The 121,896-nt window shown below is 42.5% G+C and overlaps 4 protein-coding genes across 6 annotated transcripts; 2 read left to right on the forward strand and 2 right to left on the reverse strand.

The window, feature by feature from the left end:
• Nucleotides 1-25,329: 25,329 nt before the first annotated feature.
• fzd9b (frizzled class receptor 9b) lies at nucleotides 25,330-27,087 on the forward strand (the record flags this gene model as incomplete). The annotated part of the gene is made up of 1 exon (XM_080460408.1): nucleotides 25,330-27,087. One exon carries the CDS (start codon nucleotides 25,330-25,332, stop codon nucleotides 27,085-27,087), a length of 1,758 nt encoding a protein of 585 aa, XP_080316534.1.
• A 27,239-nt stretch (nucleotides 27,088-54,326) lies between these two features.
• baz1b (bromodomain adjacent to zinc finger domain, 1B) lies at nucleotides 54,327-68,155 on the reverse strand. 2 transcript variants are annotated; one of them, XM_080459260.1, is made up of 21 exons: nucleotides 67,343-68,155; nucleotides 65,396-65,512; nucleotides 64,440-64,584; nucleotides 63,803-63,995; nucleotides 63,511-63,632; nucleotides 63,219-63,416; nucleotides 62,945-63,133; nucleotides 61,535-62,819; nucleotides 61,241-61,405; nucleotides 60,982-61,120; nucleotides 60,406-60,572; nucleotides 60,156-60,270; nucleotides 59,973-60,071; nucleotides 58,826-59,003; nucleotides 58,547-58,732; nucleotides 58,281-58,428; nucleotides 57,512-57,659; nucleotides 57,047-57,162; nucleotides 56,257-56,384; nucleotides 56,041-56,147; nucleotides 54,327-55,109 (listed from the first exon to the last, which is right to left on the reverse strand). In XM_080459260.1, exons 1-21 carry the CDS (start codon nucleotides 67,459-67,461, stop codon nucleotides 54,404-54,406), a joined length of 4,770 nt encoding a protein of 1,589 aa, XP_080315386.1. In that variant the 5' UTR covers nucleotides 67,462-68,155; the 3' UTR covers nucleotides 54,327-54,403. The 2 variants fall into 2 exon arrangements, with proteins under 2 accessions (XP_080315386.1, XP_080315385.1); XM_080459259.1 differs by having other exon boundaries at nucleotides 61,535-62,849.
• A 449-nt stretch (nucleotides 68,156-68,604) lies between these two features.
• Nucleotides 68,605-71,622, reverse strand: bcl7bb (BAF chromatin remodeling complex subunit BCL7B b). 2 transcript variants are annotated; one of them, XM_080459191.1, is made up of 6 exons: nucleotides 71,456-71,622; nucleotides 70,873-70,948; nucleotides 70,700-70,787; nucleotides 70,412-70,570; nucleotides 69,367-69,470; nucleotides 68,605-69,228 (listed from the first exon to the last, which is right to left on the reverse strand). In XM_080459191.1, the coding sequence occupies exons 1-6, from the start codon at nucleotides 71,566-71,568 to the stop codon at nucleotides 69,157-69,159; spliced, it is 612 nt and encodes a 203-aa protein (XP_080315317.1). In that variant the 5' UTR covers nucleotides 71,569-71,622; the 3' UTR covers nucleotides 68,605-69,156. The 2 variants fall into 2 exon arrangements, with proteins under 2 accessions (XP_080315317.1, XP_080315316.1); XM_080459190.1 differs by having other exon boundaries at nucleotides 68,621-69,228; nucleotides 69,361-69,470; nucleotides 71,456-71,612.
• Nucleotides 71,623-76,185: 4,563 nt separating this feature from the next.
• On the forward strand, nucleotides 76,186-121,117 carry hip1 (huntingtin interacting protein 1). The gene is made up of 31 exons (XM_080459231.1): nucleotides 76,186-76,527; nucleotides 96,477-96,540; nucleotides 97,377-97,519; nucleotides 97,725-97,781; nucleotides 101,045-101,125; nucleotides 102,338-102,414; nucleotides 103,897-103,958; nucleotides 105,085-105,225; nucleotides 106,115-106,172; nucleotides 106,440-106,515; nucleotides 107,303-107,446; nucleotides 108,136-108,233; nucleotides 108,540-108,612; nucleotides 108,697-108,880; nucleotides 109,334-109,422; nucleotides 109,629-109,745; nucleotides 110,644-110,745; nucleotides 113,248-113,442; nucleotides 114,355-114,502; nucleotides 114,598-114,684; nucleotides 115,611-115,718; nucleotides 116,558-116,694; nucleotides 117,606-117,716; nucleotides 117,859-117,917; nucleotides 118,810-118,903; nucleotides 119,136-119,236; nucleotides 119,513-119,618; nucleotides 119,692-119,815; nucleotides 120,150-120,211; nucleotides 120,817-120,934; nucleotides 121,027-121,117. Exons 1-31 carry the CDS (start codon nucleotides 76,411-76,413, stop codon nucleotides 121,035-121,037), a joined length of 3,144 nt encoding a protein of 1,047 aa, XP_080315357.1. The 5' UTR covers nucleotides 76,186-76,410; the 3' UTR covers nucleotides 121,038-121,117.
• The last annotated feature ends 779 nt before the right edge of the window (nucleotides 121,118-121,896 follow it).

Genomic DNA, 121,896 nt, shown 5'->3' on the forward strand with positions numbered 1-121,896 from the left:
GGTTCTACTCTATATGTCCCCCTCTGTTGTCATCCAGTGTCTGCCAGTCACATGCAGTCCGGTCTCACTGACCCTCATCAAACAGCCATAATACTGCATCTCCAGATCTACTGATAGTGAGACCAGCGACAGGATGAAGAGGCAGTAGCAGCTAAACCTGCCCAGTAACAATCTCTGCTTCAGTGAGCTGTAAAAAAATACAGCCATCGCTGTGCTTTAAGGCTTCACTGATGGGCCATGACAGATTGAGCCCACCCTATGGACCAGGGCCTCTTTGCTCCCAGACACACTGGAGCTTTATTAGACCTCAGTATGCTTCCCCGTGGACCCACATTGCCCTGCATGACCTGGGCTGCCTCCAGTCACTGATTGGCCAGCGGCTCCCCAGGCCGTGGGCCAGGACTCTCTCAGGTCAGGGGAAACAGTCGAGACGTGTGCTGTAAATCAACAGGCCAGAACAATGACACCCGAGGAAGCTACAACTCTCCGGTTGGTGAACATGCACCATAACTCACATGTGGTTAACCTAGACAGAAACTCGGCTTGATGTGAAAGGGAGTGAATGCATATGTCTTGGTTAAAAATCATGTAGATCAAAAAACAATTACTTTATCTTAAATGCATTAACTTGTGTGCTTATGGCCTCAGTCTCTTCTAAACTCTATGAAAAATGTTGAATTCAGAATACATCTGTAAATCTAAAATACACACACAATATTATAGAATACTAATGCTTTTCTCCACACTTACATTGTGTTATTTTATTCGACGAGCAGCGTTAGGATATATGTGTCAAAGTGAGTGCAATCAATATTTCAGCTCATCTTCCATCCATTCTGTTTGTCTGACTGAGACAGTTTGCTATGCTAGTCGGAGCTTTATGGGATCAAGAACACAGATAAGCACATTATTGAATGTTGACAAGTTGAGCTCTGGTTGAATAACACTCAACACGGCCGGGGGAAGCTTTCCCAGGGTCATATCGCAACACTCGCAAGCTCAACAATACAATAAGATTAAAACAATATACTGTACTTACTTCAACATATACTTGTAGATGATCTGATTGAGACTTTATGTACTGCAGTTTGCAGAGACAAGCTTCATTAAATAATTTTACCGAAGTTAACCAGTATCTGGTAGCTGCAGCGTTCATACAGGACGGTCCACTGTGTAAAGTTTTACCAAGTTGTACTGTGGTCTCATTAAAAAAAAAAAAAAACTGGACTTGGACATGTCCAAAAGTCCCAGGGCCCAAGACATGAGACCGGGCACTTAAGACCCAGGCCTTATGTAATTCAGTTCCACTGAAGAGTCAAAAGGAATAATTCAGTTTTCAGTAAATAGTGTGCAGCCACAAACTTGGTTGTTTTAAATAAAAGAATGATTGTTTTCTCAATCTAACCGAGCAGTTTTAATGTCTAAGCCTAAGCTGTTGCGGGGTGTTCCCAGTCCGCAGTGGCCAGCATCTATCAAAACTGGTCCAAGGAAGAAAATATGGTGAACTGGCGACAGGGTCACGGGCGGCCATGGCTCATTGATGCACATGTTGAGCAAAGGCGGCCGCATGTGGACTGTGTTTTTATATCAACTGCTTGTGTTGTTTTAACTGCGTTTTTTATGGTGTAACTTTCTCCGAAATTTCGTCAGAGATGATTTTCCACTGCTCCTGTAATGGACAATAAAGTTTTTTTTTTAATCTAGATTTTGAATCAACATATGTTAGGGCTTTGGTTCTTGGACCAGTCCGTTAGGGTAGCATCAGAACTGGACCAAGAACTTGGTCTGCTTTGAAGAATCCGGTTTTTCTGGACATCAGGTGGATGGCCGGGTGTGTGTGGGCTTACCTGGGGAAGATGCAGTGTAATGCTGGAAAAGGTTTGATCCTGCCATCTAGACGAATATTATTTTACATACCATCTACCTAAGCACTGTTGAAGTCCTTGTACAACCTTTTATAGAAATGATATTCCCTGATGGCAGTGGTCATAACGGTGCGGCTAATCTGTGCATGACCATAAATGGAAATGGAACTTTTCAGTTGTTTAAGCTTCTGTTAATGTTGGATTATTATTCTTAAACTCTCTGCACAGAATGATAAAAATCTAATGACTTGACAGTAATGAGCTGAACAAACCTCTCGGAGTGTGTTGTGCATGCACCTTGTTTCCTCACCCACCCAACAGACAGCATAAATATGCCGACGGGTCTCAATAGAAAAAGAAATAGCCTTGTGTTTCTTCTCCCTCTGTTCTTTTTTTTTTTTTTTTTCCAACCATATCTCTCACTCCTCCACATGTCAAATTCAGTCAAGGTTTTTCTTTCATGCCCTCTGCACAGAGGAGGTTGTTATGAGTCAGAGTCACTGGCTTGAAACCTGAACATCGCTGTTTTAGATCTTTATTATCTCTGCGATCGGTTTTCTTGGCATACAGTTTAGCATAGGGGCACTTTATCTCACGACGTCCTCCCCACAATGAGCCTGCTAATCTCCCCCGTGCCGCCGTGTTGGATGAGGGTGTAGGGTGACCTGGGTAAAAAGGTATCGACCTCACTTCTCTACATACTGATATAATTTCCAGCAGGTTTTAAATGAGCTGGATATGTTACTGCTCCGATAAAGACCTCAGTGAGCTTTCTGACACTTGGTACATGCTTACAGTTGAAGCTGTCAGAGTCGTTCAATGTAGTTAATTTGTCAGTTGCTCTCTTTGGACGAGGCACGGGGAACGATGTGGGCTTTCACAAAAATACAAACACTCCCTGGAATGAGGTGAAATGGAAAGGTTTTGGCCAAATGCAAACTTAAGGAGTAGTTTTTCCAGATTATATGAAGTTTTTATGTTTGAGAAGGTGAGACAGGATTAAAACACCCAAAGGGCTTCTGGTAAGAATACAAATGAAACAGGGTTTTATTTTTTTTAATATGTCCTCTTCCGCTAACCAGGGTAGTGCTGTGTGTGCTGGCTGCTTGTGAATGGCTGCTCTATGTTCTGACAGACAGGAGAATGAAGGGCTTTATTACCTCTGTGCATGGCTGCCAGTCATCATACAGAAGGTATCCTTCACACAGAAACACCCAGACTGTAAGGTACTGAGTGGGATTGTTCCATCTGAACAGATATTCACTGTCGGCAAGTTATTACAACCTCTTGTCCAAACAGGAATCCGGCAATAAAGTTAACAAAAAAAAAAAAAGACTCCCTCCACACAGGTTGGCGTCTAAAGTCTCCAACTTACAATGCATTATTGTTATTTTATCATCTCATCATATACATGATTTGAAATCTGCCTATCTTCTCTCCTGTGAGCTCAACTAAACTCAAATCCCAGCAGAAGTTTTTCTTTTTCTTTTTTTTTTAATCACCAGCATCTCACCTGACAGAGTCCTGGAGGAAGCTGCTATCTGATGGATTTGGTTGCTGGCTTCTCCTTGCTGGCATTTTCTTATCAAATACTAAATTGTACATACATGGTAACTCTGACTGCTTATCTAATAATCTTAATCTAAAATGACTGAATGATTGCAGCAATTTATCTGGCACGCAATGCAGGGTTAACACAACTTTTTTTTCTATGAGGGCTACCACAGAAAAATATACAAAGCGCTAACTAGCAGTTGGATTCATATTTAATTTATCACACGTCATTTAGAGTATATGTTATTACAATAACTAGATACGTGAAAGTGTCACCATATGGAAGATATATAAAGTTACTGTTGGTTGCCCAGTGTCAGTAATTAATACTTGATAATTGCTGTGGGGCCAATCAAACATGGTTCATGGGCTGTATTTGGAACACAGGCCATAGTTTGGCCACCTCTGCTGTAGTGCTGACAGTGCATTCACTACTGAGTTCAGGTACTAAAAGGTTGTGATTTGTCAGGAGCAATGGGATAAATAGGAAACAAATACCCCCCACCTGAAGGAGACGTGACATCCCCTCAGAATCTATCCCCCTGTCACAGTCATCAATAAACATCACATCAATAAAATTTATTTTGAAGGCAAAATAAAGCAGGGCTGCCAATTATCAAGGATCAATTGTGAATGTTGTGCAGCTAACTCGGGTCGGACTCCTGACACATTTACACTATTTGAGTGGAAAGAACTTCTGAATGAATTCCCCGAGAACGATGTTGTTATTGGGGGCTGCTGGGATCTACAGACATTTACGTGCTCGCTTTGAAGGGACAGTATGGTGGGTAAGGGATTTTATTGTAGTTGTTGTTTTTTCCACTGTCCTGCAACTGTTGTACCTCCTATAGTTATGGTACTTATGGTCTTTTTAAACTTTACTTTAACCTTTGCTATCATGAACTACAAGCATCAGGACATACTGATAAAAGAAACAAGAAGAAGATGAAGAAGAAGAAGAAGAAGAAGAAGAAGAAGAAGAAGAAGAAGACATTATATGTATAGACACCTTTCAAATCGCCCAAGGTCACCTCACAAAAGTTTAAACTGCGGGGTTTGTTCACCCTGTGTTCTAGAATATAATTGTCATTCAGACATAAGTATATGAAAACCGATCTGATGTTACACTGTCACTGGAAGGTCACCACCAAGCATAAACAAGAGTAACGTCTCTCTCATCAGAGGCTTGTACTCGCTTGTGCTGTTGTGCTGTTGGCACCGGGGCAGAAAGCTGATTTACAGGCTATCAGCAGACCATCAATATCGTCCAGGGTATCTGTGTCATCTCTGGCATTTTCCAGCTGAGGAGACAGATTGCGACTCCATTTCCATTAAAATCAGAGATGAAAGACAACCGAGCGCCTTGGGACCAGGGAGCCCACCCTCGGAGAGGAGAGGCCAGCCCATTCAATTGACTTTTGCAATTAAGTCTTTGTTTAATCTCCGGCTGCTTTCTGTTTCCACATGCCACCCAAATTCCAGACCAGGGGTAGTTTATGCTGCCACACGACTTGCCAGCACTTATCATATCAGCGCACGACAGAGGGGAGCCGACGGCGCGGTAAACCTCACATTTACAGACACGTTCAAACACAAACTGCAGCTCAGTCACCCACTCAGTCGCCTGCTCTGTCAAATGGCATTGGTCTGGTCTTGCATAAAACAAAAACCTCGAAATCTTAGACAAGTATCAGAACAAGGCAGAACTTTGTCTGGCTGCCACCCCGCCCTCCCCTGTGCACACACACACCCCTCAACCTGACCCCCACCACCATATGCCAAAAATTATCATACAAGTTTCTCTTTGTATCCATATTTAAAACATGATGGAGAAGAATTGAGCCTTTATACGAGGGGGCTGCTGTGTGTTTATCCAGCAGCAGCCAGCACGAGGAAACAAGAGAAAGCCCCCATTGCTGCCGGTGGAAGCAGGAAAGGGTCGGAGACTGCGGGGCTGGCGGGAGGAGAAGTGAATGGAGACGAGGAGAAAGAGAGAGAGAGAGAGAGAGAGAGAGAGAGAGAGAGAGAGAGAGAGAGAGTGGGAGAAAGAAACCCTTTGAGTGACAGTAATTTAGGAACCTGCACTTTTTTTTATGATTTCCCTGCTTTTGGGAAAACAAACTGACTTCTGTGTATGGCACTCGGGTCCAAATCAAAGGGGTCTTTTACCTTCAATAGGCACGCGTGCGTGTGTGCGGGCGTGTGTGGAACATATTTGGATAAGCAGTTGTCACACAGATCAAATAAGAGTAAAACCTTTGACAGAGGGACCATAAATTTCACCCTTTTACAACATTCTGGAGCAGATCCACTGAAGGTCTGCATGCACACATCTCGAGCTACTGCTCTATTGATAGGACACTGAGGATTATGTCTGATGGATGTGCAAAAGATTTTACACATCTGCAAAATGTTGGATTTTAACAGTGCTGAGAGGCATTTCATCAACTTGCAATCTTTTCTGAATCTCTTCTGTTGCTCTTCTTTTTCCAGCAACTTTGACTTAGTGACAGATCATCATGTTGTCATGGCCCAAGTCATATATTTCTTTCTCGACCTTCATTTGTTATTCCTGTCTTCCCTCAGGTGTTTCCCTTCATGTTTCCTTGTGTTTCTGCTAAGTGATCGATTGTTTATGGTTCTGGTTTTGTGATACACGTCTCATGTATCTATATTGATGTCTTTTGTTCTTGTCTCGTGTGTTCCAGCATTTCTGGTGTTTTGAGACGCCGCCCTTGTGTGCTGATTTTCTGATTCTGATCACCCTTCAGTGTGTTTCCACCTGGGTCTCATCTGCCCTGCCTATTTAAACTTTCAGTTCCTTGGCCTTTGTTTTATTTTGCACACCTGTGCAACAATCCTGCTGTCTCATCAGCATGCTGATTTGTCTATCTTCAGCTCGTGAAAAATGGGAGCAAAAACAAAAGTGTTGTGTTAATGTTTTTGTCCCGTGCATGAGCTGCGGCACTGCACCCATCATCTATACCTGAATATGGCAAAGTTAATTCAGGGCTGCAGGAGAGGGAGAGTCGATCACACCCATGGGCGATTTCGAGATGCCAATCAAATACAAAGGAAGAACATGCAAACTCCAAAGAGAAACATCCCTACTGTGATCCAGTGAAAATCTCACAGTAAGGTAAAAGTGTTAACCACTACACCACCTTACTAGCCTCTTTGACAAATCAAACTATAAAAAATGTGACGTACTGTTTGGCATCACTGCGAAATTCTACTGCAGTTTAATCTGAACTTAAATCCAACATATCATCAGCTGCAGGAGGCAGCGACTTGATACCATGTTCAGAACACGCTGCTTATTTTCTGATGATTTCCTGGACTGCGGCGCTGTGTCAAGAGATTGAAACCATCCTTCAAAAAAATTTCACATCACTGCCTATTAAAGTTACGAAACGCAAATTTTCTGAATCTGCAAGCCAGCAAATGATTGATCGAAGTGTGGGAATGCATCAGTTTATAAATCGCCCCACAGATGGATCCATGTTTTTACTCATGTCAGACAGAACCAGGGCTGAATGGGCTTACTTATGACCCGCAGAAAGGCCTTGTGGAGCGGAGTGTTTTTAACCACAGCGACCTTTTCACTCGTTTCATTTGGTCTTTTTTTCCCCTTTCTTATTTCGACATGAGACACTGGATAAAAATTTTGCTGAATATGAAGGGCCCCCTTGTTCACTAAGAATAATAAAGAAAGGATACCCTGGTGGAGACCCTTGCAGTAATTTTGCCCTAAAGTGTTTGAGAGAAGGTCTGAGCTTGAGAGGTAGCTGAGCAGAGCGAGAGAGCGAGGGTTGAGGGCCTGTTTCATTTCCTCCATGATGGATGAGCCTATTAGCCTTCCACTGTTAACACAGGCCCAGCCTCACAACACACATCCACCGCTTATTCCAGCAGCCAAAGAATGGAAAAGAGAAGTGGAAGTATAGGGGATGAAATGAAGAGATCAAATTTAGAAAATATTCAAATCAACATCAGCTTCCACACATAGCCAACAATATTATTACATTTATTCAATATCCACATTTTACTCCACAGGCATGAAAATGATAAGCCTGCATGTTAAAAATGAGCAACAGCGTCTTCCAGGAACCAAGAGACTGACCACAAAACCTTGTTAAAGCTATCTGTTTTCATGTTTGGGATGGTTATTTATTAGAGCTGGTAATCCATCTGATAATTTCTCCTGATGTTTGGTTGTTGGTGCAGATGCCATTTCACTTCCGAACTGAAATGACTAAAAAAGACAGTCTGCTGTCCTCAAGACACACGGAGTGTCTTTGTTAGATGTAGTTGTTTTATGTTTCTTTGGAAAGTGTTTCTGTGTGTTTGTTTATGTCTGTTTGCCAGAGGTGTTGGTGTTTTTATTGTAGTTTGTGGGTTTAGGTTGTTAGATTGTGTCCCACTGTATTTGTGTTGTGGCTCTTTTTTTTGTTTTTGTTTTTTTCTTTGAGTTTGTTTTATAGCATTGTGTAATAGTTTTGTGTCTATTTGTTCACACTATGGCCACGTTAACACGTACCGGGGCATTCAAAAAGCTGATAATTCTCTGTAGTTGAGCCTCGTATTTACACATAAACGCAGCTATAAGCCACCACAAACAATGATCCCTGAAAACTCCAACCACAATGGAGATTTAGAAAAACTGTGTCTCCGTTTGCATCTAAAGGGGGGTAGGGGGTGGAGATTTGCGTCAGAAATCATGACGTCCTGTTTTTTCCAGGATTCTGATTGGCTATTATAGCTTCGTGCTTCTCGTTACACTGCCCCCTACAGGTTTGAAATGCTTTTAGTAGCTCAGAGGCCAGTACTACGAACCGTGATAAACATATCCAGGATCTCTCTCTTTTTCCCGGGTTGACATACCCAAACACATACGATCCTGATAACCGTTACTACGAAGTGGGTTATCAACTCCATAGTTCAACCCAAACCTAGATGTGCGCGTTCACACGACAGGGGCGGAGTTTGCAGCATCTGACCAATCACACACATGGAGAACTCCTGCAGAGCAGTTTACAGATTACTGGAGCAGCAGGTATTCTCTGAGAATATGAAGAATTAAAACGCATCCACCAGGGTAAAAGCAACACTGCTGCCACATCCAAAGCCAGAACATTCCTGACTTGTTAATTGAGATTATACGATCTTAATTCATCGGACAATATAAACAGACGGCACGGCACTGTGATCACTCAATTTTACGTTATTACAGCAGAAACGTGTCCAGCAGAACTTCCTCACTACTCTTCTTTTAGTTTGTATTTTACATTCCGTTGTTTTGAGGCTGAGTTTCCCCCGTGTGTGGGTGTTTTGTGTTGGAATATTGATTCATCACTGCGACGGCATAAAGTTCTGCGCTCTGTAAATTCATATTTCTGCAGTTCTGTCAGCGTGACCATTATTAACCTCATTATTACAGCTCAACCCTCGTGGAGCTAAACAGACTTGGAACAAGTCAAGAACAAGAACAAAAACACCCTTCAAAGCCTCAGTGACCAGGATTTATTTTATTATGTCAAAAAGATCGATCTCAATACTTTCTGATCTCCTCTCCGCTGCAGCTCAGCGCTGAACCTGCGCACCAATCAGGATCATTTAAGAATGGGCAGGTCATTTTCTAAGAGATGTGATTGGTCAGGGGGCGGAGCTGTCACACTCACCGTGATCTTATCGAGCTCCTAACCTGCTCAGAAGCAGGTGAGACATTAAGAGCAAGTTACCACTGTGATTTATCCTGGTGAGAAGTGAACGAGTGTCGTAGTACAGAAAACCCAGGGTTAATCCTTGAAGTTATCCTGATAAGAGGAAGTCCAGGCCACAGGTGTATATGCAGATCCATGTCAAGAAAGATTATTTTTTGTCAACGTAAAGATCAGTTTTGTAAAAACCCGGATATGTGTAAACATGGCCTGTATTTGCAACTCTCTTGTGCATCCTCATGGCTGATTAGCATCTCGATAGGTGTATTTCGAAGCCTAACTATGAATAAGATTGTGTGTTTTAATGTTTTTTAGATTGTTTTATTGTTTAGTTTCATTTTGTTTGTGTTGATTGCCTGTGATTGTCACTTTTGTGTTTATATTTGTCATTGTTGTGGTCTTTAAGGTGACTTTTGCCAATATTTTGCTATTTTTGTTTACGTCTTCTCACTTAGGTTTTCATATATTTATTATAAATTGTCATAGTTTTGTGTGTCTTTGCCAACTCTATTTGTGACTGTTTCTTATGTCTGTATAATTCTTTGTGGTACCTTTGAACTTCTTCTTCATTGGAATCTCTTTAAGGTTTCTCAGTGTGTTTGGAGATAGTTTTGGCTCTTAGTATTTATTTTTTGTATCTCCATGGTTACTTCGAGCTTAATAATTGTTCTGCGAAATCCTGTGGTTGATTTTTCTTTCTTTGTACATTTTTGTAAGTCCTACTGTTGTCTGTGTCTGGCTCTTTTTGTTTTTAATCTCTTTGCAGTGTTTTTTTGGTTTGGTCACCTTTTGTTTCTGTGTTTTATTTGTCTTTGTGATGTTATTCATCTCTGTGTTGCTGCTGCGTGTCACATTGTGGTTGTCTGTGTTTAGGTTTCCTTTGGTAATTTTTGTGTCTCATCATGTTGCTTTGTGGTTACTTTTGGTCCCTTTACAATTGGTTTGTTTGTCTTTGTAGTTGTTTGACATTTCTCAGTTTACTTTTTATCCCATTGGGGCCACCATGACTCTTTGGCCCTGTGTATCTGTGCTGGATGGGCTCACTCTGTGCATCATCCTGTCTTTTATCCTAGCTCTATTTCTTCTTATGCATTAACAGCAATGAGACAGCCGGTGTGTTTTTTATCTGACACTGTGGGAAGAGATTGGATTTCCTAATGCATCATGTACCTGCATGCTATGGCAACCAGCAGACAGAGTTACATAATTCAAACCTCTGTCTCATTATTCAGTATTGTATAACAACTGAACGCAGTAGTGGAGCCAGAAAGATTTCAGTGGGGGAGCCAGGGTGAATTATGTGCTGCTCTTGGGGTGGCACATAAATCATTATATTGTATTATATTAGCCACTGGCTTTAGCTTATTTCTTTTCCTGGTCATTAAAAATGAACAGTATTTTGTTGCTGTTTATAATTCATGTGTTGAACTATATATATATATATATATATATATTTCATACAGTCTTCTAGTCAATACACAACAACTATCTTTCTCTTGTTCGCCGTAGACTACAAACACTTAAACAAGAATTAAGACAAGAATGATGACAGAATGGTAAGTTCTAAGGTTCAGACAATGTACGCCTCTGACACTCAATCCCCGCCTTCACATTTGGTTGCTATAGCTTTGGCACTGATGGCAGATGGTAAATGTCTTGTGTTTCAGTGTTTCGCACTTGTCGGCTGCTCGTCTCTGACACTATTAATGTGATGCTCTAAAAGGCTCTCGCAAGGTTTCACAACTGCATTCAATTCCGGAATCATTGCTGGCCACATTATGAAGTCAATCTCTCCCTCTTTGACAGTTTTGTTTTGTTTTGTTTTTAAATATTGGAGGGTGTGTTTCAGCTCCTTGTCCTATTCAAAGACCCAACGCATCAGTTTCTAACACTGGCAAAAGTAGAAAAGCAACTCTACAACATGATGGTGCCTCCACCATGCTTTACCGTTGATAGCCGGTACTTTTCCTGATGTGCATCCTTTGACCAGAGATTTATTTTTGACCCTTGTTGCCATATTGTGCCTTTCTATAGCAATGGTGTCCTTATTGGTCTTTGTCCATAGAGTCCTACTCGGTTTAGTGTTTGGTAAATACTCCAGGCTGAAAACAGCTCCAAAAGAGGGGTCTTCCTCTCCCAGGGGAAGCATTTTGTTAGTTTATTGACTCGTAACTTCTTCATAGAACAAATTGATGCAACAGGGATTTTAAGATCTTATAGTTTATAGACGTGTAGTTTTCATTTCTGAAGTTCTCAATCAGCTCTTTTGTCTGAACAACCTGGATACAACCTGCTCTTTTTCACGCTGTTACACTATTTTCCATTGTGTAATTCAATAAACATCTAAGTTTATTCACAGGTGAATCATCTTTGATTTTTTTTTAAAGACTGAGAAACAAATTTTACTGTCATAATGTGTGCCAATAATTATATCCTGTGTCATTAGCAGCTCCAGGGGTTAATGTACGTATGCCATCTTCCCTCACCCTCACATCGACCAGCATACACCCTTCAGATGTGGACAGTTTCCAGAGGAGAGTCCACCTGATTCCCTCATCCGTCCACAGGTTATAAATAGGATTTGTTTGACGTTCCCACGTGGAGACTTAAGGGGCGGGCGAACGGGGTGGAGTTGAGGTGGGGTCAGAGATAGTTGATATCCCTACGCTTGTTCTCTAACCGCTCCATGAACCCCTCCTCCATTCCATGCTGCCAGCCTTCTCTCACATACAAGTCTGCCCTCAACTCTCTCTCTCTCTCTCTCTCTCTCTCTCTCTCTCTCTCTCTCTCTCTCTCCACCATGTGTCCTCCCTCACTCACCCTGTGTAACATGTGTCACTCGCACTCTTCCTGGCATGCGCTCCGTCTCTCTCCTCCACTCTCTCTTTCTCTCTGCCCAGCTGACAGCATGTAATTGAAATGGTCAAACACATGAAAACATGACAAATGGCGAGAGGTATTTGTGCTTCATCATCATCCTTGCACAGTGTCTCTCCCTCTCTCTCCTTCCTCAGCTAGAGTTCGGTTGACAGCTTGTAATCGAACCGCTCGGGCACACAGCAAATGTTGGGTGACGGAGGAGAGATTTGTGCCTCATCATCATAATTATGAGAGATTCTCAAAACCTGCCCTCCCCCAGTGTGTATTTCCACACACTTGGCGCCAACACAGAATGAGTCAACGGGTTAAATATGAATTATATAATTATTTGACCTTCTCATGCTGTTTTTCCCAACAGCGAGTCCCTGAGAAACGGGACGTGCAGACTAACAAGACCGTAGCTAATGCAGCTGTAGAGCAATAAACCTGTTTTGAACCTGGTCTGAAATCTGATCGGAACGTTTTCTGGCCAACATTGTGTGATTACTTGTAAAGTGCTCTGAAGAACACAATCCTGGAGGGTCAAACTTCCCGGTGCCACATTGGGGGCTTCTTCTGCAAACACAACAAAGATAAGACAGTAACGAGGATAAGACTGGCGATAGTGTGCTGAGCACATGTCCTGGGTTTGGTCACCAGCAGTCAGCTTTGACAGTTTTCACCACACACTGATAAATAGTGTTGGGCTGCACAACTCAGTGCACCACAGACCAACCTCATTTGTCATTACATAGAGGAAGTGATAATCACACTTTCTAATTGTAATACCATTTAAAAACGTTTTACTGGTTCGTGTCTCTTATAAACTAATTTGTACATAAACTAATTTAGTGCTTTTTTGAAAAAAAACTATTGGGCTAACGATGCATTTTTTCTCAGCTTGATCTGGTGGAGTATGAAGGCAGTTGGCGCGCACACTGGTGCAATTGATTTCACAGTACATTTGAAAGGCACTGGAGTGTGAGTGAAGCCCCACAGAGACCACCTCCTCAAACTGGTCCTAATGCCACTGTTTAGTACAGTACTGGAGCAACCAGCCTGCACACAGAAACAAAACTCAACTCAAAAAGTTGCCTTATTTTTTTAAGTAGATTAAAGAATAGTTCTTTTGGTGTAAGTTGATGTTTCTAAGAAATACTTTACTTAAAGTGTAAAAAGCACATTACTGTTTTAAAGTGTCTTATTTGTTGTAATGATTGTTTGTAGATCAAATTGTATTGCGCTTTTGTTCATATTGCAGTATTTCTCAATTAAAAATGCATAATAAAGTGTTTTTGAAGTCATTATTGAATTGCAAGTGTCGCAATCTGATTTAATCCAGACAATATTATGAATAATCACAATTAAAAACTCTTACAGGTTATATTGTGAACTCTTTATGATGTATTGAATACAATATTATCACCGTCATGATCTGCTGTGAAGTCTTTTTTTTTTTAAATACAGGTATCTGTGACCTCAGGATCCAAATAAAGAACAGTGGTTAAAGAATCACTTTTCTTTTCTTTTTTTTAAATTTAAATTCAAGGCCAATGTGCTGCAGGAACAGTGAAATCATACTGTGCTGCTGTTTTATTGTAGCCAGTTCACACTGATAATGGTTTGATAACACGACACTACAGACAATTACATGCCCGGGAATGCAGGCAGGGAACTCAACGTCTGGTATATCAACAACTGCTGCCTCTTGCCAAATGCATAATCAAGTTGTTTTGGTATCTCCAGCTATCTAAAGCAGCCATCTTTCAGCAATCTGAAGCAGCTATCTTACGTCTATGTCCTCTCTGACATCTGACGGGACAGAACAGTCAGAGGCAGACAACACTGGATACACTGATAGTGCGGGGGTCTTGTTTTCCCATGCGCGTTGCCAGGATGTGATGTATAAATAGGCACCGAGCTGTTTGTGTGTGAGTGCAAGGCTTAAGTTATGTGACTATAGCTTGATAGGGGCCGTGCGTGGCTGCGAGGCCGTGGCCGGGCCGGTGCGATGGCGGGTCAGGGCTGTCGGTGTCTTCTCATGTCCTGAGATCTGAGAGGCCTCTCCCAGGAGGTGGTGACGGGTGGCAGAAGGGCACGGATTCAGAGTATTTTGGTGTTAATTGAGCTTATTGGTCTGCTATTCACAGCCTTGACATGTGATTGATTTAGAGGCCGGTGTAAGATTGTGACAAAGCTGACCTCTCTGGCGGCGGCTCCTTAGATATGACCTCAGGACTGCACAGCTGTGAAGGATAATCCCCTCCCTTCGTTTTTTTTTCCAAAGAGGAGTGAGCAATCTGCCCTCCTTTGCTATTTTATTAGTTTTCCGACAGTACAAAGAAGGGCAGAAGGGAAAGGGAGGCGGGAGAAATGTGAGCGTCTGGCAGGGGTCCGGGGAGGGTTTTCTCACTTGTGCAGAAGAGCCATTAAAAGTGGACTTGGACCTGTTTACACTGTTTACGCTGAAAAGATTCTGCACCTATTGATAGTGAAATATAAAGCTGAATGCCTCTATTTTTAGCTTACTGTTTTATATGTAAAAGAAAATTGAAACAATAAGTGATGAGAGGGCACGGGAGGCACTACCTCGTGGACTGGGAGGGACATTCCAGACGAGCGCGCCCGGGAACCTCCGAGCAACATCCTAGACCCCGAAGTCATAGCCACAACAACTCATAGCTGTGACACTATTAGCTGAGCACAAAGACTGGAAACAGAGACACGGAAACTCTGCGCTCTTTCCGAAAGGTAAAGATAGTCCAGCACATGACACCCCATATAACTGCAATGTGTCATTTCTAACTAATTTATTCCTGGTCTTGTCATGGACAGGGGGTCAAGACAGGAGAGCTGAGGTGTCCCAGTTCAGCCCAGAGATTTATTCATTCACTTCAGCAGCTTTTCTATGTATTTCCATCTTTTTTTCAGTCTTTACTTTATTCAATTTCTCATTCACAAGCCTTTAAAAAAAACTGTCCTGTTGTAGGTTAGACCATCTTTCTAACGGCCACCATTCAAACTTTTTAGTGCCGACAAACAACTTCCTAGCTGAGGAGAGACTTTATTGTCATCAGGCCAGCGGAATCTCTGCATAACGAGGATGTCAAATGATTGACATTATATTAGCTACAATAGAAGACAATGGTGGGCCATGAAAACACATTTGTAATAGGATCAATAAATGCTTCAGTAAGTAAGGAATAATTGTGGGTAGCTGAGATTCCACTGAAAAAAGGTAATTATATTCTGAGTAATATGTCCCGATAAACAAATGACCAAGAAGGCTTGGACATACAGTGGATTCACTCATGACCACACTCTCATCGACAATCAATTCAGAGCAAACAATCAACCAAACACACGAGTTCAAAAGACTAAGTTACTGTCATGTCCATTATTCAGGCTTCATCCAACAACTTCAACTGTAGAATGCTGCTGCTGGTCTTCCTACCGATTCCAAAAGACGTGGACACATCTGTCCTAATGTTGCTTTTCTGTACTGGAAGTATGTTAAATGTTGATTGTATTGATGGATGAGCACATCAGAGGGAAAGTTAAGGTTGAAGCTACAGAGTTTGGACCAGTGTTCAGGAGACGTAGTGTATACGTTGGAGAAGAGGACCTCAGAGAGGATTGATGGGCGTAGTCAAGGAGGAGATGGTGTGACAGTAGAGGAGGCAGGAGATATGGAGGCAGATGATATGGAGTTGAAAAACTAAGAGGAATTGATTATCTTTAAGGCAACATTGATCTATTTACCTGGTAGGTCCCTGCTCGTCCATTAAGACCGGCGGATGATGCGCTGCTGGTTACCCTGAGGTCACAACTGGTGACTGAAGTGGACTTAGATTTTTCAATCAGAGCTCCAGGATCGTGACACTTTTTGCCTGTTAAATGACACACGGGGTATTTCAAGTCTTTTAACTTGCAGCTCACAACATTTCTCTTTTGAAAAGATCTTGGCGCTGTCCGGTGCTAATTTATACATAGTTTTATAAGCTTTTGAGTAATGTGCATGTTTTTTTTTTTTTACTTTTCTTTACAGTCCAGTTTGTTTCTGTAATTTTATCAATGTTAAAAATCTAACTTAAAAACCAGGGCGTAATAAGATATGAATAAAATGTGTCATTTAAAGCAAAAAAGCAAGCCGAGGGAGACCATGCACACAACTCCTCACTGAGAAGGTGTCATTCTGCATGCGAACCCATTAACATGCTGCTATGACAGTTTAAAGAAATGGAATAAAAAATGAAGTAAAGATGTTGCACCGTGATGTAGTGGTTTGGACTCTCCCATCAAATTGAAAATATCACTGGCTGGGCCTTTCTGTGTGCAGTTTGCATGTTCTCCCTTGGCGTGTGATGATTTTCTCAAGGTACCTTGGTTCCCTCCACAGTGAGAAACATACTTTGGAGGCGAATTAGTGACCCTAAATTGCCCATAAATTGTCCAATAAATGGCCCAGGCTATAAATACTGTGTTGTCGTTTCTTTATTATAAAACTAATTCAACCCCGAAATGGGGGGAAATGGATTTTAATTGCAGCAACATTGTTTTTAGCTTATATCCCTAAACTTTGTAAGTATTTTCCCAGTGAGATGTCAAATGCCAACAAAGCAAAGAAGTGCCTTCAAAACTGAGGTAAATCTCAATGTTTTTTTTTTTATTCTGCCTGCACTGTTTCTCCAGCTGATTGACAGGTCTTGACAAAATAAACAGCAACTGCTGGTGTTATTTCAAGGCAGATATGCTACTTGTTCCTTTAACCTTGCTCACTCCAACACCCCGCAATCCATTTTTAGTCTTTCCATGTCGGTCTGGCTGACGGCCTCAAAGTCGGTCACTCGCTGCTCGCCGACCCATCGTGAAATACAATCGATCCCGGCTCTTACCCATGCACCAAGCTTTTACAGCGCTCACATTCCCTGGAAGAAGAATATAAAATATTCTCTGGTTATACAACCTTGGCAAACAGGCATTGTTCTTGCTCATAACCTCCCGCAGAATTTCTAACTATTCAAATAACATAATACTGTTGTTTAGGCTCACCTCCTTTAAAAACTTTATCATTAAATATTTCAAAATCCTGTGGCAATGCGTTCTCTCGGTGCAAAGCCTCAGCCATTCAAACCACCCCCACACCCCTTTGCCACTACGGCTGCATGGCCGTGCACTAGTATTGCTTTCAACTCCATTGCTCCCCAAGGACGTCTGAGAGCGGCTGTGTGCACGCAGAAACTTCAGCCTCCGAAAACAAAGCAGAGACATTTAATTCAACACAAACCGTCCTGTGCAAAGTGAAGAAAAATCACAAATCCACTGCTATTTTCTGCGTCACGCGTTGAAAGAGTGAAGACTTTTTGCCAAACACTTTTCATGCAGCCCTTTTTTCACTCTTGTCAGTGAACACAAACTATGAAGAGACTGTTAACATTTACAAAAAATCCTCCTGTGAGCATACAAAACTTTTTTTTTTTTTTTTTTTTTAAGAAACAGCTCAGCCCCTCAGACTCAAGACATATTGTGTGATGCAAAGTAAAACATTTGCCTTATGCTTGATTTCCTTACGGTAATTACAAAATAATCATATATTCATAATGGTGATATTGTATGTATGTATTGTTATTTTCAAAATGTGCAATATTTTACTAAATTTGCCAGTTGGTAACAATGTGTTAGTGTAGCTGGGAACATTTGTTGGTAGCGGTAACAATGCTGTCTTTACCTAGAAAAGCCAAAACACGGATGAAATCAATTTTGTAAAGTCAGGCCAAAGTCAGTGTTTCATACACTTTTTAAAAAAATATTTCATATAATCATGTTTTTACAGTCTAGCTCGGTGGGCTTGTCTATTGTGACTTTAATGTTTTCAACTGAACTGTGGCAAAGTTTGTTTATCACAGATTACATTGTAAGGAAATGTAATTTCTGATGTAGCTGCACAAATGTTGTTGTGTTGAAGGAATATAACGATATTGGAAGAAATTTCCTGTTGGAATTTCCCAGTTAAACAACCTTCAGATGGGATTTTTCCATCTTGACGTGGGAACCCAGTCATCCACAAATGCAACATAAGACAGATACAAGTAAGAAGTCACTTATCTCAGATACCATTTGCAGTGTTTTCTCATGGAGATTTGTATTTAATGTGGATTTTTTTTTAACACATATAGATCAAGTAACTTATAAGTAAATCAGCGGGTAAGCTGGCCTGTGCGAACTACAGATGGAGCAGCGGCCTGAGGCAGGTGGACATCATGTGACTGGTAACAGCACTGATTCGAAAATAAAGGAAATGTCACTTTATGCAGTTACTTCTCGTGGAGAACCAAACAACATTTCTCATCTCAAATTTAATTGTGAACAGACCAACTTGTTTTAAGGACTGAAACATGTAGATAAACATAACCAGTGCTAATCTTGGGTCTCAACTCAAAGTTTCTGTTTGGCAGTCTATTCACATACTTCACAGTCCAAATGATTTGCTTTGCTTGTGTATTTCAGTGTGAGGTCACTGGTATACTGAACAGAGGACAGGAGAATCGGTCCTACTCATTCAAACTATCCTCTGGAACCTTGATAGGCCTTTTTTAGCAACAAGTTACCACTGTCCTTCAGAAATAGTTGGCAACAGATAAACTGTTGCATGTATCTGAAATAGTCAGGAGCCTTGTTTCCAAAGCCGATGTTTTATTCAACTAAGGGCCGCAGTGAACTCGAGCCAATCCCAGCTGACAGTGAGCAAAAACCAGGTCACCAGTCACAGTCCCATCTATTTACACCCACGGTCAACTTTCCATCCATTCATCCATCTTCTATACCACTTATCCTAGCGCTGAAACTGATCCTACCTAACTATGGGTGAGGGCAGGATACATACCGGTACCCTGAGCAGGTCATCAGTCCATCACTGGGCAAACACAGAGCGACAAACAAACACTCACACTTAACGAAACTTAGGATCACCAGTTACCCTTTTTTGACTGTGGGATGAAACCAGAGTTTCTGGAGGAAACCCACGCATGGAAGAACATGAAAACTCCACACAGTATTTCCTCAATACAGGAATCAAAGGGATATCGAGAATCAAGAGTGCTAACCACTCCACCATGCACCCCCTAATTGGCACCCACATGTCCAAAAAACAATTTATGAGGAAACTTTAAAAATATCTGCCAAACATGATCTTCAAGTATGTCTCTGAATTTCCAGCTATTTGTAACCAGTCATCTTTTCTTTTCTTTTCTTTTCTTTTCTTTTCTTTTCTTTTCTTTTCTTTTCTTTTCTTTTCCCAAACTGGAATCACCAGCAGGTCCGTCTCAAACCAAGTGACTCGATTATACATTGTAATACTTCAAGTATGTACAAGCCAACAAAAGTTAATCTTTCTTGAAGTGACTTTATCTTGGACAGATTCCTTCCTGCATTTCACAAGCACCTGGATCACTTGGAAAACATACGATTGTGAAACTCCTGAATTATCCGCTTGTTTGAACTCTAGTAACACGCCAGCATTATTTTAAGGCTATAGCAGCAGTGTCGTTCTCCCTACCTGCCACAGGCTGTAAAGGACATTATCTCGTTTCAAAACAGCGGAGGATGAGGAACACAGATGGACTGAGGTGATGAATCAAGCCCATTCACTCAGTCACCTAATAGCACTACATAAAATTGCATAACAGAGAAAACTGAGACATTTTGTGCACACTGTCCTCTCATTACAGCAAATAACCATTTCAAGCGGTGGACCTGGACAGACGTAAACGCCGTAACTCTCCAGCGGTGATTGGAAAACGATAAAACTACAACTGCAGCTCATGCTAACTTTGACTCATCTCTTTCACTGCCGAAATGAAGGATTATGACTCCACAACACGAACAAGAGATAATTATAGGACAAAAAATCTCAACAATTTGCCATTATCCTCTCTGTCAAAGGCAGCACAGCGGCCCAGGTGTATTGCTTTATGTGTGAGGTGTCTCTTATTACACCCATAACAATCTCAGTCAGCCCGTGTCTCTGGATAGCGATGTCATGCCGAGCTGTGGCAGCGCTCACCCATTGTTCTCCGCTGGATGTTTATAGCATTGTGCCTGATATACGATAACCAATAAGTAAGAGGTAGTAATTACAAGGCCCACACTCCTGCGGATGGCCCAATGAATGCGTGAAATATAAGATGGGGGGGGTTCTTTGCAATGACTGGTTAACACAAAGACATAAAGAGCCCAAACATGCAGCAGTACTACGGGCAAGAGTGCACGAGTGAGGGGAGGGAGAAATAAATAGCATATATCTATTTCCTCCACTAAATGGCTGAGTAAATAGTACTGATCTTCTTAAAACAAATCTGCTGCAAGCCAGAAAATGCCCAAATCAAAATACTCAGTCGCACATATTTCTAACGTTTTTCTCGTTTTCTGTTCAGGTCAAGAAGAAATAACACAATTAGGTGAAATAAAAACAGACTAAGAAAGCACAACAGTATCCTATTGTAGGGCCCAGGAAGCACGGCAGCGGTGCGGTCAGACCTTGTGGCTCCTAAACTAATCAGCGGCACAATGCCATTTATTCTTTGTGGATGTTGCCCTAAAAACAGAGAGGCAACAGCCACCCAAACTCGAGGCACCCAGTGGTTAATCTGTAAATCAGCCCATCATATCACGGTGTTATCTTTATTTGCATGTTCACAATAAGGCTTCGATGGCAACCTCTATAGCAAATATATAGCCACGTCTAGACCAAATGGTTAGCTTCGTTTACTCAGCTATTTCTGTCACAGTGGACTTCACAGTTACTTTTTGCAGACTTCTCATTGCACATGAAGACCAAGTAGGAGAAACCTACAGCACATTTACAGACTAAAGGGTGAAAACAAATGTCCTGTTATTTGATCCGGGCATGTACATTTGGCATTCTTGTTGTTTTTAAAAGTCCATATTCTTTTAAAAAATCTTGGGATCGATAGAAAGTGGCTCATGTTCCTCTCAGATATGAGCAGACGACTGTTGAGGCATGTTGATATAAGGGTCTTTGAGCCACATAGCCACAACCAACCATGAACTGGCCCTCAGAGAGTCAGACATAGTAACCTAAAAATAGTCACTGTAGTAAATGTAATTTGTTGGATTGTGAAAGATGAGTGAGCTCTGCACCCTCAGCTAGTGTCAGCTGGGATTCAACCCCAGGTTAAAGCAGATGAAAAAGATGTATGTTGTGTTGTTTCCCTATATGCTGCGCTGTTTAGTGCTATCAATATTCTAGGAAAGAAAGCCTATAAGCATATTATATAGTGTTGCACTTTTCTTTCAAAGTACAAATAAAGAAGGTTAGTCAACGATCATCCTGATTACTTCAAGAGTCAAGCCTTGATCCTTCAGCGCTCACATCTTAAGAGGCTTTGTCACTGGGACACTAATGCATCCTGATGTGTGTTGCTTACCTTGGAGAAAGATATCTCTCTGATAATAATCTGAGGCCTTCTAAAGGCACACTCAGGCCTCTCCAGCAAGTCCTCTCCTATGACCCGTCTTTGAAGTGTGAACTTGAAAAACGTTGGTGGAGAGGCTGCTGAGTCGTAATGGAACTTCACTCAAAGCATTTCTGTTTGATTCACCAAAAGCCTCGGCACTGACGTACAACACGATATCATCTCAAAGTCTGGAATGTATTTCCTCCCCCGCTCGATCAGGCTTAATTTGAAGTTGGAGGCCTTTCTTTCTTTCTTTTTTTTTTTACCTGAAGCCAGATCTGATAAAATCTGATAAAGCTGCCTTCATCCAACTCAATTTGTCATCTAGAAAGCAGAAGAGCAGATTTCTTCTCATAAAGCAGAGCTAAATTACGCCTGATAATGCAAAGGGCCGTCTTTCTGCTTAAGTATTTTCACACTTCGTTGAGCAGGGTGAAAACATTTTGGGTACTGCTGTTATCTTGACGGGCTAATCTGTAGTTCCTGGTTAGATTTCCTTTTCTTGCATAGAGACCGATTTGACATTCTGACTGCAGCTTGATATGAAGATATAGGGAATGTGGTAGCTAGTTGTTTTTTACCTGTGAAACTCTTTACCCAGGTGAATACTGGTGGATATTAAAATGACCACCGTCTGTCCAGTCGTGTGATCACAGTTAACCCCTTTATTCTGTTTTACCTTTGTTGCAGCTTTAATTCCAGCCAAGATGCAAAACTACACCTTTATTCTGCTTGAAATGCCTTTTCATACAAAAGGTGACACAGAAGGGGGGAGTCGCCTCACACTGAAACGGAAAGATTTTTAAGGCAAGGTTGTGGGTTCAATCGCCCATCTCACCCTGTCCATATGTGAAACTGTCCTTGGCCAAGACGCAGAACCCCGATGGCGTGTGTGCGTGCTTTACATGGCAACTGTCACCGTTGATGCATACGTGTGTGTGAATAGGTTAAGGTGATGGACAACATGTTCGGACTGCTCAGGTGGTAAAAGAACAATTAGAAAGCATTTAGTTGCACGCACTTCAAATTAAGTTTTTTTAAATGAATAAAATTATGCGTCCCGACTGACTAGTTTTGGTAGTTCCTGGCCATTTCCTCCATTTTCCCATTTCATGCATTCTGACTGTGGCCTCAACCTGAGCGGTCACATTTTTTAATGGTAACCTACTGAAAGAGAGCATACAAGCATATTTCTGGAAACTCAATGCCTCAGCAGTTTGTGCACTTCCCGGTACATTGAATGTGCTGTCAGCGCCGATCCAAATGTTACAAGCACCAAGTCATTCTCAGGCCAAAAATGCTTAAAACTGCCTTCAGCGGTCGGACTCAGAACACAGGAGCTAATAGAGACAGTATGCAGTTGACAAGCGATTCAGTCCTGCAGGGCGAGGGGCCAAAATCCTCAAGTTCCACCCTCCTTTGAGAAAAGAGCAAATGCTCAGCACAACAGCTGTGGATCTGCAGGCTCTTCCCATTCAGCCACTAGATGGAAACAATAGTCTGCTTTGCATGGTCACTGTTGTATCCATTTACTGTCGGTTATTTCTGATCCTGTCCACTGTTTTGTCTCGTTTCAGCCCTTCAGTCAAATCATCTTATGTCTGTGTGACTTCACATTAGAACAGAGATCTTTTAACTGGTCCACACCCGAGCAGTTGCTTCCTCCCAAGGGTCTTTCAGCAAGATAGCAAAGTCCTGTGCTCTGCTGACCTGCATGGCTCAACAAGGTTTCACATTATATTGCATGAAAATATTCGCAAAAGATGGTTACAGAGTCGGCAACAGTGGAACGATCATTTTACCAGCGGAGCAAGATATTTTCTATAACCACACTGGAGAAAAATAAACCGCCCAGTGTTCGAGTCGGAGGCCCGGAGGGGAAAGTTGCCGCCTCACCTGTCTAATTTTGGTGTTTTTCTTCCAATTACATAATAAAAGATAATAATTGTTCCAGTTCCAGCTGTTGAAGGTTATTAAAATGATTCATTGTATTGACATTATATGGTCCACTGTGGACACTGCCACCTACCAGCACTGCAAACAGTATTCACTGCTTCACTTCTGCTAGAGTTTCTTCCATTTAGTTCACTTTAAACTTTTATTTTCGCTGCTTCCAAAGGGAAAGCATTGGATTTCTAACAATGACATACAACAATTAACATACTGCGTACAGGTAATACTGTACATGTTCATGACATATCCCTTTGCTTACATTGTTTTCTTCAACATCTAATTGGTCAAGACAATAAGGTGTTCAACTTCATGCAACTCATGGTTAGTGTTACACACAGGACAGGTCAGTAGTCCCTTACAGAGCAGACACAATCACACACACTCACATTTACACATATGAACACCAGTTAACCTCATCAAGGCGAACACAGAGAGACTTAGAAGGAGCTTTTCCCCTCAAGCTGTCAGTCACATCCGCACTTTCTCACACCCACCGCACTTTGCGCTGTGTGCATGGATGTCCCATGGATGTGACGATCCTGCCTGTTGGTGATTCTATAGTTTCTTTACCTGTCTTGTGCTCTTATATTGGTATGTCTCTCTCTGCATCGCAGCTATTTTGACATTGTGTTGTGGAGCCTTGTTAACGGTTGTTGCATTTCACCTCCTCACCTCCTGTCCTTTCACCATGTGAGGAAACTGGAGAAAACCCAGAGTACACAGAACATGCAAACTCCACACCGAAACTAAACATCAATATCAGAATCAGAAACGGGTTTATTGCTCGGTATAATTTTCACAATACCAGGAATCTGCTCCAATGGAATTTTGGGCAAAGCAATAAAAACAGTAAAATAGTGCAAACAAGAATGAAAAAACAGTGCAAAACAGCAGTAAGAGAAAAATATACAATTAACCTTAAGAATTAAAGTGTCCAACAATTTGTTAAATACAAATATATGTTAATGCAACCTATATTGTCAATGTTGGCTGTGAACAGGGTAAATGTGACTTCTTCATTTTCCACTAAGAAGATATTTAACTTAAAAGGGCAATATGGATTTTTAAAGAATTACAGCGATTGAGAAATTTTAAAAGTTGATTTTCAGAACCCAGTGTCACCACCAAATTATTTGGATCCGTCCCTGGAACTGCTGTCACTGAACCGGTTGTGTGATTCATATTTCTGACATTTATAATTAATGACCTGGTGACTGCTTGACCTCTACAGTGGTGATTAGTGGAGAGCGAGAGAGAGAGAAAGAGAGAGAGAGAGAAAGAGAGAGAGAGAGCTATTCAGGGCAGAAATGTCGGAGGTATTTGAGCATCCTCCAGCATCTGTCTGATAATTTTCCTTCTGTGGTGCTCGGGTTGTAATGTGAGCGTCATCTCCTCCTCCTCCTCCTCCTCCTTCTGCCTCTCTCTCTCTCTCTCTCTCTCTCTCTCTCTATGACTGAAGTCCCACTGAGCGGCTCACAAACTTCAGTGTGGATCCTGAAAGCGGAGGACGAAGAGCCGCCGGTGCCGGTTACGCAGCCCCGCAGCCCCCCGGAGCAGCCGCACACGCCGCGCACCTCCGGACTGAAGTCAGCGGACGAACCGCCGAGGCAAAGACATTCCCTCCGAAGTTTCCGACTGTCACGTTTTAGTCTCGGGACATTTATCTCGACCGACTTGTGGGAGTAACCGCTTCAATCCAAGGCTGAATAATTCAAACAGTGGTGGACTTTGTGCGCGCAGCAGCTTTTTTTATTATTAGTATTTTGGTGCGGCTTTTTCTGCGACGCGCCTCCGGTACCGACATGTGGAAATAGCGGGGATCTCTCCGCATCCTACCGTCTGTGTTTCTTTCTTCCGTGATCATTTCTAAAAGGCTTTTTTTGGGGGGGGGGGCGTGAAACAATGAGCATGGACGGCTGTCCGCTGAAGGTGGTGATCTTTCTGTGGTGCCTGCTGGTGATTTCTGGCTCCAGCTTCGAGATCGGTTCCTACGACCAGGAGCGCGGCAGACCGGCCAAGTGCGAGCCCATCGTGATCCCCATGTGCGAGGGGATCGGCTACAACCTGACCCGCATGCCCAACTTCATGGACCACGACGACCAGAAGGAGGCTGCCATCAAGCTGAACGAGTTCGCCCCCCTGGTGGCTTACGGCTGCGATGTTCACCTCCGCTTCTTCCTGTGCTCCCTCTACGCCCCCATGTGCACGGACAAGGTGTCCACCTCCATCCCTGCCTGCAGGCCCATGTGCGAGCAGGCCAGGGAGAGGTGTGCCCCCATCATGAAGAAGTTCAGCTACACCTGGCCCGACTCGCTGGACTGCTCCAAACTGCCCACCCGGAACGACCCCAACGCTCTGTGCATGGAGGCTCCGGAGAACGAAACCAGGACGGAGGTGAAGAAGGGGGAGGGCATGCTCCCCGTGCCCCCTCGCCCCAGGCAGCCGGGCACCGGTGGCGGCCGCTCGCCGGGCAGCTTGGGCTCCTGCGAGAACCCGGACAAGTTTCAGTTTGTGGAGAAGAGCCAGTCGTGCGCCCCACGCTGCTCCCACGCCGTCGATGTCTTCTGGTCCAGGCAGGACAAGGACTTTGCCTTCATTTGGATGACTGTGTGGTCCATCCTGTGCTTCGTCTCCACAGCCTTCACTGTCCTGACCTTCCTCCTGGAGCCTCACCGCTTCCAATACCCCGAGCGCCCCATCATTTTCCTCTCCATGTGCTACAACGTGTACTCCGTGGCCTTCATCATCCGCTCAGTGGCCGGGGCCGAGAACATCGCCTGCGACCGCGAGCACGGCGAGCTCTACATCATCCAAGAGGGGCTGGAGTCCACCGGGTGCACCATCGTCTTCCTCATCCTCTACTACTTTGGAATGGCCTCCTCCATCTGGTGGGTCATCCTCACCCTCACCTGGTTCTTGGCCGCGGGGAAGAAGTGGGGTCACGAGGCCATCGAAGCCCACAGCAACTACTTCCACATGGCGGCCTGGGGCATCCCTGCTCTCAAAACCATCATCATCCTCACCATGAGAAAGGTGGCCGGCGATGAACTAACAGGGCTGTGCTACGTAGGAAGCATGGACTCAGGGGCGCTGACGGGCTTTGTCCTCATCCCTCTCTCCTGCTACCTGGTCATCGGCACCTCGTTCATCCTCACCGGCTTCGTGGCGCTCTTCCACATCCGGAAAGTGATGAAGACCGAGGGCACCAACACGGAGAAGCTGGAGAAGCTCATGGTGAAAATTGGCATCTACTCCATCCTGTACACGGTGCCCGCCACCTGCGTCATCGTCTGCTATTTCTACGAGCGGCTCAACATGGACTACTGGAAGCTGAGGGGCCTGCAGATGAAGTGTGGCTCCTTCAGCGGCCAGAGCAGCGACTGCTCGCTGCAGACGTCCGTGCCCACGGTGGCCGTGTTCATGCTGAAGATCTTCATGTCGCTGGTGGTGGGCATCACCAGCGGGGTGTGGGTGTGGAGCTCCAAGACCCTGCAGACCTGGCAGGGCCTGTGCAGCAGGAAGCTGACGGACAGGACTAGTAGCAGGAAGCCGTGCAGCGGCGTCAGCTGCGGCAGCACGCACTGCCACTACAAATCTCCTGCTGTGGTTCTGCACATGGCCAAGACTGACCTGCACTCAGACAACCCCACACATGTCTGAGAGGAAACACTGACACACACACACACACACACACACACACACACACACACACACACACACACACACACACACACACACACACACACACACACACACACACAGACACACGTACATGTACGCCCTGTGTAAGGAGCTGCTAAAAGGACTTCATACGAAGTGGTTAAATTGAACTGTTACTTCTCTGCTGCTGCCAAGGGACACACAGGTACTGGCGTCACCGTGAGGAACTATCTGTGAACAGTATTCAGTGCATAAAGGGAAATGTTCAGTATTGTTACTCATATTTTCCTGTTCATAGTGTTCTGTGCAGTAGACATGCCCAGTGTTGCGAAGCAAAAAGAAAACTTTTTTTTTTTTGTAAAGAAAAAGAAAACTGTTCCGTTATGGGAGGTATCTCGGGAAATATTAGTCTGTTCTCCTCCCTAGAAGTGGCATGATTAACTGTATAAATCTGTATAAATGTTTTATTTATTGTAAATATATTTAATTTAAAGGTTTTCATTGGCTCTTACCCGGCGGGTTGTTTAGATACATTTATTAAAGGTCAAAAGAAAACAAGTGCCTTTTATAAGAACTTTAGTTCTTCGGAGGATAACAATAAATCTGTTGAATTCATGTCTAACTTCATCGTCTTATTGTTGTTATTGTGGTCTCTCTCACAGTTTCTGACAATGAACTACTAGATCCATCTTAAATGGTTGTTCATTTCAGTTCTGTTTCAATCATTTTTCTCCCAGTCTTCTCCTGAGATTTATATATTTTTTCCCCCCCCTAGCAGAATTCATGCCACATGTGTTGTCTTCCAAGTGCCTGCCACATCCCAGAGGCGTCCCCAGCAATAATCCTCAAAGAGAATCGCTGATGAATAGAGTGACAAACCATGGCGAGCGTCAATGTTTGCATCATCAGCTTAAAAAATGCAGGAGCAGTTTGCGGAGGAATATATTTAATTAATGCGGTTTTTAATCCTTCCACAGAATCACTGTTGTTGCCCTCTTCACTGCTCCATTTGATCCTCATGCAAACACTCAGCACTTTGATCTGAGAGCGCAAATCTGAAGAGGATTTCAGTCGGATTGCATGGTTTCACTGACAGAATTAACTTGAGCACAGGCACTCAAAACTGTGGCCACTCGCTGGGTAGATGGATTATTAATTTAATGTTGACGTTTATGTGTGGTTGGGGACTGTGTTTTCTGATATTCTACTACACAACGTGTTTTGTTTGGCTATAGGAACAATGTACTTTTAAGCCTTCAGGAACTACCACGAGGTATAAATAATGGCTCGCTGATTCAGAGAAAAAATATGCGGCGCAGAATTTTTTTCATTAAATAAATACTCTAAGTTGGTTCTCTCAGCTAACTTTTAGTAATAAAGTCCAAGTTTATTATGCACAAGAGCTGCAGTGTCCTCAGTCGGTCCATAAAAAAGGAAAATAAATAGCTTTTACATTACGGGACTTTCACAAATGTAGGTGCCAATGTAAATTGCAGCCACACACAGCAAGTCATTTCACAGTAAAACACAGTGGAAATTAGGAGAGGGTTTCACAGCGGCTGGAGCTGATTGTTTATTATGTCTGTGTGTAATTGTGTGCTGTGTCACACCACCAGCAGCAGCAGCACATGAGAGTGAGAGAGTTTGGAAAAATGACCAGGAGCTTATTTTCATTACTGTAATGTCAGCCGGATGAACCGGGCATGTGCTGGTCTGACACCTCCACAGGGTCACATTTATTTTACTTTCATTTTTCTACCATCTGTAGTCTAGCAGAGTTACCCAAGGTTCATTTAATGCCGCGAGCATGCACAACAGTTGAATTCTGTTCTAAAAATTAGTGCAATTCCAACATTACATCGATTTAAACTATGTTTCCTGAAGCAAAATAGAGGGACAATTCCAAAAATGTCCTTGATTGCAGTTTATATTTTCCTCTTTGAATTGTGTTAAATCTATAAATACACCAACTTTATTATTTATACAAGCTTCATTCTGCTGAAAATCTTCTGAAAGATTATCCGTCCTTCCTGCTCCTTGTTTCTCAGTCGTCTTAATGTTGATAAAAGCCTCAGTACTCTGGATTTCTGCAGCCTTCATCATGCATGCTTTCACAGTTTCACCCTTACAGGGGCTTTGATGCTTATAGTTCATTAGTAATACGGTAACACAGAAATCTCAGTGCGAGTTCTTTTCAAAACCGTAGCGATCTCCACTGAGTAGTAGTAACCTTTATTGAAAAATGACTTTCTTAGTCATTTTTAAGCTGTAAGGTCATCCCCTCTGGAGGTCCTGTTTTGGCTCACAAGCACGATGTTTCACACCCCTGCTGCAGCAAGTCAAGCACATTTCTGGTCGAGGCAGCGTTGCGCCTCAGTTAACTGAAATTAGTTATCCCTCCCTTCTTCCAACCATGATGAAGGTTAACCACCAACATCCTCCTCTTTTTGTATTCATGACTCATCCATTGTAGACGTTGCGAGTCCTGGACTGTGGCACCGCGTGGATCACATTTTAACCAATAAAAAAAGCCGGGGGGGATGTTTTGTTTGGAGCACACTTGCAGCCGGAGACCCTCGGCCGCTGGTGTTTCAGCCACATGTTACAGTTCATGGGCGCGTGAACGGGGGGCGCGTGCTTCCTCCCCACTTTACACTCCAGTGACATGACCCGGTGAGGCCAAAACACTTGCTGTGTGAGACACAGACCAGCTTGTCCCACCTGCGCCGAGCTGCACTGATTAGATAGGAAGGAAGGTAGCTGCAGAGCGTGAAGCACATGGGCGTAATACAGAGGGAAACTTTGTCTCCTGCAAGTGTTGTTTTGTTTAAACTTTTTCCACTCTCAGCAATTCTTTCTTCATTTTCTAGCCCCCCCCCCCCCCCCCCTCACTCTGTGTCCTGCTGAATATGACTAAGGTAGGTTTTGAGAAAGTCAAAAGGTCAAAAGAAATGACTCCTTCTCAAAGCAACAGGCTGCCATGGCTCGGTTTCTTTTCCTTTTTTTCCCCCCCACAAATATGAGTTCTATCGCTGCATTTCCAGGTCACTGGCGGCTATTTTTAGCTCCTCTCTTTCGCAGAGGAAAGGCATCACACGGCAGAGCTTCAGATAGAGGCAGGAAAGAAAGGTTCATTCCAAAAACAGAGTTTGTTTGAGCTGTGGCTCTTTTGGCGCCACTGAAAATGCTGCTGCCGGCAACACCTTCCTCTCTCGCTCTCTCTCTCACCTGAAGTCTGCTAATCTGTAGCACCACCAACCAATCAACATGCAACTTGTTTTGAGGAATACCCCCACCTCATCTTCCTCCAATGTCCAATTTCAAGGGTAGCGTTTAACTCGGTCTCACTTGAAAGATTTTGTTTGGCCGAGTTTGCGCGCTGTTTTTCCTCTGCACTGGCCCCGGAGGTTAAACAGTGTCAGTCAGTCGCTCTGAGCAGCGAGTTTGTCTGGGCCTGAAGCGAGGCTACTCCCAGAAAAGGCAACATTTTCCCTCGCAGGATTCTCAGGGATATTCCATTGTGCTGACCGTGAGCTTAACGGTGTATTTATTGAATCAAAAGCAACAGAGAACAGTTGTATTTATCTGGGATTTGCACAATTTGTTTTTGATAAAGAGGCGTAAAAAACACCTCAGCAGTTATCCCGCTTTGGCTGCTGACACCGTGTTTTTGTCTGCTGAGGAGAAATCCCTCCATCTGGTCATGGGTTTGATTAAAGGCAATCATTATGGCATCAATGCACCTCCCTCATAGACCTAAACCCCTGCCCACCCCTCAGGGTAAAAAAAAAAAAAAAAAAGGGAAAATAAAGCATCCTTCATTACCCTGCCCTCCCTCCCTCTGCAGTCCCTCGCCCCCCTTGAGCACTATCCCTTTCCTGTGCTGTTTTGATGTGTAAATGAGCGCATTGAAAACCTGCAGGCCCCCGAAGAGATGCTTTCCATGAAAATGCGGCAGTCAGAGAGCACCAGGGTTCACACAGCTCACCACTCCCCACAATCAGATGCCCAGTACGCCACCGCCGCCTCGCCTGTAAGGACAACACACAAAAAGACAGAATCACACACGGCCGCACACGCATGCTAAGTTGTATCGTTACGCAGACTTTGTGACCTCGGAGAGAAATCTGCTTAAAAGCAACAAAAATCTGGGTTTACGGTGACTTTCTGTGGGATTTAACACGCGGTGGATGACGCAGCTCAAGAGATGAAGCGGCTGATTTTTATTTCCACAGAAATGACCAAGATGATAAACACAAGCAGACATGTTGATGAGTGTGCATCATCTTAAGAAGAATTGTGATGTTACACAATAAAAATGTGAGTTCCACTCCACATGAAGAAGGAAGGCATAAACAAGACAGAAAGAGACACTCCAGTGAAATCAATACATGTGGTGCACACTCCTGTGTACAGTATATCCTCTACTGATTTATCTCACTTAATGCTGGAGAAAGCAGGATGCTCACTTTGCATAAAACCAGTCCTTCACAGTTACAGGATAGAAACAGCCAGACGACAACATATACTCACACACTGACAACTGACAATTTCAAAGTCACCAAATAATCTCAAATGCAGACTTATGGGGACTATGACACCCCCAAGAGGCCATGAATGCACAGGGAGAACATGCCATTTCAGTAAGAAAGCCCAGACTTTATTTTGCAGTGCTGATAATGACAGCACTCTGCAGCCTCCATGTATATCAGTGTAGTAAATCATACTGTAAGTAAATCTATAATCTAAAACTGGCATTTGAGGTACTGGAAATAATACATTAATTAATTAATTAATTAATTAATTAATTAATGAACTAATCAATTAATAATTCATAAAATTATTTTATGCTTGTGTGTGCCTGCATGTAGCTCTACTACTGTGTGACATTAAGCTGCATAATGCACGTGTAAAGCATCAGTGGATTAATGGAACATTAAAAATATAAATTTTTCATATCTTGACATCCACTATGTTGGCTTGTCAACAAATCATATGAAAACGTGCAGAAGCTGTACAACAACAACAAAACATTTCCAACCAATTAGGGGGAAAAGACACTGACAGGTACTACTCAGTTTACTGCATTTACACCACAACGAATACGAGTGTATCCGCAAAACTTTCTTCACTTTCGGGGGGGGGGGGGCTGGGGGGTCCGTTTACACGGCACCAGTGTGCGAATGCACTGTATCCGCAAAGTTTTTAATCTGGCTCCCAAGGTGGAAAGATTCATTCACGGCCGCTATTCCCTCCTGCAGAGACTGCCTGGAGGCTACTGAGCCTGTTACTGCGCATGCGCATCCCCCCTCCCTCCTGCTCACCCAGTTGTAAACAAACATGGCGGCTGTGTAGTGGTACGACTCTTGGTCCATATTCTAGTTGTATCGTCTATATTAGTAGTTTCATCGTTAAGACTCACTCCTGATAGCATCCAGTGCGTCATCAGTCCATACGGATGTCGGGTGCTCTCCATTTTCTTCACGTTTATAGCGTATTGTTCTCTGCACACGTCTGTGTGGTTTGATTACAAAATCATGTAACAGCGCCCTCCCGTGGCCCGGCATAGTAACTACATCGTTGTTTATGTGTCCGACCATCTGACCATCCCTATCACATGGAAGCTGTCATGACGTGGTTAAAGGAGACTAATGTAAAGTGGGTTGAGTTTGCTGAAGCAGTAAATTGTGGTATAGTCTTTTCACTTCACCAATGAATCATAATCAAAAACTGTAAGTTCTTGTAAAGTACAAATTGTTGCGCAGTTCTTCTTTATGTTAATTCATGTTCAATGACTTTCCCTCAGGAGCACGTGAAGAAACTATACATCCGGCCATGTGGGATTTTGGCAGTGTTTTTACTGCTAAATATCACATTATGTATTTAACAGGTAGGCATCCATTGATATATGGTTATCACGACTAAATTATATGTAACTTCTTAATCTCGGACTGTTAAACTGTTCCTGAATATGTTAAAGGTGGATATCACTGTCTCACTTAACAACACAGCCACATATGGTAAAATATCTCACTGAATTAAAAAAAGAAAAATGTATTGATTTAATATTTGTAACAACAAATTAAAGGTAAATTCATATTGGATTGTAATTCATTCTCACCTGTGTGAACAGATAAATGTTAGTAAGAGTCTGACCAGAGATCTCTCTAAGTCTGCAGATACAATCTAAGTTTTCACTGTACTTGATAAGCGCTGAAGGACTCAAATCTCCAGGCTCAATTTCAATTTGCTTTCATCCCCATCTAACGAGGGTGGAAACATGAACAGGAGGAAATGTCCTCTTGAATTTAAAAGAGAATGAAGTATAAATTAAACAATAGCCAAAGGAGAGTCAAATCAAGATTTAAACTTCAATGAGCAAACATTTAAGGCATTTAAGGACTTCTCTTCTCCACAGTTGAGACTCATAAAAATGCTCCTTTTAGGGTGTTAATAATTATCTGTGCTTCAACTGCAGTTTTCAGGCACATATTGGAGGGAGGTCACTGATGGCAATATCAAGACAGCAGATTAAAAAAAAGAAATGAACGTTTTGTTTCATCGACTTAACAAGGAGTGTATGGTCTCCCGCACATACCAGCGAAAATTAATATAGAGAGAGTTTGTGCAACAGCAGCAAAGTTCAAAGACAACAAAGAGGAAAAATAAGTGGATATTTCCACATTAAAATCATATGACATAGTGTGCATTTCACTCACCGGCATGAAAGTTTCCAGAAAAAAAATTAAGTGACTGCCCTTTGAAAGAAGAAAGGAATACAAATATAACAATTTTTTAAACTTTGCTACCAATAGACTGCCAATTCATCTATCAATATGTTTACAATCATTGTACAAAATGGGATATAAACCATAGTTCACCCAACCTGGTGCCTACAGGCACCGTGTGAGCTGCTCCAGGCCATGGTCTGAAAATAGTCAATAGTCAGTACAAAGACCTTGATTTGAAAATGTGTATATATAAAATTCAGTGCCATCTGTGCATCTGATGGATGCATCTAACTGAATTAGAAGTGTTTCACATCACCTGGAAATTATATTAATCTATTTAAAAAGATTCCTCTTTAATAGAACAAAACATGAACAAGTTTCTCTTCAGTACTATGGCCAGGCTGACAGAAAGTCACAGTTCTGTGCAGCCATGTATCCCTTTTACTTGGAGCAGAAATTACTTTTTCAAAGGCAAAATTCTAACCATGACAGATACAATTGAAGACCTACTACCCAAAGCTGCCACAGACCAATCAGCCACATCTTCTTCAGAAATGTCAGTAGAGGCTGAGTTATCATTACAAAGCTTCTATCTTTTAGAACTCTCCTGATATAATTATGGCTTCTTCCAAACCAACATACCTGATCAATCAGATCCCTATATCAATAGTACATCAGATCAGTTCATACTAGTGTTAGGCTGCAAACCACAGACCTGTAAGGTAGCTCTTCATAAATCCCTTCTTTAAATGAAAACCCTTGTCTCTAATTTAAACAAATAAAGTAATTAATTGTACTTATTTAATCCCACTTGGGGAAATTCCTTTTCCACACTGACCATCCTATTTCTAGGGTGTGGAGATGCAGCCACATTGCGGCGCTCCAGGGAGATTCTGGTGTTTCAGCAAGATATACTGTATGGCAATATCCAACATCCCCTTTGATTTGTGCAGAAATTGTGTCAAAATACGTTGTCATTAAGGATGAACTGTGCTACTGAAATTGTTCAGGAGGTTTATAAGTAGCCCTTCGTATCGGTGCCCTTAAAGTAGTTCAGACAGAGTTGATGACCCTTGACCTGGCCCACATTCCCCTGATTGATTACAGTGACTTAGTCTGGGTGGTTTGGATTGTGTAAAGCAAAGGATGTCACAGGTTCATGCAGGTCAAAGCAGAAGAAAAATGAGGTCGGAAGTAAAAGCTTTGCGGATTGTATCAAGAGAATCATGCAGGAAGTGAAAGTTTTAAGAAGAAGTTTCCAGTGAGCTTATCTTTTTTTAGTGGTGTTTTTTCATACGCTTTGATCAATAAGCACAAGACAGAGAAGTAAAGCTTTCTCATCCCTCTGTACTCGTTCCTGTACTTCGTCTGCCTGTGGCTGAAGGAGAGATGAATCAGTGAACAGAGGGAGGTTCCACCGCTCACTCGCTCTCTCTCTCTGAAGCCAACAGCATTGCTGTGATCACTGTTAATCTCCTTTGCCACTCTGCTGCCATCTCTTCAAATACATTCATCTCATTTCCAATAGCGTTCGCAGCCCCTTCTTCCTTTCTAATTAGGCACCGTCAAGATTTCAGAAGTCACCCTTTTGGTTTCTGCAGCGAGCGCATTGGCTCTTTGAGCTACAGGGTCAGCGACGGCAAGTATTTGTTTGAGGGTTAAATCACAGCAGGCCTTTCATCATGTTGTTATGTTGCACGATCAGAGGGTTGGGATTATGTAGGTCAGACATCGGAGAGTGAGAGCGCCTCTTTTGTAGCTGCCATTTTTATTCAGTTGCTAGGCAGCACCCGCTCTAATCTCTTGTACCAAAGAGTGTCTCCCCAGAGAAAAAGAGAGGGAGCAGGAGTTACAAAGGACGAAAGAAAAATGTGAAAACAGCATCAACAAAGAACAAAAAACCCATCCAATGACTGCTTTCAGAAACACTCTGAAGGGAGGGAATAGAAATGGACAGGATGTGGGAGTCGAAGCTCGGCCCTGAGACCTGCTCTGGCCCTCCTTAACATCTTTAAACCCCCGTGGTTTGTTTGTGCTATTGCCTGAGTAAGTAAAGGGTCACACAACTCCAACAGCAGGCCTGATTCGACATCAGAATCTGTGCCCCTCTGAAAACTTTGAAAAAAAAAAATAAATCTAATGCCTTTCTCCTGAGTCAAGCCGTTTTCAAACAAGCGTCTGAGCTCCGGTGGGTCAGCCGGAGCGACGCGGCTGATGTAAAGCGTGGCGTCAACGCCAAGTGTCTGTTAGCATTTACTGCAACGAATCAGAACCACTCAGATCCAGAGTCTGGCAAGTGTGTCTGCTGTGACACCGCTGCTCCCCCCCCCTCTAAATGTGCTCATGTCACGCTCCGCCATCAAAGGCTCACCCCTCGGCTCTGTGTTCTGAGGAAGGAGGCACACCCCTCCCTCGCTGCTCCTCCCCTCCCACCCCAGCCCCGGGATCAGTAAGGATCCGTTATTCTCCGTTGCATTTCACACTCTTTGATTTGGAGTTTTGAAGTTTGTTCTCGTCTGCCTTTTTTTTTTTTTTACCGTCTTCTGTGTTTCATATTGAGCGTTTTGATTCATGAAGTTTTCAGATGATGTGTGCTCCTGCAAACTTGGCACCGTAGATCCGTCGACTCTGATGCTGCCTTTAATCATCTACCTGCTTTTAATCATTCAGCCCTTTGCGCAGACAAAGAGATTCCTAAACGGTACACAAGGGAGTAAATCTTCGTCTTGTTTTGTGACATTATGGCGAAAGAAGCTGGTTGTCTGTCTTTCTGATGGATGCTCTGAAGATTGACACCAAGCTAGAGGCAGCAGAGCGGTGACTCAATCAGTGAGAAGAAAACATTTCCCTGTGTAGAAGAGGTTCTTAAAATGTTTTGAATGACTTTGATTAAAAAAGAAAATAAATTTAAACATAACCTAACATGAAGTTACAATAAGACCTAAAAATTGTGTTTGAGCAAAAGCATGAATATGGCAGTTCTCATACATTACATGAAGTTTTTCTATAACACCGTATGTATAACAATATGGCATTGCTTTAATATTATCAGTGTAACAAGTACAGAAATATATTACCTGAGAGAGGGAGAGCATCGTGCTGCAGTGTCGCTTCAGTAAGATTTTTTGGGGGGGCTTCGTGAGGGTAATGAAGCACCCGGGAAAAACCTCACAGATTGAACATGTAAATGTCTCAGAGAAAGGCCTCAGGCCCAAATCATTGGATGAAATTCTTGACAAAAGTTGAAATAATGAAACACAACTTCAGTTCAGTTTATTTGGACTTCTTATGCGAGAGACTGACTTCTGTCACGCTCATGTCCGAGTTCTACAACAACAGTCGGTCTAATGGCTTCATGTAAAGCCTGGGTGAGTTGGAGAGTTTTTTATTTTGAAGGTACAATGTATCAGATTTAGGGCCAAGTTGTTGCTTAAAGGATGATGTGTCCAATTTGTGTTATCGTGGCTGGGGCAGAGCCTCCATAGTGGCTTTCAAACCTCAAGGTAATGTAGAGAGGAAGTGTAGGACTAAACTTGCACTTTCTGGTATATGTCCCTCGTAATAATTTAAGTCTGTCTTTAAATTTATGTTGCTTCAAGTAACTTCATGCAAATGTGTTTTCACAGGTCTCTGTTGTAAATGAGAGCATGTTTCAATGAGACGACTTGTATGACTCAAGTTCGATTTAAAACAAATGAAGACATATACTTGATTTCACTGTGAGGACGTTTCTCTTTTTACACAGTAATGAACTGAATTATACACTTTGTGATAACTCAATCCATCAATCTTTTTTTATTGAGAACTTTTCATCCAAAAACAGTTGACAATGATATAATCGTGTAGCCACCTTGTTTTGGACCAGACAAGCTGCTGCGGATTGTGTTGAATAGTGGAATAACAATGTAACCAACATAACATTAATGCGATATGTTCTCCCTGAAAAGAGAAAGAATAAAGTATTTGTTGTTGTTGTTGTTTTACAAGTACTCAAAATGGTAAAAACAGACTACTGTGGCAGCCATAATTTCTACTATTCTTGATGGCCTCAGAAAATGCATTTTGCCATAAATAAACCTTTATAATGCCGACATGTTTAGTTAGGAGGATAACTGTCATACCAGAGCATGACTTTTATCATGGTTAAAGCCTGCACGACTGCTGGAAGCAACAAGTTAAAGTGAGCTACTTGTAAACGGCTGTATAGTTCCACACCATCAATCAATTAATTAACAAACTGGAACATTAACACAAAGATGGAATTGTGAAAGGATGAGTTTTAACATTCGCATGATGAATCAACATCCCTGAAAGCAACATTTAGCTGCCACTTTTCTTCATAAGTCACACTTGAGTGTAATTGCTGATATAATTCATGATGCACAATGAAAACATAAACATTGGTTGAGCTTGTGCCTAGCCGCAGACATGTAAATACAAACAAATTTTACAGACAGCTTTACAGAAGTTCATGTGAACTCTTGTTTGTAAATGGGTGACTACGCTTTGGAGATGCCAGATGGGGGACTTGGTGGGACTTTGCACAAAGTAAAGTTTTGGTACTTACGCTGAAATAAGCTGGGGAAAAAAGATAATCTTAAGTTTTATCAGGCCTGAAATAGAAGTCAATAAGGGTACTTCCAATGTTGGCTACTTCAATCAATCAAACCGAGGAGTGTATTATTATGTGCATTCATAATTAAACTGTAAAGTGGGAAAAGTAAAACTTCCCAGAAAAAAAATGGAACTAGTGACGTCTGACTAAATAGGTCAGACGTCACTAAACATGATGATTTCATCCAATTTTTGTATTTACATCAGTTACTACACTCCCATTATTTGTAGCTATAAAGCTCTCTGATGTTAACAGCTGAAAACAAACTAACAGCAAAACGCCACATAAGTATAGAGTGAAAATAATCTGCAGCATCTGAGCATCATTTCATTCCTGTCTTGATTGATGTAGGTGCTGAGGAGCTGGTTTTGTGTCAATTCTGGACTCATGTTGATAAAGCAGCCCTGCTGGAAGCAGCCGTGCGTCTGTAAACTTTAAACTGGGAAATGGGACCTTCCAAATGGTAACCATCCCAGTTCCCAGCTGAATGAATGCAGCCTTTCTCCATGCGACCTAACAGGCTGATTAAAGAGGTGCTGTGTGTATTTATTGGTTGTGAATGTTTGTTTCTCTATTGGGTGGGTGGGTGGGTTCCCTCCATGTATCACCATCCTTAGTAACATGTTAATTAGCCTTGTTCAGTCGACACTCAGCGAGAGTATCTGCCCTAGACGTTGTCCAGGATTGTTTGTATTTTGTAAAACAAAATGAGAGGGAAAATTCAGCAGGAAGTTTCAGGGCAGTTCAAACACATTGAGACCAAAAACTTTCCTATCATCAATTAAGTCCTTTTTCCGGCCAGTGCTGTTGACTCAGGCTGATCACTGTACATTAGCCAGTCTGAGTTGTAAAGGGAACCAGCTGGAGCCACACTCACTCCAACACTGGACCTTTTGTCAAGGTCTCAGCCCCCCTACAAGTAAAATAAAAACCTTGTTGTATAAGAGACACTCTTTGTGTAGAAGCAGACATTGTTCCTATTGTGGCATGTCGGAGCCGACATGGCAGGTCCAGCGCAGTGCTGAATAAACTGTGGTTTGTGTACATACTGTAACAGTAAGCTGTGGAAAAGGAGTGAGGCAAAGGGCCTGTGATGATCTTGGCGGCTGGCGTGGATTTGGCATGCGGAGTAAGAGCCAGAGCAGCAGTACCACATGCGGCCGTCTCTCCCAGGATAATAACCGCTTGTGGAGCAGTGCGGGAGAAATCCTGCAAGGATCAGCCTTCCTGTTCACACCCCATCATGCATGAGCTGGCAGGATCCCTGTGTTGTTATGGTCATGAGACATTTCCTGTGTGTGTTTTGAGGTTGCATCTGGCCTTGTTTACAGCCCAGAGTAGAGCCTCATTAAGTGGAACATGGTCCTTGGCGGATGTGGGGGGGGGGGGCTCAAGTGCCTATTAGTGGGGCCAGTGTGTAGCCCCAAACCAGAACCCAACTGGGCCAGGTGCTTCATGCTATACAGCCTGTTTCCACTGCAGGGCAATGCCGGGCTTACTCGTTAGATAACTGTGCACCATTCACCTCGAATATCATACTTGGGTACTTTTATCTTTTTACTAATATTGTAAATCTCCTAAAAAATTTACATATTATATTGAATGTTGCACAAGTTATTGAAAATCTGTGTTTTATTAATTATAGTAATTTGTTAAAAAGTAGTGGAGTCCTTAAGTAGGTATTGAAAATAAGAGCTTTGCTCTGTCCTAATTAAGATGTGTTAACATTGTGCTCATAGCTGTAATATTGGAGTGTTGCTGTGACACATTAGCTGAGCTTTCTGCACTGACCGGCTCCGTCTGTTCACTGATTCACTTCTTAAATTCTGCTGAAGTAACATCAGTTAGTTTGGAAGTAAAATATGGTGTCTGCATGCTATTTCAGTCTGGTTGTGTTAATCACTCACAGATAAAGTTGTGTATTTCTCTGGTCATGCAGAACTCAGCATGACACCTGTTCTTAAAAGAAAAAGATGAAAGTAGCTGCAGGTAACAGCAGGACACAGAGAGACAGCAGCTCCACCTGATTTCAAACAAAACCCACAGCGAGCTGACAGAAAACCAGTGATTGCCAAGGTGGTTTTAATGTTATAGTGATAATAGTATTGAGGTATTCATGTGACTGTCGATGATTCCAGCACTAAGCACATCTTCCAAATCTATTTGATTCTATCTCAAACATTAGGAGCTGTTTGTTTATTTAATTAATTCAAACTGAGGACTGATGCACACTTCTGTACATCAGCTTTCTGAGGGTGATAAAAAAATCATTTCTCAGGTTAATTACAGTGGACTGAGGAATCAGTGTCTTTGTTATCATGCTGATTTATTGGATTTGTTCATCGTTTGTTTTTGCATCTTGTCATGGAACTTTGTAATATCACCAAATGAATCGCTCGTCCAGGTATTTCCATTCATAGCCACTGCATCCAGTCCGGGCCAGGAACACTCCACTCTGAGCAGACAAAGGTGTTTTTGATACATCCCTTGTTCCTGCATGTGCACGTCCAATTAGAGATTCATCCACAGCTGTTGCGTGTGCACAACTGTGAGACCCTCAGAGGCTCAGAGACGCCGAATTCATGGACTTCTCCTCATCTACACCCTGTGAAGTGTCCTGCACTGGACTAAAGCCGTGCAGCGGTCGGACAAAGCAGAGAGGGATTAGTGTTCCTCCCGCCTCTCTGCTCATGCACACCCGCACCGTGTAACACTCAACATAATCAAACACTCACCCAGTGTGACACACAACACAACCAAACACTCTTCAGGGGCTGTGCTACTAAAACAAACCCTGCACTGGAACCCCAGGGGCCGGGGAGAAGTGGTGGAGGAGCTGGGGAGACGGATGTGAGGGAGGCCAAGAACTCTTAGTGTTTACGCTGAGCGGCCAGCGAGTGGGAAACGCAAGGAACACGATCCCTGTGTTTTCCTTACCTCGGCTAATCCGACAAAACGACAGAGGGAGCAGATTCTCTTACAGAGAAAGCTGCCACTTAGATATTTATCCTTGCTAAGGCAAACATCTGGCCCCGGCAGGCTTTTTTCACGGGGCGATATGAGTGGGTCTGATACTCCGTTGCATTTATTTGGGTGTGAAGTTTTAATTAAAAGTGAAAGCGATGCCTGCCAGCCAACCACCCGAGCTTTGTCTTTCCCCCGAGGTTCGTCTGGGGAGAGAGAGAGAGAACAGAGAACAAGATGTCAGAAAATAAAGACACAAACAACTGCAGAGACGAGTAAAAGAAGAGACTTGGAGGGGAGATAGAGTCATTAATCTGCTCAGGAGGTGGCCAGGGTGTGAAATTTCCCTTCTTACTGTTTGTTTTCAGTTGCAGTCAGACGGAACAGCCTGGATTACAGACAAAGTGCCCATTGGCCTGACACACAGAGAGAAGGGCGTATTGCTTACGGTGAAATCAGCTTACTCTCCAGAGTCTGGTCCTCCAGAAGCAACCTTCCATGCAAGATTACTTCTGTCAGCTGGCTCCAAGCAAGGAAGGCCTCTTCTACCCAGAATCAGAGGAAGGGAACGAGGGGGCAAACTCCTGTCATTCACTTTCATGTCTTTATTGTATCATCCTCTCCACTGAAACGGCTGTTTTGGTGATTTTGTGTTTTCTGTGTTGCTGCAGTTGAATCCCCATCACAGTCAACAGCAGCAGTTTACAAGCAAGACTGAGCTCATGTTGTGTTTACCAACCGCCTCCGGTGCTGGGGCCTCATTTATGAGCTGGCACATGGATCCCCTCATCACTTTAAACAAAAAAAAAAAAAAAAAAAAAAGCTCATTGTGCATATACCTTGTTTATGGCAGAACAGGTAATAAAGCCAGAGCTGCCATCTACCAGTTGTAATTGCATGTAGGAGGTAGAAACTGTGTGAATGAGCTAAAGTGCCCCCCTGTGATGAATATTATTTTAATTAAAAGAATACAGAAAGTATTTCTTTTGGTGCATTTTTTTTTTTTAAATGCTCAAGCTTGTACTGTAAAACAGCAATCCTGTAGTGCATTTTCTTGCTGCCTGCGATTTGCCAGTCGCTCAAAGTTTTGAATAAAAAAAAAACTTGCATCAGGTCATATCGCTGACAAATGCCCAGTGCATGGATTTGCTAATGAGTGTCACAGCACCTGATCGTCGGCGCAGCTTGAAGCTTGAAAAGGCCTATCATGTGTAACCTGGCCGTGCTCTCAGTGTGAGAGGACGGTAATTGGCGGCGAGGCGCCAGTCCCCCACAGCCCCTCCTGTGGCGTCAAGTCAGAGCCAGGAAAGGTGGCACAGAGCCTGGCCTCCAAGCGCTCCAAACTCCCCTGGTCCACAAGGACCCAGGGTGTTTAATTCAGTTTGTGGAGACCGTCTCTGAAGCTCACACCTGGCCTGAACTTGTACACTTGAATGGAAAACCTGCCCAGGGAGCAACATCGGGGGACTCAAAGCTTTTTTCTTTTCCAAAGGATAAAATTGAGAATTATTTTCAATGTAAAACTCAGAGTGGTTCAAAGAAGAAGAAAAAAAAACCCTTGTTGAGCGTTCTTCCCTCCTGGCGGGCTTGAATTCACCCAGTGTGTGTGTGTGTGTGTGTGTGTGTGTGTGTGTGTGTGTGTGTGTGTGTGTGTGTGTGTGTGTGTGTGTGTGTGTGTGTGTGTGTGTGTGTGTGTGTGTGTGTGTGTGTGTGTGTGTGTGTGTCTGTGTGTCCGCCCTGGCTCCGGGCCGCCGCCGTCCGTCTGCCTCGCCTGGATTGGACTCCTGTCGCCTCCACAGTGAAGGGCCACTCAACCTGGGTGGATATTCTTTCCCTCACATCTGCTCCAAATTTACCGGAGCCAAACCATTCAAAGGCTCCTTTATGGGGCCGTCAGCAACCTGGTGACTGGCTCCTATAAGACACGCACACGCTCGGTACATTCACACACCTTGGCGCACACATGCACAGAGTGCACCCCAGGTGTGTGTTTATGGACACATTTACACATCGAGATACACACTTTCAAACATGTTGTGTTTGTCCTGCTTCACTGTTGTTGGTGGTATAAACACTCTGGCAGTATAAAGTTCTTCCGCGAACACAACCGCTGAAGCAAAGTTCAGAACTTAAGTCAGCCCCGACAGCTGCAGCCTTTTTTTTTTAAGTGAATTACCCGTGCGTGGTCGAGAAATGTAGGGGTGGTTATTGCACCATTACACACTTTAATCTATTTATTGCTGACATCCTTCTCACTCGGCATATGCACACTCCAGAGAAACACAAGCTGTGACAGCAGCAAGGCCATCCTGTAACTTTAGATTAATCTGATCAAAAGAGGGGAAAAAAGACATGTTTGATATACACTGATGTGGCGGGAAATCCTTTTTCATGAAATAGCTTTTAATCTAGCCATCCCAACCATGTACAGCCACAATAACGTCTTCTGTTTAACATCTTCACAATGATGTGAAACTAAAAGTGCATGTTTTCATTAGCATTTCGAGGTTACTATCTTTCAGTTATTTGCCACACACTGAATATATACAGTACACAGCCCCTTCACTAGATATACAGTACCTGTTCAAATACTGAATACTCGTTACCACAAAGAGCTACTCAGCAAATCACACGACATCAACTTAATGTATTCCTGTATGTAAACGTGGTCAGCTGCTCCAAACAAGCATCAGAAACTGGATTGAATGTGATTTAAATGATTTTGGTGGTTGAGGCATGCTTGTTGGTGTGATACAGGCTGGTGAGATTTTCATTCACAACCATCTCAAGGTTTATTGAGAAAGGTCTTAAAGAGAGAAAATATCCAGTCAGCCAAAGTGGGTCAAAATATCTTGATGTCACAAGTCAGAGTAAATAGGCCAGACTCATTCCACATGATAGGAAGGCAACAGGAACTCCAATAACCAGTCTTTACGACATCTCTGACCACACATGTGGGACCCTGAAGCTGATGATCCACATCAACAGGAGACCACACCGGGTGTCACTTCTGTCCGCTGAGATCAGGAAACTGACGCTACAGTCAGCACGGCCATTAAAAGAATCTAAAAATGTTGCCCTGTCTAATGATTCTCTACTTCTGCTGCGACATTCAGACGGTGGGGTCAGAATTTGGCACAAACAACATGAAAGTATGGATCCATCCTGCCTTATATCAACAATTCATGCTGCTACTGCTGGTTTTAACCGTGTGTGGTGCACTGTAATATCAGTTGAGCATGGTGAACGCCACAGTCTACCTGAGTATTGTTGCTGGTCGTGTTAATGTATTTATTCATGAACCACAGTGTGCCAGCGTCTGACTGCTACTATCATCAGATTTACACATCAAGTCAGAAAGATCAAGAATACAGTGGGCTGAGAAAAAAAAAAGAAGATAAAAACATTTCAGTTTATTAAAGCACCTTTGGGATGCAGGGGGGAAGAAGTTGACGTTGAACCTGCAAATCTGTGATAAATTTGAACTGACAAGCGGGTTCACATGCTCCCTGCTACCTCCTTTTTATGGTAATGATAGTCAGTAATTGGGTGATGACCATTTGAAGCTGGATCTACAAACAGCTGAAGACAACAAAATGAACTAATTAAAAACATTAGTGGACTAGTCAGCTAGTCTTCGACTAATTCTGATAGTAAACAGCAAATTTCAAGTGTAAGAAGTGAAGTTCAAAAATGTACTTTATTGAAGGAACAAAACTGCTTAATTGCTTATGCAATCAGAGAACTTGGTACTGGCACAGTGAACTATATGGCAATGTTTGTGGCACTACTAGACGCCATGCGGGAAGCACCGTAAATCTATTTTGTTACAGTCAGTGGGCATGAATTGTAAATCAGTCCCTCGATGGAAAGATATACATGAACTTCTCTCTGTAAAACCAACATGGAAGCCATAAACATGAATGGTTATGAGAAAGGACTTTTATTGTTATTTACTTGACTTTTAATTGTCGAAAATTTACGGTGAATAAATCAGTCGACTCGTCGGGTACTAGTTAGTCATAGTCAACTACTACAACTAGGTTGTCCCAGCCCCATTCTTTAAAGTTCACAAGTAACTACAATCCAAAAACCCAAATACATCGAAGTTTTTCCGAGGTTTTTCAGAAGGACGACCTCCGTTGTCTCCTTGTTTCTCATGCTCATGCCAAACCAAATAAATTCTACCATTCGATGGACATAGCTTCATTTTAGATATAGCGGTACTGACCTGCTCACTTAATTCTCGACAGGAAAAATACTCATTTCTGAGAATATTAAATAGGTCATTGAAAGTATAGGTGACGTCTTAGTGAGGAGTCAAATGAGTAAATGAATAAGAGTGACTTGCATCAGGTGCTTGTGCTATCAAAGACCTTCTTCCTCTGAGGGGGAGGAAGTTAATTAGTTTTGAACCATTTGCGAGTAAGTTTGACATAAAAAAAACAAAATAAAAAAACCTATATATATATTTATATACGAGCCTCCTCAACTTCTGGGATCACTAGCTTGACGGAACGATAAGATGAAGCCTCGGTATGAATCATGAAAGGCCTCAGCCCACTTATTACGTCTACAAGTTTGACTGCCTTTCATCTCTCCCCGCAGCACGCTCATCCAATTGTTGCCGCCGCCATATCTGGATCCCCGAGTTCAAAGAAAACTCTCTGGGTGATTCTGAGGTTATTCTCTCCGGTCGGTTTTTTAAAATGCCTTTAACATTTTTCAGATTTGCGCCTCCGCGTAGATGTTAAATTAAAAAAAATATATAAGTGGCAAAGAAATAAGAAACACATCCAGCCCCCCTTTTTACCTGTGTGATGAAAAGCCAGCCGGAGGATGAGAGCTCTTGCAAGCAGGCCAAGTGTGTATCTTGGCACTGATGTGTCTGGTTGCAGTCGTGGCTGCCGAAGGAGTCGCACGAGTGATATGTAAATGCTGCTGTTTGGTCTACAGGAAGACTCAGACTGTTTCATAGGAGCGCAGGATTCCCGTTGGGATGGCAGCCCTGTGTTCCCCAGAGAGAGAGCATCCTCTGAACTCCTCCGTTTCTGCACCGCCACACTTTTCTCCCCACTCACTTTGGTTATATCATCAAAGGCGGAGGACGCACATGAGTGGAGGAAATTGGGAGAGAAGGCTCTGTTTTTGTGAATAATGCATCAATAATAATTCACACTCGCTCTTAAAACCCAAAAAAAAAAAAAAGAGAGAGAGAAATTTAGGGCACGTGGCTGCTGCTGCGGTCACAAGTTGGTTTTCACTCTTAATTTTCAGGACACCTTTACACTCGGATTACTTCACTTCTTTCTCTTCTGGCAGACTGTCACAGCTCCTCTGCCTGATTCTTTTTTTTTTTTTTTCTCCCCCTTGTCCTCATTTTTCCACGCGCATCCCCGCAGCTGCCAGCGTGATAGACGACTGACTGAGCTGGTGCTGAAGTGTGCCGTGATATGACACAAATGGAGTTTACGTCTCACAGCTCAGGCGTCCCCTTCGTACACACATCAGCTCCCACTCCGGCAGGAGAGCTGGAGTCGCTGTTATCTTTGCGTGTGGCGGCTCCAATGGGACAGGTGTCAAGATGCTGCAAGTACAGGCCTCAATCTAACCTCGTCTCAAGCTGATGACACCTTAAGAGCATGGAGAGATCTCTATGAAGATCGTATGGAGGTCTCCAGAGTACGATGTGACAGCTATTAATGGTACAGACGGGTGACACACTTAAGAAAGCGGCGTCTTATGGCTGAAAATACAGGAGGATGAGCTTCAGTCTCTCGCGCTGCATAGACTTTTTTTTTCAGTTCAAAGTTGGACTCTTGCGGTTTTTCCGTTTTAAGATGTTACTGTTTGCAGCTGTTGGGATCAATAGGCAATAAAAGTTTTTTGTTTTTTTCCTCACTAGTCTGCAACTGTCATCATGGTCACACAAGGTCTATCCGTCTTGATATGAACTGATGCACTTCTTAAATGAAATTTTCCTTTGATTATTGTCACGTTTACTATTATAATCCATTCTAATTTTGCTTTTTCTTTCTTCACTCCAAACTCCATCTACTGCATTATTCAAAAAAAAAAAAAAAGAACTGTTATGTGAGAAAAAGTGCTGAGTGGGTTGTATGGTGTTGAAAAAGGGCTGACATTCATACTCAAGGACAAGGACTGATGCAACTTGGCATTTTGCTTTTAACGCTTCACAGATGAAAGAGTATTCTTTATTGAAATTAGCATTAATCAGCATCAGTGGTGGTGTGCTTTGTCACAGTACAGTCATTTGCTGACCTCACCCAAGGTTAGCTGGCTTTTATTATGCAGAATTTTAGCCTTAAAAAAGAGTTTCCAGGTGAGGAAATTGTTGTGTTCCCATGATCACAACTCACTATGAGTTCATTGGTATGTAAAGTTTTTAGTCAAAAACAGGAAAACAAACTCAGATTGTTATTGTTAAATCATATTGTTCCAGAAAAATCGACTGAAGTCAACAAGCTAACCATGTCGCCATGGCTGAATCCGGTAATACCACTTTTCACCACAAGAGGGTGCAGTGAGTCACTTGACACCGGGTCTGGCATCCAGTCCAAAACAAAAAAGTTAAAGTAGATTCTGTCTCGAAGAGGAATTCAACAAGTGCTGGAGCTTCTACCAAGAGGTCCTGTTTGCACAACGCTCAAAGTGACAAGGCCTTGGTCGTTTCAGAAAAGATCTCCGTTTACATGGCAATGGCACAGATGCTGAAAAAGATGTAGTCCGCGTGCCAGGTGGCGCTGATGGTTGTTGTTTTTAAACTACAAACACTCATGCATGCAGAATACAATATGCTATAAAACATTAACACAATCAAGTGAACCCGACATTCATATGGACAGAGGATGAACTGGATGCTGTTCAGGGTGACTCTCAACTATAAAACCAATATCGACTATAAAACTAGAATTCTGACTGGGAGTTATGCCACTACGGAGGCCGCCATGTTTGGTACTCACACATGAGCAGAACTCCGCTCATCGGCCTCACATTTGCATCCTTGGATGTTTCCTCAGAAAATGCTTAAACTAAGTTTGAGGAAAGCAGTGGAAAGACTGCAGCAGACTTCTGAACGTTAGTGTCACTATGTGGTATGGGAGTTAATAAATATTTCTTTAATCCACCAGTGTCAGATGGATGAACAGTGGACCCAGACTCTGCCACTATCCAGTGACTCAGCTGTCCTGTCATGTGGTTTCACTTCACGCCTGCTGGAATGAGGGAAACACACTTGTTCCTCTCCTGCCAAATGCCCTCTGCACTGACTTGGACCAGGGGTAAATATTTGCAGGGTGGGTTGCTCCCCTGTGCTCGCACACACTCGCACGGTGCGTGGATGGGAGTTTGCTCAGGGTTCAAAGATTAGTGCTTGTTTGTTGGAGAGTTAAATCACCAGCTGCTGCTTTTTAACGGTTAACGGTATCAGGTTGAACATAATCTATGAGAAGTGACCACCTCAGTCTGACTAACGTATTAATAATTCAATGGAAGTGTATGTGTCATGACTTATTAAAGTTGACTCCACTGAAACAACACAAATCACAGGAGTGAAGGTAACAAAGTCCAGCTACTCACACTTCATTACAGGTCAAAATGTTTCTCTAACCTTATGCCAATGCACATATCCATCTGAATATTATCTCTGTATTTAATATGACACAGGCATAACCAGAACATTATTCTCATTTAAAGACCATTCAAATTTTTTGTTTTTTTGATTTTTGTTTTTTGCCATGAATGCGATTAAAGTTAAAAGTTTTATGTACTAATATCTTCAAAATGTGATGAATTATTGTGGCTAATTAGACACAATAACTAGTAAATTAATCAGTTAAATGAGTCCTGTGATCACTTGGGGTTTTTGTTATTTTCCTTTTTCTGTATTATTAAATGAGCTTTGAAACCAATTCTCCAGTCGTATTCAGCAGAATTCCATTTGGATGCCTCTTTTGTTTTTTTTTGATTTTTTTTTAGAAAATTGGATTGGAGAAAAACTGTTTTACTGATTTGTTCCCAAAATCTAACCAGCACAAGCAAAAAGCTAATGTACTGCTATATAAGAAAAAAACCTCAACAAAATGCTAAAACAAACACCAGGCAATGTTATATATATATTTGTGTGTGTGTGTGTGTGTGTGTGTGTGTGTGTGTGTGTGTGTGTGTGTGTGTGTGTGTGTGTGTGTGTGTGTGTGTGTGTGTGCGTTAACACATCAACACATAACAAACTGTATCCTGTGATCTAATGTGATGAGTTTGTGTGTCAGGCATTATTCCAAAGCATGTTCAGAAAAAGATGATATTACAGCTAAAAATACTCAGATTTTGGTTGGAAATAATTGGGAAGGCAAACTATTGTCGTGTTTCTGTGTCGTAGGACTAATTCTGGCGCAAGACAAGCATAAAGCCACACATGGAGCTGTGCTTTTCAAGCCAATGGTATAATGCCAGAACACATATACTGAGGCATGTGCAATGGTTAGTGAATATAGTATCTATAATGTTCATTATTTTAAGTTGCAAAAAAAAAATGTAAATTACAGTCGAGGTTTAAGCAGTAAAGTTAAAAACCAGCGATTCTGCAAAGTCAAACATTTTCACTGGAGAGATGAATGAATAAACTGTCAAATTCTGTGCCAAACAAATTAAAGAAACATATAATCAGCATTTCACGATAAATACAGTTATTTCACAATGTAACCTTGATTTTTCTTTTTTTTAAATGTATTGTGCACTTTCTAACCGTCCTACCTGTAAGAATGTCTTCGTGGTTTGGTTCCAGCATGTAGTCAATCACCGCTTTGACTTGAACAGGGAGTGAGTCCGGATGATTAATGCATGTTTCACCGTGTTGGACGTCCTGCCTGTGGAGGAACGACACATGACATGTTTCACGAGCTTGGAAAGAAACCAGTCATTAAACACTTAAAAAATGAGCATATCAATAACATCCCGTGTTTTATTCAATTCACCGCAAATTCTTTAATACTGAAAACAGACCCCTAAGAGCAAAAGTGATCCACTACTCAGAGTTCATTACAGGTTCAGACACATTCATTTTGGTGCAGGAAACTGCATCACTGAAAAGAAGTCCGTTTTGGAAATAATGTTGTAATCTCTCTACTTTTGGCAGAAACATACCAAACACTGACATGGTCATGAAGTCCGTAAGGTGTAAGTTTCCATGAAGTTGTTACTCCTCATTTATCAGAGCTGAACACAGTTGCAGATATCTCAGATAGCTGGTAGTTTTCACACCAGTCAAGGTGAGTGCTGGATTCATACCCCTAATCAAACCTTATAGCTAAAAAACAAACAACCAGATTTCCAATGAAATACCTCAATTGAGCAAATACTGAGACTTTTGTTTCCTTTGTGAGGCGAGACATGATATTGTTCAAGCTCTGTGACAAGGTGCCCATCCTTTGACACTTTGAGAAGCTCTGACTTAACGAGTGAATCAGACTGTACATGCTCACTATTAAGAAATACAACACAAGAGAAACTAATGTACAGTACAAGTTACTCGTTTGTGGCTTTAAAGGTCCCATGATATACAGTTTTTCAACGATTACACTTCATTGTCAGATGTCCAATAGCATATTTCCTCAAATCCAGCCTTGGTCCTCAATTTCATCCAGTCTAAATACCCTTAGGGTGCGTTCACATGCCCCTGTTTGATGCGGACCAGAGTCCTCTTTAGGGACTATCCAATGTGAAAGGCCCCCAAAAGTCCCTCTAGTGAGCCCCACTGAGAACAGGCTGTTTCAATGCCTGTACCTTTAAATGCTAAAGAGCTTAGTCTGACCACTCTATGTTTGTTTTCCAGTAGCATTTAGAGGTGAAAAAAATGGCACCTACTCATAATATTAGAGAGCTCATCTACTTGTAGGAGGATTAAAGGGAGTATCCATTAACGACAGCAAATGCATTCAAACACTAATGTTTACAGATGGTAAGCCAGTAGAGGAGCTATAGGACAGTGCATTTGGATTCGAGCAGCATGGAGGTAAAGTGGGTAGTGTGCACTGGACTGGACTGGACTGCGTGGACTAAGCACAATGTTGGTCACCGAACTGCAGCTTCTGCCTGTTTTAATGGCTCCAAGTCCTGCTGCAACAAAGATTCACGAGAGGATCAACAACTTAGAAACCTTTTAAAATGAAGCCATAAGACATGTTCACTTTAGGTCTCAACTCTCCTAGCTGGGGTTATTAAAATGTGATGAAGGACAATAAAAGCGCCGCGGAGTGAAAGGCCATTTTGGGGTTTATAATGGCCGAATGCAGCTGCTGCTGTGCTCAAATTGTCACTAATAAAGTGCTACGTTTCCACTGACTTTTCACATCCCTGACCTTTGCTCTGGTCCATCTTGGCCTCGACACCTGTTGCCAAATTACAGATGGCTCACAAGCTGTCACCGCCTCCCCTTCACAAGCTCCATAAGGCCCCGCTGTCCTTCTCGACCTCTCCTTCCACTCACATCAGGCTTATTTATGTGGAGATTGCTGTGAATCAAACCACCTGAGTCAACAAAAATGAGGCATAAATTGTTTTTGTCTTAAGAGTAACAGTAAAGTTGCACTGTCCCGTTGGATTAGGACTCAGCTTTATGGGATGTGAAGGGTTGAACTTAGGCGACGGCTTCACCTTTTCCACACAAAGTGTTTTCATGGAACGGAGTCGCGTCCAAGTCGCTCATCTTTCCGTGAATAATGAAGCCATTTATCCTCCGTTATGTCACATCTGGCTTCAGCCGGCGTGTTTGCAGATAAATTGGCTTCCAGAAGAAGAGAGCAGACACACCGGGGAGTTCAGACAAGTGATGTTTTATTAAAAAGTCAAGACATGACCCCAGTTGTTTTCCTCCCCCTTCTCTCTTTCACAGATGACGGCAGTGATTTCTGTCACTCGGACCTGGGGACACGCTTCAACTCGACACAGAAAAAAACAAAAACCAGGGAGACCGACAAGCTTCGTCCATTGCCTTTATTGGAAATTCTTTACATGTGAATCCTGTGCACCTGCCCCAACCCAGCTTTTAGAGACTATAAATATATATATAAAAAAGGAAGTGTAAAAGAATTTTGCAGATACCCAAAGAATAAACAAAGCATTTACAGTCGGGTCTCGTTTTGATGAGGGCAGTCACGTTATTATTTTTCTTTGTTTGTTTTTGCTCGTTCGCTGAGATCTCAATTATAGCAGTGATTTTAATCATGTCAGCAACAAGGTCGAATTGAAAATAAACAGGAAAAAGAAAAGAGCCAAGAGGGGCTTCAAACAAGCGATGACCAAACAAAACTGGTTAGTGTGAAACAGCACGGGTAAAAACAGCAAACAGCAAACAGCACAGTACAGACAGGACGAGGGCAAACCAGCCACCGCCTCACCAGTATACACATTCATATGCACACAATGCTGGAACACCTCGTCAGAAACGACGCAGGAGCTTCTCCAACTATGGACGTGGCGGTGTCGAAAACTCAAAACGTTGCTGCTTGCAGTTTTACTGCAAAGCGTCGGTCGCCAAAAACAAAGACTATAAAAAGAGACAATAATGAGCCACTGGATGAAGCTGGGCACCAAGCAGACAAGAGTCAGGTGTTGAGCACAGCAGCACCGGGAGAGTTACTGGGAAAAGCCGAGATCTCAAAGTGTAGGCGTTGATCGCCACCCGGTGGGCAGACCAGAATAGGAACACCAAAACCTTCAGTTTGCTCCAATAGAAAAGTTTTGATTTCACAGAACAACCAGACAATTGTACACATACAAGCTGACAATTTCCGCAGTGACTTCAAGATACAAAACGACCTGCCGTAAAAAGCCCCGCTTCCATTCCTTGCATTTTTTACTGGATGTGATTAGGATTCACTGGCAAGCTTTTCATGTACAATACCAAATAAAATGTGCAAAAATATCAAATATTCAAAAAAATGCCCATTTTTCTTAACAAACATCACATTTTGCCATTTTAAACACTGTTTACAAATGATTATGCACATATTTTTTTTCTTTTAAAGTCTGGTCCTGCAGCTGCTGGCATTAGAGGTGTACTTTGCACAGAAAGAGTGCAAAGGGATCATTTGAGGTACCGGTTCTTTTAAAGTGGCAGGGCACTACAGAGGAGGAGGAGACAAGAGTCACGTCCCTGAAAACATCTTGGCACCAAGAGCTGAGATCAAACTCTGTTTTATTGTTATTTCCTTAAAGGATAGGACACAAAAAGTATGACGTCCACTCCTGAACCCAGGTTAAGATCAGTTAAACCCTGGATGGACAGAGAGAGAGAGAGAAAAAAAAAAAAAAAGCACTACAACTAGTAAAGATCCTACAATGTTCATCTATCGACTTGCTTTTAACCAAAGAGTTCCTTGGTGGCAAGATGTAAGAGCAATTTACAGTGGTTCTAAAGCGAGGAGAGACTGGGTGGAGTTTTTCAGGTGTGAAGACATGATGACTTGTAGCAGAGCGGTGGGAGAGACATCTGACATCTTACTCCGAAACAAGCCAGTAAAAGCCATGTTGTGTCATGAGTGGAGACAGACGTGAGAAGAGGACAGAGGAGCACATGTAAAATTGGAAAAAAAAAAAGCTGTTCACAAGACAACACTTGGTTCAAATTACACTTGTGTGAGGTTGTCATATCATCGAGAAGGTAAAGTTAAATGGAGTCACGGGAGGACTAAAGACTCCTTTAGTTCAAATGTGTGTTTTTTTTTTTTTATTTGTTTAAAAAAAAAAAAAAAAAAAAAATCACCAATATTAAACATGTTACAAATATAAAGCAGTTTTCTTCTGTGGTTTCCAAAATATGAACAGAAACTCTGAACACAAAAAGGTCCTTCTGAGGATTGTGTCCCGCTGGAGGAGGAGGAGGAGTCGGGTTTGTCGTCAGAAGAGACGGACTTATTCAATCTTTTTTTTTTTTTTTTTTTTTTAAAGCGAATAGTAACAACTGAACAACTCATCAGCACCCTGGATTTCACGAGCGTTTCTGTCTCTTGGAATGTCGCTGTTGGCTGGAGCGGTCCTCGTCGCTGCTCGCTCCCCCCGCGTCGCCCCGCCCCCCCCGGCCCCCCCGCTTACGAGTTCTCCGGGTGTCCCGTTCGCCATCGCTGTCCTGCTCCCTGTAGTCCTTCCTGCTCAAGGACGCAGCGCTCCGCTTACTTTTCCTCCGGCCATCATCATCCTCCTCCTCCTCCTCCTCCTCCTCTTCCTCCTCCTCTTCCTCACTCTCGCTCGCCACGTCTTTGCGACTCCGAACGTTTCTGGCATTCTTCCCGCGTGATTTCCCGTTCTGCATCTTCTTCTTGGGCTCCTCTTCCTGCTCTTCATCGTCGTCGTCGTCGTCCTCCTCCTCTTCGTCTTCCTCCTCCTCCTCTTCCTCGGATGTTGCAGGCTGTTGGCTGACTCTCTTCCGTGAGCGGCGGCGGAGGTAGCTGAGGCCGGGCAGCAGCTTCTGCAGCAGCTCGATGAACGTCTGCTCCGTCTTCACCATGCAGGTGAGCACCGTGCTGCCCTGCTGGTTGTACTCCTCTGCGTTGGAGAAGACCAGCTTCATGTCCTCGAAGAAATCCTGAGCGTGGCGGTACGAGCTTTGGCTGAACTTCCCCAGCATCGTCTGGAAGTCCATGGGCTGGGAGATGATGTCCAGGTAGTCCTCGGCCTCATCCAGGGAAACGGGCTCCCTGAAAGAGAGACGGAGGTCAGACCCACGATTCAGGATAAAAACTCTTGCTGGTGGGACCAAAAGTCCAGTAACTTCCCTGTGTTTATGGTATAATTTAAAATATTGAAAGATAAATCTTGACATATTTTATAAGGCTTTTAAGAAAAGCTATTTATGAAAGTATGTACGCCTCCTTTGAAATTGTTATACAAATTAAATTTTTTTCTCCGATTTGACCAAATAGTCGATGCAAATGACTGTCAGCCTAATTGTCAAGCCATCGACCATTAAGAGTACAATTCAAATGTTACTGAACAAACCTCCCAATGATACCAGTATTTAGATTTTTTTTCTCCAAAAATGAAATGCACTGTTCCAAATTTTACACAATTTATACCTTTTAAAGAACTGAAAACGGTTGCTTGTTGAATTTGCAGCACGAGCGGTCATATTTACCCAAATCAAAGCTTCCCCAATCAAAAACACCATAAAAATGGTCAACTCCCATCTGATCATGTGACTCCAGATTTGATAGCTGCTTTACAATTCTTGCATCCATTGAACTTTTAGAGAGTTTCTGCTTGTTTTTCTTTGCAGGATGTCAGAACAGTCTCCCAGGGCTGCTGTTTGGATGTGACCTGCCTCCCACCCTCATTGGATCTTTTGCTTGACGATTCTTCAGAGGAAGATTTTGAAATGGAATTGAATAAAATGACACTGCTGTGACGCCAGATATTTCATGAGACGTGTTAAAGGATGCACCACAAAAACATGATGTAATATTATGGGTTCACTCTGACACTCTAAGGCCTATCTTGACACATTGACCAATAAGGAATTCTCAGAAACAATAGCCATCCCTGTAATGTTACTACTGCTCCTCCAAGTGTTCAGTCTCTGAGAAACCCAGCGAGGGGCCTGCCTGCCATGTCCTCTACCCCGCTGCTCACCTGAAAGGCCAGCTGTAGCGGAACTTTATCAGTTTCTTGAGGATTTCCTCGCACCGCTCCAGCTCTAGCACCTGTCTGCGCACGCCGGTATGCGAGCTCTGCCGCACCTTCAGGAAACACACAAGCAACAACAGTGACGCGACCGAAGATGGACTCACTCCATTTCGTAAAAAAAAGTGAGGATCAGGAAGAAGAACTTTCTGAAACGTGTCGTACCAGTTCGTCGATGTCTGCGGGGCTGTTGGGACCCGTTTTCTGCTTGCTGCCCTGAGACGGCTTCTTGGATTTACTCTTTGAGCTTTTCTGCCGGGATGAAGACTGCTTATTCTTCTTTCTTGGTCGCACTGCAGAAGTTAAAATGAAAATCAGAAGCAGGACAGGAGATGTTAGAGGTACAAATATGTTCAAATTGTCTTCAAGCAATGTGAAATGTTGCCTCAGTTTATGTTCATGTTGGGACATTAATGGTACTTTTGTTTAAGTCCAGGACAAACTGCTAGGGTCACTGCAAAACTGTGACATTATTCATCTGTTAGTTGAACACCCACTGATCCTCTCACGTTCTTAGTTTTGATCCTTGACTTAGAAGACGAGCGGACAGAAGGGATCAACCTGCCACATACTCCGAGTGAAGTCAGTTTGACACGTTTAAACCCTGAAAGCAGAGTCCAGACCTGAGCTGAGCTACATGGCAACACAGACAATAGAGACCCGGAGAAGTCGGGCGCTCTGTTGGCATTCCTCACATTCCCATCAAGACATCCGCGCGAAGCCCACCCACTCCAAAACCAATGTGTAGAGCAATTCATCTTATTGACCACGCTCATGTTTTATTCTTTTCCACTTTTAGACGAATGAACACTGAAATAATGAGAAGAGGATGGAAACGGTAACTCAGTCGGGGGACGTGTGATTAGTCGTCAATCAGAGCAAAAGCACTGAAACTTTTTGTCACCGAGCTGACAAACTTTTGTGAAACCTCCGGTTTTCTCTCGCCGACACTCACAGCTGTGCCCCATGGCTTTGTAGTCGTTTTCCTCCTCGTCCTCTTCATCTTCATCAGAGTCCTCCTCTTCAGAGTCTTCCTCGTCCTCTTCTTCATCCGTGTCCTGATTGTAGTTTCTGAAACAAAAATGCAAGATTGTTTTATTTTCCCATGACAGAAATCAACAAAGGTAATACTTAAAGGCTCTTTATTCATCTCATCAGAGCAGAACTCGACTTTTTTTTTTTTTTCCAATTATACAATTTTCTGTTGCTACGGGCAGTAAATATTAAACATTTTTTTCTGTATTTATAGCACTGACTTCAATCAAACATCTCACCTAAATAATCCCTAAATGTTTACCTGTGACACATAATACAAAAACTGAAAATAAAAATATAAAAGACAAAACTACCAATTTTTCAAACATATGTCAACATTTTGAGACGTGCCAGTCCACGCAGACGATGGAGACGATTCCTTTACCTTGATCTGGAGCCTCGTCGAGCCACGGTTGGCTGGCAGGCCGGGCACAGCCACTCTCCGGTGGGGATGCGGTACAGAGCCGGTCGCAAACAGAACAAGTGGAAGGCCTTGTTGCACTCGTCGCAGAGGATAAGTTTCTCATCGTCACCTGGAACAAAGCAGCATTTTCCTCATTTACTCGGCGTTTCTACGATTCTTGCATCTCTGCAATCTGACTTTACCTGCTCTGCAGTCCCTAAAATAAGCTGCACATTTCTTTCATGAATCTGAGCGGATGACCACATTTTATTTAACATCCCCTTATCAACACAGGTTCACCTGTTGGTGTGCGGATATGTAGACTCTGTACGAAGCTCTGCCTGACACAACTACTCTGTTCTGCTCTGAGCCTGAAGCTGCTGTCCTGTCTGGATCTGGGCCTACGCTCCATCAGCTGGAGCACAGATGGCTTCGTCCTGAGCGCTGGACAGGGAACACAACATTCAAACAGACTCCACAGATCTGGATCCAGGACTGCATGTTCTCCTTGGAACTCCACTTAAATGAAACCAAAACACATCTGCACATTCACATAGTCTCGAATAGCTAGAGCTCAATCTGGGTGCATCTATTAAAATGACATGCTGGTTCTCGAGGTAAAAACATTTCGGTTTATGTGTAAAAACTCTGAAACGTGTGTTGGAAAAAATTTCTATTTTTCCAATTGTATTTTTTAGCCGCAACCTGTAGAACTGGGACTTCTCAGACATCTTTGGGGAAAAGTTCTCACCTTTCCTGCGACAGACTTTGCAGCGGGCGTTCTCAGCAGACATGTCCCACTTTATGCAAGCGTCCAACATTCCCAGCAGCACGTGCATGCGGGAGAAGGTCTGAGCCTCTCTGATAGCCGTCTTCCACTTTTCCACTGCTGTCGCCACCTAAGAAGCAAAGTGATTTACAACTGACATTTACTCAAGTCTTCATTTGATTTTGTGTCTGGCTTACATGGTTGCTACTGGAAAATATAACTGGACGGGGTTTTTTTTTTTTCCTCACCCTGGCTTCCTCGGCCAGTCTCTTCTCTTCGTCCACTTCTTCAGCTTTGCTGCTTTCTTCCCCTCCTTGCTTCTTCTTCTTCTTCTGCTTTGGGGCCATGAATCCCTGCAGGAACTTCCTGATCACACAAGCCTGGATGGTGATGACGCACTCGCCAAAGTCTTTCAAGCACTCCATGTGCTCCAACTGTGGACAATAAGGGAAAAATGGGTGAATTAATTAACAGTCATAAAGGGTATCCCTTTCTCGCATCACATTTAGATCAACAAGCTAAATGACCTGATCTTCGATGTCTATATTGTCATCCAGGTATCCCAGGCCTCCCTTCTGGAGTCGTGAAGACACCTCCTGGACGTCACTGCGCATGTATTTGAGCAGCTCCGAGTAGCCGTCACAGGTCCGGAGGCCCAGCCTGGCTTTACGGCTCAGGTGGATGGAGTGGAGGATTTCCTGGTACCTAGAACAGTGGAGAGACACCTTCATGTTCATACACTCATGTTGATATCATTAATATACGGCAGACAGGTGGTTTCTATATTCACAAGGCTACTAAAGCGGCTCCACAGCTGCTGCAGAAATTCATTTGAATCAGGTGAGCTGAAGCAAGGAAATATCTAAAGCATGCAAGGCAAAAATGCAGGACAGTTTTCACTCAAATCTTACAAAGTTTCTGCTGCTTTTGATTACAAACCAACCAAATAGTTTAACATCAAATTTGGATTGTTGTTTCGAAGTACTATGACATGAGGCAATCAGTGGGCAACATATTTTCCTCCACGTTTACAGATCAGCCTTAAAGGCATTTCATAACTGTTTTGCCATCTGCTGTCAAATTCAGGAGCAGATTCGAGTGATTATGTGTAATCCCAAGAATGGATTTCAAAGTCATTACTTGGAGAAATGTTGTGTAAACTTTATCACAGAACCGATAACAACATGCTCTGCAGGTTCGGCCCATGTAACTAATCTAACTTAAGCCATGACTTCACACAGGACGGCACTACATCTGTATGTTTATTAGTATTTCACCTTCATGTTGATATATTCCATCATTCTTTTTAATCTTAGCTTCCTGTAAATTTCTTGTTTTCTCAGTATGGTTGTGAGGCAGTTCTCTTTTTTTGCCTTTGTTATAAGTTTAGTTCTTCTGTATGGTGTAAATAAGGATTGATAGAATGTTGTATTTACAAGATATGCATTTTGATTAGAACATTGTTTAGTCCGAGTGTGGGGACATGTCTTTGAGCTGAATCTTTCAGTTTGTAGGAAATAAATGGGAATGGTTAATATGAAAACAAATGGTTAAAAAGAAGCTGCAGAAGCCTGAAAAACATGATGAAAGATTATTGCAACAGATTGATGAGAGCATGTGAAATTACTTTCTGGATGTTAAAACAATTATCTCCAACAATGATGCGGCAATCACCTGCTTTGTATATTTGTCTTCAGCTCGCTCTCTCTGACCCCCTGAGAATGAAGACTTTCCACCAGCTCCTCCAGCTCAGCTGGGCTGCCACAGATGAACCTGGAAGAGGACAGAAAGAGGTAAGAAACCGAAATCAATGAAAAGAAACCTAATGGAAGAGGAAAGACACGGGAGAAATCTTACCAGAGGTTCTGTCCCTGTTTGGGAACGGTCGTCTCTATACAAACATCCACCACTGGTCCCTGCTGCAGTCCTTCGCTGACAGCGCCATCCACGCTTCCATCGTCCTTCTCGGCTTCTGCAATAAAAAAAAAATAAAAAAAAGTTAGTCACTACTTAAGTACAAACCGAATAATTCATGTAGAAAAATACAAAATACTATCGGGGCAACCGATAAGTTGAAAATGTGAAGGTCTAACTTTATCTGGTCTACCTTGGGAATCAGGGGCAGCAGCTGCTTCGCCCTCTTCCTCCTCTTCCTCCACCTCGGGCTCGGCTGGTTTGTCCTCCGGTGGAGGGGTGAAGTTGTAGTCGATGCCTTCATGCACCCATCCTTTCTCAATGTACAGGCCGGGGACCACGTCGGAGAAAAGCCAGTACCTGGGACAACAAAAGTGTCATGTGACCATGGCTCGAATTTATCCCAGCAAACTGCGGCGTGCACGGATGAGCCAAGAGATTATGACCAGGTCTGTGTATTGTCGTTAGTGTGTCAGCTGAATGTCAGACCACAGATCACTAGAGTTGTGACAACTTGTTGCCAGTTGCTGCTCTCTGGAGCACAAGGCTTGAACCTACATGCAAATATCAAAACACCTCAGTTTGAATATCACACTGGCTCATCTCCACCGACCAGCCACCAGATTGACATTAACACATCACACTTGAATGTGGCCAATGTCCTAGTATACGCCATACATCATTGTCCCCCTGTTAGCAGATTATTAAATTCAATGTTTTGGTTCATCTGTATTAATACATTTTTTTCTCAAGTGTGACGAGCACTGACCTGTTATGATTTCTGTCTGTCCCCAGAGGAGCCCTGCGCATCACCAGTCTGGCTTTGGTGATTCCATCTTGGAAGGCTCGCTCGGTGGCAGCCCTCTGTTTACGTATCCGCTCCTCTTCGGCCTCCTTTTCCATGCGTTCTGAATGAAATCAAGAGCAGAATGTCGTGAGTTTTGTGGCTTTTCTTTAAATGCAACTTTTCTTAATAAATGAGATCTGCAAGTACATTTATTTTACAAGCGATGAAAAGCGCCGCATACCTTTGTTTTGTCTGTCCATCTCCTCCTTCTCCTTCTTGGCCTGCATGGACATCAGTCGCCGGCTCTTCACCGAGCTGATCATGTCCTCTGGCTCTGGGTCAGGCTCCACCTTCACTACTTCTTTTTTGCTTTCCTTCTTTGCAACTGGCTCTTTTTTCTTCTCTCCTTTGGAAAAAACAAACAAACAAACAAACAAACACGACATTGAAATGCTAGCATCAGCTTATGTCAAGACATATTTTATCAGTGGGAAAGAAAAAAGGTTTTCAAGTATAGTTAAATCTCTCCTCGTACCTTTGCTCTCCATCTCCTTTCGCATCTTCTTCTCTGCCCTCTTGCGGTCATTGACCTCTTTCAGCATCGCCAGACGCTCCTTCCACACCTCAGCGGAGCGCTGCTGCTTTGAGTCCACGTGGTCCACCACCGAGTACGTCATGAGGATGCGGTGGCACAGTGCCACCAACAGGGTGACCTTCTCCTCCGGAGACAGCTCAAACACCTCCACCGTCTCCAGCTTCTCCAGGTACTCTGTGGTCACCACGTCGTCGAAGCCACCAAGAGCCCCGGAGTCCTCCGACCCCTGGCCGCTCTCCTCGCCGTGACTGTCGCACGGCCGGAGGCACAACCTCGCCAGCTCCGAGGCGGAGTGCATGGTTAGGGGGATTTCAGACAAGGGCATGTCGAGCTCGCTGTAACCTTCGGCCAGTTCGTCCTGCAGCAGCGTCTGGAGCAACACCACCAGCACGCGGTTCAGGTACAGGAAGCCAGATCGGTCTCCTGCGAGGGCTTCTATCAGAGCGACCGCTGTGATGGGATACTGGTCATCTGGCATCAGCAGCCCCGCGTAGCAGTGAAGGAAGTCCACAACCATGGCCACATTACCAAACAGGGTGTTGGGCAGCCCCTCGGGCATGTCGACAAGTTTGAATGTTGGCAAGTTTTTGCCTCCTTCGATCTCTTGGTCTTCGTATCTGCGCGACTGTTCGCGGCGCACCAGCATCTCCTTCACGCGCCTCTCCTTGGCCTTCTCTCTCAGTTTCTCTCGGAGTTCCTCACGCTTCTTCTTCATCTCTTCCTTCCTTTCCTCTTCACTCATGGCGGCCCATCGCTTCTTCTGCTCCAGAAGCTCCCAGCGTTTCTGGACCAGCACTTTGAGCTCCTCTGGCAGTCGACCGCGATCGTCTGGGGACAAGGTCTTTGCTGCTTTGGAGATGAGCGAGGAAAGGGCGTTCTTTTTATCCTCTTTGCCTTTGTTCTCTTTATAGTAGCGAAGGAGGTGGAGAGCCATGGGGTGCAGAGGCTTTCCAAGTTTTGGAGTACCCATTCCTGTACTACGGGCTCTCTTTTTTGGACTTCCTGCGGCGGGGCTTTTGGCCAAATGCAGCAGAGTCATCTGCTTCATCTTTGGTGTTTTTGCCCCAGCCTTGCCGTCCTTTTTGAAGGCTTTGAGAATATTGAGCTTGTCGTCACCTTTTCCCATTTTGCCTCCCTTCTTCTTGTCCACAGACTTTCGGCCAGGTTTTGGAGAGGAGGGCGATGAGCCTTTACCTTCCTTCTTAGGCGTCCCCGAGTTCTTTACCTTGAGTGGAGAACCATTCATTTTAATCTTCTGAAACACAGGCACAACAAAACCTTCGACTTTTAGGGAGACTCCATAAACAACGTCTCTACTAAAATGGTACGACGGCCGTACAAACTGCTAACCTGCACGTGACCCCAGATGGAGGGACTGAGGGGCATCCCCAGAGCATCACTCTTCTTTTTCCTTTTCTTCTCCCCCTTCTCGTTCCCCGATTCCTGTCCCGGAGTGTCTGCGGTCTTGAGCTTCTTGCTCGATCTCCCGTCTGGAGACGTCAAACTTTTACGTTTCGTTGAGGGATTTTCTGCCAAAAACTTGAGACAAACAAACAAAAAAAGTGGGAAACTGAGCAGCGCTGTAAAGCAAATGGTACGCAAGGATGTACGATGAGAAAGTTACCTTGTGTGGATCGAGAAGGAAGTCACTGAATTTGCTCGGAAGACTGAATTTTTTCACCAGTTCGTCTTCAACCACCCAGGGAGCATTTTCTGCCATGCCGAGCCTCAGGGCATAATGCCTGATGAAGTAACGTATGATCTCCTTGGTGGGAGGGCGTTCTGTCCTGTACAGACTGTCTACTGGTACGTTACTGATCACCTTCAACAGAGGGGAGTGAGAAATCCTGTCAGTTGCAATGCATACACATAAAGCAAACCTCTTTTACTGAACATTGCCGACATCAAAAACCAACCTTGTCTTCAGTGACGAGCTTCACGTCGTACTTATGTGGAAGGAATTTGGGCATGACCCATCTCTTCTTTTCTTCTTTCATGGCGGTAGGAAGTTTCCTTGGAGAACGTCGAGCTCGATCACCTAAAAGGAAAACCAGACAAGACTGAGACTTTTTCATAAATGTGTTTTAAAGAACATCAACTGGATGATAGAAGTGGACAGAAAAGAGGTAAAAGCTTTAAACCTTAACCTAATTCCTCAACCTACATCACCTGCTTTTCTTGTTTCTATTGAATCTAGTTGTTACTCACTCAGGCTCTCCCTCCTGCTCTCCTCCTCTCGGGCTGGAGGCTCTTTCTTCTGGTTTTCCTGGCTGGCGTTCTCCTTGTCACTGGAGGGGGAGTCGCAGGCTCCTTCCAGCTTCTTCTCCCCAGACTCCCCCTCGGGGTTTTCTAAAGGATGGACCTTTACCACCTTCACTCGCAAACTTTTGTCCTTCCCCACCTTAAGTGGAAAAAGTCACAAGTTAGATTACTCTTGCATTACCATTAATTACAGATGGTTGTAGATTTCACTTTATATTTCATAGTTTAGTTACAGAGAACTAAAACAAACTTCATAAAAAACACATAAAATGATAAGTGAAGCTAAAATGTGCAATACTGACATTTTTAATTCAACTGTCTATTGACTAATCTAATTCAGTCTGATTGAATTTATTTATCTTGATTTTATAGCTGTAGAGTGGTACAGACATGTGGATTGTGTGAGTGTTTCTACCATTGCTTCAATATGTCGAATATGTGACAACCTGGTGAATTTTAAAAATATCAAACCATTTGTCCTGCAATGATGGTAAGTACTGTGCTAATGTGAAAAATACTAAAGTCATCTCTCAATAGATGGTATATCACCAACAAATATTTAAATATAAGAAGTCAAACTGACCAGAAAGTCACATTCTTCACCCACGGCATACTTGGTGAGGATTTCCACCCAAGCCATTTCCACCAGTTTGTCCAGAGACACTGTGTTGTGGTGGACCATTTCCAGGACTGGCTTCTCAAACCAGTCATTATACTCCTCCTGGAGTCTGCAGACAGAACACAGTAAGCTGTTAGTTTCAAAATAAAGAACCAAGACCATTATAATCGATCTCCTCTATATTGATTAGATGCCATCTTTCTGTGTTTACGTGTCCATAAAGCATGAATCCACACTCCTGCTTAATGTGCCACATAACAAAGAGCTGAGAATGGCCAGTAGGGGGAGCAGCATCTGATGGCAAATATAATTAGACATTGCTTAAACACTGATCTTGAGCCTGAAAGCCAGGTAAGCACAGCTCTGCTAAGACGTCTTCTTGATCCTTTAATTTAAGATGGTTTGCTGTCCTTTATGCCCAAGGCACATATACATACAGTCATAATAAGCATGTGCACCTGGGCAATGATAGCAGCACAGACAAAAAAAAAGAAGTAAATATTCCAACTGTTTTTTTTTTCTTTTGCAGATCGTGATAAAGAAAGTCGTCAAGTCATTATACACTCAAGGATGACTCAATCACACACCCTCTAAATAGAATGAGAGGAGGAGCACTACATTCACCCAATCATAGCAGAGCAGTAAGCCGTGTGACCTTCACTAGGAGAGTACGCTTTTTCGCCGACAGTACTGAACTATTCCTGTAAAGCCTAATCTATATTGTTTTGATACAGTATATCTAAAACCCCAGAAGAAGTTTATAAAGACAAAGATTCAAGACGAAACACCAGTATCCGTCCTTCATGCAGGACTGGACTTGAACTAGAAGCCGCAGAGTACACTAATGATTCTTCTTGTACGTCTTGTTTAATGACGTGAAAGAATATCCCCATAAAAAAATCATCAGAGGCATTACTCACAGCTCAGTGACTTCTTGTTCCTCCTCCCATGCTTCTTTGTGTGTGAGCTGGTTGCTTCCAGTGCTCTTACACGTCCAGATGCGCTCGCTGTACCTCTCCAGTCGTGCCTCATATTCTCTGTACACAACTTGTCAAGGAATTCACGCTTAAACACTTCATCAACTTAGTCTGTAGCTTATTAATACGCAGGGTGAACGTCAAACATGGTAACACAACAGTGGCCCTGATGCCAGAAACACGAGGCCAGAGGACACCCACCAAACACAAACACTCCCATGGTGAAGTCGGCAGTGAGGCGATCTCGAGACTCTTGACTAAAAGCTAATAGTAACATGATTTTGCATGAATACAAATATTTAGGAAAATGCTGTTAAAGCCTTTAGTTTCTGTTTATTCCAACTAACACTACTCTTTCACTCGCTCCAAATTTACAGCAGATGTGACCGGATGCCATTTCCCCCTCTCATTTTTTTCACGTGTTCATTAGTTAATCACACAACTCTGCAGTTGTCTTTCATTTTTAAAATGGGTCACTTTTAACATGCAGGATTGTGCATGGAAATATAATTAATTGCACAGTTCAGTCAGTTCTTTGAAATATTTCTCAGCCTCACTCTCTATAGCATATAAAGAAAATGATCACTAACCTGCTGTTATATAGTTTTGACATATGAGATCAATCCATTGGTTAAAGAGATTTGAATGGAGCACAGGCCTTCTATTTAGTTTTTACACTGTACAGGACTCAGAAAGTAGGATGCAATCATAGTTTTTAATAATGTCACCATCAGTAAACAGGCACACACTTGGTGTAGATCTGCATCCCTAAACTCTGACAGCATTTTCATATCCCTGTCCTGTAGAATCAAGTGTAGAATCAATCATAACACTAGTGTTGAAAAACACCTTTTTTCGAGAAGGTTATTAGTTAAACAGAAACTTTACATTTGGTCTATAATGACATATGCTGGGACAGAAGTTGTGTGTGTGTGTGGGGGGGGGGGGGGGGGGGGGGGGTGTCTACAAAGTTTGACACTTCCTGTGATGATGAAAAACTAAGATAAAGACTCTTGAGTCTCCACGTCATAGTAGCAGAGTTATACAGGGTGAAAGGTGGATGGGAGGCCCGTGATCACAGAAACTATCAACATCAAGGCCAAGTCACTGCACGAATCCCAATCTCCTCCAACATTTAATATTGCAGAAATCCCAAACTGCAGCTTTCCGACCACTTTTGGCCCTGGCCGTGCGCTTCTCGTTAAGTTGAAACTGTTTCATAACCTCGCTGACAGTCACGGCGCTCCGGATAAACGCCTCGCAAAACAAGCGGCTAAAGCTGCTTGACAGTCACGTAATTCTCCAAAACACACGCTATCTGCAGTCCGTGAAACTCGCTGTCACTAAATGCTTGCACTGTTCGGACAAACTTTGAAGTTGCGAGAAGAAACGGGAGCGCGCCGAGCAGCGGCTTCAGCGCGAGGCAGGAAAAAAAAAAAAAAAAAAAAGACGACGGGCTATTGTGACATAATGGGATCCCGAGCGTTAGCTCGGTGCTAACAGATAGCATTAGCATCGGTAGCTGACAGCGGCGCTAAAAGATGAAAGTGGAACTCGTCTTTGTCAGTTTCTCCTTTTTTAGCACAGTGCGAGAAGAAATACGTTTATAAGACACGGCTTTAAGGTTATGAAGAATAAGCCCGCGGTGGCTTCAGTGAGCTGGGTCGCACTGAGCTTAGCCTGCTTGTCACTGTAAACTGTGTCCATGCGGGGAAACTGTTAAAGCTGGAGAAACGGCAGTTCATATCAAATTGAGCAACCTGGTCGACGTTAACAGTCCCGGGCGTGTGATCACCGGGACTAGACGTAGTAACAACAACGAGAAGCGATCCAGCGCATCCAGCTGGCTTTAAATGTAGAGTGAGCATCAGCATCACGTTAAAAGGATACTCTTTGTTCCTGAAGGCCTCCTTGGTGTGCTCGATGATGTAGACCTCCTCTCCCGGGCCTGGTGGCTCGGCTAGCGGCTTAACCAGTGGGTACGGCTTCCGGCCCAATAGCGGTGCCATTTCAAATCCAGAGATGGCACGACTGCCGAGGGTGTAGTTAGATCTTCTGGCGAACGGACTAGCACAATGCACAACTATATGTCCTTAGCATGTATCCGACCGGCAGAAATGTCAGCGCCGAGCGGGGCAGCACGTCTCACGTTACCGCCGGCAGGCCCGGCTCTCAACGTGTAGCAGCTAGCCGACTAGCTTGTAGCTCGGATTGCTATGTCGTTACAAAACAATAACAGTGCGCGTCTCTCGGTCTGCCTCATCGCATCATTCCGATCGCCTCTGGATGCGCTGTCATACTGCCTGTAGGTGCTGTTTCCAAACACGCTGCTCAACCAGTCCCCCGGGATAAGTTTGGTAAACTTTGGGATTGCACGTCAAAAGGATGCAGACCCCACAGAAATCAAACTCGCGGCAAAAGCCAAAAAAAGCGAGTCCGCGGGAGGTCTGGCGCGGTCACAGTTCCAACCAAGTCTCTTAAATCAGGCCGGCTTGTCCGCTGAACTGAATCCGCTGCATGTTCGTCCTGTCGGAGCTTCAAGTGTTGGGTAACAGCATTAGCGAGTGTTGCGAGAAAGTAACCCGAATCAATCAAGAGGTTAATTCCTAGTCGAAATGGCGGGAGTTTTTAGTCCACCGGTACAATTCAGCACACCCTCGAAACTCCGTTTCCCCGGCAGCAAGCGGCGTCGCACGTACTGCCCTGCCTTCTCTTCACGCTCATTGGCTGCGCCGCGGAAGCGCCCGCCTTCAATTGAAATAGCAGTTCCTGATTGGGTCATGTAGCCTGTCTGTCATGAATGTGGCGCTGTTACTTCCAATAAACCACGCCCTCATAAAATATTAACTAAAAGCTAGAGGTCAGCTGATGGCTCCAAAAATATTTGGCACATTAAATCACATTAAAAAAAGACAACACTTGTTAATATTGTTTTATGGAAAACTAATGTGTCATCCTTTCCTTATGGAGAAATCTTATTTTATGAGCCCTTTGTCTGGGCTCCATTTTGAATATGTCTCATTAAACAATAGGTTACCCTTTATGTGGCTGCCTTAGTGATAGAGTAGTAATTAAACCATATTCAAATCATATATCCACACTTTAAGCAGCTGTGAGAATATAACTTAGTTCAATAATCAAGTACAAAGCTTGCAAAGACAACAAATTGAAATGGAAAGTAGCATTTATTATGGCATACAAAACATTTTCAGTTATAAACATGGGCAAATCATATCATAAATATAATTTCTTAAAAGGCATTGTAGTCTGGTCTGTGAAAGCCAAAAGATCTGTTCCAAAAAGGGTGTCATATTCAATGGTACATCTAAACATCAATGTGCACATACACATAACATTTTTTTCAGAATGGCAGATACTTTTTTTTTTTTTTAAAGCAAAACAGTATGTAAACATGCAATAGTTCCACAGCAAAAAAAAAAATTCAGAAAAAAATGTCATTAACAGCATGTGAATATGATCTGCTACTTACAAAGCTCTGAAAATATTTTCCGTATGTCTTAAAATCACTATGAAAAAGCAAGACTTTCTGTGGTAAGTACATCAGCTGAAATGTAATGAAAATATTTGCATGAATATGCCAAGAGAACCAGACTCAATTTGAACGCTTTGCTAATGTTAGAACAACTGAGGACAGGTATGATTCGCAGTTTCAAAACATTCTTGTTGTTTTTTTTATAAATAAGCTATCTGAGCACAGCATTTTCCCCTGTGCAAATCTTCTTTAAAGGGGGCGCTCCTGATTCATCCAGTTCCTCCTGTTAATGAAAAAGGAATATATTAAATTGATTAATCAAACATTTACATGGTTAACATCCAATATGCATAATGCAACAGGCTCCACACATAGATAATGAGGTTTGTGAAAATGTTTGTTCTATTTTCCCAACTTGAACCTGTGTGTCAGTAGTGCTCCTTCTGACAGCTCCTGATGAGAGCAGGTCTTCTTTGATGAGAGTAGGTGGCTCATCTGCCCCCTCCTGTTCTGGTTGAACGGGCTCTGCATTCAAAAGAATAGAAGGAGTATTTATAGTCATTGTTTTGAACAATTAAACAAACCCATGAACAACAAAGCAGTGCATATAAAGATATTACCATGTATTTTACTTCTATCTTATAGAACTCTTTGTGTGTCCTGCACATAGTAACTGACTGACTAAGCATACAGGCCATACAAGAGACAACTTAGTTGTGTTATATAACTGTGTAAAATCATCACTGTTATTATTAAGTGTTTGGTTACTGTGAAGGCATTCCATCTATCTAAAATGCAGTGATGTTTCATTACAATAGTGGTGAATTTATTACTTCTACAACAATTAAACTGCATTTGTGTTGTTAAATCAGTTGCATTTGCTTCTTAATTTGGCTATGTAAATCAGTGGCTTTAACTTGGGATTGATAAGTGCTCATTGACAAGTGTTACTCTCTGAGACGGAATGGAAAAGGCAGTTGTCGCGTCCACAGACTATGAGGGTAGAGGTCGTGCCAGCACTTCTAATTTGTCAAGCAAAAGGATCATAATCTGGTGGGTAAGTGGAACTTGTGCAGGCAGACGAGCTTTGTTCATGCTGCAAGGTTTACTTCATTAAAAAGCATACAAATAACATTTTTGGTTTATGCTGTTTTTCAGGAAAGAGATTTGTCGAGATGTGAACATATTAAGGTTTAATTTTAAATTGTCCAATTGTTATTTCAAATACAAACACAGCATCTCCAGAAGTGTTTCCATAAAAATGCAAACACAACAAGCAGAGCTTTAAATTTCCATAAGGTGAAGAAACACATGACCTTTTTCAAGTAATTTTGTAATGATCCCAAAGCTCAATTTATGATTTATGTATTTATTGTATCTACAAAAGTCCCATAGAAGTGAAATGACAATAGTAGGAGTAATGTCCTAAATCTGAGCGAATGTAGTGTCGACAGCCGTCCACATACCATCTACAATCTCCTGGCCAAGCATAGGTGGCTGCGAGTCTTCAGTCCGGAGGCTGGAGGTATGAGGAGGGCTGACCTGCTGTGAGCTGGAAGTACTGCTGCTGTTATCCATTTTGGGCTGATAAACATCTGACAGGAAGCTCTGGTTGCTGTTTTCATCTGGAGTAAAAAAGAGACATACAGGAGTCATACGGCGACATATTGCAGCATTTCATCTCTTTTTTAAAATTTTAATCATGTTATATCGCTTGGATCTGTATTTAAAAGAAAACCAAACACAAAAATGACCAGTGAAATCCAGTAAAGAGTTAGTGTTTTCCAGGACCACATCTTTCAGCCCTCGCATGTCTCCACCGGTGGATTTGGTGCGATATATCTGAGCACAGACAGAGGAATGTTAAAATCATGTGGTGGAGGCAGAAAGCAAAGGAGAAAAAAAACCCAAAATGAAAAGCCATTACCTGCTTAGTTTCTGTCACTGGCACCCACTTAAATATACGTAAGGATGTGTCACCTACTGTCACCCATTTCTTCTCCCTGGGGATGAAATAACTTTTAATAACTTCCGTGAGAAGCTCAGTACATGCCTAACCTTTCCATTCGCATTAATAACATTAATCCGTGTCATGACACCCAGTATTAAGCTCATGTCCTCTGTTTGCATGGACAGCAGACATGATAGATTATCAAATATGCCTCTCTGCTGACATGCAGCCATCTGATCGCTGATCGTGTGCAAACGTGTAAAAATCATGACAACGTGTGCGATCGTGGTCATTTGAAGTCGTCGTCTTGTGACTGACAGCACAGCCGTCTTTATATCTGTAAGCCGCATGTGAGGCTGGAGCCATATTGACAGCTCTCAGCGGAAAAAAAAACCTATCTAGCCCCGCCCCTCCGTCTCAGCCGGGGCGCCGATTGGCCAGCAGCCCCGTCAATCATCTAACTTTTCCGACTGAAGTTTTGTTGAGCGACGCAGCACATATCAGCCCGCAGTCTACTAACACATTTCCCTCCATATTGTCCCCCAGACAGCTTACGTACCATTTGCGCACTTTCTCGATGGCCGCCAGGACCTTTTTAATGTCGTCTTTAGCCCGACTTCGGGTCTCTGCGCGGCCTGATCGTCCCGACATCTTGATGCTGTTATGATTCATCTACAGATGCATCTGAAAACTTCAAGACCAAGCCCCAGTACTCCGTTACAGACCAACTCTCGCGAGATTTCTCTCTCATTTTTTTTTTTTTTTTAAGCACTTTACCTTTTTTGGCTTCACTCGCCTCACTGCTCATAACTATTAATTATTCTCAGGGACAATTTCTCTTTAATAAATTTAAATTCAGTATATAATCTAATATAAGCATTTCTACTGAACTGAAGAATTATTGGATAATATATTTAGTATAATATATCCATTTTGAAATTTCTGGTTCAGCAGAAATTCTGTGCTATTTTTCTTACTCTTTCTTTATTTCAAAATTTTCAGTTGTATTGCAAAACGGGTTGTTTCCAAAATACTTCCCACTCTGGGATTCTTCTTCAATGAGGGTCTCTCAAAATAAAGGAATTTAGGAATTGAAGTGAAGCAATTTTACTCTGGTATTATAAAACGTACCTTGGGTTATTCTATATCCATCTACCACTTTATCCTGTGCAGGGTCGCAGGGCATAAGATTGGTCGGGGGCCCTCATTCTATTCTATTCTATTCTATTCTATATTATAAATATTAGCCACCTTGAATGAATGTCTGTCAAAACTTTACAGATATCTTTGCAAAATGTTTGAAGGCTCAAAAGCTAATATATCAATATTTCACATAAATCAAAAGAGAAGAGACACATGCTTGAGTTATAAATCACAGTTGTGTGCTGGGAAGGACAGTCACAGGTAAGTTAACACCCTGGACAGCAAAGGCTGGGGGGGGGGGGGGGGGGGGTGTCCACACACAATATATTACATACTAATAGGAGGATACTAGTTTGTTTTTCTGAGGGAGGATAGAATTAAACCTATCGGGCAGAACTATCAAGCATTGTTTTGACACATAACCGTGTTGGATTTTGTTTTGTTTACTTCTCTTTTAGATCTTGTTTTGACCTATTATTGCATAGTTCCCCGGTCCTGGAGATAACTTCCATCATTTGAATTTGCTTGCCCTGCACTGCAGTGGGGAGATCAGATAATCAAATAGATGACTCATGATCTCACCTCTGAAAGGCTGGATTATGACCCAGGTGTGATGGAGCCTCTTTAAACCAGAGATTGTCTGCCCCTCTCCAGACTGTGATATAGCTCCAGCCCTGCCTGGAACCATATTGGTTATTATGTATAAAGTATTCATACAATCTATGATGGAATTATCTCAAATATGCAGAGCACATGGGCCACATGGAGGGCCTTGGTTGAAATGCAGTGGTGTGTGCAAAGACAGATTTATATCATCTTTGACCAACAGGGGGAGGTCTTGAGTCAAGTTGACAAACAGGCTCCACCTGTGCCTTAATCAGGGAGCAAAGGTTGTTGTATTTTTGATTTGCTTGCGTGATAACATAATCTATGAGAGGAAATTGTACTTTTATGTGGCTTTTATGTTTGTACGTACATAAGAAACACCACCACGAGCTTCTGCTGGTATTGTTTTATGATGCTCACCGAAGTCATAAAAGTGATGAAGAGCAAAATATGATTGTGGGCTTGTGGCTAAAACAAGAAAAGAAAAAAAACCTTGAACGTTTACATATATTCATCTATCCATATTGCTTTGTCCAGCAGGGTCCTGGGGAGTTGGACACTAAAGCAGATTGCCAACCCATCAGAGGACAATTTAAAAGTTACCAATTTACCACAAATGCATGTTTTCATACTGTTTGTGAGAATATCACACATATATCGGGATATCAAGTAAACGCAACACAGAAAGGCCCTGAAAAGGACCTAGTGTGAGGCAATGAAGCTAAACACTTATTTAATAGAATAGAATAGAATAGAATAGAATAGAATAGAATAGAATAGAAATACTTTATTAATCCTAGAGGGAAATTCTTGTATTCACTGTAAAACATCTGTTTCATTTTTTTGTTACTTTTTTTAGATTATGCTTTATGTTGTTTAAAATAAATGAAGATTATTGCTGATATGAACATTGATAAATCAGTTGAGAATGAGAAAGAAACCCCATTTCATTTCTAAATTTTGTTTCATTTTGAGCATGCACAGAATCAAAGAAACCGTTCACACAATCAACCAAAAGATATCTCGCCAAACAATGAGTGAATGAATAACAAGCAGAACAATATAATCTGGTTGCATGTCCAAAAAGGAGTGGGAAGAAACATAACTTATTAAATCCCACCCCGTCTCCATAAGTAATAAAAAACATTTATCTTCCATTGATTCAATGATCAATTCAATTTACATGTTAGAACTATTAGATTAAGATTTCCACATCCTCTGTGCCTGAAAAGATCCTCTGATTTGTTGAATGCGTAAGACTGAAATTTCAGCTTCAGTGGACCTAAAATGGTACAGATAAATGTGATATGTGTTTAAACTGATATGACTGGGTTGAGACATGAGGACGCAGGCGGGTCCTGCTGAGCTCCAGCCAGTGGCTGCAGGCCCTGGAGGAGGAGCCAGTGGCCGTTGCCAGAGAAAATATCCAAATAGCAGCATGAGGAAAAGTGGCATCATTATCCACAACAGCAGCACGGTCGTTCCTGTGAGGATGCTGAGAGTAAAGGCACTTCACATAATGTTTAATGCATTAACTTAGTGAACCAGTCCCACAGTTGTAAGAGCTCATCTGTTGTTCTGCACGTGCAGCTGTGTGGAAAATACAACCAGATCCAACAAATAAATACCGTTTGAAAAGGCATTTAATTTATCAGTTTGGAATAACTATATTTGAAGCACATTTGTCAAACAATAGTGTATGTAATATTTAAACTATTGCAATTTTTTTTTGCTAAAAATAAATGTAAGATAAATACAAAGCATTCTTTTCTGTAAAAAAAAAAAAAAAAAAGAAGTTGTTTGCTGAAAAAATGCAAATCAAAGAGATATAATAATAATATCCATCCATCCATCTTCTATACCACTTAGTCCTGTTCAGGGTTGTAGGGTGCTGGAGCCAGTCCCAGCTAACTCTGGCCGAGGGCAGGATACACCCTAGACGGATTACCAATCTATCTTCTGGCTCATGTTTTTTTTTTTTTTACTATATAAAACCCCAAAATGACAAATTTGAATTCTAAGAGATCCTCACATTCCCAAATATCCTCACATACGCAAAATATTTTTAGACAGTAACAAAAATTTACTTTAAATAAGGTCCAATCTTCAGTCCTTTCCTGTTGGATTTCAAAATACTGTTGGTGAAGGTCAAGTAAACAAACAAAAAACAAAACAACAACAACAAACTTGATCAGTGTATGTTCGAGGTCACATGGTGGCACAGTGTTTAGTGCTTTCATCTCACAATGAGAATGTCGGGAGTTCAAATGCAGACTGGGCCTTTCTGTGAATCTGCATGTCCTCCCAATGTGTGAGTGGCTTTCCTGCAGGTACTTCAGTTTCCTCCCACAGTCCAAAATCATGTATGTGAGGTTAATGGTGACTCTTGATTGGCCAAAGATGTGAATGAATGCTTGTGGTTGTCTGTCTGTGTTTGCCCCGTGATGGACCGGGGACCTGTCCAGGGTGTATCCTGCCTATAGCTGCAATAGGCTCCCGCACCACGCAACCCTGAACAGAATAAAGTGGTGCAGAAGATGAATGGATGGAAGTTCACTAGATCACTATAGCCCAGGAGTGTCAAACACATTTAACTTCAGGGGCCACATAAAGACCAATTTCATTTTGAATGGGGCTGGCTGGTGAAACCGTGCCGTAATAACCTTTAAATTTAAACTTCAATTTGTTTTCCTGGTTGTGGATGAAAATGTCCATATTTTCACAAAACCAAACAATTATTTTGGAAACTTACTACAATCTGAACATAAAGCCAATTTTGATATCTACTGGTACAAAATATAGTGAAATATCCCCACAAAATTATCCTATAGCTGTTGCATTATGCCTGTATTTACAAACTCACCCTGACAACATGGCTATGCATCTAATGCTCCTTAGCTATCTTTCATGTCAACATCACCAATATCTCAGCTCGGGTCTCAGAGTTTTGTTGTGTCGCCTACTCTTAAGAAATGTGTTCAAAAATCAAGGTTTCCTTTGTGTTATTAATAATGTGACTAAATATATTAAGTGTGATGTTGAAAAATGTGGCACTGTGATTTTCAGTGTTTGTTGGTTTTCATTGTTGCACTTTAAATTAGATGTTGGTTGCATTTCATCATTTAAAGTAAACATTAAAAACAAACCTCATTATCAGTTTTATTTCTTGAGTTATGGAGGTTTGTTACTTGTACATTACTTTGTATTTTACTTCATTTACTGCTTTATATTGGGTTTTTTTCTATTTCTCTTATTCCTTTTATGGTCATCATCAATCTTTAATCTCAACTTCTTGAATGAGATTAAATTTGACTGTATCTACCTAATTTTCTGTATATTCTTTCAATGTTAATTAAAAACAGATTTTTTTTCAAGTTAATTAAAAAAAAAAAAAAAGACGCTTTAATTGAATAAATCTCCGTCACGTGCGCACAACTCCCTCTCTCGCACGCGGTTACTGGGGGCTTTAGTTTGAAGTGTAACCGGAAGTCGCCCCCTCACCCAAACGCGCTGTATGTTTGGAGCCGCTCTGCCGCTGTCAGTGACTGGATTCTGGACTGGGGTGTTGGACGGAAAGGCCAAACGCTCCAGTAAACGGGGCGACTCGTCGGACGGCAGCATGGACGGCTGCCCGCCATAGTTAGTGCAGCCCGAGTGTCTCGGTTGTGTTTTTAGTTCCAGCCCGCTCATCGGCTGGAAGGATTTTCTTCGCCTGCTGTGTTTTTTTTTTTTTTTTCTCTCCCCCCTCCTCTGTCACAGACCACAATGGATCGAGTGAAGAGCTCCATGCAGCAAGTCCCCAACGCTATTCCAAAAGTGATCCGACGGACCGGAGGGGCGAACAGCCTGGAGCTGGAGAAGGAAAACTTTGAGAGGGGCCAGGTATGGAGCGCATGTTCATATAAACATGTTATTCTCTCACAAAGCGTGGGATGAGAAACCTGGCTGGGATCCGCTTTATGTAGCGGGGGGGGGGGGGGGGGGGGGGGATTAATAGTAATGTTTGTTCTCGACTCCCAAACTAAACTGCATTGTGAGGCTGTGTGTGTAGTGACAATAGGTATAACACACAGTCACACTTTGTTTTGGTTTTTTTTAAAACCCATCATCACCCAACACCAGATAGTGATTCTGGGTTGAATCCAGATTACTGTTACTTTCCCACACGTCTGTCTGTGATCAGCAGTTACAAATACGACAACAAAAGAGCTGTTCCAATGTGGGTCAGTGGCCTTTATAATTCAGATAACTGCTGTTTTGATTATCTGCTCTTCAAACCCAGACATGGGGGAGACGAAGCTGAAGCTCCCATGAAACTGGATCATATGTGTCTGGTTGTCGGAACCCTCTGAGGGTTTATATAGTCCAAACTGGATCTGGTATGAAGGCGATGGTTTGCAAACCTATCTCTTGTGTTTGTTTTTAGATGCCCGTAGATAAAGTGTGGCTTCAAGAGCTTAGATCTGCTCTCCCACTGAGCATATGCATGTATGTTATATGGTGGAGGCTGCTGCTCTCTGCTTGGTACTCTCTTCCCCTCCCCTCTGCCCAGACCAGGCATGGAGGGGAGAGGGAAAGTAGGTCAGATGAATCAAGGCAACCAAACTACTGCTGAAACATGGGTCCGTCCCGTCCACAGCGTGGCTGCTAAATCGGACAGTACAGTCAACACAGCCTAAATGTGCACAGCAGGTATTTGACCACTCTGCGTCTCGATGGTCGCATTGGAACTGCCCCCACCTCTTCCCTCTCCGCTTCCTCCTGTTAACTGACCCTCCATGTTTCTCTCTCCCCCACCCGGGACAGTAGCAGCGTGGATTAGAGGTGGGGTGAGAGACGCATGCAGAGCTTTATGCCTGGTCACTAGGTCACTGTCAGGTTCTTGAGATCACACCCTCTCTAAGTATGTCAAGGTAACACCGTCACACTCGATAACGCAGGCCTACACACTGAGTGGCTGCTTTGTTAATTACACAATCTGCTGTGTCTTACGGCCTGTGTTTTGGTATAAGTAATGTAAAAATGTTTTACCTGAAGTTGATCATTTTGAGATTGTAGTTTGCTGTGGCGTTACACCATTGAGAGAAACGTGGGGTTCAGTGTTTTTGTCCAAGGACACTTAAGCTGTGAACAGGGTGAGATGGGATATTTATTCTGCACCGCCATCCTTAGGATGGGAAGATGACCCGCTCTACCAGCTGAAGCACAGCTGCCCAGCATTGTGTCCGTCCATGTAAGGAGAACATGAAAGTTTCTGAAAGGCCCCCAAGCTCACAGGCAGAATATCAGAAACTCCTCCTGAACAACAGAAACTAAATGTAACGTTAACTTCATCTCTGGTGATCTCAAATTGAACATAATCACTTTTGTGAAGACTGAATCTTCTGCAGAGCTGTTGTACTGGATCGGATTAGTTACACAAGGGGCTGTGAGCCCAGTCAAAACATTGTGCTGCCTACACGCTGAAGCCAGAAGTATTCAGAATGGAATCTTGAGTTTCGTCCCTGTTTGATAGTTTTATGCTTCCTGCGCTTTATTAAGTATCCAGGAGCATTTCGACAAAAGCCAATTGCTTCACGGTTCATCAGCTTTGCTTTGGTATAATAGGGAGGGTGAAAATATTCAGGCAAGACGAGACAAGCTCAAGTTCAATTGGTTATTAGGAATCACCAGTCTTCCACCATAACTAGCCTACAGCGTGATATCAGGATTTTTTTTTTTTTGTCCTTCTCACGAACACTGCACGGCTCTCTTTTATTAATCTCTTACGCTGTATCTACAGTTTTGCTTGAGTTGATGCCACCGATTAGAATTTGTACATGTGCTGCTGGTTGATTTTTTGACGGCGGATGCGGAGCTGTGGCAGGAGGTGCAGGAATCAATGAACCTGCTGTCTACTTTACAGGGGATCAACAGGAGATAATCTCATCTGATCTGTTGTGCTCCAAAGCTGCCTAAATCTGCTGGGTGCCTGACTTTCTCCTCTGCAGAGAACCTACTGTCTGCCCGCCCGTATGACTCTCTGAGATTTTCAGATTCACTGGACATATTTGCTTGAAAGTACACTGTGCGGATTCTGTATTGTTTCTGCTAATCAGTTCACATCAGATATAAGGTTTAAGCAGCCTGGTTGGCCTTCCTGGGAGGAAATGGTGAGATACAAACTCCGTAATGGGATGTTTATCCTCCCACACTCTAAATCCACCGGTCTAATCAAATAACCAACCTACTTCTAATGGCCGGGGACGTTAAAGTTGTCTTACATTAAGAGCTGAATGTAGCCCAATTTAATCTTCATACAAAGCACATACATTTAATTTGTTTTCAAAGCATAAAAACTTTACAAAGAAAAACAACATCAACATTTTAAAAGATGCCTCCTGCCAAAGTATTCATTAAAAAAAACAACAAGTGATCTATTCACTGCACGTGTTTCCTCTTTATATTTTGTTGCAGCCAAAAGTTAAAGTAAATGGATAGACTATGTCCTTTTCTTCACAGTTTACATTCGCAAAATCTTCTGTGTAACTCTATTTTTTTCTTTAGCTTAATTGTTTTTACAAAAGCCCTTCTCAAGACTTCTAAAGATGCTGATATGGGTTTTTTTCCTACAAATTCCACACTGTATGCGAATGCGACTTCATTAGCAATACCGATACGAGTTTTTAATGATACTCTTAATGAAACATCCACCTTCTTTAAATAATTCAGAAGTAGCAGTTACTTCTATTAAAAGTTTAAATTCAACTTTTCTTTGCAATTTCTTGACTTTGTGACGTCACCGGTGGGATCATCCATGTCTACAGCAGTAGCTGTTATGTATACCGGTCTTGAGTTTTCAGGTCCGGGAAGCTCATCCTGAAAGCTGCTCGCCCAACTTTGTTTTGTGTTCAAGATCCTCTCTGTCATAAGGTCCATACCAGGTTATAAAAAGCCTGAGCCGGGGCAGCCAGACAACACTCGCCTTTAATGACATGTTTAGCCTCATAATAGCAGCTGACTCTTTAATCTTAGAGTTTAAGGGGATTTGAATGTTGCTGTGTTTTCGCTGGCATGTCTTTTTTATTTTCATTTTTTTATAGAAGTGAATTCTCAACATCTGCAACAAAACCAGCATGTAAATAACAAGCCAGCACAGAACATCACATTTTTGTTAGTTTTTTTTTTAAATAATCTTTATCTCCAGCATGTCAGAGATGCCAGCCTGCTGCCTCTGAGCTGTTGGAGGCCAGAAGAGGTTTTTTTTCCGTCTGAATGCTGGTGTAGGTAGTAATCTCTGGACCGATAGGAGCCATAATTAGCACTTGTGGAAAACTTCTGGGGCACCAGTTCCTCAGCTGGGATATGCAACGCGAGGCTCTGAGTGACACCACATTGTATGTTACATAATTAAGGCCTTAAAATAAGACTACCTTGCCAGCCTCCTCCTTCCTGCCCTTCTCTACGTCCACACTGAATCTCCTCGGTTTGTGTCTGGATGTGAGTGCATGCGTGTCGGACTGTTGCTGTGACTGTAACAGCAGTCTTTCTTGACCACTCCTATGTAATTACACTCTTAAAATCATGATATGTTTGATCCGCCTTGTGCTCATATTATTATAACATGGATCTGGAAAAGACTTCCTGCTTGTATCATCAAGTAAATCCCCACTTTTCATACTGTTAAATATCTATTTTAGCTTATTATCAAGCACTCAAGGCATTTTAATGTGCCAAACCCTAATAATAGCCTTGTCCGCCATCCGGTTTATTCCAGACAAAGGTCATCGGCGGCTGAAGCCGATCCAGGAAACCCCATGAAAAAGGTTGTACTCCCCTGGAAGCGACCACATGGTGATGTAGTGGTTATCGCTCTTACCTCATGGTGCAAGAATCCCAGCTTGTTTGGCCAGAAGTTGCAGAGATGCAAGTCACCAGGTGTGAGATTTTGGGTGAAGGTCTGATGTGAGGGTTGAATTGATGTGTCAAGAAGACTAACACTGAACGATAAAATTCCAGTTTACTTGATGGTGTGCCTGGCTTTATTACTTCACAGTGGATTCTCTAGGCTGATGTCTTTTAAAACAAAAAGCATTTTGCTTCCACATCTTCAGTTAGTGTCAGTTTAAACATCATGAGGGGCTCCGGGGCTTGACGTTGATATCTCACGTGCACATATTTGTGATTTAATGTTATTGTAATGGTAAACATCAAAAGTAGTGAAGTTGCTTGGTTTAAAATGCCTTTGCTTCCAGCTAGTTGTTCTCAGTTGTCTATTTGTGATTGTTAAGCGAAACCAGGATTTCATTATAGCAGCTGGAGAAGTACAGGAAGGAAAACATGGATCAATCATTAGAAACCAATCATGTACAGTGTTTCTAAACCAGCTCACTTGAATACCCCTGTTCTCTTTGAACCTGTGCTGCCTGATGGCTTGAAGAATTGCAGGGAGGAGCAGGTCCATGGCCTTAAGGCTCAAGCAGGTCCCAGCAGGGCGGATATAGACAAGCATTTTTCTTTTTCTTTTTTTTTTGAACACCCTGATTTCTTCCTCTCTGGCTGTTGTCCCTCTCCTTGCCTATTTCTAACCTCTCCACTGCTCATTGTCTCGAGTCTCCACTGCCTTCTTTTACATCCTGCAATTGAAAATGCAGGGAAGTTATAGAGGGATATCCGCAAAACACGAGGCGCACAGGCAGACTAGCATGCAAGCATGGGAGTGAGACCACTGAAAGCACTGAGGCAGCAGAAACAGCAGGCGGTGGTTTGTGGCCTCATTGCACTGACTGGGTGTAGAATAATAGAGCTGGACATGAGTGACAGGTTAGTAAGTGGAACAAAGTGCACTGATGAGTTCCTGTCGGCATCAACAAGGGCTTTGAATCACAGATTGTTTTGGAGCTCTCATCAGTGTTTTGCAGTGCAGTAAAGTGGGAAGTGGTGAAGACAGAGATGGAGCTTCTTTATTTTTATTTTTTTCCTTTCACATGCTGCACAGGTCAAACGTCAGACTGAAACCCAGACCATTGATGTGGGATGCAAATTAGCAGGAGTGGTTCCGTCTTATGTGATGACAACGTTTTCCAGTGATTACACTTTTGAACTGAAGAGACTGTCAGACATGGATGAAAGGATAAATCCACCTATTTGTCATCCTCCTTCCACAATGAATGAACTTGCATCGATAATTTGTCACTTATTTAACCTATCAGACGGGGAAATGTCTCGTGGAAAAGGTGCATGTAGTAACAAGGCTCTCCTGTACGCATATTGCTTGATAAGTGTATGAAAACTACTCTTTAAATTGTCTTAATGCAATCTCAAAAGATAATGGTACTGGTGATGAGCAAACGTTTGAATCTAGTGTGACATAATGCTACTCGTTACCTATTCCATAATACTGCTTTGTAAGTGATCAGGATGTGATTTGAGTTTTTCTGATCTATCTTTTTCTTTATTAATAAAAAAGCACAGAAAACCTAACCGATCTCAACTGTAGTGGTTGGGCGGCATTGTCTGGGTTTTGGACACTGCAACATTTTAGAGAAAGTGTAACCTCAAGAAATAGTTTGAAGTAGCAGTAATGGGGACAGTGAGTGAAGTAACTTATTGATAGTTGGTGCACATGGATGTTGGCAGGTCGTCGGGCTCCAGAAGCATTAGGCTGTACTGGAATTGATTTTAAACAAGAGATGCAAACATGGACTGTAGGACCCACTAAAAAAATATCAATATCACTTTAGATTTACAGTTTTACCTTGTTTCAATCAGAAAATAAGAAAATCAAGTGGCTCTTTGTTCTCTTCAGAGCCTCCTCAATGCAATGAAAACATTATTTCACCCAGCAGAATCTGAGGTTTGCTTCCTGCCTCTATTAGTTTGTATGTTTGTCTCATGGTGCTAAGTGACATTGTTTTATAGAGGTTAATTTGATTTTATAGACGATATGACAAGTTTTGACTCTAAAAACAGCCCACCAGTATTTAGTATTACACCCACAGCATTCATATATATTCCTGATTTACTTCATTGTACATATTAACCTTCATTAAGACAATAACTGCCATGCAAAGTTATTCTTTATTACAACTCGGGCGACTTTAGGACAAGGAAGAGAGTGTCTCTGAGTGAAAATCCCGACCGCCACAGAGTGGGACTGCTGTATGTGAGAAATGCTCAGCCCTCAGCGAAGGGCCCACGCCGTACCAGGAAGTGAAGAGACTTGCTGGAAAATAGCTGGCATTGTTTTGAAGCAGACTGTTGAGCAGCCTGGAGGTATAATGTGCAGCCCCAGTGGTCTAATGAGAAGCATATTGATTGTCGTGGCTGGCCTGGACTCGGCTGGTCAGCTGATGTCCTGTGATTGTACAGAAAAGCCTGGCCCGCATTTAAAAATGGATCTTGTGGGCTCATTGTTCGTCTGTGGCTTTGAACGGTCTCAATCGCTTCTGTCTGCTCTTGTAATCCCAGACTGACGGGGTGATGTTGAGATCAGGGTTTGCTGAAGACCACTGCCATTGTTCCTCTTAACTGAAGACAGCTCCTTATGTCTCTTGGAGTTGTTTACAATATGAAGACTGAAAGTATATCTGTCGGATCAAATATTGAAGAGTTCTTCTGCTTGAATTTGGGTCCACAGTAATGTATATTTACAGTTAATTTCAATTGATTTCACCCACATTTACTGACGGTTTTCTTGATCATTTGTAACTTAAACCTTCATTTAATCGTACTATACCTGACATATAAGCACAGGATTAGAAAAACGACTTTATTCTTTTCATACAAGAAGATTTACTGATCACGAAGAGATGAAATGTATAACTGCCACAACGCTCAGTGTCTCTGCAGGTGTGCTCGCAAGGGAACGGTTTGGCTTGATTTCAAGCAATTACTCTCTTTGTGGCCGACAACACCTGTGAACGCTGACATCTGAAACCTAACATGCACCAAACCATCTTCCAAATGGATTCTAGTGCTGCTCTGTTACAATATTAAGCGCACATTTATTCCGAGACTACAAATGCTGATGTTTTAGCCCCTTTGTTTACTTATAACCAGTCAGTGGCAATGAGTAATGCATTCAACAAACATTATGACACCATGCTTGATCATATACGCTGTAAACATAAACCCCGTGCATGTGGCTGCAGGATAGTTTTATATTTCTTATGTCTAATTATATATATATATATATATATATATATATATATATATATATATATGTATATATATATATGCATGTGTGTGTCTGGTGGATCATTTCTACCATTGCTTGAAGCACCAATAGAATTACAGCCCTGTTCCCCATCCTACAAATTCACATTAGAACTGCGGCACCATTTAACAGTGAAATAAATTAGCTTTCCAACAGTATAAGATTTATTGCCAACAAGCATTCACCAAACTTGGCTTGACTTACTTTTTTTTTTTTTTACTTACATAGTTCATTATTGGACGAATACATCATTTAAAAAAAGTTGAAGACACGAAATGTGACTTTGTCTATTTTTTTTTCCACATATTTAATATTTTATTTCTTCTGTCTTTAAAAAGTCCAATTTCTTAAAAGTTCAAAATGTATGACTAGCTCTTGACAACATCCTTGAGTTCAAATTTATAAATTTCTAACTATTAAGGGTCAAGGCAGCTTTAACTGAACATGTTTGAATGTGCCTAATACAAACTGGCGCAGGTGTTGAAACTGTACTCTGTTGATATGTACAACAGAGATGCCTCTGCTACTGCTTTGACTCGTTTACACCAGTTAGTTTTTTCCTTGGAGCCCCCTCCTCCTATATGGCCTCTATGAAAGGCTGCAGACCCATTCTCCAATCTGTTTACCCCAAATATCACAGTGGAGCCAAACGGTTCAAGACGCAACCATTTTTACAAACGTATAAAAGCCTTTAATATGCAACAGGGCTGCTTTTGTAGTCAGTCAATACAAGCGTCTTTGTGGGAGGTAGAGGTCTGTTTATGATGTGCTTTACCACCCTTGCCACTTGTTTCAAGTCTTTCCTGTTCTCCACTGTACAGCTAAAAAAAATAAAAAATGTCAGAGTTGTGCATCATGAGCAGCACAGAGAAACGATCTCTCCAACAGGTCAGTGGGTCACAGGAGGATCATGAGGTAATGTTAATGCTGCAAATAGGAAACATATAAAGTGTATTTTTGAAAAACATTTACACAGGCACTGTACACATCTAATATATTTTAAAGAGAATGTAGAGATTTAGGCCATGACATTCATCAAGACTGGACTGATGTGCAATATTGCATGATAAAATACCTTTTAATAAAATGTAATTCTATTGTATTCCGTACATTATCCACCCTGCCGCTGTCAAAAACGGAAGCTTTTTGGTTGACGGTCCTGGAGAAACCAGATGGGGGCATCACTCACCTAGAATTGCTCTCACAGCGAAGGCTGAGCTTTGTTCCACTTTTACACCATCACAAGTTGCTCTTTTCAAGGCTGTGACATGAACCCAGCTAGAATAAAGATGATCATAAACCTTATATTACAATTTTAATCTGTAGCGTGGAATTTCTGCATTTTTAAGTGGCGCTTGAAGAACCGCTATGAGCGATTGCCAATGCTTTTTTTCGTTGAGGCGAAGAGTTTTAACATAGTTTTGTGATTATTGACAAAAGTCTTCTTGAGCTGATTTTGTGGGCTGACTGTCATCAGATGGAAACAAACAAACGAACAGATTTCCTGGACTTCTTCTTCACCTCTGGCAGCCTCTCTCTTGCAAGGACCCCCGGGGGGTCCCCACACCCTAGATTGGGAACCACCACCAGGGGTTTGAGACCATCCCACTTCGCGAGGCTCCATGCTACTATTGTCCAGCACGAGAGCGGGCTATTTGCAAAATAATGGTACGCCTGCTATGTGTGGGCAGAGCAGGGCGCTTTATAGCCGCGCAGGCAGCGGTGGGATGAGCGGCTTCTCCCCGCGGTAGTCCTCCCTCTCTCTCGCTCTCCCCGCACGGAGCGCCGCGGCGGTCGGATGCTGGAAGTCCTCGCCGCTCAGGCGAGCGCGTTCGGCGGCGAGAGGAAAAGGGAGAAAGGGACGCGGTGCGGAAGGAAAGAAGGAAGGAAAAGCACAGGGGGGGAAGAATTTTAAGACCAAATCGGGACACATGTTGAGCTGAGAGCTGCTCCACCTCCTCCTCCCCCCCAGATTCTCCTCCCAGATCGCCTCTATCGCTTTCCCGTTACTAATTTACTCCGCGGGCGGATTTAAAGGCGGCGGATCTGCTCTCCGGCTCCGAGCGCCCGGCGGATCCGATCAACCATGGATCTGAGTAAAATAGTAAGTTCCGGGGAGCGATGTTTTTGTTTTTGTTCTCTTTATTTCCCAGAGTGGAAGGGGAAATTCACTGAGATCAACAGATACCCGGGGGGTTAAGAGGTGGGGGGATGTTGTACACACACACACACACACACACACACACACACACACACACACACACACACACACACACACACACACACACACAAACGAGCAGGGACTTGTTGTGCGCTGATGTGTTCGTGGGAAGTGTTTTTTTTTCTAACTTGTGGAGCAGACAGTCATTCCAGTGGTGAGCCAGTGTTTTGACCCACAGGGTGTCTCCTAATGTTCTCCAGTTCGTTTGAAATAATCAAAATAACATCCTCGGTGAGCACCATCCTCTTGGCTCATTCTGCAAGTTATCTAACAAAGCTGCTTCAACCTTAAAAAACATCTAGGATTTCCCAAGCCTGTTTGTTATGCTTCCATAAGAATGTCTTGTCTAGGTCAAGTGAGAACACAAAGCTGGGGGGGGGGGGGGGGATTTCCTGCAGCAGGTTAATGGGAAAAAAGAAAACTCCTCCAAGGACAGTTTACATGTGCCTTGAATGTCAATTACGGCTTGCATTGAAGTTTGTTGGAAAAGAATCGAAAAGGCAGCTCTGACTCTTTTATTATCGTCGTATTGCAAAAAAAAAATCACCATTCAGTGATGTGGATGTTCGGAGCCGATGTGCAGTTTATGTTGAAAGCAGGATGGCAGAAACCGGTAAAACAATGTGGACTTTATTTCACATTTGAAGGCCGGACAAACTGTGCATCTGTCTTCCTTGGAGTCGGAGTGCTGTGAATGATGCGAGTGAGGCCAACAGACGGGCTGAGTGTCCAGAGTGTACTGCCGGAGCAGGTGCACGTAAGACCGGCCTTTCACTGCCAGCACGGATGGGTGGGAGCACTTTTTATGGCCCTTGTGTAGGTCTGGGGGAGGGTGGACGATGAAAGCACACCCAGGGTCCTCATTTCTTAAAAAAAAAAAAAAAAAAAAAAAAAAAAGAAGAAGAAAATGGAAAAAAGGAATAGTCTGAGAAGTTTGTTGGTAAATCCACAAAGGAATAATGCATCAGTGGTCGCCCCTCCTTCATAACCAGAGCAGGAATATCGATACCTCTGCTGCCCACGTGAAGTCAGTCAGGCCATGTAGTGCAGACAAGCTGTAGGTGTAGTGATGGAGAACACTTCCCTCATGGATCTTCTCCATTCAGTGGCACTTAAGTCATTTCAGAAAAAAAGTCATGATTTGAAGGAGGATACAGTAACTATTGGCCCAAAGTAGAATGAAAACAAAATGCTGCTCCATTCTAGACTTGGGGTGACTCTACAGTCCCATACTGCAGCGAGATCAGTCCTGTTCACTGGAAATAGAGACTTGTTGAGCACTGTAATTGCAGCAAAGGTCTTTTTATTTTAATAGTTTTTTTAACCTGACTTTTCCAGTCCCATCACAAGTTTGACATCAGCATAAATAAGACAACATGCTGCATTTCTTGTACAAGGACAGTATAATTTGATATACACTGGCAAGATTTCAGCAGAGCTGTGTACAATTAATTGAAATGATAAAAAAAAAAGAAATTATTCAAATGTCTAATTCGGCGTTCGGCCATTTTGAAAACATGTCCTCGAAGCGGCCCTGAATTTACCTTCACATCCCAACAGCAAGGAGACATTTCCACTGCTTGTGATCGGCTTGGATCGTCATGGTCTTTGTCACCTAGAAAGCAGCAGCAGTTTCAGATTGATGTGTAAACTGAAAACTGAAAATGCTCCCGCTGTAGCTTTGTCTACCTACAAACTGAGAAAATTGACATTGACACTGTTTAAGCTTTGTGGTAATGATTAAATATTTATCAATGAGGAGGAGGCAGGTAATTTGTCAGGTGTGTAACTTTCCTGGTTAGTTTGGTCCGGTTAATTCCTGCATGACACTTCTATTTCTGACTATCATGCAACCTCACACAATCCTAATGGACACACGCATCAGAAATATTCCTTGAGGAGAAAAAAATGATTAACCTGTGCCGGCAGAAATATCTGACAGCAATCTGGCCATTGCGAGAGAGTTACTGTTTAATTAGTGTGGGATCACTCGGCCATCATCAAGTCCTGCAGGAAAACGCACACAGGGAAACTCTGTGATGTTCACTTGTCTCCAATGCAGGGGAGATGAGAGCGAGCTGAGCTGCACAGATGTGTCTTTTATGAAGCGTCGTCATGACATCACTCCTGCAGGATGTGCAGCTTCAGAGCTGAACGTCCTTCACACGAGGCTGCAGAAAGCTTTCCTGTTGGGAGAAACTCATAAACCTGCCGCGGGGGTGTGAGTGTGAGAGGTTAATTATACTGGAGGATGCCTTTGTGTGTGTGTGTGTGTGTGTGTGTGTGTGTGTGTGTGTGTGTGTGTGTGTGTGTGTGTGTGTGTGTGTGTGTGTGTGTGTGTGTGTGTGTGTGTGTGTGTGTGTGTGTGTGTGTGTGTGTGTGTGTGTGTGTGTGTGTGTGTGTGTGTGTGTGTGTGTGTGTGTGTGTGTGTGTGTGTGTGTGTGTGAGACTTTAACCAGCTGCTGCCCTCCACCTCTGCCTTCAGCAACAGGAGCCCATCGCTGCGAGGTCACACACACACACACACACACACACACACTCTCTCCTAACATCCTGGAGCATCGTGTTTTCATGCTTGTTTAATGGGCTCTCCAGAGACGTCGTCTTCCCACTGGGCTTATCTGCATCATTCAATGCCCTGTTATACCTGAGGTGGGAAGGCGATGTTGAGCAGGACTCATTGAAAACAAGCTCCCAGTTAATATCTCACAAGCTTGAATATGACTGACAAATCCTCTCGGCTTGTTGCGATCTTTCCCCATCGCTTAATGACAGACACTACAATCCACATTGTGCTCACAGGCTGGATAATTATGGTTCAAATCGATACGCATCTTGTAGAACTGTTAAAAAATGTCTGCAGTGAGTTTGTAAATTTACCTCCCATATCTCCCTTTCAGTACATATAAGCAGGCGGGGGGGAATAGCTCCTATTTTCACTGCTTTCTTCCGGTCAGTCGAAGCTCAGCCGGTCTCTGAGAGACGTAGAGGGACTGGTGTATGGGAGCGAATGTTCATGTTGGATGCAGCACTCAAAGTGGTATTTAAACAAGCAACACACAAGGCCCTGTTCATAGCGGTGACCTTTTAGAATCGGGTGGAGTCGGGTTTGGGAAAATGTTTGGGCCCAAAAGCTTTTCCACTTATTATCTGAGCTTTGAATGCAACTGTGCAAAGTGCAGTTCCGTGTTGGCGTGACATGTGAAGGGAGGGTAGGCGTCAATGTGAAGAGCATTGTGGTTGTCGGTCGCTTTCACTTTAAAGTATTCATATTTGGTTGTGCATGTTGAAGTGCAAGTAAAGTTATTTAAAGGAATAGCTGAATACCCACTACTAATCACACTTTATTCATCCACCTTAGGGTAATTCCGTTTTTTTCAGCATTAACCATTTCCAGGAAGTGGAGGTGCGGCCACATTACAGCGCAACAGGGAACTGATGGGGGTCAAGGGTCATGCTCGGGGGATCCGCCGTGGGATTCAATCTTGCAAACTCCCGATTCTGCTTTTCCTAACGTGTCAGCCACCGTTGCCCCATGTGTACAACAAACACACATTACAGGCTTAAGCTGTTCTTGGATTTTGCATCTGTTATCCTGAAGTCTCTCTTCTAGATGAACTGCTGGATTCTATCATCATATGTATATGATAAGGGCTTGCTTTTGATTACAAACCTACAAAGAATATCACTATTATTTGCACATTTCAAGTTCTTGTATCTCGTGATTGTTGCTATTCCAGCCCACAATTTCACCAGATGTAGCTGCTTTTCTTTAGAGAAAGAAAAATCCCATTTATTTTACTTGCCTAAGACCAAACAGAAGTCTTGACAAAGTATGTAATACAATAACAAAGTAGCTTGTGAAGTTGGTGAAGAGTTTTGAAAGACAAAATAACCATTTCTCTCAGGGGAACAAGCAAGGCTTTTGTTCATCAGATGGGCACCAGCTCAGTTAATCTGTTAAGACCCGAGACCGCAATAGCTTCTCTTCCTTCGTGGCAAATTTGTTTGTGTTGTTTTAACTTTTAAAGCTGGACTAAGTACAATTTCATATTATCGTTACTCTATTTCTAGATCACATGCATTCCACTACGGTCACAAGCCTTTGAAATGTTGGCATCGTGTAAATTGGAGGTTTTCACTCCTGGTCCTGGAGAGATTCGGTCCTGCATGGTTTCAAAACGCCACTGCTTCAACACATCCATCTGTAATGAGTGGCTCCTTACAGGGTTTCTGCAGAGCGACATGATGACACAAAATTGGAAAACATGAAGGACCACCATCTGATATACATCTGACATGTCTGATTCAGTTACATGTAAAATGTGGATTGTTTGAAAAGGGAATGTTTCGGTTAATGCTTCAGTCTCTCACTGTATAAGTTTATGTTGACTAAATCTATAGATTGCAATAAATTATGGGGGGGAAAGCAAGTTTCTGTGTGAGTCTTCAGTTTTTGTGGAGCACCTGAAAATGCATTCCCTTTTCTTGCAGCTATAGAGGACCATCAACAAGTGGCTCCAGGTCTTAATGGGTCAATAAAGGATCTGTATTACAGAGAGAAGAATGTGTGGTTTTCAGTCTGTTCGTTACTCTTTAATGATGACTTTGCCTCGCAGAATGAGGCTTTTAATCATCAACCCTGGTGTCTCTCATGGGCCCTGAGAGAGTTCACACAAAGACACCTTAAAGGGTCCGGCCGGAAATGTGAGCAGGGTAGACAGACTGGAGTGTTTGGTCTCAGCTGCTGCCATGTCTGGCTCCACTGAGCAAGGTTCCTCGCTGAAGGGTGAGGGAGGAGTGGAACTGGGCATTTTTCAGCAGGCAGGAAATGGGCAGTGCAGGGTGTGCCAAGACAGGAAGCCCGGCTGATCGCCCATACCCCCGCTCCCGGAGCGTCAGCCACACTGATCCTGCCTCCGCTGCTGCACCTTTTGGTGTTTTACGGTGCTGCTGCGATCGGACGACACGCTTCCTGTTTTCATTCCTGCTTCCACCTCGTCATCGTGTACAGCGCAGTGTGCCGGACAAGTCTCGGCGGCGGCACCCTCCTCCATGTTATAAGATCCAAACCATCAGTCGTTCCGCCTGGTGTCTTAAGAAGTGTGAAACATGGTTTTATGTAATCCCTGATGCTGAGGAGAGTGGAGATGGAATTAAGCATTGACAGATGGAGTTGGATACCACTATAAAATGCACTTAACAGAAAATATTCTTGTCCCCTGCTGGGTTTGGTGAGATTTTAAAGATAATACCCAGTTTTGATGGAAAGGGTGAGATTACCACACTTGGAGCTCAATACTGAGGAGCAATATTAGCAATAACTCTTAAGTTCCAGTCAAATGTCTGACAAGATAATATTCTGGGCTTCAAATACAAACAGCCTTAAACACATTTTAATATTCAAACTTTTTAATGACTGGGTTTAAAGTTTATATTATATTTTTATTTTTGGTGTACATATATTTATTTTTGGTGCAATATAGAATATTATTTATACTTGACAGAAGGCCAAAAGGGAAATGTGGGGAAAGAAGCTGATGAAACAGGCTGCAGACTAAATAAAGTAAAAAAAAAAAAAAAAACTATAACTGAGCATTGGTCAGAGCAGTCGCTGAGAAGCGAGGTAGAGGATGAGGAAGTGACTGAAATAGTGAAGGCTTTTGCATTTAGCAGGCAGAAGATGCTTCCTGTGTCCAAGCGCGCCCAGTGCTTTGGCCCTTCACTGGACACAGCCAGGCTACGATCAGAATATGAATAGCGCTCTCTACAGAGGGTCTGATTGGGGCTTGCCAGGCTTAGCTTTACATGCTTCCAGCACTAGATCAATAACACTTTGTTCAAATGCAAAGCTCTGGCCTGCAGGATTTTTATGCCGATACCAAGAAGCAATAGAATTTATTGAATTGAACTGGCCTCTAATTGATTGAACCCTTATTGTGGATGTGTAAAGACCAAGAGACGTTCAGAGCCCCTTGTGGATGCAGTGTCATACAGTTCCGTCTGCTCTAACCAAACTAAGGAGGCCTTCCTCTGGGCTGATCTGTTCTGTCCTTCCTCATAATCACCTGCTTCTCACCTCTGATTTGATTCCCCATCGTTTGACTTTGTCAGCTGGTCTGTGCAGACGCACTGCCAGGAGCTAATAGGCCATTGATTTATCGATGCCAGCGAGCTGCTGCGGCCAATGCCAGGAGTCCGAGGCAGCTGGCACTCTCATTCAACCCCAACACAAAGTACAACGTCTCACTGTGGGCTAATTGGGTCATCCTCATGTGGGAACTTGTTGCTTTGGCGTTCACTCAATCATCCCTTGATTTTCTTAGAGTTGTTGTGTGAGTGACGGAGAGTGGAGTGACGGGAAAGTGAATTTAAACGACGCACTCTCAGAAAACATATTGGTGACGACTCAACGGGACGTCTACATGTACACCAACTGTTCCATCACTTCCAGAGAACATTAGAGTCACCATTTGTTGTTGCGAACAGTTGAACATTAGTGACGCAAGGCAGATGTGGTCACAGTGTAAATATGTTTTTGGGGATGTTGACATAAAAGTAGATGCTACAAACATGAATTTTGACAGTCAGACTGGAAAAACCCTCACATGCTAGAAGAAGGGAACTGATGGCTTGTTGCAGTGAATCTCTGGATTAGTAATTGGATTATATGTGGATTACTTTCCCATGCTGAAAGTAATTCTATGATGAATACTGTAAATATAAAAAAAGCTGTAAATATAAAGTGGCCATAGTTCTTTGTTGGTTTAAAAAAAAAAAACTAGGAGTGGTTTACCGTCACATTTTGAAATCTAGCCATCATGGTTAGGTGATTTGTAATCTTCTAATATCTTCTTCAATGGACAATCAAGTACTCTCACGCGATTCCATTTCCACTCCTGTAAAGATACATCAATTGGAAATATATTTTAAGGTTTTGTTAAAGCCCCTATCTCATTGGGTTGTGGCAAATAGCTATTAGTTGGAGACACAACAATTTCAGAAATTATACAAATTACTGATGTTTGAGAGAGAGAGAGGGAGAGAGAGAGAGAAACTGACTGCGCCCAGATACGCTGCACATGCTGCTCCTATAAGGGAGTTAAAAAAACGGAAGTAAACAAAACTGTGTTAATTACGTTGAATTTTTTTAATGAGTAAAATGTTTCAATGAATTCAATTAACGCCTTCTTTTTGACAGCACGAGTTAAAACTCATCTGGAGCTCACATGCATGTCACACAGAATACTCTTTCAAGATTGGTACAATATTAAAATGACTGCGTTTTGGTGCTTGCGACAGTTTGCAGGGGCCTCTGGATGTGGATCTCCACTGAGTTCACACAGTGAAGGCATATTCTTTATTTTTCATGTTTTCACTTTCTTTGACACAAATGGGAAAAAAATAACTCAAAATGAGATCAGTTGTGAGATGGATATTAGATTCCCACAATCACAAAAAGTAGTACCATGCTCCAAGTGTATGTGAGAGGTTTTCAAGGCCTTGCAGCCAATTCAAGGAAACTGTTAACTGATGCCAAAGTTTCGGGATGTTTTAAACACTCCTTTGTCAATTCTGTTCACCCTTTGTCACGTTGTAGTGAGTTCCAAGTGGCTAAACCAACCAAAGCTTTTACAAACAAAGACAAACTTTATTTGCATGCAAGTAATCGTCACAATGGCCCCGATGGCATTCGCTCCAATTGGTAATAGTAGACATTAGTAGACATGTGTTGCCACTGATCGCCGCCATGAGCACCTAAAAAGCGACACTGTTCTTGTATCACTACAGGTGAACAGGTGAGCCTCTAGAAAAGGGTATCCTTGGCTTTCACAGAGGAAACAGCCCACAGGCTTGAGCTTCAGCGTGGTAGTTTTAGCCAAACACTGCTCATAAACTAGATTTATGTGAGCAGACATCAGTGATTGTGTCTCTGAAGGATGTGGTCTGTTGTCAGTTGTGGGTAAGATTTCTTTCTCGCTTTTTTTGTGGCAGACCAAGTATTTCTGTTAGTTTGCAGACATGTTAATATGAGCACAGCACACGAGACCTGGTAGAGGATTTGTTTGTCCACTGCGGCGTTACAGAAGCCTGCAGACGTTCCTGCTGGAGGAGCTGACTAACCATTCCAGAGAGCAGCACTCCTGAGCTCTTCCTCTTCTCTTCTCTCCCTCCTCCTCCTCCTTCTCCTCCTTCTCCCAGTGAACTTCCAGTCCTGGCCGCTCAAATCCTGGAAGAGGAGGAGCAGACCCAGGACATCTGTAGGAAGTGAGATTACGAAACGGGTGTCCCGTCCTCTGCTGACCTCCACCGCCACACTCGGTCTTCACCATGTGAACGAGAGTGACGGGATACACGTTGGGCTGTTCTCACTGCGCGCCGGCGTTTCAGGCCCCGTTTGATTTGGCTCGTGGAGATGTGTGACTTTCTTGGTTTGTTTTCCTTCCCGTGTGAGATGTGAAGCCTCAGATAGATGTTGCTTCAGAGCACCTTGTTTTGACAACTATCCGAAAAAAAGCTTCAACTCTGAAAGGCTTGGAACGTAAAGCAGGAACGTTTTGTGGGCTTGTTCATATATATATTTCATCTTCTAGGTTCCTGTTTGGCTACTTGAAGGCTTGAAGGCATATCAAGAAACTCTTTCACACCAGAAGTGGTTGGACGATTTCAGCCTTTCTCGTAGAACTGAAGCCGTTTTTGCTCCAGATTGAAATACCTCACTAGTAGATATGTTGCTTTTATCTCAGGTAGACATTTATTATTCCCCCAAAAAGGAATCATGATCCTTTTGTCTTTAGTGGAATATTTTGTCAGCTTTTCATCAATGATTTTGAAACCCTGTGTTTTCCTTTCAAATATGACTTCATTTATGATTAGATATGTATATTCATGTGGTAGATTAATGGTATTTCAGCAGTTACAAGATTAAATGTCCAATTTTAACTGAGAAAATAAGTTTTGCAGTCTTATAATGAATATCTGGATGGTTCAGTCAATTCATAGTATTTTAAAAGCATAAATCTCTGTTTAACTTGGACTAAGACTCCATCCATCTGGCCAAATATGATAATACATTCCCAATATCCCAATACTCTTTTTTTTTTTTTTCTGTTAATGGCAGGTAAACCGTTTAGTATTATAGAAGCTGAAACACATTTAGGCTAATTCCACAGTGCACCGCATTTCACGGTTGATTTAATTTTCATTATCTAAGTCTGTAATGATTACATGGTTTATATTGGAAGGCTTTTAATGACATTACTTCAGTGATCCCTGAAAGAGAATGTGGACTGATTGTCACACAACCTTTTTCTACATTTCTGAATCGCATTCAGAGACGATAAAGGACTGGGTGGGGGGTGGGGGGTGGATCAGCACTGAGTCAGAGTTTAACAAGTTATCTTCTTTGGCATTGTGCCAACGGCTCGTTGACGATGTGCATTCTTGAAGTTGGAAACTTGTAAAGTTACCAGTTGTGGTTGTTTTTTTATTATCTTCCATACTAACAGATCTGCAGACTCCACAAACATAATTTTAGGAAAGATTTTCATGAGCTTGCATTTTTACTATCAAGCAATTTCCTGCTTCACCACTGCTGCACTCATCAAAACGAGCTGATGCTTGTATTTTAATCAGTAGACGTCGAACAGAACTTGGCGATAGTGGTGATTTATAGCAAAAACAGCATATTACTGTGGATATTTATATAACTGCTGCAGAGCGACATGAGGGTTTGGTCATTTAGGTTGGATAATGCTTTAATTTGAGCTTGAGTTGTAAGGGTTTTCAGTTTTAGTCCTGGCCAGCATATGGATGTCACAGTGTAGGTCGATGCTCCCCTTTCCATCCACATGTGTTGTTTGCACGGTTTGTCTGCTTGTATATCAAAGAGGCTGCTCGGTTTGAAATACTTCAGATCCCTGCCTTTACGTTTTAATTCTCTGACTACTATTTATATAAATACCTTTTTTTTTACAATCTTACGCTTTTTCATGCATCGAAATACTAAAAGTATTCTGTCGCAGGCGTGTGATTTAAGGTTGCTACAGCCGAGACGTGAATAAAGATGTGATGGCAAACGTGTGGCTTGAACTGATAGTTGTTTGCCTTTGAGGCTGCAGAGCTCCTCAAAAGCAGCGAGGTGCTCCGTCCTCTCGGCTGCTGCTGCCTTGAATACTAACAGCAGAAAATGGGTCGTTCACCCTTTCCCACAAGCTTTGCTGCTCGCCATTCTTTATGTGGTTGGTAAAAGGAAATACAAGTTTGAGAAGAGGTGGAAGGTTTTCACGTTTTAAAAAGAAACATTTAATAAATTTGAATTTTTTTTTTTTTTGTGTGTGTGTGTAGAATTTGAGCTGATTTGTGTTTCTCCTCTCTCCTCCTCCTCCGCCCTTCCTCCCCTTCTCTTCACAGGCTGTCAGCATCAATAAGGCCATCAACACACAGGAGGTCGCCGTCAAAGAGAAGCATGCCAGGAATATCCTTATATTGTCTGAGTGAGTGAGTGTGCGAGAAAAAAGTGATAGGAGGAGAAATGTGTGTGTGTTCATCACCACGTGTTCCTCCTTGGCTGGAGGGTTACGTTAGTGCAAAATCAAAACAAAAAACTCAGGGTAACCATGTCTTCTGCTCGCAGCCCTGCTGCTGAGCTCGTTTAGTCGTGTGGAGCAAAATAGGAAACTGTGCTGACAGCAAAGCGGTCCGAACCAGCCCTAATTATCAGCCAATCTTCTCGGATGTTTCACACATTTTATTTTACAGTCTAAAGCCTCCACATGGATCTCCTACCTTTTTGTTTTGCTCTAGCGGTCTTCGCTCATTGCTCCTGCCATAACATATGATCCTCACTGCCATGAAAACCATTTGAGATGCTTTAAAGACTTTTAATGGCTTGTTAACATCAACATGTAGGCCACTTCTCATCTCCTGGTATAATGATCGCCAAATCATCTTCTTTGCATACACACAACAGCTCAGGACTCATGAGTAACTTGGTCTGCTATAACACACTTGATAAAACATTAGTGGCCTGACAGTGGAAAATAACTCTGGTATTATTATTATTATTCTTATTCTTATTATTTTTATGTAATTTCTTTTTTTGGGGGGGGGATTTCTAAGAAATCTGCTACTGTCTAAAGGGAATTCTGCTGTTTAAAATCACATTATTTGTTGTCATTTCCGTTAGGGAAACCGGTTGGGTGAGAGAGGTGCACATTACAGACTTACTATTAAATGTGATATTAGTCGTGAGGCAGACTGAAAACGAGGTGCCGTGTGTGTAAGCCAGTGGACCTTGACTGTCCCCGTCACCTTGCATCTTGGGGACCCACCATGAGAAAGGCGCCCACACGTTCTGGGCGGCGGTCAACAGACTTCCTCTGTCCAGCAACGCGGTGCTCTGCTGGAAGTTCTGCCACGTCTTCCACAAGCTGCTGCGAGACGGACACCCAAACGTAGGTGAAAGTGACCCAAACTCATCGAAGAATACAGTTTCACATGTCGAAAATTCAAACTGTGTTACATGCCTCCATGTTCCCCCACAGAAAAAAATAATATTTTACAACACTTAATCCTCTTCTTGTTAACTTTTCCCTTGATTAGTATATTATTGCCGTTTTTCTTCCTGGTTTTGACTCTTTTCTCTCGGTTGTCTTTCAGGTGATAAAAGACTCCATGAGGAACAAAGCTGATTTAACAGACATGAGCAGGATGTGGGTAAGTAAGATTTTACCTTTTCTTCAATGGGCCCGTGCATATAGTAATACATTTCATTGGACACTTCATAAAGATGATAAATTTAATCAAATGCAGATAGTAGAAATCGGCAGCTTGTATTACTTTCTTTTGTAAGGATAGCTGTTTATCTTTTTGTTCTGCTTTGATGCTTACTGATAAAACACAGTTTAATAGAACTTAGTATAAACATCAGGGTAACAATGTGATGTCAGGGTTATTGTGCTGGTCAGCGATTGTAGCATCACTGACTGCATCCATCTGTGACTTTCGAAATTAACTTGCATATATCAGACAAAGCAGGTAAAGATTAATATAAAATTGTAAAAGTTAAAAACTAAATGTACTTGAATAATCAGAAATCTTTTTTAAAATGTATTTGGAGTGTGCTGTATTTGGTTCAGATCTAATCTGTTTGTACTGTACAATCTACATATAGTACGACAGAACAGATATTATGTACAGTGACGTACATGCACTTAAAGGAGATTATACTAATCTCTTCTTTTTAAAACAAAAATTGATATTGCTGAACATTTTGAAGTGTTTTTCAACAGTTTTATCCTATTCAACCATATCAAAGGAATTGCAGTAAGTGGTAATAATGGTCAAATTTACTTCAGTTAATGTCATTGTTTTATTGCAGTGGCATTGTCAAATACAAAACCTGCTTCAATACTTTGCCCTCGGTTGAATTAATTGATTGGATCACAGGTTTTGCTACATGGGAGGATTATAAGTAGTATATCACACTGCTGTTACAGCCTGACTGGAGTTTAGCAGAGTACAAAGCTCTTTCCCTCACACCGGACTGTGTCCAGAAATGCCTCGTAGAGGTGTTGCAGGAAGGAAGTTGTAAACTGACTGTACTGAATGGACCTGTAACATTTCTGCAGTGGAGTTCCACTTCCTGGCGACTGAACGTGCCATTTTCAGCTGAGCTGTGATTCGCAGCGGGTGATTTACTCTTCAAGAACATATTCGAAATCCCCAAAAAAGTGACACGAACCATTCTAATCAAATAAGTCGGTAGTAAATTATCATTAGCTGAGTTATGAACTTTACATCCAGTTCTTAGACGGGCTCCTCTCGTGTGGAAACTTGAATTAACTGCAAACTGGACGAACTCAACTGAAGATGGTTTGAAAAAACGCATTGATATTCAGCAACGGTGTGCTATTCACTGGTTTGAACGGTGATGTGAATTCTTATGGGAGGGATATACTCACATAATGCGTGGCAGCACATCTGAACAGGGCGATTGATGATTTATTCCTGTGGTGAAGCATACAGAAAAAAAGAAACGAGCATGAACTGGAGAAACATGAAAACTCCACACAGCATGAGCCAGCTCAGATTCTTGCTCTGAAGCGAGCGCAGTGACAAATACGCAAGTCATGTAAAACATGTCAAATGTCCTTGTCATCGTGCATGCGTCACTCACACAACAGCTGAGACTTTCTTCAAGCTAATAGAGGTAATAACTGGGGGGGAAATCCATTCCTGCAGAAAATTACAATGATCAAGATAATGTAAATTGAGCAAATGGCAAAAATGTTTTTGAATACTAACATTTTTTGCCCAGTTTCTTACATTTGCCCCGTCACTAATTTTAAAAGATTTTAGTAAAAATGTGAGGAAAATGTTCTCTTCTATCATGTTTTACTGTAAACTCATAACAGGGACTGGTTTACACTCCCAGTCAAATGTTTTGAAATACACACAGAAGTCTTCTGTGGTTCCTGAACCAAAACATTCAGAAAAATGGTCCAGTTCCCCAAGTTTGGACTCGGAAAAATATCCTGCATTGAAACTGCCTAAAGTTTTGTCCCTTAGAAGACGTGGCACGCGTGTCTCGTTGTAATCACATTCACATGTGGAACCAGTCGGGCCAGGACGCATGACCAGGCCTTCCCCACATGGAGGAAGTGCGATTTATCCACAGCATTTAGCGGCATTAGTAATATTTATTTATATATTTGCAGATCGTTTAACTGTTAACGTGAAAATAAACCAGCCACCCGTACATTAGTGACTTAAGTCACTAACATGACAAATGGCTGATCAGACTTGTATAAGCCTCGTCGGCGCTGACACTCACGATTTCTACGTAACACAATTAGCAGCTTCGAGGTGTTTGACCCAGCGAGTGTCTCTGCTCCTGTCCCACCAGGCCTGTTGACACTGCTCACTGATGAAACTTCAGAAGGTCCTCCTGCAGTCCAAAAGCATGCATTTTGTGCCGACTGGTCACTGTAAATTGCCTGTAGGTGCGAAAGGTGTGTGTGTTTGTCTTGTGATAGTTGCGAAAACCGCTTAAACTAAAATGAGTAGAATTTCTAAAACTAAGAAGTGAAAAAAAAAAAAAAAAAAACTGGCAAAACTGCTTTAAAAAGATCCAAAATGGTTAAAACAGCTCAAATGCAGACCTCTGACCCATCCTCTTTACAGTTATAATATTCAATATTTTGCCATCATATTAACCAATTATAGGTTTCTTTTTTTAAGGTGGAGATTGTTGTTGGGGGAAATAAATTACAATTACCCATATAGCTTATTTTCATTATAATGCTGGTTTGGCTGAAATGATCCTGTTTTGAACATTATGAACATGTTGCAACTTCCTGCAGGAGTTGGTAAATAACAAACACAGTCTTATGTTGAGAACATTGATGCAAGTGAGGATGTTTCTTCACACTGCTCACGCTTGTGATGACATGTAATCCATTTCCTCACATGTGGTTTTACACTGTGCGGCTGGAGGCACGGCTGGAGGCCGGCTGGAGGCTCTCTCGCTCAGTTTTTTTGCTGATGCCACCCAGCAGGAGGATACAGGAAGTTTGGTGACTGTGGCCAGGGTGTGGTGGCCTCCCCATCCGGTTCTGTCATGACCACCAACACTCCCAGGCTCCATGGAAGAGGAAGTGAGAAGCAATTGGCTAAATAGCTGCAGATAGTCAACTTTTTTTCTGTCAGAGCTGAATGGAGACGTGTTCACAGAGCCTGACGAGCACTGAACCTGTAAACTCGGCCGGTTTATGATGCTTTTCTCTAAAGACAATAGGAAGATAGGATCCTGGCTGTTGGATGGATGTTTGCACTGTGGATTTCCTTAAAAATAACAAATACTATTCTTTTACATTGCCCTTAAAGCAGAAAACTCCTATTAAAGTGTTGTTGTAGTCCGTCTTTGATTCTCTCTCTCTCTCTCTCTCTCTCTCTCTCTCTCTCTCTCTCTCTCTCAGGGTCACCTGAGTGAAGGCTATGGGAAGCTGTGCAGCATCTACCTCAAACTGCTCATCACCAAAATGGACTTTCACATCAAAGTGAGTCTGCCTGGCCTATAAAAACGCAGCAGCAGCCTCCCTCATCTCTCATTATCTTTCTGTCTTAGACTCTCCTTTTTGTGCCAGCCTGTCTCTCTGTGGGGGGGGGGGGTCTTATAAAACTCCTGCGCTAATGGCCTCTAAAGAATCTGTAATGTCACCTTGTTATGAGCCGGTGGAGCTGTGCAGGGACACAAGCAGTGTCTATGCTACTGCAGTTAGTGATGCACCGCCGAAGGCTTGAAGTGATATCTTAGGGGAATATTCCGGGTCGTCTGAGGACATCGGGCCAAGAGAAAGAGAAATAATATGACACTGGCTTATACAGTAACATGCAACAGTTTAGGAACACACACCTGGTGAAAGTTTCTGTTAATGTGTCGGCATAAAGTTACAGATGACACACTGACTTTACATTTTAAATTTTCACTCAAATTATAGAAAAGCCTGAAACATTTCTTTTGCAATAGTTTAAGTAATATTAGTATTTTTTCAAACTAACAAAGGTTTTGACCACCGAACTGTTTAAACCTTCTGAGTTCATTTACTCCCTTTGTCACGCTGGGAAAGTCTCTTCATTTCTTATCTTTTGAGAAGAAACCAAGATAAAGAAAAAGGTGAATAATGAAATAATGTACGCTGTTAAGCAAATGTTTTTAAGAATTGTTCCAATGTCTCAAATGTTTTTATTTTAAGAGTGACTCACATGACTGCTTGTGGTGACGTGAAACAAGGCGATCACTTGACTCCTGTTAAACCCAGAAACTGTTTCAGCCATTTCTAATGCCGTTTGGATTTACTCTGCAGTTTGATTCACTGTCCCGGCTCATGCTGTGCTGTCAGTTCGAAGTATAAAGTAACTTTAAAGTCTTGTTTTACTGTCATTTGTTCTGGTTGAGCTGTGAGATGAGGTTAAGCTTAATTTCCCCTCACTGCTGACGAGATGAAAATGTACGATTAGAAATGAAGCCCATTAATCAAAAAGCCCTGCTTTATAAACGGGCTTGAACTGAGCTGAACTGAATGCTATTTGCCTTTCGTCGTTTCTGTTGACTGACTCATTAAAGTTTATCTTAATAAGCTCAAATTTAAAAGTTAATATTTACAAATAGCGATGGTTTTGTGTCAGATGGACGCCAGGATGCCTAAACTTTCAGTTTTTAGTTTAAAGCTTTTTTTTTTTTTTTTTTTTTTCTCGTCTTTTATTTTCAGAACCCCCGTTTTCCTGGGAACCTTCAGATGTCGAACAGGCAGCTTGACGAGGCGGGGGAGAACGACGTGAACAACTTGTGAGTGTGGCTTCTGCTTCTGCTGCTGCTGTTGTTATCGAGGACGGGTGACTTGTGCTGGCCTCGTCCCAGAATCCTTCAACCGATGAGTTTCAGTGTTTCTCAGTATCTCGACTTGACATTCGGACATAAATCACCCGAAGGAAGTTATTCATGGAGATAAACGTGAAACGGCGTAAAAGTTTAGATTATGATGATGGTCATGCAGCTCGTGTTTCTTCCTGATAGAAAAGCTGAACACTGGTTTCTTACATCAGTGGGTTCTGTTCTCTTTATCCGCGCCATTTATCAGCAAGGCTGCAGCGATCTGTTGAGTAATTGATTTTTGACCGTGTATCCTTTTTGTTTTACTATTTAAATCTAGATATTTTCAAATAATCTTCCTCCCTTGTGATGATAATCTCCGTTTCCTTTCAGTCATCTGGGACTTTAAAGCACTAATGAAAAGTGTTCAATATTTCAATTCTGTCACTGCTGACAGGTTTTGACCATAACTCCTTGACAGATATGTAGAAAGTGGAACAATTAAAAAACTTGAACCAGTGAGACTCACTAAGATGAACTTCTTGGTTCCATCAAACTCATCGACCCGTGGATACTGAGAGTGTCGTGAATTTAAAGTAAATCATATTTTAAGCACAAAAAAGGTTTGACTCTGTGTATTAGGCCATCAATTCATTATGTTTTACAGTTAAAAATGCTGCTTATTAAAAGCCATTAAACTTTGTAATAGATTGACATTGAAGTATATTCTCCTAAAAAAAAAAAAAAAGAAGTTAATTCATATTTCTAATTTTAGTTTTTGTCTACCTCTTTTATTTTATCTGAGTCCAATGTTTGCTAGTTGCTTGAAAAAGAGAAAAAAAACATTCCCACTGTATATCGCCTTCATCAACGCACTGTTCGTATAGGAAGTTTAAGGAATAAGGGTCAGAGACGCTCACTCGTTAATCTATTATTGAACTTTTTTTGACAGTTTTACTGCCTCGACTTAAAAAATCAATGTTGGTGTCTTCATCGTGGGAGGATAAAATGTTATTTACAGTCCTGATCAGAGGCTTTGGTTTTTCTTTGTTTTTCATTCTTTCAAATATTTTTTAGATGCTTGAAAATGTGAAGAGCTCTTTTTGTACAGGACAAACATTGACTTGCTGTATTTCAAATTATCCTTTCGTGGTACTATTAATTCACAGAAGTGCTTCACTTTGAGTTACAATTTAAGACCGCGAAACTAAATGATAACGTTTTTATTTTTTCAAGGTGTCAGTTTGAGGGGAAAACAACATTTGTCTGAAAGTGGACAATCAAAATTCAGATCATTTTATCTGCCACGATGGCAAAAACTTAATTGAATAACGTTCACTTTGACGTTTGAAGAGTTGCAGCTGCGTGGCAGCCGTCCACTACCTTCTTGTTTTTGATACCTTCAAAATAAAAGTGTCCGTGTGTGTAAATGTGTGATCTCACTCTACTTTCTTGCAGCTTCCAGTTGACGGTGGAGATGTTTGACTACCTGGAGTGTGAGCTCAACCTCTTCCTGGGTGGTGAGTTATTCTGGTCCCACCCCGTATTACCGGCTGTGTGTATGTGACCAAACTCACACACACACATATTATTGAATACGATGTCATACGGTGGACAGGAAGATGTAATTTAATCACAGGTGAGACGTGAAGTGAAGATGTGTTTGATCAGAGCTTCGCCTGCGTCTGCGGCTGTGAGGCTCTTACACGGTGTACTGTAGCCTCGTTGTTGTCTGGGTGAGTCATCCCGGGTTAATGTGTCTTAAAGTATGGGCCAGGCTAAAAATAGACTGCTGGGTTCTGACCCGGCGCTCAGGAGAAATGCGGGAAAAGCTGTGTGCTTTCATTCACCAGTGATCAGGAGGAAATTACATTCTGCATCTTATATATCCTGCCCTTCAGTCTGATGACGATGTCACCACCTCCTCCTCCTCCTCCTCCTCCTCCTCCTCTTACCCCATCCTCTTTCTCCTTGTAGGAAGAAACACGGAGAACCCACACTCTGCATTTGCATTCAGCTTGCCCTAATATATCTGTACACCTTCGTCAGTTAGCAGCTTTCCAATATTTCCACGGTCAGAACATTTTATTTACCCGCTGAACAAAACATGTAGCTCACATCAGAGTTGTTGGTCTGAACTCTTCACCTAAACCTCGAAGCCTTTGACAGCTCCTGCCTCTGACCTGGTGTATTTTAGAAGTACCACGTCATTGAGGAGTAAAGAGGCCAGACTCTCTGTGTGCGTGTAGGAAAGGAAACCACGCCTCTGCACTACACTGGCTCTCACTTTTGGATGGCGTGCGCAGGGGGAATGAAAGAAGGGTGTGAATATAGAGGTCGAATTTAGACAGTCCTGTTAGTGTTCTGGTTGCTGTTCTACGTAAAACATTTTTCTTGCCTTTTTTTTTTGTTTAGATAGATAGATAGATAGATAGATAGATAGATAGATAGATAGATAGATAGATAGATAGAGTTGAGCTGAGGGATGCTTTCCAACACTTTAGGTTAATAGGGAACGCAGCTTCCCACTGTGTTCATAGTGACACCATTTGAGTTTCCACACAGTTTGTTTGTGTGTATTAATTTAAATAGAGTATTGATCGGGGTCCTCTCTCTCTCTCGCTCTCCCTCTCCCTCCCCCCTCAGTGTTCAGCTCTCTCGACATGTCTCGTTCGGTTTCGGTGACGGCAGCCGGTCAGTGTCGTCTGGCCCCCCTCATCCAAGTCATCCTGGACTGCAGCCACCTGTACGACTACACCGTCAAGCTTCTGTTCAAGCTGCACTCCTGTGAGTAACACACCTCCGTTGGTCAAACTCCACACCTGACCACAGCACCACTATTATTTATTATTATTTTAAATGATAACCTATTTTGTCTCACCGAGAATCCAAAATTCATTCAGCAGCAAAATGGAACAAGAAAATAAGTAGCACTTTAAAAAAAAAAAGAGATTACAGGTGGCTGTGCAGAGACGTGTGAGTCACTGGTACACACGACTTAATACATTTTTTCACACTACACCTTGTCTAACTTTGCCTTCGACTCCTGAGCTGCTTTTAATACTGTGGAGTTTTTCTTTTTAGTCTCAACAGTCTTTGATGGGAGCATAATACAGCACACGCACTGCGCCCCCTCCAACTCTCGCGCTGCTCATGCTTTTGTTTCATGACATCTTAATGTGTGGTTTGAAGCCCCACTTAAAAGTTTTTCACATCATACAAAATAATTGTTAATGCCTGTTGGAATTCAGTCGAAAGCACGACTCTTCTCCTGCCAGTTAGACACTTTTTAATTGAAATTTGTGGTAGGTCTTTATATAAAGGCCACAGCGTTACTGTGGCTTTAAAGCTTTTTTATGATTTTAGTTCATCTCTAATACACTTAACAAAAGATATATTTGAAGCATGCTCTCTTAAATATGAATGAATGTCATTTTGCCCTTCTTATGTAGGGATTTTTTTAAATCATAATTTCGTCTCGAATAATAAAAAAGGAAAAGATTTCTTGCGTCCGTTGCCACCTGAAATTCTCTGTGGAGATTACTGGGAATTTCAAAATGTCTCCGTTTAAGTGTTTTACATAAATTCAGACCTGCATCTGTGAAGCGTCTCAATATTAAAGGATTTCCGAACACTTCTCAGTACTGATGCTTGCATGTGTGTTGTGTGTTTGCAGGCCTTCCAGCTGACACTCTGCAGGGCCACAGAGATCGTTTCCAAGAACAATTTAAAAAGTATGAAGCTCTCTAGCAGACCGAAACAAAAACCAGTCGGCCACAGGTTCTCTGCACTCTGACTGATTGTGACCCAGAGACTGAACTCTCAGCACCGTGATGATTGAATTTTTCTCCATCAAACCGTTCAGCTCTGTCTGTCCTGATTTTCTGTCTGGTTTTCTCTCTCGCTCTCGCTCTCTCTCTCTCGCTCTCTCTCTCTCTCTCTCTCTCTCTCTCTCTCTCTCATCGTCTTTCTCTTCACGTCTGTTCTCGTCTCTCTTTCAGGCTAAAGAGTCTGTTCTATCGCTCCAGTAACTTGCAGTATTTCAAGAGGCTGATTCAAATCCCACAGTTGCCTGAGGTGAGAAGTGACCTCTGTAGGTTTTGTTTTTTCTGTGTGTTAGCCATGACAAAGCAGCAAGTTGACCCGTGACGACTGCTTCAGGGTTCTAAATGTCAATGAAGTAACATAGACTTTCTAAACCACTTGATATTAGACTGCTAAAATGAGTCTTTTTGTTCTTTCTCAAATGGTATCAGATTTGTTTTTTCTTACCAATATTTCCAATATGTTACCAAGTCATTTAGAGTTAGTAGCAGCAGCTTGAGATTTAAAGGTCCCAAATTATACCAGTGTTTCCTCTAGGATTTTTAGGAGTTATCTTATTTATTTATTTTATAAAAAAATTTCTAGCACTGGATTAATCCTTAGTACTTGAAGCATTTCGGCAGCAACCAGTGCTGGTCAATTTCTTTTGTTATTACTATACAATCATAAAATAAAACTAAATAAGTGGAGCAAAATAATGGGTTTAACTCCCCCACTAACATTTGAAAATTAAAAAAGAAATAACAGACCTTACATGGTGCATTGTGGTCTATTAAATTACTTAAAGGGAGTATCCATTACAAGAGGGAGTGGTTATTTCCCCAGATGATGTCATGAAGGGAAAATCCCTAATTCACCTGTATGAGCACACGTTCGTTTAAAGATGGACCAAGCAAGAGAGGGAGATCATACACAGGCTATGGGGACACACATTGCTGTTAGAAAAACATAAAGGTAATTTTGCATAATATGGGACCTTTAAATGAGTGAAATATGCACATTTTGATTTGTTATACTGATTATATTTGTGATTTCTCAGAACCCTCCGAACTTCCTGCGTGCATCAGCTCTGTCGGAACACATCAGCCCCGTGGTCGTGATCCCCGCCGAGTCATCGTCCCCCGAGTCAGAGCATGTGGTGGAGACCGACGACCTGGTGGACATGGACGTCCCTGTACTGCCGGTAATCACGCATAGTGATACCTTATACAACTACACACAGTATCTAGTTCTTGTTGCTGGATGCCTCCTCTGGACATTTGGATATTTGCAGTTGTACCCAGAAAACAAAAATTAAAGGAAGAAGTTGTTTATGGGCATAGCTAGGAGGGACTCTAATAGAATTCACTCATTTTTGGTAGCTCTTTGTCAGATGTTTCTTAAATCAGTTGCTTTCTCTTCATTCTGGGGTTTTGCGGCATTAGATATTTATTCCAGTTGATGTGAAATTAATTTTAATTCAGTGGCCACATACAGCTGTTTGGTCTCACCAAATCCATTCTGAGAATGTTAATATTAAATTCACTTTTTACTTAACCTATTGTGAACAACTGGAATTATTGAAAGTGGACTCTGGATTTATGGATTTTCTTCAGAATAAATGTTCATTTTTGGGACTCAGTCTTATGTTTTTTGTGTCACTAAAACTGTCTGACTCTTATTGGACAAATTAAGAATAGCTGTCAGTTTTTTGGGGAAATTGTTTTTTAATCCTTAAATGGTAATATTTTTCTTGTTGGTCGTCCCACAAGCTGACTTTTGAGCGACGTCATCCATGAAAGTTTGTTTGAACAATATAAGGAAGTTCCGTATATTTTTTTTCCGCTTTGTATTTGAGTTATGCTCTGAAGTGTCATTCTTTCTCCATTGTAGCCTCCAGTGGAAACCAAGTTTGATGACCTGTTTGGCACTTCTGCTGCTATCGACCCGTTCAACTTCAACAGCCAGAACGGCATGCGCAAGGACGACAAGTAAGCCTCAAACAGAAACATACTGACATCAAATAAATAAAAGGCCTTCATCAGTCTGTGGTCACTATATAGGTTAAATAGGTCTAGAGTACTTTTAGGTGTCAGATTTCTGACTGTAAAATGGATAAAAGGCCACATTTAAAGAAACCTGCTTTGATTGTTCCTTGGATTTCTGTAAAATTCAGTATTAGAGAGAAAATGGGTGAAAACCGACCAGAGCCTCACTTGTGAAAGATACAGATTAGTGTGTGAGCAGTGCTTTTATTTGTTTTATTGATGGGGTTGTGTTTCATACTTAATCGTCAGAGACCGTCTGATCGAACAGCTGACGAGGGAGATCCAGGCCCTCAAAGAAGAGCTGGAGTCCTTCAGACTGGAGGTGAAGTCAAGTAGAACCACTTGATCTGATCTGCAGAACAATTCTGGAATCTTCTTTGCCTCATTTTCTATTTGTCGCCATCAGAGCGGTCGGTTGTGTCAGGCGCTCAGGGGGCGTGTCAGCGAGCTGGAGGCGGAGCTCGCAGAGCAAAGCCATCTGCGGCTGCAGGCGGCCGGAGAGAGCGAGTTCCTGAAGGCCGAGCTGGACGACCTGCGGCGGGTCAGGGAGGACACGGAGAAGGAGCAGCGGAGCCTCACGGAGATAGAGAGTAAGGCTACGCCTCGTTCAACGTGTTGTGTAACAATTGAAAACCTTTAAAAACAAAGTGTTTTGACGTAAAGCGACATGCAGAAGTAAAATAGACTATTTAAATAACAGAGGTAAACAGCAATTAAGTTGAGAACATAAACAAGTACAGTGGATATATTGTGAAAATTAACATCCATTTGTGCAACACAACATTTTACTTCTAATTATTGTTTTCTCCACCAATCACTATGTTCTTACAGCTGGTATAATATATATGAGCCCAACCAGCACTTGTTGTTGTTGTTGACGTTACAATAGACATGAATCCAGCAAGTTCAGGATTCAGAAATGATTTCCGAGCTAAAAGGCAAGAGGAAGCCAACAGCTGCCAAATAAAAAGGGAAAGCGTTTGTTGTAGCAGTGATTTCCTCACGTCTTCTCACCTGCAGTTTGTGTTTGTGTTTCCACCCAGGAAAAGCTCAGGCCAACGAGCAGCGCTACACCAAGCTCAAAGAGAAGTACACAGAGCTGGTTCAGAGTCATGCAGACTTATTAAGGAAGGTGAGGACAAAAAACAACCCCCCCAAAAAAACTGTAATTTCTTTATTTGGATCAGGCCACCTGTGTCCTTGTATTCAGCTCCAAAACCCAAATATTCCAAGTTGGATGACATGTCGTCCTTCGAGCGTGTTTTATCTCCCGCTTGCCGAGGGGTCTGGGCTGGTCTCTCCTCCGTGTTTTAGTCTGAGTATGCGTTTGTGTTTCAGAACGCAGAGGTGACCCGGCAGATGACAGTCGCCCAGGCGGCACAGGATGAGGTGGAGGCGGTGAGGAGAGAGATGCAGGAGAAGGTGAAGGCCGCTCAGGACGCTGCAGACAGGCAGGTGAGAAAGAGACGCATGTTATCAAGCACAAACAGAAAGTCAAATATAGTTTTAGCCTGGCACAAAAATCCAGTCACATCGAAGTGAGAACAGAAATACAAATCAAATATTTCTGTGTGCCTGCCCCTTTAAGAGGCAAACGCAAGGACTGCTATCCTAGGTGCCCATTTGTTTTTTTAAATGTTTATTCTTTGCCCCGATTTTCAGTGTGTAACTAGTCCCACACATACACAAGTACATCAGAATGTGTGGAAAATATGGAAATAGTTTACTATTGGCACTTTCCCACTAGTACCTACTCGGTTCGACTCGCCTGTCAGGCTTTTCCATTATGTGTTGGTACCTTATGCCAGGTACTTTTGTGGTTTGACCCGCTACGAGTAGCAAGAGGTCTCCGAGCCACAAATACCACCAGTGTTTGTGATTAAATGGTTTCCCTGTTAACTGGTGATCGGCTTCCTTGAGTATCCCCTGTCACAGCAGGTGTTAAAAACCCGACCAGAATCCGTAGCTGTCCTAGCGAACGGCGTTTAACCGCATTGGGCTGTATAAAATTAGATTTTGGATCATTTTCATGCTTTTGCAAGGGTAAAAGAGAGTTGTTGTTTCTCTCAGGGCTGCGGCAACATAAGTCCCTTCATATTTTCTCTCAGTTCTGGTTTGGGACTTCTCGCTGCTTGTTCATTACATTTCATTTGGTCTGAGCTCCTTTGGTTGTAAATTTAAAGTGGGTGTGGTTCAACGTGACCGTGGCTCCTCTATCGAGTTTTCTTGTGACGTACAAAAAGTCCTGGCCAGAGCTAACGTTTTCCTTGCTCTTTACACTTTGTGAAAAGGAACAAATGTCTCTGTTCTTGCAGAGTCTGTATCTTTTTCTTTTGGTCTTTGTCTTGCTCAGGAGGAGGATCAGCTCGAGCATCTTCAGGAGCTTCAGAGAGAGCTGCTGTCCAGCCGGGTAGAGTTGGACTCCCTGAAGACCACCGTGGTCTCGTCGCAGGAGGTAACTCTCCCCTCAGCTTTCGTCATGTCCGCTGATCTCTCCTAAAATCTCCTTACTAGCTCCCAAAGTTACTGCAAAAAGTGAATTGTTGCCTTTGAAAAGGCCTTTATTAAACATTGGATCTAAAAAAAACCTCTCTATTGTGAAAATCACCCATTTCCTTTTTTTAAAATTTAGTTTCTCTCTTTTCTGTTAGTTTCCCTTTCGTCACTCTGTTCTAGAATTAAAATGTGAAAATCTTCTAGATCCATACTTTTTTAAAAAGGTCTTTTTAACCACAGTCATTAAAAAAAACTGCTTCCAACAGGAACTTCAAAAAAGATGAATTCATCTTTCTTCACACCGACTAACAGGCCTGAGATCCTAATGGCGTGCAGTCTGATCAAATCTAATAACAGGCCGCTGACGTCACGCCTCCTTATTCTCATCATTAATAATTTAATGAACTCACACACACCGCTTGAACACAGTTAGTAATATTAATGTGCGGCTCACTGGGATCTACTTTATTGAAAAAAGCTCCTCCGTTTTTAAACCTTAATTATTTTGCATGCGCTGGTAATATTTGACGGGAGATTTAGGAGGATTAACACACGCCCCCTTTGCTGATCTATGTATCCCCTCTTTTAACAAAATCCATCTCGGACTCATTAATGCTCCGTCACCAGCAGATTATATTAAAACGTATGTACTTTGAAAAGGCTTTATTGGTGCTTCATAATACTATTATGGAGTATTTTGCATCAAGTTATGCACATTTTCCTGATGTTGTAACTGGAACTTTACACATTTACAACAGTAGGATTGTTATGCTTAGGAAACAATTACCCAAAATCTTGTTGTCTTTTTTAAGGTAACCATGTAATGCACATTTGTTTATGTACATTACAGTGCATTCAATTAGAAAACAATGTTTTAATCTAAAAAAAAACAGCCGCTGGATCACTCGATGTTGAACTTTTTTATTTTATTTTTTAAATTAAAGATGTTTGTCATCTCTTAAAATAGCCTGTGAAACATCTTATTCTGGCAACTAGGTGACAGAGATACAGTCAACCCACCGGAAAATGAGCATATTCCCTTCTTAAAGTGCTTTCTGTGGTTAGAGAGAGAGAGAAATCTACATACTGACTTTTAAATGGTAGCAACAGATTCTTCGTGTTATTGTGAAAAGTTTCAGTCATTGCCAAAGAAAAAAGATTATTTTCTCTCTCCACTTTTCTGTAAGAAAGTTTATTTTTGCCTCAAACTCATAAAAACAAAACTCCCTGCTTGTCATCTTCTCTGTCACTCCCCCCATTGCCCCGTTCTACATCCACTTCTCTTTTCAGCATTTTTCTTATCAGCAACAATATCTGACGGAGCAGACGTGCTAATACTTTTCTCGGAAAGACATAATGAAGTGAAGCAATCATTTCAATGAAATCAAGACAACTTTCTCTCCGTGTTTACATCATCAGTGCACTACAGAATCATGCAGCTATTAAGCAGACGTTTGTATCGAGGGACTAAACGGGATTTATGAAAAAACAGACAGCAAATTGAAAACATGAAAAAAAAATCCTGGTCAAAATGCTGCTCATGTTTGGTTTCTTGTAATTGGATACATTCATGCATACGTACGCATACATGTACACACACTTCATGGGTTTGAAAGGATCACTTCAATTTTGATGCCAACTTACTTCCAAATATATGCAAAAGGAATAGATTCAGTTCTACAGTTAAATACAGAAAGACAATAACCCCTGCAGATAGATACTTTATATTTACAAATAATAAATGGTTACTGACATAAATTGTGGCTTTGTAATGAATTAGTAGACCACTATATGGTCAAAGGTATGAGGTGTTTTTGCTTGTATTTCAAGGCTCTTCTGTACTTCAATAATCCATTCATTGGTGCAGTTAACCCTCGCCATTCCTGCAATCGCCATCAATGTTTTTCTGCACCTGCACTGCTCCCTTTACCTCTCATCTGTTTCTCAGCCTCCCACTCCCAACATCCTATTTCTGTAGCTTCCACTTATCTCTCTGTACTCCTCCATCTCCCTCCAATCCCCCATAGTCTTTTTTTCCACACACGGCCCACGCACTGTCGCTCCCATCACGTGTTTCCAGAGCTCAAATTCTTCAGATCACATTTTTAATAGTTCTGTTTCTCCTCGATTTTCTTCCTGTCTGACTGGACCTGCTGGCACCCAGGCTGTAAGTCTTTTTTTTTTCCTTACTTTTTGCATGTATCTTATTAACTAGGATTTCTGATTCGCTCTCCACGGACCTAAATCAGGACAGTGTTTTTATCATCATCGACAAAAAAAAATAAAGCATCTTTCCTTTCTTCTTGCAAGGTCACATATTTTGCACCAAACGGCACCCTGACATGTCTTGACAGCTGTGTATTATACAGAAAGAGTCCCCCCCCCCCATTTCCTGCTATTCTTAACTGTTCTTCATTATGTTTTTATATCTCAGCATCTCTTTCGTTTCCTCTCGATTCAGTCTACCGAGGTGCTCAGCAGTCAGGTTTCAACCCTGGAGTCAGAAAAAGCCGAGCTGACTCAGACGCTATCGAAGGTGGAGGCTGAGCTGGTGGTCCGGGGGGAGGAGCTCGAGAAGGTCCAGAGCTCGCTGGCTGCCGAGAGAGAGACGGGGGTAAAGGCAGCGGAAAGCCTGCAGAATCAACTCAATGAGAAGGTGAAGAATTGTTCTTGTCGAATATTCTCATTTATTTAAAAATAACAAAGTGGAGGATTCGAGCTTTGTGGCCATATACTAGACATAACGGACGCTCCCAGGACTTTCACAGTAAAACAATCCCACATTTTGTAAAATGAGCTTCATTTAGGATACGTTCACATTCTCCTGTTTGATGCAGACCAAAGTTCTCTTCAAGGACTTTCTGGGAAAGTCCGTTCCGTTTGAGGATGTCGCGTGCGCAATGCATTCTGGGTAGTAAACACACAACTAACCCCGCCAATCAGAAGAAGCAGACGCAGAAAGAAAAAGTTGGATAATATCTCGTCGACAGACATGAAGTAGTGAAGAAGAAGTAAAGAGGAAGAAGTAGTGAAAAAGGCAATTATTGATATCTGGTCTGAAGACTATATATATATCGCAGTTATTTGTAGCCACCAGTTAGCCACAGGCTAACTAGCTTAGCCACCACGGGCTAAAGCGGTGAGTCTTCTGGTGTCTGTCTGGACCAATCAATGAGCCGTGTTTCTGCTTTACTTCCTCTCTGGTCATTGTTTGTGTCAAGCGACAGCGCCCCCAAACTAGCAGCTGTTGTAATTGTGCGACATTTTACAGATGGTTTGTTCCGGTCTTCAAACTGAATATGAACACCACCCGAGCCAAATAACGGTGTGAAAATTCTTAGCTGCCCCCCTTCCCAAGTGAACTGAGTCCTGGACTATCCAATGTAAAAGGCCCCTTAGACTAACAACCAGACCATGAAAGTTTGAAGTTATCTTGGAAAAAGGGGCAGAACCTCCCACTTTTTTGCCCATTTTATGACAATTCTGCAGCAATAAAATCCAAATAAATCCAAGCGTCTTAGTAGTAAGATGGTTAATGAGTGTTGTGTGTTTGTTTACGCCATGACAGGAGAGCAGGGAGCAGGCGTTGGAGAGCCAGCTGGTGGCCGCTCGCTGGTCCAGCCTGCAGGGAGCCATCGAGGAGGCAGAGAAGATCATCCGGGAGTCGCTGGCTCAGATCGACGACCCGGCACACATCAGCTGCACCAGCTCTGCAGGTCAGATGCTGATGGTTTAATCGAGAAGTGCTCATTAGCAACGCGTGTAAACACAGTTTGTATAAAGGCTCCCATGTGTCTGTGTGTCCCTTCAGAATACCTGGCATCAAGATGTCAAGCCTCGTTGGATTGTATGGACCGGTTACATTCTGCTAAAGACGCCTTCTTGGCCGACAACACAGGTGGGACACACACACACACACACACACACAGGGAAACAACTTAATCACAGAAATGTACTTTTTGATACAATATTCTTCCCTTTCACATCTTCTGAATCACCCAAGATATTTAGAATATTCCATTACAATGCTTGTTTGTATGTTATTTGCTTTACTTGATGTTTTGTTTTGCCCTTATTAAAATAATTAAACAATTAAAATATAATTCAAAATATGACATGCATCTGAATTTAGGAAAATATACAGATAATGTGTTGTGTATTAACACTTTGTATAAAATTTGTAATGAGAAAACAAACATAGTCACTTGTTCTTTGTGGATGTTGGATATCTGAATTACTAAATATGAGTAACTGTGGAAATTTTATTTAATTGAATTAAAGTAGCTCAGACAAGATAAAAGATAGTAGATCATCTGGTTTAGAGGAATAAACTGTTCTACAGTCATGATTCACACTGAGTGGTTCTCCACGCTTCAGTACGACGCTTTAGAGTCTCAGCTATTCATATTATTACAGTGTTAACATGAATGAATGAAAGACAGCTTTGGTTTAAGTGTGAACGATGATACGCTCTAGAGCGCCTTTATGCTGTGTGTGTTTTCTTTTTTTTAATTGAAAGTAGTATGTGACCTTTTTGTCAAAACCCCCACGAAGATACTTGTGTTGACACGGATGAATAATCTTCCTCTGACAAAGAACTCGCTGAGCAAGCATATTGACGCCGAATAAGCACATTAAACAGACCCAAACTTAGATTTTACCCAAATGAATATGTGACTGCAGGCAGCTACACTGATGGGCGCTGACACCTTGTTTCTATTTTCCATTCTTCATTTTTTTCTGCTTATGTCTCTTGTTGAACTAGATGCTATACATTCCACGTAGGAAGGATTCTTTTGATTTGTGTTGCTTTATGCTGCGTAGGTGTCTCTGAGCTCGTACGAGTGGTGACCCAGTGTGGCCACCTGGTGGGCGACACCATCGTTCAGGGGAGCGCCACCTCCCACATGGTGCCTGTGGAGCAAGCTGACGGTGAGTGTGTGAGTGTGTGAGATGCTGGCAGAAAGAGTGATGAATAGATTGCCGTCTCTCTTTCTCTCCTGACATTAATCGGTGGGTGAGTCGTCATCCTCAGACATGGCCGTGTCCCAACATGTCTGTGAGGAGCGGTTGGCAATGTTGGGCAATGTTAGAAGTGTGCAGTCTGTAATTGACTGGGATGTATGATAATCCCACTATTAGGAAACGGTCCTCTGCACAGGCTGCTGTCATGCCTGTTAATGCCTATAGGGGTGTTCACATTGCAAACACAAATTGGTCTTCACTGCAAACTATCTTTCAAAACGGGCAAGGAGAGGAAAAAGACTGCTGATGTCACTCTGGAGTAATGTTTTTCTCTCTTGGGAAATGCCAAGTCTAAACATGCCCGAACTATAATGGAGCTCTGGTGGGCAGATTTATTACTGCAACAAGAACTTGGTACACCACTTGTTCACCAACCATGTGTTTGTGCAAACACTACTCACAAAGACTGAGGGATGTTTGACATTTGGATGATATTTATGGAAAAAATTAGAAACTTCATGCTCCAGTCAATATTATGTGGCATCGTATCTCAACATTATTCTGTATATAATGGAATTTAAAAAGCAACTATACAACAAGAGTAATGAAAAGCAGTAGGGACAGAATAGGTATTGAAATTCATATTTACAAATGGACATATCTATTTTCCATACTGTCCATCAAAATGATAATTTTCAACAGGAACCTTTTCTGCTCAGTAAATCTGTGTTTGTGTTTTTGGTGTGTCTGTGCTTTTTGATGCCTGTTGTGTAGCTGATAAGTCGCCCCCGCTGTGTTCTTGTCAGCCCTGTCAGAGAGTGTGAAGACGTGTGGGGCTGAAGCTCTGGCTCTGCTGGGACAGATGAAGCAGAAAGACAGCCTTCCTGCGGCAGACCACAGCAGACTGAAGGCGGCGCTGGAGGCCGTCCGGGCCACCGCAGAGGTCCGTACTTCCCCTGTAGCAATGTTTGTGTCCCGACTCTGTGAAGGATGGTGGCGAGAGATGAAAACCAGACACTGTGACTCCAGAAGGAAGATACTTCTACATCATCTTTGCAGTTTAATTATTGCCATGCACTGCAGAAACACGTGAAGTCCCATTATTATTTCTTTTGTCTAATTTCAAGTCACAACAAGTTACACTACGTATTATAAACAAAAGGTTTCAGAGAGATGGAGGACTGAATAGAAACACTTTTTTTAAAATTTAATATCAACAGAATGTCTTTATATATTATAATTTTTTTAAATCACATTTGTCCTCCAGTGTGAGGTGCGTATTTATTGGAATACAGATGCATCACAAAAAGATTGATTATCTTTAAAAAGTAAATAGTTTTGTCAATCTATTCAAAATGCAAAAACAAAATAATTTTAATATAAGAATTATGATAATTATGGCCTTTTTTCTTAAGACAAATCATCTCATCTTATGAATTATTAGAATATTTTGTTATCATCTATTCAATTTATTTCTGAGCTAAAATCATCAAGGATTGAACAGAAAATACTTTAAAAATTTCAATTTACATTGGAAAACTTTTTCTCAAAGTAACTTCACAGTTTAAAATGTTGAATGTTTCCATTGCATTCAGGTTTTTTTAGACTTTATGTTTCTAAATGTTCTGCAAATAGGCCTCAGTGTGTTGTAGATATGTCCGTTTGTTGTCTTTTTAATGTAAGAAAGTGACTTTCAAAGTGACTTTCGGAATGAATGAACATTTGTTTCTCATTTCAGTAGGAGAGAAGTCATTTCCTAATCGAGACTTCATTATTTCCTTCTTGAACTTTTTTTCCTGTGTTTTGTTTCGTCTGCTCGCCAATTTGAAACCCTCACATGTTTCCTGGGTTCAGAAACTGCGTCCTCGGGGTCTGGGGCTGCAGCAGGGCGAGCTGGGCGATCTGGTGGAGCAGGAAATGGCTGCCACTTCCGCTGCGGTTGAGTCGGCGGCCGCCAGGATCGAGGTGAAGAAGTGTGTCTGCGAGTGTTTAAGCCCCGCTCAGACGGAGCATGCATGTTCATCAGTGTCCTCCACAACGTTTCTCCTCCCTTTCTACTCACAGCAATATTATCCTCAACGTTCTTTCCTTTTCCTTGTCTCGACAGGAAATGCTCAACAAGTCTCGTGCCGTTGATACGGGAGTCAAGATGGAGGTCAACGAGAGGTAAAGCTCCAATTAGGACCTGGTTTGAAACAGTTTAGGACAGATGAGTGGAATCTGCGCTTTCATACACTTGAAGAGTCTGAGAGTGGTGATTCGAGCTAAATCTCCCAAACAGGATATCACTTGCTCTCCTCTCTTTTGCTGTAGCACAACTTCTCCCCTCCCCATTGCGGTAAGCTGTAATAATCTGAAAGAAGAAACCATAACTGGGAAAAGCAGCTTTGAGGTGCATTAGTTTTCAGTTCTCCTTTATCAGAGATTGAGGAACTAATTCATCCGTAAACAAGCCCGCCCTCCCTCCCTCCAGATATCTGCATGAGAGAGATTAATGCCAATGAACTGCAAAAAATAAATGGAGAAGCTTCTCAACAAGATGAGTCCTTCAGCCTCATCGTGATTTCAGAGGAGTGTCAGACAGGCGGAGCACTGATGTGCACCGAATTTCATCAAATCAGCCGCGAAGCCTCGGCAGACTGTGAAGGCTGAAAGGAGTTTGTCACATAGCGTTTGGTTATTTAGTGTCCACACGCGCCTCCAGTTAGTCTCTTCACTGTTCTGTTATTTCAAGAAGCTCCAGAAAACTGTCTTAAGTAATTGGGTTTTTGTATGTCGGGTCACTAACTGTTACTGTACATCTCAATGACGTTATTGGTCTGAGGATTTTTGCTTTACACCAAGCCAGAGTTGTTTTGTGCATTCACAATAATTATCTGGGTAACCTGGCGAGACTTCATATAAAGTGAATTTCAAATAAAACATATATATATATATATAAGATTTTTCATGCAATAGACAGTGTTTGGAGACATGCCTCTAGATTTGATGCTCTGCTTCCTGTTGAATTATGTGCCGTTTCTCATGTCTGTGTTCTCTGCTCTGTCGCCCCCTGCAGGATTTTGGGCTCCTGCACAGAGCTGATGCAGGCCATCAAGTTGCTTGTTTTGTCTTCCAAAGACCTGCAAAGGGACATTGTGGAAAGCGGCAGGGTAAGTTGTTAACGATGAGGAAGCTGATAATCAGCAGTTACTTACAACCTGACAAGCCTGAGAAGTTCTGGAAAAGTCACAATTCTTATCTGTTTGGCCTCAAGTGGATGAGGAAGGAATTTGTAAATAAGAAACCGAAATAGCCGTCGGCTGATAACCTTTCTGACTATATTGGGAAGTTTTCAAAGTGCCTTATGAAACGTGTGGTGATGTTTGGTCTTCTGCCCACCAGGGGGCGGCCTCTATGAAGGAATTTTACGCCAAGAACTCCCGCTGGACCGAGGGCCTGATCTCTGCCTCCAAAGCGGTGGGATGGGGAGCCACGGTGATGGTGTAAGTGTCTGTCCCCTCCAGAGTGGCTCTCTAAAAGTGCTCGTGTCCATAAAGCTAAGAGTCGGCAGCTGTGTTTACTCTGCGCATCCTAAATGCCCCAAAGAACCAAAGAGCTGACCTTTACAGGGAAATAAATAAAGGAACAAACAACGCAGTAAATCTTTAGCCATGTGAGGCCAGCCATAAATCTTCTCACTTCTGGCTCTTTTTTTTTTTTTTTTTTTTTTTTTATATAAAGTGACTCTCAGTTTGTCCTGCTTTGTGCTGCTGTTGCAGGGATGCTGCCGACCTGGTGGTGCAGGGCAAAGGGAAGTTTGAGGAGCTGATGGTGTGTTCACATGAAATCGCTGCCAGCACCGCGCAGCTCGTGGCTGCTTCGAAGGTGAGCGCGGTGCACAGCACGCTGGAGGACTAGACGTTAGAGAGCAGAGCGCCCATCTGTCTCCTCTTTGCAGGTAAAAGCAGACAAAGACAGCACAAACCTGCATCGCCTGCAGCAGGCGTCCCGCGGTGTCACACAAGCCACCGCCGCCGTCGTGGCCTCCACCAAGTCTGGGAAGTCCCAGATCGAAGAGACGGGTGAGAGCGTTATGTCAGTCTATAACCGACCTGCAAGACATCAGTGAGAAGTTTACCATCACTCACTAATCATGGTGATTTCATTTCACCTTCTGGGAACCAATAAACTTCTAACTTTCCGCAATGGGAAATTCCCAGTTGGTCTTTGTTCATATGTCACTGGGAAGGAAACGTAACAGTCTTGTAAGAGACAGAAGGGCATGCTGTGTTTGTTTGTTGTTTTTTTTAGGGGGTTAGATTTCAGATCTTTCCTCAAATAAATTTCCAACAACGTTGTAAAAGTTGTCACCTCACAGTCTGAATTTATTGTTTTGTGTTTTATTCGCGCTGCCAGAAACGATGGACTTCTCCAGCATGACCCTCACACAGATCAAACGACAGGAGATGGATGCCCAGGTAAGCAGCAGTCCTCCTCTTCAGAAACCATCTTTTGTTAGTCCTAAATACTAGTTCTCTGTCTTTACATCAAATTGTAGCTGGTTTAATTCAATAAGGGTTTTCAAAAGCTGCCTTTCATTGGGATTTTGTGGGAAAATAGTCCCTCCACCCTTTGGAGCCTTAAGATGACAAACTTCTTTCAGGAATGAATGGTTCAGTTGTCTATTGTTTGTTTCTCTGAAGGTACATTGTTTTTTTTGGGTTTTTTTAATCCTCTCAGAAGCCAAATTTCAGACTTGTGTGAACTCCTGGCTCGTGTGTTGTGACCCCGCCTAACCCACTGTGGAGGAAAAACACAAAGAGGCCTGGTCGGCCTCACACACACACGCCTCATTGTTGTCAACACACACAGGGCTCCCATTGAAGAATCGCTCCATGTGTTCTGAAGGCAAATCAAATAAGCTTCGGCTTGGATGACATTTTTAGAATAAAACCAACACAGGAAATACTGAAGAAAATCAAACCAAAAGCAAGAATTGTTTAATTAAGCAGACGAGGTGACGACCTCGATACCTGTGCAGATGTGCGTTGGTCCTCTGAGCGCGTCCACTTGTCCCCCTCAGGTCCTGGTTCTGGAGCTGGAGACTCGTCTGCAGAAGGAACGAGAGCGACTCGGCGAGCTGAGGAAGAAGCATTACGAGCTGGCCGGCGTCGCAGAAGGCTGGGGTGAGGAGGAGGAGGGTGAGGACAGACGATCTCCTCGTTATTCTGAATGAAGCTTTACTAATAAGTGGCTAAGTGGCTGAATTGTTTCTCCTCCTCCTCCTCAACAGGCACCGGGTGAGACCTCTGTCGCCTCCACCAGAAGACCGACCAGCTTCTGTCTGCCTCGTTTCTATTTATAGACTCACTTCTCAGTCTCTTTCTCCCTCCTTTTCTTTTTCTTTCTTTTTTTTTTTTGTTTATACGTTTGTTATCCAAGCCAAATGAAAAGGTGCTTCTTTTCTAAACCCGCTTCTCCACCCGAGTCCAGAAGCTTCCATGAAGGGCAGGCGGTCATTGACATCGGGGCATCGGCTTAAGGAACAAACATGGAGGGGCCGGGGGGGGGAGCAACGACTCATGCCTCACGCCTCACCCCTCACACCTCTCCGATCCTCCTCTGCGACAACATCAATGAAAAACAGCGCTGGAGTCTGTTCTGTTCTGCCCGATTTTTATAGCTTCCTCTGCCCGGTTCGTAACAACGTCGCAAGCACAAGGCCTGCTCAAGACATCCCAGGATGCACTGCACAAGGGCCAAACTCAGCGAGGAGCTCAGTGACGCTGCCCCCCCACCCCCACCCCCCCCCCTCCATGTAAACGGCACACACACACACACCCCCAATAGAAACAACAGTTTTTGTGTAATGTGGCCTGCTGCTCTGTTTTCACCTTAGTTTCTTCCTATTCTTTTCTCACTGTGAGTTTTCACCGTACTAAGTCCACGCCGCGTCGCCGGCCGGTCCTCTGGACTTTCCGCCTTTCACCTCCTCACCATTGTAACGACCGTGACTGTTAACTTAAGCGCCCCTTCACATGTTTGTTTTTTTTTGTGTTTGTTTTATTTAGCAAAACACTTGGAAACTCTTAAGTTGGCCCATAAGTGTCGGTAGGATTCAGAAACGGGGAAAGTAGCACAGGAAACTGCTGCTGCATTGTGG

Source organism: Lipophrys pholis (genome assembly GCF_963383615.2).
Source record: "Lipophrys pholis genome assembly, chromosome: 3".
Lineage (NCBI taxonomy): Eukaryota > Metazoa > Chordata > Actinopteri > Blenniiformes > Blenniidae > Lipophrys > Lipophrys pholis.

Excerpts from the sequence above, each read along its gene's own strand:
- baz1b (XM_080459259.1), bottom strand. The coding sequence starts at position 67,461 with ATGGCACCGCTATTGGGCCGGAAGCCGTACCCACTGGTTAAGCCGCTA. Across the intron at positions 65,513-67,342 it reads GAGGCCTTCAGGAACAAAGA|AGAATATGAGGCACGACTGG; the intron begins GTATCCTTTTAA and ends AGTTGTGTACAG. Across the intron at positions 60,271-60,405 it reads TGCTGCCCCTGATTCCCAAG|AAGCCGAGAAGGACGATGGA; the intron begins GTAGACCAGATA and ends TTTTTATTGCAG.
- bcl7bb (XM_080459190.1), bottom strand. The coding sequence starts at position 71,568 with ATGAATCATAACAGCATCAAGATGTCGGGACGATCAGGCCGCGCAGAG. Across the intron at positions 70,949-71,455 it reads ATCGAGAAAGTGCGCAAATG|GGAGAAGAAATGGGTGACAG; the intron begins GTACGTAAGCTG and ends TTTCATCCCCAG. Across the intron at positions 70,571-70,699 it reads CTCTTTACTGGATTTCACTG|ATGAAAACAGCAACCAGAGC; the intron begins GTCATTTTTGTG and ends TTTTTACTCCAG.
- hip1 (XM_080459231.1), top strand. The coding sequence starts at position 76,411 with ATGGATCGAGTGAAGAGCTCCATGCAGCAAGTCCCCAACGCTATTCCA. Across the intron at positions 116,695-117,605 it reads CCGTCCGGGCCACCGCAGAG|AAACTGCGTCCTCGGGGTCT; the intron begins GTCCGTACTTCC and ends TCCTGGGTTCAG. Across the intron at positions 118,904-119,135 it reads ACATTGTGGAAAGCGGCAGG|GGGGCGGCCTCTATGAAGGA; the intron begins GTAAGTTGTTAA and ends TCTGCCCACCAG.